Raw genomic sequence first — 144,179 nt, 5'->3', positions numbered from 1 at the left:
GGCAATAACCCAGACAAAGGATCTTTAGACAAGGCTGGGTTAATCTCATTAGATGGGGGTGGAGGGGGAAATGGTTCTACTGGGGAGGGTGGTTTAGCAGACAAGCAGGGAGTCATCTCTTCAGATAGGAGTGAGAGGGCTTGTTCTATTGGTAGGAATGATTCAATGAAATGTAGGGGCTCAGCTTCTCCAGCTTCCTGATGATCTAGCCATATGTCCGCATCCCAAGTTTCAGGATTCCATTTCTGCCTAATCAATGCCTTCCCTTTAAATTCAGACTCCTCTGAAGGTTGGTAATTGAGTTGGCATCATAATTTAGCCACTCTTAGGATAAGATTCTGTGTTTGTTTTTTGGCAATAACAACTCTGTTACTACAAGAAATTATTTGCTTGGCATACAGATTGAATAGATATGGTGAAAGGATACATCCCTGATGCATACCTTTCCTGAATTGAAACCACACAGTATCCCCTTGTTCTGTTGGAACAACTGCCTCTTGATCTTTGTGCAGACATCTCATGAGCACAATTAAGCGTTCTGGAATTCCCTTTCTTCAAAAAGTTATCCAAAATTTGTTATGATCCACATAGTCGAACATCTTTGCATAGTCAATAAAACACAGGTAAATATTCTTCTGGTATTCTCTGCTATCAGTCAGGATCCATCTGACATCAACAATGATATCCCTGGTTCCACATCCTCTTCTATATCCAGCTTGAATTTCTGGGAGTTCCCTTGATATATTGCTGCAGCCTCTTTTGAATGATCTTCAGCAAAATTTTGCTTGCATGTGATATTAATGATATCCTTCAATAAATTCCACATTGGGCTGAATAACATTTCTTGGATCAAAAAAAAAAAAAAACCAAACCCATTGCTGTTGAGTCAATTCTGGCTCATACCGACCCTACAGGACAAGACTAGAACTGTCCTATAGAGTTTCCAAGGAGTGCCGGGCAGATTCGAACTGCCGACCTTTAGGTTAGCAGTTATAGCACTTAACCACTATGCTACCAGTCTGTTCACCTTTCTTGGGAATAAGCATAAATATGGATCACTTCCAGTTGGTTGCCCAATAGCTGTCTTCTAAATGTCTTGGCAGAGACAAGTGAGAACTTCCAGGGCTGCATCCGTTTGTTGAAACATTTCAGTTGATATTCCGTCCATTTCTGGAGCCTTGATTTTTGCCAATGCCTTCAGTGTAGCTTGGACTTCCTTCAGTACCATTAGTTCCTGATCGTACGCTATCTCTTGAAATGGTTGAATGCTGACTAATTCTTTTTGATATAATGACTCTGTGTGTTCCTTCCATCTTCTTTTAATGCTTCCTAAAAAAAAAAATCCTGCGTCGTTTAATATTTTTCCCATAGAATCCTACACTATTGCAACTCGAGGCTTGAAATTTTCTTCAGTTCTTGCAACTTGAGAATCGCCAAGTGTGTTTTTCCCTTTTGGTTTTCTATTTCCAGCTCTTTGCACATATTATTATAACACTTTGTCTTCTCGAGCTGTCCTTTGAAATCTTCTGTTCAGTTCTTTTACTTCATCATTTCTTCCTTTTGCTTTAGCTGCTTGATGTTCAAAAGCAAGGTTCAGAGTCTCTTCTGACATCCATTTTGGTGTTTTCTTTCTCTCCTGTCTTTTTAATTACCTCTTGCTTTCTTCATGTATGATGTCTTTGATGTCATTCCACAGCTTATCTGGTCTTTGATCATTAGTGTTCAAAACATCAAATCTATTCTTGAGATGATTTCTAAATTCAGGTGGGATATACCTCAAGATCATACTTTGGCTCTTGTGGACTTGTTCTAATTTTCTTCAGTTTCAACTTGAACTATCACACAAGCAATTGAAGGTCTGTTCCACAGTCTGCCCCTGACTTTGTTTTGACTGAAGGTGTGGAGCTTTTCCATCGTCTTTTTCCACAGATGTAGTCAATCTGATTCCTGTGTGTCCTATCTGGCAAGGTCCTCCTGTATAGTCACCATTTATGTTGATGAAAAATGTATTTGCAATGAAGAATCTGTTGTTCTTGTAAAATTCTACCATGCAATCTCCGGCATCGTTTCTATCACTAAGGCTGTATTTTTACAACTGTGAGTCCCTCTTCTTTGTTTTCAACTTTTGCATTCCAATCAGCAGTAATTATCAATGCATCCTGATTGTATGTTTGATCAATTTCAGACAGCAGAAGTTGTTAAAAATCTTCAGTTTCTTCATCCTTGGCCTTAGTGTTTGGTGCACAAATTTGAAGGGTTTTATTAACTGGTCTTCTTTGTAGGTGTGTGGGTATTATCTTACTGTGTGTGGATACCTATCCTATTGTAATTCAGGATAGATCTTAAAATGTTCTTTTTGAGGATGAATGTAATGCCACTCCTCTTGAAGTTTTCATTCCCAACATAGTAGACCATATGATTGTGCAATTCAAAGTGGCCAGTAGCAGTTCCATTTCAGCTCACTAATGCCTAGGATATTGTTGTTTATGCATTCCATTTCATTTGTAATGATTTCCAATATTCATAGATTCATACTTCGCACATTCTGCATTCCAGTTATTAATGGATGTTTGCACCTGTTTCTTTTCATTTTCAGCCATGCCACATCATCACATCTTTTCACCATATCTATTCAATCTGTAGTCTGAGCAAAAAGAATATTTCAAGATCTATCCTGAAGTACAATGCTGTCAGTGATGGGATAATATCCATACGCCTACAAGGAAGACTAGTTAATATGACTATTATTGAAATTTATGGGCTGAAGATGAAGAAATAGAAGATTTTTATCAGCAGCTGAAGTCTGAAATTGATCGAACATGTAATCAAGATGCATTGATAATTACTAGCAATTGGAATGCGAAATTTGGAAACAAAGAAGAAGGATCGGTCTTTGGAAAATATGGTCTTGGTGATAGAAACAATGCCAGAGATTGAATGATAGAATTTTGCAAGACCAAAGACTTCTTCATTGCAAATACCTTCTTTCACCAACATAAACGGCGATTATACACATGGACATCACCAGATAGAACACACAGAAATCAAATTGACTACATCTGTGGAAAGAGATGATGGAAAAGCTCAATATCATCAGTCAGAACAAGGCCAGGAGCCCACTGTGAAAGACCATCAATTGCTCATATGCAAGTTCAAGCTGAAACTGAAGAAAATCAGAGCAAGTCCACAAGAGCCAAAATATGACATATATACATACATATGTATAAAAATGCATTAAATGTGTATCTTGATATTGGGGCCTTCAAAGTGTCATCTTTCTTTCTCATCATCTTAAAGAGTTCTTTTGCAGCAGATTTGCCCATTGCACTATATCATTTGATTTCTTGAGTGCTGCTTCTATGCGTGTTGATTGTGGGCCCAACTAAAATGAAATCCTTGACATCTTCAGTCTTTTCTCTTTATCATGGTAGTGCTTATTGGTCCAGTTGTGAGGATTTTGATTTCTTTATGTTGATGTGCAATCCTCACTGAAAGATGTAATCTTTGATGTTCATCAGTAAGTGCTTCAAGTCCTCTTCACTTTCAGCAAGCAAGGTAGTGTCATCTGTATAATGCAGGTTGTTTATGAGTCTTTCTCCAATCTCGATGCCCCATTCTTCTCCATATAGTCCAGCTTTCAGATTATTTGCTCAGTATACAGATTGAATAAGTATGGTGAAATAATACATCCCTGACATATACCCTTCCTGACTGCAGTAAATCATGCAGTGTCCCATTGTTCTCTTTGAACCATAGCAGCATTGTGGTATCTAAACAGTTTTCTCATGAGCACAACTAAGTACTCTGGAATTCCCATTCTTCACAGTACATACAACCAAACCCAGTGCCATCAAGTCAATTCCAACTCATAGCGACCCTATAGGACAGAGTAGAACTGCCCTATATGGTTTCCAAGGAGCTCCTGGCAGATTCGAACTGCCAACCCTTTGGTTAGCAGCCGTAGCACTTAACCACACCATCAGGGTTTGCATCACAGTACATACGCATATATAAACCCAAAATTATATATGCATATATACATATAAACATATATATATACATGTATATACATGTATATATATATGTGTGTGTGTGTGTGTGTATACCAAAACCAAATCCATAGCCAATGAATCTATTCCAACTCATAGAGACCATATAGAACAAAGTAGAATTGCCCCATAGGGTTTCCAAGGCTTTAAATCTTTACAGATTGCCACATCATTCTCCTGCAGAGTGGCTGGTGGGTTTGAACTTTTGACCATCTTTTGTTATCTGCAGAATCTTTAACCACTGTACTACCAGGGCAAATAGATACATAGATAGACAGATACACATATGTACACAAACATACATATATAATAAACATATATAATTACCGTTTTTAATAAATAATACAAAGTATATATATATACTAGTTGACCCTCTGTGAATTCTGCATCCACGGATTCAACCATCTGAGATTAAATGCACTCAGAAGAGAGAGAGAGAAAAAAAAGAAAGTTCCAGAAAGCAAAATTTGGATTTGCCACACTCGGAGCGCCATGCTAAATTCATGCAAATGAATTTATATGTAGGCATTCCCTGACACAGCCTTTCAGAATTTCACAGATTCTCAGTCTCTCTCTCCAGGACTCATTGTTTGAGCAGTTTGTCCCTTGTCTTGGCATTAATCCCTAAACAATACAGTGCTGTATACCAACTATTTACATTGAAGTTACATTGTATTAGGTATTATAGGTAATCTAGAGATGGCTCAAAGTATATTGGAGGATATGTATATATTATATGAAAAACTACGCCATTTTGTAAAATGGATTTGAGCATCTTCAGATTTTGGTATCAGCAAGGGTCCTGAAAAAAATCTACCTCTGATACCAAGGGACAAATGCAGTTCAAATCTGCCAGACGTTCCTTGGAAACTCTATGGGGCAGTTCTACTCTGTCCCACAGGGTCACTATGAGTCGGAATTGACTTGACAGCACTGGGTTTGGTTTTTTTATATATATTTTATATATATATACACACACACACATATACATATATAAAAAAAATGTATATAGAACATCGAATACCATCCCAGAATGCAGTAGACATCTACTTAATATGCTTCCATCTCATCTGATTCTTGTTTCAAGGCTGGGTTTACAGCCTTAAGTGATTTAAAGACTTGAAAGATTCATTAGCACACCCACCAACCTCTACACTATTTTTCTACGGTATTTGCATTTCTAATTATTCCTTGATTGTTTTCTAGTAAAACAAATAAACCAACCAACAAACAAAAAGCAATAAACCAAACCCCTTGCCTTTGAATCGATTCCTGCTCATAGTAACCCTATAGGCAATAGTAGAACTGTCTCAAGTAGTGGCTGGTAGATTCTACTAGCCAAAGTGTTCTCTGCAGAAAATATAAAGCACTTTCATGGATTCCCATAGTACTTTGGAAAATTCAAATTTTTTACCAGGGATTGAAAAATGCTATATAACTCAGCTTCTACCTTTATTTCTATGTTCATCTGCTAACACATTTTTTTCTCCAGACAATTTGTTCTTTAGGACTCTAAGAATGTAAAACTTAACACTCGTCCTTTGCTTTTGCATCTGCTTAAAATGTTCTTTAGTTACTCCTTCTATTTAGGACTCAGTTCAAATATTACTTCTTCAGAGAGGCTTTTCCAGGTTTATCATAGATACTATATTATTATTGTTATTGTGCTGGCACTACACTGAATCCATGCAAATGAAATGATGTGTAGGCATACCCAGCTAGCTGTAGCCTTCCACCATGTCATAGATCCTCAGTCTCTCTCTTCAGCACTTGTTGTTTGAGCATCGTTCACCTCGTGTCTTGTCACTATTCCCTAAACAACACTGTATAACAAATATTTACATAGCATTTGCATTGTATTAGGCATTATAAGCAGTCTAGAAATGATTTAAAGTATATGGAAGTTTCTGCATAGGTTATATGCAAATATTGTGTCATTTTATATAATGGGCTTGAGCATCCATGGATTTTGGTATTTGTGGGGGCCCTGTAACCAACCCCCATGGATACCTAAGAAACACTTTATAGTTTTAATTAATGCATATTTCAAACCTAGTTTTTAAAATGGATGTCACAACAGTATGGACACACATGGAAATGAATAAGTTTTACGCTAAGTGATATAACAGATTATACATTACAACTCACTAAAATAAATCAGCCTGAGCAAAAATTCTTATTGAGAAAGGACATTGAACAATGAAATTATAGAATTACTAATATAATGATTTGATTTTGGGTTTTTTAACATACATACTACTTATATAATTTGACCAGAAAGTTCTGATGACATTACAAGAGATTTTTAACTTGGAAATGATAGTTTGGAAAGACAAGAAGTCTTAGTAATCTAGTGCTGCTATAACAGAAATACCCCAAGTATGTAGCTTAACAAAGAGAAATTTGTTCCCTCACAGTCAAGGAGGATAGAACTCCAAATTCAGAGATGCAGCTCTAGGGGAAGCTTTCCCTCTCTGCTGTCTTTGGGGTGAAGTCCTTGTCATCAATTTTCCCCTGGTCTAGAAGCTTCTCAGTGAAGGGACCCCAGGTCCAAAGAATATGTTCCCCTCCTAGTTCTTCAATCTTGGTGGTAGGAAGTGCCCTGTCTCTATGCTAGCTTCTCTTATTTCAAAAGAGATCGACTCAAGGTATAACCTAATGTTGTAGATTGAGCCCTGCCTCATTAACATTACTGCCTCTAATCCTGCCTCGTTAACATCGTAGAGGTAGGATTTACAACACAGGAAACTCACCAAAACAAACAAATTGCTTTCTAGAAGTTTCTGACTCATAAAACAAAGTGGTGGACTATCATGCAACACTGAGAATCATAGCCTAGCTAAGTTGACACACATTTTTCGGGTGGCACAATTCAATCCATAACACAAGATATGTTAAAAATATACATTAGTTGAAATTTAATTAAAAATACAGAAGAAAGCAATTCTTATACATTTAACTCATTCTTTAACGAAGTGAATTACTTACATAGCAATTTTCTCAGTGCCATTATGACATTCTTGTTCCTTAGATTATATATGATGGGATTAAACATAGGAGTCAGGATAGTGTAGAAAAGAGAAAGCATTTTGTCAGTTCCCTCTGAGTGCCTAGTGTTGGGTCTTAAGTAGGCAATAATACCTGATCCAAAGAATAACACCACAACCATAAGATGAGAGGAGCAAGTGGAGAAGGCTTTGGCTTGACTTGTGGCTGACGGCAACTTCAGGATGATGGAGATGATTTTACTGTAGGAGCCAAGTATCAACAGAAATGGAACCACAGCAAATAACACAGCAACTACGTACACCAACATCTCATTTACAAAGGTGTCCCCACAAGTCAGTTTGAGTATTGGGGGAATGTCACAGAAGAAGTGGTTAATTAGTTTAGATCCACAAAATGGAAGAGAGAAAGTTTGATATGTCTGCCCGATAGTGAGAGGGATTCCAATGGTCCAGCAGCCAGTCACCAACTGAATGCAGACCCTGTGGTTCATGACTAGAGGATAGTGCAGAGGGTTACAAATGGCCTCATAGCGGTCATACGCCGTCACTGCCAGGAGCAAACATTCTATGCCTCCGAACAGAAGGAAAAAGCTCATCTGTGTAGCACAGGCAACTAAGGGAATTCTTCTTCTCCGAGTCCCAATATTAATTAGCATTCTAGGGAGAGTAGTTGATACATAGCAGATTTCCAAGAAGGAAAAGTTTGCCAGGAAAAAATACATAGGGCTCTGGAGAGCAGGATCCATTTTTGTTATTAGAAATATGGTACCATTGCTCATCAGGATAATGATATAGATGATTAAAAACAATCCAAAAAGAAGCCACTGGAGATGGGGCATGTCAGCAAAGCCCAAGAGAACAAATTCAATGATTTCAGTTAGATTATCTTGTGGTGGTTTTCCTTGATGATTCATCTGTAGAAAAGGTAACTTTACGTGGGTATTTCCTTTGCCTGCCTGTATCCCTTTGCCTCTTCTGTAAGGTGTACTGCGGGGTCTGGGTTGGATTTTATGATCACCACAATGGTTTGCACTTTAAGAATGATACTATTTATGTATGTCCCACATCCTCCTATTAAATCACAGTAAACAGTCCCCTCACATTTATTTTAAGATCATTTCCTTATACTTTTGGAACACAGCCCAGGACAGATCAAGCTATACCTGACTCAGCACAGGCACTGGAGCAATTGGTAACTGCTGAAAATGGACCCTCAGCTTTACCATCTCACCTTGCTTTAATTAATTACACATCTTGACAATCCTATTGTACTTCTCTATGCATTTTCTCAGTCAAGCTTCTCAAACACTATGTCATAAGCCAACTTCTAACACACATTTTCAACTGCCTGTTTCAACATTCCCTTCTCCTATCCCTTGATGATTTTAAGCATATACCCATACCATTGCCATTGAGTCAATTCTGCCTCACAGCTACTCTATAGGGACAAGTAGAATCACCACATAGGGTTTCCAAGCAGCCACTGGTAGTCTTGAACTATCAATCTTTTGGTTAGCAGCTGGACACTTGACTACTGTGCCACCAAGCCACCTTTAAGCATATAAGTTCTTATAATACAGTTCACATTAGGTCGTTTAGAAAGAAAAGTGTGAGAGTATTTCATTTTGCATATGGGAATAAAACAATTATCTTTCAGTAGGATGTTAAGTGGGCAAGATAAGAGGATTTTATTCAGGGAAATTGTCCAGGAACATTGACTCAGATAAACTACTAATAAAAGTGGTCTCCCTGGAAAAGCAGGGGTAGTAGGAGGATATTCGTTACCTGTGTTATATGTGGGACAGTAGGAGGAATGATGTTGGCTGTTGTTATACCCATTGTGGTCTGTGAACCCGAGATTATGTTTGTTGCTTCTCAAAAAACAATTTTGGTAACTGTTTCTAAACTCACTTTTCTTTACATATGAAGATACTGAGACTCACTAAGTGTGGATAATTTGACCAATTGCATATAGATTTTGTGACTCCAAAACGGCATCTTTTTTTTTTTAATGAATGAGTTTGACCCCTTTCTCAATGATTTATTATCTTTGCGATATCAAGCTATTATTTAAAGTTTCTGTTACCTCTTTGTGAGAATTAAATGAGATAATATTGGTAAAATGTATCTCCTACTTACCAATTTTAAGCTGATTTCTTTTTAGTTATGCGTCTATAATTATGATTATGATAATATGTTCTTTAAGCCTGTAGCCCTAGGATTTAACAGATTGCCTAGTTAAGTACTTGATAGCGATTTTGAGTTCCATTGTTGGATATTGTTTTCCCACCATTTTCTTTAGTCAGGGTCAGGACAAGGACTAATTAGTGAAGCTCCTAAGGTGCAAAATTTAAGGAGGCTTAGTCTGTCTTGCACTTGCACAATCCTGAAAGTAAATGCCTACTTAAATTTTGCAAGAGGCAAGGTGCCTCTTGTCTCACCCTGATTTACATCTCTCCACCCTAACGAGTTTGCATCTTGTAAACCAAGTAGGGAAGAAGCATGGTGCCATGGTTAAAAAAAAAAAAAAAAATCATTGCTAAGGAGTCAATTCCAACTCATAGCTACACTATAGGTCACAGTAGAACTGCCCCATAGGGTTTTTAAGGCTGTAAATCTTTAGGGAAGACTACTGCCATATCTTTATTCCACTGAGTAGACGGAGAGTTTGAACTGTTGGCCTTCTTATTACAGCCAAGTGCTTAAACACTGTGCCACCACTACTCTCTGCCATGGTTATAGATCAATATCTCCCAGATGGACTAAAATTGAATTGTAGCTCCAACATCTAGCTGTGTGATGACATCTTGTATGTTTATTAATCTTTCCATGTCACATTTTCTCTGCTGTAAAATGACTAGTGACTATATCAACATTAAGTGTTGTTAAGTAAAATAAATCATTTAATATAAATAAAAAATCTTGAAGAAGTTCTGGCATTTATAAAGCCTCTTACTATTGTTATCTATTATTGTTATTGTTATCTATTATTGTTATTGTTATCAATACTTATTATTATCATCCATTTATTCTAATTATTATTAAAACTAAAGTTTTACTAGCACAGTGTAGAAAAGAGAAAGCATTTTGTCAGTTCCCTCTGAGTGTCTAGTGTTGGGTCTTAAGTAGCAACAACACCTGATCCAAAGAATAATACCACAACCATAAGATGAGACGAGCAGGCAGAGAAGGCTTTGGCTTGACCTGAGGCCGATGGCAACTTCAGGATGATGATGATTTTACTGTCGCTATACAACATGTACAATACTCTCTAATATATTTTCCTTTTCTATCACAGGATTATTAAGGGAATGAAAAGAGATCTTAAAAGGAATTGTCAAAATGTTGCAAACTCCAAAACTTTCAACTCAAAAGGTACAATTTCTCCATGAATTCTCTGCCAATATTTGGATTTACATCATTGTCTCTGCTTTGTGGACATGTAGCACCTATAGTACCCATCACTGCTCAGCACTTAGAATTGCAATTAGGGTAATAGCCTTTGTATGCATTTTCTTTTACTGGTACTAAACGATCTGAGTGGTAAAGGTTGTGACTATTGTACTACTTGAAATCAATACAGATCCCAGAAAATGGGTGTATACCTAATGTGGTACTCAGGATTTGATTCTGAACTAAGATAAAGGAATAAAACCCAGTGCCGTCAAGTCAATTCCGACTCATAGCGACGCTATAGGACAGAGTAGAACTGCCCCATAGAGTTTCCAAGAAGCGTCTGGCGGATTCGAACTGCCAACTCTTTGGTTAGCAGCCGTAGCACTTAACCACTACACCATCAGGGTTTCCATTATTAAAATGAAAGCATCACCCTTAAGAGGGAGAGAAGAATTAAGATCAAAAGAAACAAATCTTTATGTATTTTGAATGATAGCATTTAATAAAAAATAATTCTTGTTAATTAAATAAAATGTGAGTGCTAAAAGAAACAACATTTTTAATTGTACAAACCCAACTTTTTGGTGATGAAATTATCCATGTGTAATATTATATAAGATTTGTCTGTGTTTTCCTCAAGAGAACAGGGTAGAAAGAGCAGAGATTTACCCTATATGTTCTCCCAAAACTATCTATGTTACTATTCTTGCTTGAAAATGTTTAAGTTGTTATTATTTAAAGGGAAATAAAACTTGATGGTATCATGTTTTTATTTGAAACCTGAGCAGTCTTTCCCTAGAAAAAAATCCAAATGATTAAGGAATACGTAACAAAACTGAAGGAGTCCCGGTTGTGCAGTGGCTAAGTGCTCAGCTGCTAATCAAAAGGTCGTTGGTTCAAATCCACCACGCACTCTGTGGGAGGCAGATGTGACAGTCTGCTTCTGTAAAGATTTACAGCCTTGGGAACCCTGTGAGGCAGTTCTACACTATCCTGTAGGGTGGTTATGAGTCAGAATCCACTTGGAGGCAATTAGTTTGGCTTTGGTTAACAAGATTCTGATTCAGTTAAATATTAGTCATTGTCAATGCCCCAATCTACCTAAACCTCAGCTGTGTTTATATTTTTGACATAAATTAGAAATGTAAACCTTAAAATTAACTTGAAAAACAATATGAACTTAAAACTTTATATTATTTTATGAATTCTTTAACATAAAAATATTATTTTCTTTAAAATAAGTGTTTCTTGGATTCCTCAATGTTTGTAGATTTATTTCATGGATTGTTTTATTTTAAATGTCTTATTAAAATATCAGAACTAAAATGCATACATATAATGCTTATTTGCTACAAAGTCTTTGCTAGAAATGAAGTTTTCCTATAATATTATTTAGTATTCTTACAAAAACATAGCAATTTTTCAAATTGGCAGAGTTTCAAAGTTATTAATATAACTATTTAAAATCATTGTTCAAGGTAAATTATATTTAATAGAGTCAGAAATATAAATGAGCTGCTTTACTAAAACAGTACATTTGCTACTGCATGTTAAACATTAATTTTAATAATATCATGAACTAAAGTTGAATATTAATAAAATATTACATATTTACCTTTCTTATTTTGGATAATAGGAGACCTGAAGGTGCTGTGGTTAAAGTGCTCATCTGCTACCCAAAAGGTCTGCAGTTAGAGCCCACCATCTGCTCCATATGAGAAAGTTGTGGCCGTCAGCTTCCTTAAAGATTTATAGCCTTGGAAGCATGATAGGGCAGTTTTCCTCTGTCCTGAAGGGTCCCTTTGGATAGTAATCTACTTGAGTGCAGTGGATTTGTGTTTTGGTTTGTGATAACCTTGTTTCTTCCTCACTGAAGAGAGTTTACATTTTATGTATTTAAATTACTTTGGCTGAAACACCTTCTTTCATCAATGGTACGTAATCCATCTGTAAAACACTGTTCATTTTGAACATGGAGTGTTCCTTAAATCAAATAAAATAGTTCTCTCCATCCTGTGGGATCTTTTCCCGCTGACACAGGTAAATTTCTAATTAAACAAATCTCTTTGGCACTCTCTGACTTGATTTATTCATTTTCCCAGGTAGTTCTCGCTCTACCTAGAATACTCTTCCTTGCAACCTCTCAATGGAATAGAGTGTGCAGAAGGTCTTATTTCTTAGACTTGAATAAGGTCCTGGGTTGTCCTAAACTGAGTAATAACACTGGAAGCCATCCAAGATTGACCCAAATCCAATTCTTCCCTTATCTACTATGACTGCTTCATACGGGCCCTCTGTTCCTCTGAGGCTGAACTCCAGTCACATTTTCCTCAAGTTGTTTTGCTTATTTTCTCCTCTGAAGTGGGAGCCTTGATCCAAATTCAGAGGCTGGCCTCTGTAAGAGTTGTAAAAAATGTTCTGACAACAAAGAAGATTTTTACCTACAAATCTTATAATAAAAAATTTATTTCTTCAAGACTCCCTGGGCACACTGAGGGCTGGCTGTTGAATATATTTAATCTAGTTCAAAACTTTTTTTCTTTTTTAATTTTGGAAACCCTGGTGGCATAGTGGTTAAGAGCTATGGCTGCTGACCAAAAGGTCAGCAGTTTGAATCCACCAGGCACTCCTTGGAAACCATAAGAGGCAGTTCTACTCTGTCCTATAGGTTTGCTATGAGTTGGAATCGACTCAATGGCAGTGGGTTTTTTTTTTTTTTTTTTTTTTTTAATTTTGGCCCCAAGATTAATCACCACAAGGGAACTCTTATTTTGTTTACAATAGTCCATCATCCTTCCCCAATTTCATTTCCTCTGTGAACCCATTTTTAGGATGTGAATCCTATTAAAATTCATTTAGGAAAAAATGAGATGCTGATATAATTCCAGCCGATGTTAGGGCAAGACTCCAGGTCAGTAGTCTATTTTTATAAAATACTTCCCCTTCAAGACTTCATATCTGAGTGACTCTTAGGTGGTTTAGGAATATTGACTTGAAGCCAAATTTTGTCTTGTGAAAATTAAGATTTTACTTCCTATTACTTAGTAAATAGTGATTCCTAAGTGTTTATAATTACCTCCATCCTTGAGGTTAGTAGGAGATTATATATATTTCCACTACAAACCTAAAGATTGTTTAAAGTATCTATCTGTCTACGTACCTGTCTATCTATCTGTCTATCTATGTACTTATCATCTAGCTACAGGAAAGGGAACTCCCTATAATGTAATTACAGTCAGTGATTGGGGAAGTTAATTGAAAGGTATCAGGAACTATGACCTTGAAATCATGGAAGTTGAGTTAAGAGTATGTGGTAAGAAAGGCCTCCCATGGGAATCAGGTGTGGCAGAGCACAGCAATGGAGTGAAATGCCAGGCAGGGCTGCACTACAGTAGGTGCACAGCCCAGAAGTAACTAAGCTAAAGGGGAATTCTAAAGTCTCATAATATGATCACGGTTATATTGTGCATTATTAACGTGATCTTCTGATGCCATAAATGGAAGACTCAAATACAAATGAGAATGTATTTTATAATAAAAATAGCAAATGAAATAACTGAAATATGGACTTTTAAAATTAACTCTATTGGGATAATTGGGCAGTCTTGTAGAAAAAAAGATACATTTTCACTAGTGCTTTATACCATAGCAGGAAAGACTCCAAATGGTATACTAGTTTAAATATTTCAGAAAATTAACAAAATAATTCTAAGAGAAAGAATTTTTTTTAAGTATGATTTTAAGGTAAGGAAAATTTATCTAGTTATGGCTAAAATTTTAGAATGCAGGACACAAATTATTTTTAAAAATCCAATTATGAAAATGAAATAGTTCCCTATATTATAAATTAAAAACAAATATTTATTTATTTATATTTATATAAACAAGCATAAAAAGTCATGCTAAAATATGGTTAATAAAGTTCGGGAAATAACTGTAGATCACACCTCAGATAAAGTGCTAATTTCCCTTATAAATAAAGTATTTTTGAGTATCAAGGAAAAGTGAAAACTACAAACAGAAAAATGGACCAAACATATAAAGCTTCACATAAAAAAGAGTAAAATCATCCCTTAAACATATGAAAAGGCATTCAACTGCATAAAAAATAGTGAAATTTTAAATTACACAGAAATTAGTATATAAAAATATTCAATTTCTTGTGAAAACATTCATTTTTATATACTTCTTGGAGAAGTGAAAAATGATTCAAATCCTGTGGAGAAGAATTGGACATCATTGACTAATATCACAGTTGTATTTAGTGTTTTGTAACATACATGGTTTGAACTTCACTACTAACCAAATTTTGGCAGTTTGAACCCACCCTGTAACACAGCAAAAGAAAGGTCTGGTGATCTGCTTCTATTAAGAGTACAGTCAAGAAAGCTATATAGAACAGTTCTACTGTGTAACACATGAAGTCACCTGAGTTGGAATCTACTTGACACCAGTGGGTTTTTGGGTTAATTAGTCTTGGAGTCAACAAAACGTGCACACATATGAAATTATCCAGTAAATATATATTGCAATATTGTTTGTAATTGCAAAAGACTGTAAGTCATTTAAGAGTGAGCCTGTTTTTGGGTTGTCGTTCTCTGACTTAAGAAATGAGTTTACATTTTAACATTCTTATCAATCATTTTTCTTTCACAGATATTTGATGCCTCTAAAAATTATATAAATATTTTAAATGTATCCTGATTTTCTTAGTGGTTGAAGAAGGAACATTGGTTTGCTGTGACCCACTGAATCTTAACCAGAAATGAAATTATTTGTTTTAAATCTTGTAAATTATAAGTGATTTGATTTTCAGTCTGTTCATTCACAAAAATTTTTATTTGTTTCTTCAAATTGGTTTATTTTACTATATTAAATTTAAATTGCTATTTATCAAAGGACATTCAAGGAGTGAAAAACAAAATGAATGGGAATAGTTTCTAGATATATAAGTGACAAAGAGATTACATGCCTAGTATAAAAGAAAATATTAAATAAATAAGAATAAAAACAAATACTTCAAAAGAAAATTGACCAAATGACATCTAAAAGCACTTTACAAAAGAGAAAATCCATAAACATTAAGATGTGCCCTACCTTAATAATACCTCATATGCATGTGAGAGATGGACAATGAATAAGGAAGACTGAAGAATTGATGCCTTTGAATTATGATGTTGGCAAAGTATATTGAATACACCACAGACTCCCAAAAGAATGAACAAATCTGTGTTGGAAAAAGTACAACCAAGAGAGGTGGGGCCAAGACGGTGGAGTAGTCAGACGCTTCCTGTGGTCCCTATTACAACAAAGACAAGGACAAATGAGTGAATCGATTATATATATGACAAGCTAGGAGCCCTGAACATTAAAGGCAAAGTTAAGAAATTGGAGCAGCTGGAGGAGGGTGAGACGGTTCAGAAGCAGCAAGGAGTTTCCAGACCTGACTCTGCGGGAACCGACACCCCTCAGCCCCAATCCCCTGGTGCAATCACAGCAGGGCTAGTGATAGCATTAGCTTGCATTTTCCACAAAGAGAGAGTGAGTGACACAGACTCTACTCATGCCTCTGGAATAGCAAAGAACAGTGCTCTCAGCAGAAGATAAGTACTTGCATCTAATTTACCACATGGATGAAAAAGAACCCCTTTCAAAAGAACTCTTTCCCATTTATCTGACCCCTCCTCACTCTACCCCAGACCCTGAGCTGGTTTCAGAGGCAGTCAATTTCCCTGCGCCTGAGATATGTTCTGCTGTGCATCCTGAGCCATTCTCCCGGCCTTGGAGAAGGAACAAATTAACAAATGGGGAAAAAATAATCTGCTGACTCCCATAAACTGGGAACTCAGGGCAGAAGCGGCTTCTGTCCAGGCACAAGCAGTCCACAGATTTTGAATGACTTTCACCCTGGCATGGTCTTGTGTGGGCCCATTTTAGCAGCATAGAGCCTTGTTGGCACAGTGCAGCAGTGTATGTGTCTGAGGTTTGACTTCAACGTTTTCAGCTGTGTAGTGGACAGGCCAGTTTTTGATGTTTGAAACCACTCTGCCTATAAAACAGGGTCCTCACCTACAAACATCAGAGGCCCGAGGACTGTTGGCTCCACCTACACCACCTAGCTACCTGTGACAAGGGTCCAGGGATAACTGATGTCTTCCAGTACTTACAGCCAAAAGCATTGGGTGCCCACGGACAGGCTGTAGAGCCCGCCTGCCTGCACAGTCTAGGGAACAGTGGTGTGCTTTCCTCACAGACACTCAGGGGAAAGTTGTCCTCTGCCTTGCTCAGAGTGTGACCCTCTGCTGCAACCAGACACTCATGCCTACATCAATCACCCCTGCACCTCTAAGACTGTAAGTGGGAGCCTGCACCACACACTTGGTGACAGACTATCTGGACACCTTAGCTGAATACATACAAGAAAATGAATTGACTCCTAGGCTGATATACATGGTAATAGCTCTATCCATCTGGTGACAGGACGTTAGAGCTTCAAATCCACCTATAATCAAGCTAGCTCACTTGAGAAGCCTATTTGGGAATATCAAAACAAAACAAAGCAAGAAGCTAGGACACAGTAAGCAAACATAAATTAAATTAACACAATAACTTATAGATGGCTTGGAGACAACAGTCAATATCAAATCACATAAAGAAACAGACCACAATAGCTTCAACAAGCTCCCAAAATAAGGAACAAGGAATATTCCAGACGAAGAGATATGCCTGGAATTACCAGAGGTAGAATACAAAAGATTAATATACAGAACTCTTCAAGAGATCAGGAGAGGGATCAAGCAAAACACAGAACAAGAGAAGAAACACACAGATAAAGCAGTCGAGGAAATTAAGGATTTTATTAAAGAGCATGATGAAAAATTTAATAAGCTGCAAGAATCCATAGAGAGACAGCAATCAAAAATTCACAAGATTAACAATAACATTTAAGAATTAGACAACTCAATAGAAAGTTAGGGGAGCAGAATTGAGGAAGTGGAGGTCAGAATTAGTGATACTGAAGATAAAACACTTGGCACTAATATATTCGAAGAAAAATCAGTTAAAAAAATGAAAAAAAAAGAAGAAACCATAAGAATCATGTGGGACTCTATCAAGAGAAATAACCTATGAGTGATTGGAGTACAAGAACAGGGATGTATAACAGAAAATACAGAGAGAATTTTTGAAGACATGTTGACAGAAAACTCCCCTGATATCATGAAAGACGAGAAGATATCTATCAAGATGCTCATTGAACCCTACATAAGGTAAATCCCAAAAGAAAGTCACCAAGAGATATTATGATCAAACTTGCCAAAAACAAAGAGAGAATTTTAAGAGTGGATAGGGATAAACCAAAAGTCACCTACAAAGGATAGTCAATGCAGAAACCAAACAGGCAAGAAGGAAATGGAATGACATATCTAAAGCCTTGAAGGAAAAAAAAAAAAAAAAATGCCAGCCAAGAATCATAAATCTAGTAAAACTGTCTTCAAATATGAAGGCAAAATTAAGACATTTCCAGATAAACAGAAGTTTAGGGAAATTGCAAAAACCAAACCAAAACTATAAGAAATACTAAAGGATGTCCTCCAGAAAATCAGACAACAACCTAAGAATAGAATATAGGACAGAGCAACCAGATATCAACCCATATAGGGAAATCACAAAAATAAATCAAGATTAAAAAAAAAACTCAAAACAAGGAAACAGCAATGTCATTATGTAAAAGATGACAACATTAAAACAATAAAGAGGAACTAAAAAATGTAGTTATAGAGCTTTCATATGAAGAGAAAGTCAAGGCTATACAAAGAAACAAAGACATAAAACTTAGAATAATAAGGGTAAATATTAAGGGAACCACGAAGGGGACTAACAATCCTACACATCAACATAAAATACAAGAAAAGCATAAAGACTTAACAAAAACAATCAACAACAGTGAAAAAGAGGAAAAGACTATATATAAAGAAAAACTACTCAGTACAAAAAACTAAGTGAAAAAAAATGTCAAGAACACACGCACAAAAAAGTCAAAATGGCAGAAAGAAACTCATACCTATCCATAATTAAGCTGAATGTAAATGGACTGAATGCACCAGTAAAGAGACAGGGAGTGGCAGAATGAATTAAAAACCACAATCCATCTATATACTGCCTACAAGAGACACACTTGAGACTTAAAGACACAAAGAAACTAAAACTCAAAGGAGGAAAAAAAATATATCAAGTAAAAAACAAACAAAAAAAGCAGGAGTGGCAATACAAATTTCTGACAAAATAGACTTTAAGGTTAAATCCCTTATAAAGGATAAGGAAGGACACAATATAATGATTTAAGGGATAATATAAAAAAAAAATTTTTTTTTTTTTTTTTTAATACCAGGAGGATATAACCATATTAAATATTTTGGTACCCAAAGACAGAGATTCAAGTTACATAAACTCTAACAAATTGAAAAGAGAGATAGACAGCTCCACAATAATAATAGGAGACTTGAACATACCACTTTAAAGGAAGGACAGAACATCCAGAAAGAAGCTCAATAAAGATAAGGAAGATCTAAATGCCACAATCTACCAGCTTGATCTCATAGACCTATCCAACAGCAGACAAGTGTAGTTTCTTTTCCAAAGAGCATGGAACATTCTTTAGAGTAGACCACACATTATGTCATAATGCAAACCTTAACAGAATCCAAAACATCAAAATAATATAAAGCATCTTTTCTGACCATAAAGCCATGCAAGTAGAAATCAATAACAGAAAAAGCAGGGAAAAGAAATCAAACGCTTGGAAACTGAATAACACCTTGCTCAAAAAATACTAGGTTATAGAAGAAATTAGGGATGGAAATAAAAAAAATTTGTAGAATCCAATAAGAAAGAAAACAGTTCTTATCAGAACCCTTGAGACACAGCTAAAGCATTACCCAGAGGTCAATTTATAGCAATAAACGCATACATACAAAAAGAAGAAAGGGCCAAAATCAAAGGATTGTCCCTACAACTTGAACAAATTGAAAGGGAGCAACAAAAGAAACACTCAAGCACAAGAAGAAAGAAAATAATAAAAATTAGAGCAGAACTAAATGAAATAAAAAATAGAGAACAGAAAAAAAAAATTGAAAGAGTTAACAAGACCAAATGCTAGTTGGTTACCAAAATTGATAAACCATTGGCAAAACTGACAAAAGAAAAACAGGAGAGGACTCAAATAACCCTGAATAAGAAATGAGATGGGTGATATTACAACAGACCCAAATGAAATTAAAAAATCATGTCAGATTACTATGAAAAATTGTGTTCTAACAAATTTGAAAACCTAAAGGAAATGGATGAATTCCTAGAAACACACTACCTACCGCAACTAACAAACAGAGGTAGAACAACTAAATAAACCCATAGCAAAGAAGATACTGAAAAGGTAATTTAAAAACTTCCAACAAAAAGAAAAAAAAAAAAGCTTGGCCCTGACGACTTCACTGGAGAATTCTACCAAACTTTCAGAGAAAAGTTAAAGCTACTACTACTAAAGGTATTTCAGAGCATAAAAAGGAAGTAGTACACCCAAAGTCATTCTATGAAGCTAGCATAACCATGATACCAAAACCAAGTAAAGACGAAAATTACAGACCAATATCCCCAATGACCTTAGAAGCAAAACTTCTCAACTAAATTCTAGCCAATAGAATTCAACAATCAAAAAAAAAAAAAAATCATCATGACCAAGTGGGATTCATACCAGGTATTCAGGGATGGTTCAACATTAGAAAAAACAATCAGTGTAATCCATCACATAAATAAAAGACACGAACCCCATAATCCCATCAATTGATACAGAAAAGGCATTCACAAAGTCCAACCCACATTCATGATAAAAACTCTCAGCAAAATAGGAATAGAAGGAAAATTCCTCAACATAGTAAAGGGCATTTATACAAAGCCAACAGCCCACATCATCCTAAATGGAGAGAGTCTGAAAGCATGCCACTTGAGAACCGGAACCAGACAAGAATGGCCTGTATCACCACTCTTATCCAACTTTGGGTTGGAGGCCCTAGCCAGAGCAATTAGGTTAGAAAACAAAATAAAAGGGCATCCGAATTGGTAAGGAAGAAGTCAAAGTATTTCTATTTGCAGATGATATGATGTTATACACAGAGAGCTCTAAAGAACCCTCAAGAAAACTACTGAAACTAATAGTTCAGCAGAGTATCAGGTTACAAGAGAAACATACAAAAGTCAGTTGTATTCCTCTACACCAACAAAGAACTTCCAAAAGGAAATCATTAAATCAATACCATTTACAATAGCCCACAAGAAGATAAAATACTTAGGAATAAATCTAACCAGAGACATAAAAGACCTATACAAAGAAAACCACAGGACACTACTCTAAGAAAGCAACAGAGACCTACATAAGCAGAAAAACATACCTTGCTCATGGATAGGAAGACTCAACATTGTGAAAATATCTATTTTACTCAAAGTGATCAACAGATAAAATGCAATCTTCATCTAAATTCCAGTGGTGTTTTTTTAAAGAGATGGAGAAGCAAATCCCCAATTTCATATGGAAAGGGAAGAAGCCCTGGACAAGTAAAGCATTACAAAAAAAGAAGAACAAAGTGGGAGGCCCTACATTAACTGATTTTATAACTTATTATATACCGCCACAGTAGTCAAAACAGCCTAGTACTCGTACAAAAACAGATACATAGACCAATGGAAGAGAATTGAGAATCCAGACATAAATCCCTCCACATATGAGCAGCTTATATTTGACAAAGGCCCAAAGCCATTAACTGGGGAAAATACAGTCTCTTTAACAAACGGTGCCGGCATAACTGGATATACATCCACAAAAAAATGAAACAAGACCCATACCTCACACCATGTTCAAAAACGAACTCAAACTGGATCAAAGACCTAAATATAAAAACTAAAATGATATAGATCATGGAAGAAAAAATAGGGACGATGCTAGGAGCCCTAATACATGGCATAAACAGTATACAAAACATTACTAACAATGCACAAACACCAGAAGAGAAACTAGATAACTGGGAGCTCCTAAAAATCCAACACCTATGCTCATCCAAAGACTTCACCAAAGAGTAAAAAGACAACCTATAGACTGGGAAGTTCTACTCTGTCCTATAGTATCGCTATGAGTCAGAATCGACTCCACGGCACTGGGTTTGGTCTTTTTTTTTTTTTTTTTGGATAGACTGGGGAAAAAGAAAATTGACTGTGACAAATCTGACTAGCGTCTAATCTCTAAAATCTACAAGTGCTGCAAAACCTCAACAACAAAAAGACAACTAACTCAATTAAAAAAACAGACAAAGGATATGAAAAGGCCCTTCACCAAAAAAGACATTCAGTTTGCTAACAGATACGTGAGGAAATGCTCATGATCGTTAGCCATTAAAGAAATGCAAATCAAAACTAGGATGAGATATCATCTCACGCCAAAATGCTGGCATTAATCCAAAATCACAAAATAGTAAATGCTGGACAGGTTGTGGAGAGACTAGAATACTTATACACTGCTGGTGGGCATGTAAAATGGTACAACCACTTGGAGATCAATTTGGTGCTTCTTTAGAAAGCTCAGAAACCCTGGTGGTGTAGTGGTTGAGTGCTACGGCTGCTAACCAAAGGGCCGGTAGTTTGAACCCTCCAGGCGCTCCTTGGAAACTCTATGGGGCAGTTCTACTCTGTCCTATAGGGTCACTATGAGTTGGAATCGACTCGACGACTCTGGGTTTGGTTTTGGTGGTTAGAAAGCTAGAAATAGAACTACCAAACAGTAGAGCAATCCCACTCCTTGGAATATATCCTAGAGAAATAAGAGCCTCCACACAAATAGATATTTGTGTGCCCATGTTCTTTGCAGCACTGTTTACGATAGCTAAAAGATGGCAACAACCAAGGTGTCCATCAACTGCTGAATGAATAAACAAATTATGGTATATGTATACAATGGAATACTACACAACATTAAAGAAAAACAATGAAACCCTGAAACATCTCATAACCTGGATGAATCTGGAAGGCATTATGCTGAGTGAAATTAGTCAGTCGCAAAAGGACAAATATTGTATGAGACCACTATTATAAGAACTCAAGAAAAGGTTTAAACACAGAAGAAAACATTCTTTGATGGCTACGAGGGTGGGCTGGAAATGAGAGAGAGGGACTTTCACTAATTAGATAGTAGACAAGAACTATTTTATGTGAAAGGAAGGATATATATACACACAATATAGGGTAAGTCAGCACAACTGGACTACTCCAAAAGCTAAGACGTTTCCTAAATACAACCAAATACTTCAAAGGACAGAGTAGCAGGTGCCATGGTCTGGGGACCTTTGTTTTAGGAAACCTCTAGGTCAATTGGCATAACAAAGTAACATTCTGCAACCCGATGAGTTGAGTGGCGTCTGGGATCTTAAATTCTAGGAAGTGGACATCTAAGATGCATCAGTTGGTCTCAACCCACCTGGAGTGAAGGAGAATGAAGAACACCAAAGAAAGAAGGAAAATATGAACCCAAGAGAAAGAAAGGACCACAGAAACCAGAGACTCCATCAGCCTGAGACCAGAAGAACTAGATGGTACCTGGCGGCTACCACCAAAGACTGTCCTGACAGGGAACACAACAGAGAATCTCTGATGGAGCAGGAGAAGAATGGGATGCAGACCTCAAATTCTAGTAAAGAGACTTAATTGTCTGACTGAGACTGGAGGGACCCCGGGGTCGTGGCCCCTGGACTCTTTGTTAGCTCAAAACAAAAACCACTCCTGAAGCCAACTCTTTAGACAAATATTAGATTGGACTATAAGACATAAAATGATACTGGTTAGGAGTGTGCTTCTTAACTCAAGTAGACGCATGAGACTATGTGGGCAGTTCCTGCCTGGAGGTGAGATGAAAAGGCAGAGGGGGACGGAGCTGGTTAAATGGACACAGGAAATAGAGGGTGGAGAGAAGGAGTGTGCTGTCACATTGTAGTGAGAACAACTAGGGTCACATAACAATGTGTGTATAAGTTTTTGTATGAAAAACTGACTTGAGTTGTAAGCTTTCACTTAAAGCACAATAAAAAAAAGCATTTCAGCTGATGAAAACAGATGGTTTTAATAATGTTAGGATGTATGTTTAGATATCATGGAAGGTATCTGGCTGGTTCAAAGTGCCATGCAACATCAAAAACATTTTCAACAATGTTACTTAAGTCAAAAAAAAAAAAAAAAGCAGCTTTCCTGTCATAATTCTTTTCCTATTTCAGCTTCCTCCAGGTATATATGGAGAGAAAATTCTTAGGCATGAAATCACAGGCCCAATATCCACTTCTACTTTTAATTAAATTTATTTCTTTCTGTTTTGGGATTATATGACTATTCGACAGTGTGTTTCTGGAACTACATTCCTTTTATGTATTCACCCCTTTTTTATGTACTTCTTTTTTTTTTTAATACAGAGTCCCTGGGTAGTAGAAATGGTTAATATGTTTGGGTTCTAAATAAAAGATTTGAGGTTCAAGTCTACCCAGAGGCTTCCAGAAAAAAAAGACCAGTGATCTACTCTCAAAAAAATGGCAATGACAACCCTATGGAGCCCAGTTCTACTCTGACATGCATGGGGTCACCATGAGTCACAACGGGCTCAAGGCAAGTGGTAGGTTTTTCTCTTTACTAAAGGATGGCTTTCATATGTTGATTCTCTGCACTGTTTCTTGTGGCTGATTTCAAATATCCACTTGGGGCTTCTGTTATCGATTGAATTTTGTCCCCCCAAAAATGTGTGTCAAAATGGCTAGGCCACGAGTCCCAGTATTGTGTGATTGTCCACTATTTTGTCATCTGATATGATTTTTCCATGTGTTATAAATCCAACCTCTGTGATGTTAATGAGGCAGTATTAGAGGCAGTTATGTTAATATGGCAGGACTCGATCTACAAGATTAGGTTGTGTCTGGAGTCAATCTCTTTTATATCTCTTTTGATTTAAAAGAGAGAAGCTAGTAGAGAGACAGGGGACCTCCTACCACCAAGAATGCAGAACCAGGAGGGAGCGTATCATCCTTTGAACCCGAGGTCCCTGTGCTGAGAAGTTCCTAGGCTAGGAGAAGATTGATGACGAGAACCTTCCCCGAGACTTGATAGGCAGAGACAGACTTCCCCTGGAGCTAGCGTGCTGAATTCAAACGTCTAGCCTCCTAGATTGTGAGAGAATACATCTCTGTTTGTTAAAGCCATTCACTTGTGGTATTTCTATAATAACAACACTAGATAAATAAGACAGAATCGGGTGCTGCTCTAACAGATACCTAAACTGTGGAAGTGGTTTTTGAAACTGAATGGATAGAGGCTGGAAGACATTTTAAATGCCTAGTAGTAAAAACCTAGATTGCCTTGAAGAGACTTTTGGTGGAATTATAGAGGTCAGACAATTCTGGTGAGGACTCAGAAGGAAGTGAGGAGAGCTTACACTGGACATGGCACTGGAGACAGTGCAGGTGGCAAGAAGCAGCAGCAGAGAAACAGCAGCAGCAGCACCAGGAGACCGATGCAAGACAGCGCTGGAGCCTGCCCACGGAGCAAGAGAGCTGAGTGCCTTCCAGCCGAAGTTTACTGGTGGAGTGGTGTGCCTCTAGGCACTTATCTTTGGAGCTAAAGAGATTTAAAATACTAGTCTCAGCAGGGCAAACATGGACAGTGAGGCCCCAGGCACCAAGAGACCAATGAACCAAGAAGGAGAAGCTGAAGATACAAGGATCAGAAGAAGCTGAGATGCCTCAGTCTCAAAGGGTAGGGCTATGGCCTCTGAGGTTTCAAAGAGTCAGCTCTTCACCAACTTGGTTCTGGTGTGTAGGGCTGCCATTCACGAGTGCCAAGAGGATGGGGCCAAATTCCCTCCCCAGAGCTGAGGGGGCAGGGCTGTGTTCCTCAAGGGGCAGAAGAATGGGACTACTGGTCCAAGGGGTAGGGTCGCCAATCAGATAGACTAGGAGAATGGGGCTGCACAAATCTGAGGGAGCAGAGTTGCCCTTCCAGTGGGCCTGGAAAGTGGAGCTGAAGCCCATGGTTGAGGAACCTCCACTCAGAATCCTGAGAGTGTGGCCAACACCCATATTTTGAAGAGCAAGCAAGGTTGTGTCCTCTGAATATAGCAGGTTGTTAATAAGTCTTCCTCCAATCCTGATCACAAAAATGGTAGACAACCACACAGTACTGGGAATCATGGCCTAGCTAAGTTGGCACACATTTTTGGAGAGCACAATTCAACCCGTAACAACATGTATAGCTGCCGTTTATCTTATTGAAAAAAGGTATTTGCAAGGAATAAGTCTTTGGTCTTACCGAATACCACCACGTGGTCCCTGGCAGAGTTTCTATATCCAAGGCCGTATTTTCCAACTACTAATTGATCTTCTTGGTTCACAACTTTTGCATTCCAGTCACCAGTAATTATCAATGGATCTTGATTGCATGTTTGATCAATTTCAGAATACAGAAGTTGATAAAAATCTTCAGTTTCTTCATCTTTTGCATTAGTGGCTGGTGGGTAAGTTTGAATAATATTTGTATTAACTTGTCTTCCTTGTAGGCTTATGGATATTACCCTATCACTGACAGCGTTCTACTTCAGGATAGATCTTGAAATGTTCTTTTTGATAATAAATACGATCCCATCCCTCTTTTTGTCATTCCCGGCATAGTAGGACACAGATTGTCTGATTCAAAATGGCCGATACCCATCCATTTCAGCTCACTAGTGACTAAGTAGAGGGCCAAGAAAAGAAGAGGAAGACCGTCAACAAGGTGGATTGACACAGTGGCTACAGCAATGGGCTCAAGCATAACAACGATTGTGAGAATGGTGCAGGGCCGAGAAGTGTTTCATTCTGTTGTACACAGGGTCGCTATGAGTCAGAGCCAATTCGATGACACCTAAGAACAACACCAACAATGCCTAAGATATCAATCTTTATGCATTCCATTTCATCTTTGATGACTTCCAATTTTCCTGGATTCATACTTCGTACATTCTAAGTTCTGATTATTGATGGGTGTTTGGAGCTGTTTCTTCTCATTCTGAATCATGTCAAGTCAGCAAATGAAGCTTGACTCCACCCACGTAAAAATTAAGGTTGACTCTAAGGAGGCAGCTCTTCCTCAGTTATATCTTGAGTCTTTCCAACCTTACAGACTTCTCTTTCAGCACTATATCAGAAAATATTTCACTGCTATTCATAAGGTTTTCACTGGCCAATTTTTTCAGAAATAGAAAACCAGGTCTTTCTTCCTAGCCTGTCTTAGTCTTGAAGCTCTACTGAAGCCTGTCTAACCTGGGTGATCCTGCTGTTGTTTGAAATACCGGTGGCAAAGTTTCCAGTATCACAGAAACACACAAGCCACCACTGTATGATGAACTCACATACACATAGTAGCTATTTCCTCTAGGTTTTCAAATTTGTTGGAGTTCAATTTTTCGTAGTATTCTTTGAAAGGCCATCCCCGAGCCATCTATAAGATAGTGTAGTATTTTCTTTTATATTTGCTCACTGAGTCTTATCTTCTTGTTTTTTTTGTTACAATACACTCAGATGGGCTACTAGATTGTGCTATCTTGATTGCTGTAGCTTTTAAATCACTTATGTCCTGTTACCAGCTGGTCTGAGCTGTTACCAGGTATATGAGCTTGTGAGTCCATTCAGTATTCTTGGATGGAATCAGCTCAGGTTTCCTAGTCTTCAGGGTCACCTAGTGTGTGCTATAGGCTCTCACCTATTAACTTAGAGAAGTAGTGGTGATGGTTGCATGCGCCAGTTTCTAGTAGTGGCAGAGGGTCACACTCTGAGAAGGGCAGGATGCGGACAGCCTTCCCCAAGTGTCAGTGAGGTAACAGTGACTCTATTGTCTAGAGAGCTCTGTTGGGTGGACTCTGCAGCTGTACCTTAGGCACCCAGTGCTTGTGCCTTTATTGATTGGTAGACATCAATATCCTCAGCCCCCTTTAGCAGGTGGCTAGTGGTGTGGGTGTAGCCTCAGCCATCTGTTCCCTGGTGTGGATCACTGAGGGCTCTGTTTAATAGGTAGAGAGGTATCTGACCTCCAAAACTTGCCTTTCCACTGCTCAGCTAAAACACTTACAGTCAGATTTCTATCAGAATTGCCTTTGCATTATAATAGCCACCTGGTTCCCTGTAGGGATGAAAGCCAAAGACTGTGGGTCTCTTATGCCTGGATGGAGCTGATTCTGTATTGTTATTCCAGTTGAGAGAATCCAGGGAAAGGTTTTTCCTTTGATTGTTAAATGCTGCTTTTCTCAGGCCAGGAGAATGGGTTAGAAAAGAAAAAAAAAAAAAAAAACTGACAGTGCACTTCACTCTCTGGCCCAGGGAATTCCAATGTTAATGAAGCTGGCTGGGGCAGGGAAGGGAGGGATCAGATGGTTAGTAGAGAGCAGGGTGGCAAGATAGGCAAAGTTACTTATCTTGTTTGGTGAGGACTGTTTTATCTGAGATTCCAGAGGGGCGTGTAGCCTGTGTGCGCTGGCTGGTTCCCCACTGAGACTGCCCCAGAGATTTAAGACTGTGTCCCATGCCTGCACCATCTTAGGAAGCCGCAATCCACTCCTCCACGCTTAGTCCAAAGCCCAGTGCCAAGGTTTCCCTTCTGGGATACTGTGCTCCAGGCTCCAAAACCAGTTGCTACTTCCCCATGGTTTTTCGTTTGCCTGTCAGCTGCGTCATTGTGCAGCCTGTGTGTGCTGCCTGGGTCCCCTCTAAGGTTGGTCCTGAGGGTTATGCCTGCATCCATGCTTTCTCCGTCTCAGTAAGCCACAATCAGCCCCACCACTCTGGCACCGGGGAACTGCAAGGGCTCAAGGCTGTGGCGTGGCATACTGGCTCCAGAAGCGGTTGCTGCTTCAGTGTTTGGCTTTTCACTCCCCTGTCACTCGGGTCAACTGCTTAGTTCTGTGTTTTATGGTCAGGGTTAGTAGATTGTCCTGTATATAACTAATTCACTTGTTTTTTCGAGTCTTTGTTGCAAGAGGGATAAACGGAAGCTTCTACTTAGTCAGCCATCTTGGTCCTACCTCTTATCTCCCCTTTTACTGGTTTGTTGTTGTCACCATTTATAGATTTACGTCTCTGTTTCCCTCTTTTAATTTTTTTTTTTTTTAGATTTGTTTATTATTGAGTGTTCTTTACTTAGGTTGGTATCTGACTCATGCTGTCCTGTGTCCTAGTCTGTTTGTTGTCTGGTGTTTGTTCTCTAACAGAACCTATTTTGATATTTCCTGTAAGTTTGGTTTGGTGTTTACACATTCCCTTAATTTCTGTTTATTTGGAAGTGTTCTAATTTTGCCATAGTATTTGAGAGAGAGTTTTGCAGGATATATTATTCTTGGTTGGCAGTTTTTGTCTTTCAAGCTTCATATATGTCATCCCTTTGCCTTCTTGCCTGCACAGTTTCTGCAAAGGAATAAGAGCTTAGTCTTACTGTTTCCACTTTTTAAATGACTTTTTGCTTTTCTTGTGCTGATCTCAGGATTCTTTCTTTGTCTTTAGTTTTGGCAAGTGCGATTATGATATGCCTTGGTAACTTTCTCTTGAGGTCTATCCTATACGAGGGTAGTTGAGCTTCTCAGATGATCACCTTTTGTCTTTCATGATATTTCAGAAGTTTTCTGCCAGCAAATCTTCAACCATTTTCTCTGTTTTCCATTTTCTTCACCTGTTCTGGAATTCTAATCACATGCAAATTTTTGCTCCTGATTGTGTCCCATATAATTCTTAGGTTTTCTTCATTTTTTCTCTGATATTTTCTCAAAGTGGCATCCATGAATTTATCTTCAATCTTGTGGATTCTGTATTCCATTATTTCAAATTTGCTTCTAAAACCTCCTATAGATTTGTCAATTTCTGAAATTTGTTGTTTATCTTTTGGATTTCTATTTGTTGTTTTTGTATGATTTCTAATTATTTATTTTGACATTTTGTCTTTTTTTCCTTTAATTCTTCTATTGCTTTGTGTTTTCTTTGATTTTTGCAATATTTTCATTGGATTTGTCTGTTTTTTCCTTGACTTTGTCTGTTTTATCCTTGGTTTTGTCTGTATTTTCTTTGATCTCTTTCCTAATCAATTAATCAATTAGTCTTTTGAATTTCATACCAGTTAGTTCCACTGCCTTTTCTTGTGCCAGAAGCTCATCTTACTCATTATTTTGGTCATTCACTGGATCTTTCACATCCCCCCCCCTTTTTTTTTTAATGTGTTTTGATATTGTCTGCTGTCTCCCAGACATTAAGGTGTTATTTTCTTTATTTATTGATTGCATGTTCATTTGTTTCACCCTACTTTTTCTTTTTGTTTTGATATGTCAGGGCAGGTTGGCCAGGTGTGGCTTGCTGCTTGCTCATCTGTGGACAGAATAGCTCTTGCCAACTTGACTGGGCAGGTACGACAGCAGCAGACAGGGTGAGCTTGTTTCACAGTACACTGGTTTGCAAGGTGGCTGAGGGTGGACTGGGAATGAGCTCTCTGCCTCCTATGTTGGTCCATAGGTTTGGGAATATTCACAGCACCTTGGCATAGGCTAGAGTGTCAGATGGGAGGTGGGTTGGGCTAGCTTCCCATCATTCAGCAATTGGTTGTCATGCAGCAGGAGGGAGGTTCAGTGTAGACCCTGTTGCAGCAATGGACCACATCTGGGGACACTCTAGCTCCAGCAGCATGGCAAGAGCTAATGGAAAGGGGAGGTGGGGTATGATACTTTACAGGGGGAAGGAAGAAAAGAAAAGAGAAATTAAAAAAGGTAGATGGCAGGTGAGGAATCTGACTTGGAGACCAGCAAGATGGGGGCACAGTGGTGTATAGGGCTAGGTGGAAGGGAGAAAAATAAATAAATAAATAGATAGATAGATAGATAGATAGATAGATAGATAGATAGATAGATAGATAGATAGATAGATAGATAAAGGGAAAAAGAAAAAAATGGCACACAAGGAGCCCGTGTGTGGGTTGGGCAGAACCAGGGTGATGAGGGACAGTAGTGCTCTAGCCCAGAGGTGCCACATGGCCCTTTGGGAAGGTGTGGGAGTGGCATATAGAGCAGAAGGGTGAGGGGCAGGGAGGCAAGTTTTTCTGGTTACTGGGTGCTCTGTCTCCTGTTGGGAGCGCTGTGAAATTGCCTGCTTATATTTCCTGTCCCTGGTCACTGACGGCTGTGCTCCAAGATGGCAAAGCTATGCCATCTTAGTTGGCAGGGGAGCTCTACTCTGTATCTCTGTTTCCCTTCAACTTCTTCTTCCATTCAATATTTGATTTAGTTCTTTATCCCTTCATTTGTTGCTTAGATTTCCCAGACTGACATTTGTATCTGCTTTGCTTAGCTTTTCCAGTGTTTGCTGTAGAGCAATGGTATAATGCATCTGTCTAGAGTGCCATATTAGTTTCGCCTCCAGTATTTAATCTTTTTCTAATTTATTTTCACTTTGTTGTTTTTGGAATTTATTGAAATTATCTTTGTCAGAGAGCACAAGAATAACTTTTCATAAATATTTTATTGGTACTGGAAAAGAAATATATGCCAGTTCCTAAGTATACCACTTACATGATCTCTAAACATCATAAAATTATTTTTAAAGTTTTTATCTTCTTGATTTGACAAGTACTGAAAATCATGTTAGTATTGTTATAAATCTTGAATTTATGTTTTTATCTTTTTTATTTGCTGGATACTGAAAAATCCTTCATTAATTCAATACTTTTTACATTTTCTCTTTCTTTTTTTGTTTCAAAGATTGTCTATTTTTCATCATTCAAGCTCACTCATTTATTTTTAACTATGTTCATTCTTGTAATCTCAAATTTGTTGAACTCTGGTTCTATTGTTATATGCCTTTTATTTATTTTCCAAGGAGTGACCATAGATATTATATATTTTGAGTCTTTTTAGATGATAAACACACACACACTTATGTTTTCTCACAAATAAAATACATCTTGGTTGATATTGAAGTTTATCTGCTAGATGCTAGATTCTTAAGACATCTACTAGCAAGAAGAAAGAAAGAAATGGAAATATTTTCTTTGATTTTTCTTATGTTTTTTTCAGAATGAATATTGATTATTGCTTCCTGTGATATACCAGTTACCTTCTCATTGTAGTAGATTCAAACTATACCAAAAAATGTAAAAATAAATCACAAATCATTTGAGGTCTTGCCGCTGTGAATAAGCCAATATTTCCTTCTAATCCACACTCATCCAAATACTGTTCATATACATACCCATGCATATCCACTACTGACACGCAAATGTAAATAACTGAATGGTAGAATGGTATTATGGGTTGCCATCTTGCATTATAGGGAACCCTGATGTGCAGTGGTTAAGCACTGAGTTGCTACCTGAGAGGATAGTGGTTCAACCTACCAGCAGCTCCACAGGTGAAAGATGTAGGAGCTTCTTCAGTAAAAGCTTACAGTCTTGGAAAACCTGTGGTGCAGTTCTACTCTGTCTTACAGGGTCGCTATAGTCAGAATTGAGTCATTGGCAATTTTTTTTTTTTTTTAAGGGTTTATCTTTCATTGTTTTACAAAAATTAGGTAATGTTTTATAAATATATTTTAATTTCTTTTGCATGTCAGTTCATACTTGGAATATCTTCACAACAGCTCTTCTAAAATCTTAAATGGGCTCTATACTTTCATGATATAGATGTACTCCAGTGTCTTAACACAATCTCTGATTCCATTTTCTTCTAATTTGTTTTCTCACTATAAATTTTGTGTTAAATATTCCTCAAAAACTGCATATTCATAATAGTCATTTTTGTACATGTGTTGTTATTTCTTTCAGATGGGCTGTCCTTTAATCAGTTTATAGAGCAAAAGGGTTAATGTTTTGTTTTGTCTCCACAAAGAAAAAAATGCTAAATCACTGTCCAAAAGGCATGCAAGAATAGACTAGAAGAATGATGAATTAGTGGAGACCTGGCAGGGTACACAAGTCATTCTGAATTAAAGTACTTTAATGAAAGGGCTGGAAACCCTGGTGGCATAGTGGTTAAGTGCCACAGCTGCTAACCAAAGGGTCGGCAGTTCAAATCTGCCAGGTGCTTCTTGGAAACTCTACAGGGCACTTCTACTCTGTCCTATAGGGTTGCTATGAGTTGGAACTGACTCGATGGCACTGGGTTTGGTTTTTTTTTTTTTGGTTAATGATAGTGCTATTTACATGGGTGTGGTTAGATTACCTGGAGAATACCTGATCCTTACAAGTGTAGATAGATATTATAAAACCAAGGCCTGAAGCTAAAAGGGGAGGAAATAATGTTACCTGAGAATGGTGAGGAGTGGAACCATAGATGCAGCAACACTCTGCAGTATCTGTAGTCTTTAAGGGACATGGGCAGAGAAAAGGTATAGAAGCAGAGAAAATACACAGGGAAAACCCCAAATTCTCCCCAGCTCCCAACATCTTAGCTACTGTTGGTGTTGCTAATTGGGCTAATCCAAACAGAGGGGCAGGGAAAGGCAGCAAATGCATCTGCAGTGAAATATAAGAAAAAATTATCACTGAACATGACCCTAATTCCTAATTAAACAACACATTCCATTATCTTTCATTGTGTTATTCAAACAATCTCTTCCCTCACTTGGTCACAGTCAGAGGAAGGGTTGATCTTCAAGATTAGATTTTTGAACTTCAGTTAATTTGTGGTCTCATTACACAAAAGTAGTTAACTCTTTGGAACAAAGGGCCCTTAACATAATATGAGACTGTTAACACACCATTGATTATTTCTATTTAGGAATGTAGAAACTAAACTAGAAGATTTTTCCTGTTGTATCTACATTACAAAACCCAAAACCCAAACCAAAGCCACTGCCGTTGAGTTGATTCCAACTCATAGCAACTCTACAGGACAGGGTAGAACTGCCCCATAGAGTTTCCAAGGATTGCTTGGTGGATTTGAACTGCCGAACTCTTCGTTAGCAACCGTAGCACTTAACCATTATGCCACCAGGTTTCTGTTATTTCAAGTCACTTCTTCAAGTTAGTAATTAAGTAGTAATTTCTTCAGTGCCACCATGACATTTTTGTTCCTCAGACTATATATGATGGGATTCATCATTGGTGTCAAAATTGTGTAGAAAAGAGAAAGGAGCTTCCTCAGTCCTTCAGATTTATTTGATGCGGGCTGTAAATAATTGATAGCAGCTGTTCCATAGAATAAGACTACAACTGTCAGATGAGAAGAGCAGGTGGAGAAGGCTTTGGCCCTCCCTCTGGCTGAGGACAATTTCAGAATACTGGAGATAATTTTGCCATAGGAGGCAATGATCAACAGAAATGGAACCATGAAAAACACCACAGAAAATATATAGACTGCCATCTCATTTACAAATGTGTCCCCACAAGCAAGTTTTAGTATTGGGGGGATGTCACAGAAGAAATGATTAATTGTGCTAGACCCACAAAAGGACAAAGAGAAAATTTGACATGTTTGTCCAATTTCGACTGGAATTCCACTGATCCAGGAGCCAGCCACCAGCTGGATACAGACTTTGTGGTTCATTACTAGAGAATAGTTCAGAGGGTTACAAATGGCCACATAGCGGTCATATGCCATCACTGTCAGGAGCAAACACTCTGTGCCTCCAAACATAAGAACAAAATACATTTGCGTAGCACAGGGCAGAAAGTAAATATTTCCTTTCTGGGTCCAGATATCCCTGAGCATTCTTGGGACAGTGACTGTTACATAACATATTTCCAAGAAGGAAAAATTGGCAAGAAAAAAATACATGGGATTCTGGAGAGTAGGATCAATTCTTGTTATCAGTATTATGATGCTATTGCCCAACAAAATCATCAGATATATGACAAAAAATATCCCAAAGAGAATCCGCTGAAGATTGGGTGTATCAGAAAACCCCACGAGTGTAAACTCTGTAACTGTAGTAGTATTTGATTTTTCTGCTTTTGATTTGCTTTCCATCTGTGGATATGGTAAATTCAAGATGATTAATTTAATCACAGTTTTTAAAAGCATTTTCACTTCTGTTAATTGGATACGTGCATGTGTAGAGCTACATATCTCTTAAATTAACTCGATCAACACATTGCTCCATTTCTAAGGAATATGATTTAAAACTTCAGCAATGAACTGATATGCTATTAAAGAAATTCAACAAATAAAATCCTGGTATATTTTATTAAACTTGGATTGTAATGACACCAGAAATATTGAGAAATGCACACTGTTATTTAGAGCATATTTTCAGGAAAGAGCCATGATTATTTTACCCCAATAAGAATGTATCATTTTCTATTGCTTAATCTCAGTTCATGAATATTTTCTGTATGGATATCCCTATTCCAACTTCTCTGAAGTCAAAATTTTTCTATAAATTTTTTTTCTTCTTTGCTGAAAATTACTTTTAAGACTTTCCTTTTGTAAGACAGTTTTCTTAAACCAGTCCTTTGTTTCTGTGTTAATAAATGTGTACATTTTTATTTTATCTTCTGTATTTCTTCCATCACTCATACAAAAAAAAAAAATTGCCTTTTAACATCTTTTTTCAGTTTATGGTAAATGTTAAGTTACCTGTATTTCAGTTAGAAATATGACCCACTCTTCCTTACAACCAAATCTACCTCTGTCTGCCTCGTCCCCTTTGTAGTAATTTTTCTTTAAACCAATTATTATTCACTCCGGCCATGCATGAGGAAAGAGTGTGTGAATGAGACTGGACAAAAACACAATCATCTTGCTTCACTCTATATTAATGTCCTCAGATAAATAGTCACTGGACACTACTTGACAATTCACATGACACTTATTTAATATTTACTCTCAACTTTTCAAAACAATTATTCTTCATTTTCTTGTCTCCTCAAACTTACTACGCCCCACTCCACCTTTTATTCCAATCAGCTGATGATTTTGACTTAATAACTTCCAATGTAAAGGTGATCAGACAAGCATTCACTTATATTTTCTTATATCTATTAGTACTAGTTATCAAAATGAACATACAGGAATTACACCTATTTCTCATTTATTGACTATCTCATTATCCAACATTTCTCATTTACAACAATTTAAAAAAATCTACTATCCACTCTTTGCCCGTTAATGAGATGGCAGGCATAGCGACAAAGGCTGGGGAGCAACCCCTCCCTAGAGGCAGTCTCTGGAAGATCTCAGGGTGTTAGACCATGCTGCCCCTCACCCTCCAACCTTCCTGCCTGTGGGGGTGTGATGTCCAACTGTAGCATGGGGCTGGCCTTCTCTGTGGCCATGGCCTCCAGGCAGCCATGCAGGCAGCATCAAGTGTTGCACTGATGAGTACATCAGTAAATCCTAGCTGTTATTATTTCTATGATCATATTTTCTAATTAAAAAAAAAAATCAGACAAACAGAAGTCTGAAAACAGGAAAAAAAATCCTCCATTTTTTGCATAATGCCGATTCTTGCGTAATGACCTGGTATTTAGAAACCAACCGAGTTGATAAATGAGGAGTGGGTGTATTTTATTAAAAATAATAAATACTGCTGTTATAATCCTTTGCCATGCATTTAATTTTATTTATAATTTGGAAAGTTAGAGGGCTGTATGTGTTACCCTAAGTAGTTAACTCATTTTCAAATACAGTTTTTTGCAGAATTTCATGTTTTTTGTTTTATTAGTTGCATCTTGATCTTCAAATTAAAAAAAATCCTTATATAAAATAACCCAATAATATAATAACACCTTACCTTTAAAGATTGCATAAAGCTGCCTAGGAGAGTCTAGGAGTATTGTTAATATATATTCTTTTTAAGATTTTCACTTTTTTTTTTTTAGTCTCAAGAAGTCACTTGGATTGTACAACAGCCTTTGCTTGCTTTCAAACACAAAGTGCTCTTAAAAAGGAAAGAGTTGCACTCACCCTGGGGGAAATCTCTCTTGTGTATCTGCTTAATTTCTAGCAGAAAGCTTGTGTCTGGCAATCGGTGTGCTCTATTTTTCAAAACAATTTTCTCTGAATAGAGATGACTTTTTCTGCAGCCCCTTTTTGGCATAAAGGCTAAGCAAACTTGTTTTCCAGGATATAGAGAGAGTGCTTGGAGGATTAATACTACTTACTCTCTAGCACTGCTTTCATGGAAAAAGTTCATCTTTCTAGCTATTGCATTTCAGACCCTGGACAATTGATGTGAAGTGGACTTCCTCATTCTTACAACTGTAACTCATACAGATGGGTCTTTAGGAAAACATGTCATATCTTTTGTCACATGAACATGCTACCCTTAGTCTCTTCACTGTAATGGGTGCTGAGATTCCATTCTGTTTATTTCTTTTGTGTGTGTGTGTGCTATAGGGGAAATTTACAGCTCAAGTTAATTTCTTATTCAAAAATTTATACATACATTGTTTTGTGACATTAGTTACAATTCCCACAATGTGACAGCATGCTTCCCCTTTCCACTCTGGATTCCCTATGTCCATTCATCCTGTTCCTATCCATTTCTGCCTGCTCTTCCTGTTTCTGGGCAGGAGCTGCCCATTTGGTCTCATGTATTTGATTGAACTAAGAAGCACATTCCCCACATGTGTTATTTTTTGATTTATAGGCCTGTCTCCCCCACACTTCTGTCAGTTTGTCATATTTTGGGGGGCTTGTGTGTTGCTGTGATGAAGGAAGGTATGCCACCAGTATTCAACTACCAGCAGGGTAGCCCACAATGGAAAGATTTTAGCTGAGCTTCCTTACTAAGACAGACTAGGGTAAAGGACCCCATGGTCTACTTCTGAAAGGAATTAGCCAGTGAGAAACTTGTGAATAGCAGCAGAACATTGTCTGATATAGTGCTAGAAGGTGACCCCCCAGGTTGGAAGGCACTCAAAAGACAACTGGGGAAAAGGTATCTCCTCAAAGTAGAGTCGACCTTAATGATTTGGATGAAGTCAAGCTTTCGGAACCTTCGTTTACTGATGTGGCATGACTCAAAATGAGAAGAAACAGCTAAAAACATCCATTAAAATTCAGAACATGAATTGTACTAAGTATGAATCTAGGACAATTGGAAATCATCAAAAATGAAATGGAACACATAAACATCAGTATCCTAGGCATTAGTGAGAAGAAATGGACTGAGATGGGCCATTTTGAATCAGACAATCATAGGGTCTACTATTCTAGGAATGACAACTTGAAGAAGAATGGCGTTGCATTTGTAGTCAAAAAGAACATTTCAAGATCTATCCTGAAGTGTAATGCCGTCAGTGATAGGATAATATCCATACACCTACAGGGAAGACCAGTTAATACGACTATTATTCAAATTTATGCACCAACCACTAATGCCAAAGATTAAAAAATTGAATATTTTTACCAACTTTTGCAGTCTGAAATTGATCATACATGCAATCAGGAAGCATTGATAATTACTGGTTATTGGAATGCAAAAGTTGGAAATGAAGAAGTATAGGTAGTTGGAATACATGACCTTGGTCAAAGAAATGATGCCAGAGATGCTATGATAGAATTGTGCAAGACCAATGACTTTTTCATTGCAAATACCCTTTTTCGAAAACATAAATGACATCTATACCCTTGGACCTCACCTGATGGAATACACAGGAATCAAATCAACTACATTTGTGAAAAAAGACAATAGGAAAGCTCAATATCATCAGTCAGAATAAGGCAAGGGGCCAGCTGTGGAACAGATTATCAACACTCATATCCAGGTTCGAGCTGAAGCTGAAGAAAATTAGAACAACCAATGAGAGCTGGACTAAGGCATTAAGCATATCCCACCTGAATTTAAAAAGCATCTCAAGAGTAGATTTGAGGCATTAGATAATAATGACCGAAGACCAGACAAATTGTGGAAGGAAATCAAGGACATTATACATGTAGAAAGCAAGAGGTCATTAAAAAGAGAGAAAAGGTCAAAATGGATGTCAGAAGAGACTCTGAAACTTGCTCTTGAATATCAAGTTGCTAAAGCTAATGGAAAAAATGAAGTAAAATTGCTGAACTGAAGATTTCAAAGGGCAGCTTGAGAAGACAAAGTATTATTATGACACGTGCAAAAGCCTGGAGTTAGAAAACCAAAAGGGGGAACACACTCAGCATTTCTCGAACCAAAGGAACTGAAGAAAAGAAAAATCAATCGAGTTGCAATAGTGAAGAATTCTATGGATAAAATACGGAACCACACAGGAAGTATCAAAAGAAGATGGAAGGAATACACAGAGTCAGTGTACCAAAAAGAATTGGTCGATATCAATCACTTCAGAAGGTAGCATATGGTCAAGAACCGATAGTACTGAAGGAAGAAGTCTGAGCTGCAATGAAGACATTGGTGAAAAAAAAAAAAAAGTCTCCAGAATACCAATGGAGATGTTTTTACAAACGGAGGTGGCGCTAGAAGTTCTCACTCATTGTTTCAAGAAATTTGGAAGTCAGCTACCTGGCCAACCAAATGAAAGAGGTCCATATTTATGCCTATTCCCAAGAAAGGTGATCCATCCGAAAGCAGAAATTATTGAACAATATTATTAATATCTCACTCAAGTAAAATTTTGATGAAGATCTTTCAAAGTGCCTGCACCAGTATATCGACAGGGAATTGCCAGTAATTCAACCTGGGTATTCAGAAGAGGACATGGAATGAGTGATATCATTGCTGACATCAGATGGATCCTGGATGAAAGCAGGGAATACCAGAAAGATGTTTACCCGTGTTTATTGACTATAAAAAGGCAATTCAACTGCCTGGATCATAACAAATTTTGGATAACATTGCAAAGAGTAGGAATTCCAGAACATTTAATTGTGTTCATGAGGCAGCTGTTTGAACAAAACAAGGGCATACTTCATGGTTTAAAGTCAGGAAAGGTGTGCATCAGGGTTGTATTCTTTCACCATACCTATTTAATCTATATGCTGAACAAATAATACGAGAAGCTGGACTATACGAAGAAGAACAGAGCATCAGGATTGGAGGAAGATTCATTAACAACCTGTGTTATGCAGATGACACAACCTTGCTTGCTGAAAGTGGAGAGGAGTTGAAGAACCTACTGATGAAGACCAGGGACCAAAGCCTTCAGTATGGATTACATCTCAACATAAAGAAAAAAAAGAACCTCATAACTGGACCACTAAGCAACATCATGATAAACAGAGAAAAGATTGAATTTGTCAAGGATTTCATTTTACTTGGATCCACAATCAACACCCATGGGAGCAGCAGTCAAGAAATCAAAAGACACATTGAGTTAGGCAAATTTGCTTCAAAAGAACTTTTTAAAGTGTTGAAAAGCAAAAATGTCACCTCGAAGAAAAAGGAGCGCCTGACCCAAGCCATGGTGTTTTCAATTGCCTCATGTGCATGTGAAAGCTGGACGATGAATAAGGAAGACAGAAGAATTGATGCCTTTGAATAGTGGTGTTGATGAAGAATGTTGAATATACCATGAACTGCCAAAAGAATGAACAAATCTGTCTTAGAAGAGTTACAACCAGAATGCTCCTTAGAAGCATGGGCAAGGCTAGGTCTCACATACTTTGGACATGTTATCAGGAGAGATAAAATTAGATTGGGAAAATATGAGAAATAGTAAAAGTTGCATGAAAACTTAGAACATTTAAACAGGCTTTCTTTCAACAACAGTTGTGTTTTATGGTACACAGGCTTAATATAATTTCTAAGACCTTTTAGGTAATTTATTGATGTTAAATTGAATTAATAGGTATTGTCATAATTTAAGCTTATATATTTTTGCTTTTTATGTCAAAAGAGAAAGGATATATATATATATATATATTTGGGTCTGCTAATGAGTGTGTTCATTTTTGCCATTTAAAGGGATGAACTATAGTAGGTATGCAACAAAGACAATGTTTAAGAGGTTTATTAAAAATAAATTTATTTCCTATGGTCAAAAGTTTCATCAGTCTGACTAAAGTTTAGGTTTCTTGCTGTTGAAATAAATTTTCCTTTGATTTCTGAGTTGAAGGTTGATTTAAGAAATATTATTGGAGTCATTATTCCCTGTTCTTGACCATAGAGAATGTGACCCAGCTGGAGCTGGGCTCACAAGGGCTCACAAAGACTCACAAGGACGCATCAACTGGGCCCTGAGGTATAAAGACAATAGGTAAGATAATCTTGGAAAATACCTTTTGGGGAACCTTTCAGGTTAGCCACTACACAAAAGACTTTCCATTCTTATCATTTTCTATTAGCATTTAGTGAATGCAAAATTTGTTGGAACAATGAAGATCCTCTTGACTGTCCTTACTGAAACCTGTACCAATGATTGTTGGAAGAGACAATTCAAAGTGTAGGGTCACAGTTTCTACCAATCTGTGAAAAGGTGAAGCTTTCAATGGTTTTGCCCATTTGGTAGTGTTAGTATATGCTGATGACCCTGTGATGTTCCTTGGACTTGGGCAGACATGGCTGTGGCAGCATGCTTGTCCATTTTCTCGTTCTTGCTTATTCTGTAATATTTCCTTGGATTCAGGCGGACATTAGCTCTGGCAGCATGCTTGTCTACTTCCCACTTTCGCATTTTTGAATGTATGCCGAATAAAATTTTCTTTTTGCTTTGCTAAACTTTATGATGTTTTTACCACACAACAAGAGTTAATTTATTCTTTGTGTAATCTGCCTAGAAGACAAAGGTTCAGCCTCTTATTAGAATAGGATTCCTGAGCCAAAAACGAAGATGCATGGCTTTTAGAAAAAAAAGCCAAGGTTTTACTTTAAGATCTTTGGTTAAATACCTTAAGTATTGTTTCACGGTGACCTATAATAAACTACTGACAACTCTGAAATTTCTTGGAAAGCCACGTACTCAAAAAAATTTTTTTATAAAAGAAAAGGGCTAAAAAGTTTTATGTAATAAATTGCATGGAAGGTGTCACAATCAAGAAAATCACCTGATTTTTTTTTTTTTTGAGTTAAGATTTATATGTTAATATTTCCTCTTGTGTTTTTGCCTAATATTAACCAGCAAACACATAATATTATGCCATAGTTTTATTATTATTTCTTAATTGCTAACTTGGCCACAACTTTATCAAAGCCAATGGTTTGGGGAATTCACATCATATATCTATGAAGGTTTTTTTTTTTTTTTTTAATTACTATTCAGCTATGTAGAGACTTGATAATCTTGGTGTATTCTTGATATATCCTGTCTATATGGTATTATACCTCAAGATTATTGTGTATTATACATGAAGCTCTTTAAAAATATGGTTAATAGTTATATTTATAAATATTTTTCTCTGAAGTGTTTTTTATTTTTAGTTATTTTAACTGATTTTATTTGGCCTTTACATTATGCTTATAATTAATTTTCATCACATCTTTTACTATGAGTATTATTTTTATAAGTTAATCATGGCCATATTAAGTTTTGTCATCTGCAGATAAGTTTTTACTTAGCTGATTTGAAGAAAACATTTGACCAAAATATCTCAACAAGAAGATGGACTATATTGGACCAGCAAAAAGGACTGTGACTAGACTGAATAAAATTTCCAGAACTCCTATGCAGGAGCACAGGGTATGGCTGATCCAGAATCTCATGGAACAGAAATTACATAAAACTGAGTAAAGGAAACTATGAGTTTTATGTGGGAACATTGCTGATGTCTTAAGGTCCTACTTTCTACATTTTAAGAAACCATTTTCCTTTCTCCTAAATTATTTAACTAATAGGTCTAGATATTATAACTCTTGAATTAGAAGTTCTTCTCTCATAAAAACAATTTTGTGACTCTTCTGCTTCTAAGAAAGTGGCACATGACCGTTAATAGATAAACCAAGGAGGGACAGCTTGCCCTCAAGAAGAACACTTAGTACGTTTTAAACAAATTAACTGAAGACCTCCAACAGGAGAGGTCCCTACTATATCATTTTGTTAATCATGTATTCATGCATTCTCTAATGAAAATCTCATTGTCACATGTGAATTTTTCTATACCTTTTGTTTCCTTTAGACAAACTTTGTGTGTGGTCGATCCAACTATTCTGGGTTTAATGATTTCTTTTCAACTGACAGTGAGTTTATGCTGGCAATCTCTTGTTTAGATTCCTGGTGAATGCATGGGCAACACACTTTGAGAATTTTAATATTATGTTTAGATATTCATAGTTATGCTTCTAATAAATTTTGAAAAAGCAGTGTTAAATTGTTATACGTTACAAAAAGAAAGTCAAAAAGAAACTCACTGGTACAACTCAGGGTATAGTTGGTAGCTTTAGTTCCGAGTTATGGTACAGTTCAACTGGAAAAATCTTTAAGAAATTTATCAGTCATTATGTCATAAATAACGGATGAGGTTGCTAATGAGATAAAAATGCAACACTAACCTTTGACCTCATTAGCCAAAGAGACATGAGACAACAAAATAACCTTAAGATTTTCTTATTAGCCCAAGAAAGTGTAGTCTGTGCTGCAGCAGATACCTGTTGTTGCATTTGGATAAATAACACAGGAGAAGTAGAACAGGATATATATAGAAATTAGACAGCAAGCTACTTGGCTACACAGTGTAACACCCTTACAAATACCATATTTATTTGGTTGGTTACCATCAGGAATAATCACATGGGCTAGACGACTACTGCATGGGATAGTAATGTTTTTAGTCTGCCTCCTGATAGTATTGGGCATAATAAAACTCATCTTACATTGTCTTACACACCTAAAAGGGCAAAAGAAGGCCTTGGGCTAAAATGTTGATGTACATTGAGTCTGCTTACTTCGGCAATGAGATTGACATTGCTTTTACTCAAGATCCTGGTGAAGAATCAGATGATATCTGGTGGAAAAACAGCATCTTGAGTTTAAAGAGCCTGCCATGGCTGCCATGTAAAGGCTCAACAAAGTCCAGGTAGTAATACCTCCAGTCTCCAATCAAAAGAAAAGAATTATTTAGGAGATAATATTGGAGCCATTATTCCTCGTCCTTGAGCATAAAGAACTTGACCCAGCAGTAGCTGGACTCACAAAGACTCATAAAGATGAGTCACCTGGGCCCTGAGGTATAAAGGCAATAGTTAAGACAATCTGAAAAAAAAAAAGAGAGAATCTTTTAGGGAGACTTTCACATAAAATCCGCATATTTAGTAAATAGTTATAAACCACCAAGACCTTTAAAAGTAACTTACCTACCTACCCTTGGCAAAGAGTCTTGGCAGCAGCATCTCTGACTGACTCCGCTCCATTTCCTTGTACAATGAAATAAAAGTGCATTTCCTTTTCTCCGACCTCGATCTCTCGTTTACAAGTCATGGCGAGTAAGAACCTGGGGTTTCCACCCGGTAACATATAGGTCTTTAATGTCTCAGTTAGGTTTATTCCTAAGCACTTCTTTTTTTTTTTTTTTTTTTAGGGGCTATTACAAATGGTATCGATTTGCTGGTTTCCTTTTCAAAGTTCTTTTTGCTGGTGTGTAGGAATCCAACTGATTTTTGTATGTCAATCTTGTGTACTATAACTCTGCTGAATCTTTCTATTGATTCCAGTAGTTTTCCTGTGAAATCTTTTGAGTCCTCTATGTATAGGATAATATCATCTGTGAACAGGGATAGTTTTATTTCTTACTTTCCAATTTGGATGACCTTTATTTCTTTTTCTTGCCTTATTGCTGTAGCAAGGAATTCCAGCACAATGTTAAATAAAAGTGGTGATAAATGACATCCTTATCTTGTTCCTATTCTCAGGAGGAATACTTTAAGCCTCTCTTCATTAAGAATGTTAGCTGTTGGTTTTGTTTAGACTCCCTTTATTATGTTGAGGAATTTCCCATCTATTCCTATTTTACTGTTTTTTTTTTTTTAATAAAAAATGGGAGTTGAACTTTATCAAATGCTTCTTTTGCATCAATTGAGATGATCATGTTATTCTTTTCTGTTCTTTTTATGTGGTAGATTACATTTGTTGGTTTTCTACTGTCACACTATTATTACATAAAAAAAAAAAAAATTCTTACATACCTGGTATGAATCCTACTTAGTCGTGGTGTGTTATTTATTTTTATTTTTTTGATATGATGGTGAATCCCATTGACTAGAATTTTATTGAGCATTTTTGAGTCGATATTCAAGACAGAGGTCTTTAATTTTCTTTTTTTTTGTGGTGTCTTTGTTTGGCTTTGGTGTCAGGGTTATGCGGCTTCATGGAACAAATTCAGGATTATCCCTTCCTTTTCTATGCTCTGAAATAATTTGAGTCGTGGTGTGAACTCTTCTCAGGGATTTTATTTGCTGAAAGAATCTTATTACTTCTTCAGTCTCTTTTCTTGTCATAGGTCAGATCAGATTTCCTTAGGCAGGTAGTGTGTTTCTAGATATTTGTCCATTTCCTCTATTGTTATTGTTTCTAGGTGCAGACAAGTTTGTTCTGACCATAGTGACCCTGGGTACAACAGAAAGAAATGCTACCCAGTTCTATGTCATATTTACACCCATTGCTATGTTTGAGCCCATTGTTGCAGCCACTGTGTCAATCCACATAGTTGAAGGTCTTCCCCTTTTTTGTTGACTCTCAACTTTACCAAGCATGATGTCCTTCTCCAGTGACCTGTCCCTCCTGATAACATGTCCAAACTACTTGAGACTACATCACGCCATTCTCACTTTCAAGAAGCACTCTAGCCATACTTTTTCCCAGACAAATTTGTTTGTTCTTCTGGAAGACCATGGTGTGTTCAATGTTTTTTAGTAAAACTATAATTCAAACGCATCAACTTTTCTTCAGTGTTCCTTATTCACTGTCCATCTTTCCCATGCACATGAGGTGATTGTAAATATCATGGCTTGAGTCAGGCGCCCTTAATCCTCAAAGTGACATGTGTCCTTTGCAGCAGATTCCCCCAATGCAATGAGTCATTTGATTTCTTGACTGCTGTTTCCATAGTTGTTGATTGTGGATACAAGTAAAATAAAATCCTTGACAGTTTGAGTATTTTCTCCATTTTGTGATTTTGCTTACTGATCCACTTGTGAAGATTTTTGTTTTCTTTATGTTGAGATGTAATCCATACTGAAGGCAATGGTATTTTATCTTCATCAGTATTTCAAGTCCTCTTTTCTTTCAGAAAGCAAGATTGTGCCATCTGCATATTGCAGATTGTTAATGAATTTTACACAAATCCTGATAACATGTTCTTTATATAGTATAGCTTCTTGGATTACTTATTCAGCATGTAAATTTAATAGATATGGTGAAAGGATATGACACTGACACAAACTTTTTCTGATTTTTAAACCATGCAATATCCTCTTCTTCTGTTTCAAAGACTGCCTCTTGTTCTTCACAAGCACAATTAAGTGTTTTGGAATTTCCATTTTTCACAATGTTATCCATAATTTGTTATGTCCCAAACAGTCAAATTCCTTGCATAGTCAATGAAACACAGGTAAATAACTTTCTGGTATTCTCTGCTTCCAGCCAAGATCCATCTGACATCAGCAATGATATCCCTTGTTCCATGTCTTTGTAATTGCCTTTTTCTTTCTTCATGTATGATATCCTTGATGTCATTCCAGAATTTTTCTGGTCTTCGGTCATTAGTGTTCAATGCATCAAATCTATTCTTGAGATGGTCTCTAAATCCTGGTGGGATATACAGAAGGTTGTATTTTGTTTTTTGTGTTCTTGTTTTAATTTTCTTAAGCTTCAATTTGAACTTGCAGATGAGCAATTGGTCTGTTCCACATTTGCCTCCTGGCCTTTATCTGACTGACCATATTAAGCCTCTCCATCATCCCTTTCCACAGACGTAGACAATTTAATTCCTGTGTATTCCATCTGATGAGATCCATGTGCATAGTCACTCCTTATGTTGTTGAAGAAAGGTATTTGCATAGAATAAGTCTTTGTTCTTGCGAAATTCTACCATGCGGTCTTCAACGTCGTTTCTATCACCAAGGCTATCTATGATTTCTGACTACAGATCCTTGTTTCCAACTTCCACTTTGCAATCACTAGTAATTATCAATGCATCTTAATTGCATGTTTGATCAATTTCAGAATGGTAAAAATCTTTAATTTCCTAACCTTTGGCCTTAATGATTGGTGTGTAAATTCAAATAATAGTCATATTAATTGGCCTTCGTTGTAGGTGTATAGCTATTTTACTATCACTTACAGTGTTGTACTTCAGAATGGATCTTCAAACGTTCTTTTTCATGATGAATTCACACCATTCTTTTTCAATTTGTCATTCCTGGCATAGTAGACCATAATTTTGCCTGATTCTAAATGGCCAATACCAGACCATTTCAGCTCACTGATGCCTAGGATATAGATGTTTATGCGTTCTATTTCATCTTTGGAGATTTCCAATTTTTCTAGATTCATACTTCATACATTCCATGTTTTGTTTATTAATGGATGGTTGCTGCCTTTTCTTCTCATTTTTAGTAGTGTCACCTCAGCAAATGAAGGTCCCAAAAGCTTGCCTCCACTCACATCGTTACGGTTGACTTTATTTTGAGGAAGCAGCTCTTCCCCAGTCGTATTTTGAGTACCTTCCATGCTGGGGGGCTCACCTTCCAACACTATCAGATGATGTTCTGCTGATATTCATAAGGTTTTCACTGGCCAATTTTTTTCAGAAGTAGATTGCCAGGTACTTCTTCCTTGTATGTCTGAGTCTGGAAGCGCCAGTGAAACCTGTCCACCATGGGTGTTCCTGCTGGTATTTGAAATCTCTGTGGCAGACCTTCCAGTTTCACAGCTTCATGCAAATTAGTATTGCCATTCCTGCCTGTTTTGGTTACTGTTTGCTTGATATTTTCTGTTACACCCTTTGAAATTAATATGTCCATGTCTTTACATCTAAGGTGTGTCTCTTGTAGACAGCACATTGATGTGTTGTGTTTTTAAATACATTCTGCCACTCTCTTGTCTCTTTAAAGGAGCATTTAACCTATTTAAATTCAGTGTTTTTTTGGATATGTATGAGTTTATTGCTGTGGTATTGTTATTCTTTTTCTTTTTTTTTTGGTGCTGAGTTTACTTTGTTCCTATTACTTTCCTGTCCTGAATTCTTTTGGTTTGTGGATTGTCTTTTTTTTTTTCGTGGTTAGAGATCTTGTGTTTATAGAAACTTTACGTTTTTCTTATTTTTTATACTGATGAGTAGGTTTCTTAATTTTTCTGTAGTTACCTTGAAATTTGCCCTTTTCTTCCTAAGTTTGAACCAATCTTTTATCATTTGGTACCCCCTTGATTTCCCTCTGTTTGAAAGTTATATACCTTCACCATTTATTCCTCCTTTTAATGTTTTGATATTGTCATCATTTATAGATTGACACCTCTGTTTCCCTGTTTTAAATCTTTTAGCTTTGTTTTATTATTGAGAGTTCTTTACCTTAGTTGGTATCAGGCTGATGTTGTCCTGTGTCATAGACTCCAGTTGTTGTCTTATGTTGTTGGATCTCTGACCGAAGGACTCTCTTTAGCATTTCTTGTAAGTTTGATTTGGTTTTTACAAATTCCCTTCATTTCTGTTTATAAGGAAATGTCCTAATTTCACCATCATATTTGAGAGAGAATTTTGGTTGGCAATTTTGTCTTTCAAGGTTTTTTATATGCCATCTCATTGCTTTCTTGTCTCCATAGTTTCTGCAGAGTAATCACAGCACTGTCTTACTGTTTCCCTTTTGTAAATGACTTTTATTTTTTGTCGAGCTGCTCTCAGGATTCTTTCTTTGTCTTTGGTTTTGGGATGTTTGATTATGATATGTCTTGGTGACATGCTTTTGGGGTCTATCCTATATGGATATATGTAGACATTGAGTTTCTTGGATGGTCAGTTTTTCACCTTTCATGATATCTGGGAAATTAAACCCAGTGCCACTGAGTCGATTCCTACTCATAGTGACCCTATAGGACAGAGTAGAACTGCAAAGTTATCTGCCAGCGAATCTTCAACAATCTTCTCTGTGTTTTACATTTTCCTACCCTGTTCTGGAACTCTGATCACACACAAATTATTGCTCTTGATTGAGTCCCAAATAATTCTTAGGGTTTTCTTCAATTTTTTCTCTGATTTTTTTTTCTCAAGCAAAGGGGCATTCATGGACTTGTCTTCAATCTCATGGATTCTGTCTTCCACTGTTTCAATTTGTTCTTAAATCATTTTACTGTGTTGTCCATTTCTGAAATTTTGTTGTTTATCTTTTGGATTTCTAGTAGCTGTTTTTGTATGATTTCTAATTGTTTATTTATTTTGGCATTTTATTCTTGTATTATTTTCCTGAAATCTTCTATTGCTTTGTCTGTGTTTTCCTTGGTTTTGTCAATGGTTTCTTCTGTATTTTCTATAATTTTGTCAATTTATTACTTTTCTTTGTGTGTGTTTTCTTTGATCTCTTTCCTAATCTCTTGGAGAGCCCTGCATATTAAAAAAAAAAAAAAAAAAAACCCACTGCCATCGTCTTTTTAATTCCCTATCATGCAATTCCAGTGCCTTTTCTTCTACCAGAAGGCCATCTGATTCTTTGTTTTGCTCATTTGCTGGAACAATCTTGTCTTGCTTTTTTATATATTTTGATATAGGCAGCAGTCTCTGAGACATTAAGGTATTATTTTCTTTATTTATTGATTGTATCCTCATTTGTTTCATCCTGCTTTTTTTTGTTTTATTTTGATATGTTAGGGCAGGTGAGTTGGGCATGTTTTGTTGCTTTCTCATCTGTGGGCATGACAGCTCTTACCACCTTGACTGGGTGAGCAGGGCAGTAGCAGGCATGGTGAGCTTGTTTCATTGCACACTGCTTTAGCCAGGTGGCCAAGCTTGGAGTGAGTGGGCACTGTCTGCATCCTGATGCTGGTCCATAGATGTAGGAGCAATCAAAGACCTTCGACAGAAAGCCTGCGGTATCTTACAGAGAGAGGTATGGGCTCTCTTCCCACCATTCAGCAGCTAGTCAAATGGTGGAAAGGGAGGGACAATGCAGGCTCATTGTTGCAGTGGGCCTGAATTGAGGACACTCTAGTCACAGTGGCACAGCAAGGGCTAATAGGAAGGGAGGGTAGTATACAGTGTTGGTTGGGAGGAATAAAGAAAAAAAAAAAAGAGAGAGAGAAAAATGTGTAGCCAGCAGGTGGGGATGTGGTGTACCTGTGGACTGGCAAGAAGGAAGGAAGATTGTATATGGAGATAGCTGTAGGGAGAAAGAAAAGGAAAAAAAAAAAAATATGGCATGGTTTGAGCTGGTGGGTTGAGGAGGGTGACAACATGCCGGTAGCTCCCCAGCTAAGTGGGCATGGTGTATCTCATTGGGAAAGGTTGGGAGAGTTATAGGGCAAAAGGTCGAGGGATGGGAAAGAATGTGTCTCTGAATATGAAGTGTTCTGTCTCCTGTTGGGAACACCATGAGGTTGTCTTTCTATACTCCCTGTCTGGGGTCATGGCTGGCTGTGCTCTATGATAGCAATGCTGTGCATGTTAAATGGCAGGGGACCTCTACTTCGTTTCTCTCCTCATTCTCTATTTTCCTTCATTTTTTTTCTTCCATTCAGTGTTTGATCTAGTTCTTTATCCCTTCATTTGATGCTTAGAGTTCCTGGATTGACATCTGTATCTGTTTTACTTAGTTTTTTTACTCTTTGTTGCAGAGGGACAGCATGATGTGCCTGCCTAGGGCTCCAAGTTAGCATCAATTCCTGTATTTAATCTTTTGCCAATTTATTTTTAAGGTGTAGTTTTTGGAATTTATTGAAATTATCTTTGTCAGAGACTGCATTAACAATTTTTTTTTAATAAATATTTTATTGGTACTGGAAAAGAGATATATGCCCGGTTGCTAAGTATGTCATTTACATGATCTCTGAAAATCATACAATTGTCTTTAAAGTTTTTATCTCTTTGATTCCTCAAGTACCAAAAAATTATATTTGCCAGGAGTGTTATACATTTTCAATTTATATTTTTGTCTTTTTTAATTGCTGGATACTGATAAATCCTTCATTAATTCAATATTTGTTGACATTTTCTCTTTGTTTTCTTTTTGTTTTAAAGATTGTCAATTTTTCATCATTCAAGCTCACTGATAGTCATTTATTCTTAACTATGTTCATTCTGTGATCACAAATTTGTCTATCTCTGGTTCTACTGTTACATGCCTTTAAGATATTTTTCAAGGAATGACCATTGGTATTATTTATTTTGATTGCTCTAGGTGAAACATGGACGCACATATTTTGTTTGGTTTAAGTGATTCGTTTCTTTTACAAATCAAAGACACCTTGGCTCATATTGAAGCCTCTACTAGATACTAGATTCTTAAGACATATAGTAACAAGAAGCAAGGAAGACATGCAAATATTTTCTTTTTTTTCCTTATGTTATTTTCAGAATGAATATTGATTACTCTTTCCTGTGATATACCAATTATACTTTCATTGTAGTAAATTCAAACTATACAGAGAAATACAAAAAATAAAGAAGAAATCATTTGAAATCCTGCCACTGTGGGCAAGTCAATAATCCTTTCTAATCCACACCTGTACCCACCACTGAAATGTAAATGTAAATAGTTCAGTGGAATTATGTGGTACTATCTTTCATTATAGGGAGTCCTGATGGTGCAGTGGTTAAGTTCTCAGCTGCTATCTGAGAGGATGGTGGTTCAACCCACCAACAACTCCACAGGAGAAAGATGTTGAAACCTGCTCCAGTAAAGATTGCAGCCTTGGAAACCCTGTGCGGCAATTCTACTCTTCCTGCATGTTCACTATGAGTCAGAATCAACTCATTGGCAATGGGTTTGTTTTTTACATGTTTATATCTCATTGTTTTACAAAAATGGGGGATGTTTTATAAAGAGATTTCAATTTCTTTCACATGTAAGGATATGCTTGGAATTTCTTCACCACTGCGGTTCTAAAATCTTCTTAATGGGCTGTGTAATTTTATGGTATAGATGTACTCCAGTGTCTTAATACAATCTCTAATTCCATTTGCTTCCAATTTTGTTTTTTCACTATATTCTTTTTTGGTTAAATATTCCTCAACGAATGTATATTTAGAATAGTCATTTTTGTACAAGTATTGTTATTGTTATTTCTATAAAATGGGTTTTCCCTCAATCAGTTTATAGATTAGAAAGGTTAGTTTTTTTTTCTTTCAAAAATAATAATTAAAAAAAAAAAAGCTAAGTCATTGTCCAAAAAGTATGCAAGAATAGAATGGAAGAATGATGTATAAGTGGGAGACTGGAGGACATAGAATTTATTCAAGATAATTCCAATTAAAGTACTTTAGTGAAAAGGCTATTTGTCTGAGTATGGTTAGATTATGGGAAAAAATACCAGATATCACAAAACCAAGGCCTGAAGCTAAAAGGGGAGGATATAATGTTACCAGAGAATGGTGAGAGATGGAACATAGATGTGGGCACACCCTGAAGCACTTGTAGTCTTTCAGGAACATGGGCAGAGACAAGGTATAGAAGCAGAGAAAAAAATGTGGAGAAAACCCCAAATCCTCCCCAGCTCCCAATATCTTAGCTACTGCTGATGTTTCTCATTTGCTGAATCAAAAAAGACAGGTAAAGAAAGGCAGCAAATGCATTTGAAGGAATGGAAAATATAAGAAAAAAGTATCATAGAGCATGACCCTAACTCCTAACTATGCAAAAAATTTATATCTTGTATTATTCAATCTCCTACCTCACTTGTTCACAGTCAGAGGAAAGATTGATCTGAAGGATTATATTTTTGAACTTCAGTTAATTAGTGGTTCGATTACACAGAAGTAGTTAATTCTATGAAACAGAGGTACCTTGACAATGTGAGATTGTTAGCACATTGTTAATTATCTCTATTTCAGAGTGTAGAAACAAAATTAGAAGATTTTCCAATTGTATCTACATGACAAAAACATAAGCACATGGTTTCTATAATTTCTGTAATTCCCTCATGTTAATAATTAGGTAGTAATCTCTTCAATGCCACCGTAACACTCTTGTTCCTCAAACTATATATAATTGGATTCATCACCGGTGTCAGAATGGTATAGAAAACAGAGAGCAGTTTCCCCAGTCCTTCAGATTGATTTGATTTGGGCTGTAAATAATTGATAGCTGCTGTTCCATAGAATAAGATTATAACTGTCAGGTGAGAAGAATAGGTGGAGAAGGCTTTGGCCCTCTCTTTGGCTGAGGACAATTTCAGAATACTGGAGATAATTTTGCCATAGGAAGCAACAGTCAGCAGAAATGGGACCATTAAAAATATCACAGCCAATATGTAGACCACCATCTGATCCATGAATGTGTCCCCACGAGCAAGCTTGAGTATTTGGGGGATGTCACAGTAGAAATGATTAATTATGTTAGACCCACAAAATGAGCGAGAGAAAATCCGGCATGTTTGCCCAATTTCAACTGGAATTCCACTGACCCAAGAGCCAACCACTAACTGGGTATAAACTTTGTGGCTCAGGACTATAGGATATTTCAGAGGGTTACAAATGGCCACATACCGGTCATAGGCCATCACTGTCAGTACCAAACACTCTATGCCTCCAAACATAAGCACAAAACACATTTGTGTAGCACAAGCCAAAAAGGAAATATTTCCTTTCTGGGTCCAAATGTCCCTGAGCATTCTTGGGACACTGACTGTTACATAACATATTTCCAAAAAGGAAAAATTGCCAAGAAAAAAAATACATGGGGTTCTGAAGAGTAGGGTCAATTCTTGTGATCAGTATTATGATGCTATTGCCCAACAAAATAATTAGGTACATGATGAAAAATATCCCAAAGAGTATCCACTGTAGATTGGGTACATCAGAAAACCCAATGAGAACAAATTCCGTAATTGTAGCGTTATTTGATTCTTCTGCTTTTAATTTGCTTTCCATCTGTATATATGATAAATTTAAGATGGTTAATTAATTCACTATTTTGAAAAGCATATTAACTTCTGTTAATTGGATTGATACTTGTATAAACCTACATAATTAATGAATTAATTCCCCCATCACCATGCTCCATTTCTAGAGAACGTCACCTGAAACCTCAGTAATGAACTGAGATGCTATTAAAACCAATTTAACAAATAAAATCCTGGTATATTTTATTAAACTTTTATTTTAATGATACTAGAGAAATTGAGAAGTATACACTGTTAGTTAGAGCTTATTTTTCAGGAAAGAGCTCTGATTATTTTACCTCAGTGAGAGGGTGTCTTTGTCTCTTGTTTAGTATCAGTTCTTGGGTTTTTTCTTTGTAAACATACCTAATCAACTTTTCTCAAATCAAAACATTTTGGTAATTTTTTTTTCACTTAATTTTTCATTCAAAGTTAATTTTAAGACTTCTCCTGTATATTATAAGACTTGTTTTTCTTAAACCACTCCTTTGTTACTGAAGGAATAAATGTGAGCATTATTAGTTTTCCATTTTTGTATCCCTTCCATCGCTAATACGAAATATAAAAAAAAAAACATGAAGCTCAGGGTGCTGTTCAGTAACATTATCGTTTAACACATCTATTCAGTTTATGATAAATGTTAACGTTTAATTTAATCAAGAAATATGACTCACTCTTCACAATATTTTTTTTCACTCCCTACCCACCTAAGATTCTACTTTACACTGTCATATAATTTTCTTGCAACTAAATCTAAATCCCCCTCTCCCCCACCCCTTCATCATAATTTTCATTTATAAAAGCATAACTCTGATTACACCCAGTTATCATTTACTCTGGCCCTGCATAAGTGCCGAGCATGTGAATGAGACCTGAGAAAAACACAACTGCCTTGCTTCACTTTCTGTTATTGCCCTCAGACAGGTATCAGTCACCGACAGGACATTACTTGACAATTCACATCATGCTTGTTTAATATTTAGTTTCCAGCATTTCAAACAATTATTCATGCATTTCCTTCTCTCCTCAAATCTACTACCCCCTACTCCACCACGTAGTCCAATCAGCTGATGATTTTGAATTAACTTTCAATGTGAAGGTAATCAGACAATCATTCCCTCATGTTCCTTTATTAGCAGTTTTATTGCCGTTGTTAGGTGCTATCAAGTTGGTTCCGACTCATAGCAACCCAATGTACAACAGAACAAAACCCTGCCTGGTCTGCACCATCCTCACAATCCTTGTTATGCTTGAGCCTGTTGTTGCAGCCACTGTTCCAACCCACCTCGTTGAGGGCTTGCAGGGTGGGAATGGAGCCCTAGAGGCAGCTTCATGATGGAATCTCTGATGCAACACCCAAGCCCACTGCCATCGAGTGGATTCCAATACATATTGACCCTACACGACAGAATAGAACTGGTCCATAGGGTTTCCAAGGAGTGCCTGGGGGATTTGAACTGCCAGCCTTTTGGTAAGCAGCCATAGATCTTAACCACTACACCACCAGGGTTTCTGGAGGAGGACGGTGCGTTGGTTAAGCCATGGGCCCTCCAGTCACACAGCCCCAGGCCGGCTTTATCCAGCTTTGTCTCTTCCAAGAGTCCTTCTCCACAGAGGCCTAATCCATAATTGGACTTGTCACAGTGATGAGCACATCAGTAAATCTTAGCTGTTAGCGTTTGTATGTTTATATTTTCTAACTAAAGAAAATAGGACAAATTGAGATGTTCTGAAAACAGAAAAAAGAAAAAAAAACAAAACTCTCCATTTCCACATAATGGCAATTTTTGTATAATGACCTGGTCTTTGCAATCTAAACATGTCCATAACTGAAGAGTAGGTGCTTTTATTATAAATAATAAATGTTGTTATTATGATCAATTGCCATGCATCTAATTTTATTTAATTTATAATTAGGAAAGTTAGAGGGCTGCATGTGTTATCTTAAGTAATTAACTCATTTTCAAATATAGTTTTAACCAGAATTTCATGTTTTTTCTATTTTATTAGTTGTATCTTGGTCTTCAAATTTAGAACTATGCTTACATAAAATAGCCTATCAAAATAATGACAACTTACCTTTAAAGATTGCATAAAGCTGTCTAAGAGAGTCTAGGTGTTTTGATAGCATATACCTTTCTTTTTTTTTTTTTTTAAGATTTACGTTTTATTCCTGTGGACGTCACTGTGATTCCACAATAGACTTTGCTTGCTTTCAAACTCTAAGTGCTTTTAAATAGGAAAGAGTTGCACTGTCCCTGGGGGAAATCTCTCTTGGGTATTTTCTTAATTTAGAGTAGAATGCTTCTGTTTGGCAATAACTCTGGTTTATTTTCAAAATATTTTTCTCTGAATAGATCTGACGTTTTCTGCAACCATTTCTTAGCATCAACCTCAAGCAAACTTGTTTTCCCAGTTAGGGAGAGAGTGCATGGAGGAGTAACACAACTTACTCTCTAGCATTATTTTATGGACAAAGGTAACCTTTCTAGCAATTGCATTTCAGACCCTTGAATATTGATGTGAACTGACCTTCCTTACTCTTACTGCCATAATTCATCCAGATGGATCCTTAGGAAACTCTGCCGTATGTTTTGTCACATGAGCATGCTTCGCTTGGTCTCTTCCCAGTAACGGGTGCTGAGAGCCCCTTTTAGAAGTGGAACTCTGTGTTCCTATGTTAACTTTTGTGACAATAAAAGCATTTCTGCTCACAAAAACAGATGGTTTAAATAATGCTAGGATGCCCACTCAGACATCATGGAAGGTATCTGGCTGATTCAAAGTGCCATGTCACCTCAAAAATAAAAATTTTCACCAATATTACTTAAAACCAAAAATAAAAAATGAAGAAGCTTTCCCCTCATAATCCTTTTCCTATTTCAGCTTCCTCTAGATGTATATGGAGAAGAAGTTTCTCAGGCTTGAAATCATTAGCTAAAAATCTGCACCTATTTGTAATTTAATTTGTTTCTTCCTGATTTGGAGTTCTGTGACTATTCATCACTCATCTGTCAGTTTGTCGTACTGTAGTGGCTTGCGTGTTGCTGTGATGCTGAAAGCTATATGACTGGGATTTCAAATACCAGCAGGGTCACTCATGGTAGATAGGTTTCAGCTGAGCTTCCAGACTAAGACGGAAAAGGACGAAGAATCTTGTGGTTTTCTTTTGAAAAAAAATTGGCCAGTAAAAACCTTATGAACAGCAGGAGGCCATTGTCTGATATATGGCCAGGATAAGAGCCCCTCAGATTGGAAGGCACTAAAAATACAACTGAGAAAGAGCTGCCTCCTCAAACTAAAATCAACCTTAATGATGTGGATGGAGTAAAGCTTTGAGGACCTTCATTTGTTGAGGTGGCATGACTCAGCATGAGAAGGAACAGGTGCAAACATCCATTAATAATTGGAATCACAGAATATATGAGGTAAAAATCTAGGAAAATTGGAAATTTTCAAAAATGAAGTGGAACACATTAACATCAATATTGTAGGCATTAGTGAGATGAAATGGACAGGAATTGGCCATTTTGAATCACACAATCATAAGGCTTACTACATTGGGAATGCAAAATTAAAGAGGAATGGCGTCACATTCATTGTCAAAAAGAAAATTTCGAGAACTATCCTGAAGTATAACGCTGTCAGTCATAGGATAATATTCATGAGCCTATAAGGAAGATCAGATAATATGACAGTTACACAAATTTATGCACCAACTTCTAAGGCCAACGATGAAGAGATTGAAGATTTTTACCAACTTCTGCATTGTGAAACTGATCAAACATGCAATCAAGATGTATTGATAATTACTAGCAATTGGAATGCAAAATTTGGAAACAAAGGAGAAGAATTAGTATTTGGAAAATATGTACCTGGGGACAGAAATGACTCCAGAGACGGCATGATAGAATTTTTCAAAACCAAAGTTTTCTTTAACAATACCCTTTTTCAGCAACATAGATGGTTGCTATACAAATGGACCTCACTAGACTGAATAAACAGGAATTCAACAGACTACATCTGTGCTAACAGATGATGTAAAAGCTCAATATCACTGGTCAGAACAAGGCCAGGGGCTGACTGTGGAACATATCATCGATTGTTTGTATGCAAGTTCAGTTTGAATCTGATAAAAAAATTGAAACAAGTCCATGCAAACCAAAATAAGACCTTCAGTATATCTCACCTGAATTTAGAGACTGTAACAAGAATAGATTTGGCAATTGAGCACTAATGACCAAACAGCAGACAAATTCTGGAATGACATCAAGGCTATCATACCTGAAGAAAGTAAAAGGCCATTAAAAAGATGGGAAAGAAAGAAAAGACCAAAATGGAGGTCAGAAGACACTAGACTCTGAAACTTGTTCTTGAAAGTTGAGTAGTAAAGGGAAGGGAAGAAATGATGAAGAAAACGAGCTGAACAGAAGACCTCAAAAGGCAGCTTGAGAAGACAGAGTAAAGTAGTGTAATGATATGTGCAAGGATCTGGAGTTAGAAAACCAAAGGGGAAGAACACGTTTGGGATTTCTTAAGCTGAAAGAATTAAATAAAAATTCAAGCATTCAGTTGCAATTTTGAAGGAATCAAGGGCAAAATATTGAATGATGCAGGAAGAATAATAATAAAAAAATAAGGTGGAAGGAACACACAAAGTCACTGTACCAAAAAGAACTGATCGATGTTCAACCATTTCAGGAGGCAGCAGCATATGATCAAGAATTGATGGTCAAACCAAAAACCAAACTCAGGGCCGCCGAGTCAATTCTGACTCATAGCAACCCTACAGGACAGAGTGGGACTGCCCCGTAGAGTCCCCAAGGAGCGCCTGGCGGATTTGAACTGCTGACCCCTGGGTTAGCAGCCGTAGCACTGAAGCACTACACCACCAGCGTTTCCAAGAACTGATGGTAGTGAGGGAAAAAGTTCAAGCTGCACTGAAGGCATTAGTGAAAAACAAGGCTCCAGGGATTGAGGAAATATCAACTGAGATGTTTCAGCCAACAGATGCATATGGGAGTACTTGGCTGAGCCCAAAGCAGGGTGGATGCCCACTAGGAGCTGTACTTCACAGGACCGTGACACAGAGGCTGTTAGCTTCTGTGAATTTTTCTTTTAGCCAAAGGTAGAAAAATGTGGGAAGCAAGAGAGAGAGTTTTTTACTCTAAGATGTGAAAACAGGACGAAGCATCTTTCTTATTTTTCCTTAGGTTGTGCTTCTTTTCTAAAAGACAGAAAAATGCCAGAGGTCATGATTTTTGTCATCCTAGTTCCCAGCTTAAATGTAGAAATGCAAATTTAGGGACAAAGTTTGAAAAGGAAAGACCTCTGGCAAGAGGTGTCCCTAGACAGGGATTGTGTGGTATAGGAGTGGAAGCAGTCAAAAACAATTGTCCTTACATGGAGTATTATTATCCTGGGGTCCAGAAGCACCAATGTTACACTGTATACCACAGCACTAAGGATGTTCCACCACTCCGTGGGGGCTACTAATGCATTACTTATTCATGACAGCTCTGTAACACTTCACACTCAAACATGTGAAAAATATATTATAGGCATATTATAGTATACCAGGGGAAATTTTGATCTGATTTCTACTTTCTGCTGAGAGTGCTGTTTCCAGAGTTTCTAGCTTTTTGCACTCATTAGTACAAATTTCCTTACTGGAAGGTCTCTCCCAGATGCATAACTTTGGTCGTCTTTTTTTGAGATCTACATTTCCAACGTTGACAACTTTTTTCTCAATCTATAAGTAAAAAAAAAAAAAAAAAAATTTTTTTTTTTTAATAAGTATAGAGCTCCAAATGTGTGCCATATAAACATCTAACACTCTCCTTTAAGTAGCTGCCCTTTGTTTTAGGATACCCACTTCCATCAAGTCGATTGGCAGCTTCTTGTGGTTCAGAGTAGAACTGTACTCCATCAGATTTGCAGTGGCTGTGATCTTATGGAAGTAGATGACCAAGTCTTTCTTCTGAAGTGCCATCTGGTAGATTCAAAACATCAACCTTTTGGTTAGTAGCTGAGAGCAAACTATTTGTACCACCCCGGAACAGACAGATACCTCTTAATGGTCCTAGATTACTTGTAGGTGAGAGAACACATGCTGCTTTGGCTGAAATTAGAGGAAAGAATTATGAAATTCTGAAAAGGCTATGAAGGTAGGGTCTTGATTTTTTTCAGACTGCTGTAATTAAAATGCATAACTTAACGCCTGGCACATAGTAGGCTGTATATATATATATATATATATATATATATATATATATATATATACTGTTGTGCAAAGAAGGATGGAAGAAAACACGAAAGAAGAAGGAATAAGAGGAATAGAATATACAGAGCAGACTACGAGGAAGTGATCATGAGGGTATATGTAGAATATAAAGTAAATGTCTAACAAAAACAAAGTCAAATCACAGCAAACTTCCAAAGGAAAATGTTGGAAGTGGGAATCATTGTATGAAGTAGCAGTGATTTGGTTAAAAAAATTGGGGGGCAGTAGCATATACCACAAAAAATATACCTGTTTCCCTTCCTCTTCCATAAATGAACAAAGCTTCAGTTGGTAATATTTCCCAGCTTTATCAAGGAGTCGTTTGTTAGACTCTTTCCCATTGATGTGGTGGTATTAAATATGGACAAGGGAAGATGTAATATGTACATTCTGTTTTCTGACCTCAGGCTTCTGTCAGAGTCTAGTCATTGTCCTTACATTCTCCCTGTGTGGAGTATACACTTAGGTATTCTTTTCTTATATAGATCATTGGACACCACATAAATCTGTGTTGACTTGTAGTCACAGTCTTACTGACAAACGGTGTATTACACAACAGGTTAGCACTAAGATTCTCATTGGTGCCTGCTGCCTAATAACTGTTGTTGTTAGGTGCCCTCAGAAATAACACATAGTAACCCCAAGTGGCAGAGTATAGAGCAGCTCACCAGGTCTTTCTCCCGCTCAGCCACTGGGTTGGTTTGAACCAACAAACTTTCAGTTAGCAACTGATCACTTAACCACTGGGCCACCAGGACTGTTAGCCCTAAAGCAAGTGGTGAATGTGGGAACATGCTATTTGAAGTGAAATAATACAAGCCCTTATTCTGTCAATCAGTGATTAATTCTGTCTCTCTGGTCATGGAGTAGGGACAGGGGATGCTTTGTCCCAGTCATTGAAAGTCAGACACTGGGAATACCTATCACCTCCAAATATAATTATAGTGAAAGAATTGAGAGAGAGTACTACCTCATGGTGTTCTTGTTAGGTGCCCTGGAGTTGGTTCTGACTCACAGCCACCCTACGTACAACAGAAGGAAACACTGCTCAGTTCTGTGCCATACTTACAATCCTAGTGCTTGAGCCCATTGTTGCAGCCACTGTATCCACTCATCTCATTAAGGGTCTTCCTCTTTTTCCCTGACTCCCTACCAAGCATGATGTCCTTCTCCAAGGACTGATCCCTCCTGAGAACATGTCCAAAGTACATGAGTCATAGTCTCACCATCCTTGCTTCTAAGGAGCATTCCCTTTGCACTTCTTCCAAGACTTGTTCATTCATTTGGCAGTCCATGGTGTATTCAATATTCTTCACCAACACCACAATTCAAAGGCATCAATTCTTCTTCAGTCTTCCTTACTCTTCGCCCAGCTTTTGCATGTATATGAGGCAGCTGAAAACACCATGACTTGAGTCAGGCACACCTTAGTCTTCAAGGTGACATTTTTGCTTTATAACAGTTTAAATAGGTCTTTTGCAGTAATTTGCTGAATGCAATGGGTCTTTTGATTTCTTGACTGCTGCTTCTAAGAGCCTTGATTGTGGATTCAAGTAGGATGAAACCCTTGACAACTTCACTCTTTTCTCCATTTACTTGTATGTGATATTAACAATATTGTTTGATAATTTCCACGTTCGGTTTGATCACCTTTCTTGGGAAGAGACGTACATATGGATCTCTTCCAGTAGGTTGACCAGGTTGTTGTCTTCCAGTTTTCTTGGGATAGATGAGTGTGCACTTCAAGCACTGCATCTGTTGGTTGAATCATCTCAATTGGTATTCTGTCAATTCCTGGAGCCTTATTTTTCGTCAATGTCTTCAGTGCAGCTTGAACTTCTTCCTTCGGTACCATCAGTTCCTGATCATATGCTACCTCCTGAAATGGTTGAATGTCTACTAATTCTTTCTGATGTAGTGACTCTGTGTATTCCTTCCATCTTCTATTGATCCTCCATGCATTATTTAATATTTTCCCCATAGAATCCTTCAATATTGTAACTCAAGGTTTGAATTTTTTTCTCCAGTTCTTTAGCTTGAGAAATGCTGAGTGTGTTCTTCCCTTCGGTTTTCTATCTCCAGGCCTTTGCTCATGTCATTGTAATACTTTACTTTGTCTTCTCCAGCTGCCCTTTGAAATATCCTGTTCAGCTTTTTTTTCTTCATCATTTCTTCCTTTTGCTTTAGCTAGTCGACATTCAAAAGCAGGTTTTAGAGTCTCTTCTGACATCCATTTTGGTCTTCTCTTTCTTTCCTGGCACAAACCTGAATGTCAGGATGTTGTTGACGGCCTTGAATTCTAGTAGTTGTAACGTGAGTCACAGTGCATGACACTGGCAAAAGATGTTGCTCACAAATGAGTCCTGGATAGAGGAGAATCCACAGAGATCAGATGCCTAGTTTTCAGAGGCAGTTAAAGCAACAAGAGAAACCACTGAGGGCCAGCCAGCCAATCAATATTACCAGGAGGAGGAGTAGGCCAGAAGATAGAGTAAAAACTTGCTGCAAAAACAAGGCACCAGTTAGGGGAAAAAAAAGAAGTATATATATATATGTACATATATATGCATAGGCACACAAACTCTTGCATATATATATATATGAAACAAATAAATGTTTATTTTTAGTGTTTTTAAAACCGATTGTTTAGTTTCCACTTAGAATTGAATTTGTCGTTGCTACTAGCTAAGAGGGAGCCCTGGTGGTGCAGTATTTATGAACTTGGCAGCTAATCCAGACGTCAGCCATTCGAATACACCAGCTGCTCCTCGGAAGCCCTATGGGACAGTTCTACTCTGTCCTATAGGGTTGCTATGAGTTGGAACTGACTTGATGGTAGCTTACTTGTTTGTATGTTTGTTAATTTTTTGAAGCATTATTTTGGGTGAATGAAGATTGAAGAACCTCTACATTTAGTTAAGTTCTTCCACTGGAAAACCTGGCATTTGATATGATTTTGTTTTGATTATTTGTAAACACATTTTCATTATTGTTAATAATTAGTCCTTAGCTGTCTGGAAGAGCATCTCATCCTTTCTTGGAATGAAAAAATGTTAGAGCTTTGCTAATCAAGAACCTTCTGGCCTAACTGGGGAAACTGAGGATACAGAGCTAAAGATTTGCTCTTGATTAGATACCACCTGTGAAATAGCATAATTTAGAGTATAGTCTTCACCTGATGCATTTAAAAAAGTGACCGGCATTTTTCCATGGATGGTGCCATACCTAAACTCTCCTCTACCAAAGCCTTATAGTTTAGTTACCTACCTGAACAGCACTGGGTTTTGTAATACAATAAATTTTCTTAAAAACAGCTAAAATCTATTTCTGTCCATGCTTTCTGCAGTAGGCTATTCAAAAGAAGTTTGCTGTTTTTTATGCCCTTGTTTTTATCTCTGGGTCATAAACCTGCTAAGCTCATATATGTGAGGGCCGTTGCATGTAATATAGTGACAGCATCTTCAGTATATAATGTTCTTCAATGTTTTCTTAAAAACCACATGTTCAAATTGAGCGTCTGTCAAACACCCAAGACTCTCTTGAAATTATCTACTTGATTGTTATAGATCCTTGCATAGATGCTTTTGGTAACTGCCTCTTGATAACTAACTACCTTAGTTCAGAATGAAGGTGGAAGAAAAAAAAAAAAAGACTGTAAACATTCATTAATTCCCAGTGTGCTCATTCAGAATTTGTTCTTTTGGGACCTGACTATAATCATCTTTTTTCAATGAGCCCTCCACTTAAAAGAAGTACAAAGTTAATACAGCCATGTGCTGCATAACACCCTTTCAGGTAACATTCGACTGCATGTAAGTCCACGGCCCTACGAGGTTGTAGTAGAGTTCAGAAATCTCCATCAGAAAATGGGACTTGGTGGACATAACTGGACATAGGGAACACAACACCTTCCTGCCTGCAACATGTGTATCTCATATTCTTTGTATACAAAATGATCAGGCTGCCAGGCTTACAGTGGTACAAAACCTATATATAACCTATAATACATATGTCTTGATAATCATAATAAATGCCCATTTTACTGACTTGTGTGTATACTGTACTATACTTTATATCATCCCTGGGTTATCAATGTTCAACTTACATATAACCCATAGTTACAAACCCACCCCCATAAAGCCCATTATAGTAAAAAGTCAAGGTACATACAATGGTTGATAATAAACAAAATGAGTGTTACTTTCGATGAACATCAAAATATTATTATCATAATATTATTATATTTAACATGCTTTAGAGCATTTGGAAGTATTTATTTTTTATGCATAAATATATACTATATACTAATACTAACATTTGGCTGACATTAGATACAAACCATACCTGTTCTGACTTATGTACACACTTGACGTAAAGACAGACTTTGGAAGAGAACTCATTCTTAATCCAAGGACTGCCTGCATATAATATGATGTTTGCACAATGTCCAAATCACATAAAATTCTATTTCACAGAACTTATCATGGATGTTTAAGACACACGACAGTATTAGTCTTTCTGTAATATTTTTAAAATTTCAAACTAAACACACTAATTTTTATTAACCCAAGTCATTGAGTATCATGATTTCCCCAGTATGAAAAGTATAGCAGACCCATAATCCGTTGCCACTGAGTAGATTCCGAATCATAGTGACCCTATAGGGCAGAATAGAACTACCCCACAGGGTTTCCAAGGAGCAGTTGGTGGACTCAAATTGCCAACCATTTAGTTAGCAGTTGAGCTCTGAACCACTATGCCACCAGGGCCCCAATAAAGCATAAATAATATTTAAATTACAAACAATTCTTACATGTCTATTAAGTTAATTTCAGATTATTTCCTGAGCATGATTTTTATTACACTGTTTTCAGCTTACAATGGAGTCATGTACTTGTGCAAGCATTAAGTTACAAATTCTAAAATCTGCCCATAAAGTGAAAGTTGTGCATTTTCAAAATAGTCTTAAAATTACATTAAATCATCCATAGCATTCAGTTGTGGCTGTATAAACATAATCAGTATAACAAATTTTTCCTCAACAAGATAGAAAAAAAAAAAGGAGTAACTCTTTCCATCTGAACACCCAGGGGAGTTACTGGCTTATGGTTCAGCTGCTATGGCTACACATAAAATTACTCCAAAAGTTAGAGGTTTAGAAGAACAATTTTGTTTAGCTCACAGATTCTGTGGGCTAGGAATTGAATGACAACAGGAATGGGTCATCTCTCCTAGACAGTGGAGCCCCAGCCAGAAAGACCAGAAGGTTGGGAATAATTGGATTACTGAGGACTGGCACCATCTGAAGGCATCACTCACAGGACTCTATGTTGGTTATTCATGTGGACCAAAGCAACTATACATGGCCTCTCCATGTAACTAGGTTATACACAACATGGTAGCCTGAGGGAGTTGAAACATCATACATAGCAGCTCAGGGCTCCGGAAACAACTGTCTTAGTACACAATGTGAAAGCTGTATAGTCTTCCTGGCCTACCCTTGGAAGTCATGCAAAGTTACTTCTATTGCATTCCATTCTTTAAAAAAGTGAATCAGAAGTCCACTCAGAGGCCGTGGAGGGGCGGGCGGGAGGGAGGGAGAGACAGACCATGTTTCTTAACAAAGTGGTGAATTTGTCACATTGTAGCATCGCATGTAGAGTGAGAGTTGATGTTGTAACCAACATTGGAAAACACAATATGGCACAACTTGAGTTTGTTTTTTGTAGTTTCATTTATGTTGATTCTTTTTGATTGTTTGCTCATTTAACCAAGGGTTATAGTTGTATCTGTTTGTATTAAATATATGTAAGATATATGGTTTGAGAGAGATGTACTATGAAGATAATAGAGCTTACACTTCAAGGTGCCTTTCTTGCCCAAGTCCTTTCCAAGTTACCTAGGAGGTACCATAGTATTCACATACTTACATATTTTGTAAATTTTGCAAAAGTTGTTTTAATCACGGCATTAATGTCTGCTGTCTCTGTCCTCTCTGACTCCCTCTGTGTCCACAGCCACTTTCGTAGTGTGATATGTTAGTGATTACAGATATTAGAGGTTCTGGATAAAAAAAGTAAAGTTGAGGATATATTTAGCTTGGGTTTATGTTGTTTGCAGAAACTCTGGATATAGTTAGTTTATTGCTAGCAAGGTTTCACATAATTTATTGCTAGGATTAAAACTGTCTGACTCTAATGCTAGTATTCTTAATATCATACTACTGTCATAGGGATCAGGCTTTTGTGTCTTTAACTTGAAAAGAGTATAGTCTATCCTCAGATATTTATAAACCTTCCCACTAGTTGTCACCTCACTATTTGCATCAACACATCTTTCTGCTCTTATTACTCACTATGACCCCACCTGTTGTTAGCTTATTTGGAAGTATGCAATTAATTGTGAGTTATTTCCTCTTTCAGCATTGCATAAGTAATTTTGAATTTGGAATGCATTTTTTTTTTCTAAAGGCAACCAACAGAGCTTTATTAACTTCATTTGCCAATTCACTTGGGTTCATCCTTGACTGCCATTTATTGATTCAAATGAAAAAATCTTTTTTTTTTTTTTTTGGTTGCAGTGTATAGTCAAGCATTTTTTGTTGTGTGTTTTTTATTTCTTTTATTCTTTGGTAATTAAGTCTGCCTTCTCACACTTAATGTGATTTTTTTTTAATACAATTGTCCAATTGCCTAGTTATATGTCAATTATTATTTGTAACCCTTTGTCTAAAAGTAGACTGAAATATCTTTAAGTAAGTTCTAAGCTACTGGTGACAGTAAATATCTTTTCATAGCTGGAAAATGCATTGCCTATTGTATAGGTCAACAAATGGAACTCAGCTCTTTGAAGCTCAAGTTCCATAGAAAAATGAAAGATTATTTTTCCTATTGGCTTGAAATCTCAGCTCTCATTCTACTCTCACACTGCAGATATGGACTTAATATGTAGTTGTTGTTAGTGCTGATGAGTTAATTCTAATTCATGGAAATTTCATGTCTGCTGAGTAGAACTACTCTATAGGGCTTTCCAGGTTGTGACCTTTTGGAAGCAGAACACTAGTCCTATCTTCTGAGTTGCCTTTAGGTGGGTTTGAATCACTCAACTTTTGTCTAGTAGTTGAGCACTTAACCTTTTTTTGACACTCAGGGACTCCTGGACTTAACACAGATAAAGCCCATTGCTGTCTAGTTGATTCTGACTCATAGTGACCCTATAGGACAGAGTAGAACAGCCCCATAGGGTTTCCAAGGCTGTAATCTTTATGGAAGCAGACTGCCATGTCTTTCTCCTGCAGCCTCCCTCAAATAAATTGAAATAATGCAGTTAATTGCATGACAGAGGGTCTTGTTCTAGAATGACAGCTTAAGAAGCTCCACAGACCTGGTCCCCAGCAAAACACAATAACTGATGTAATTACAAAATCACAACCATTTAAAGTCTCTGTTAATTGCCCAAAGAGCACAAAGCAAATGAGCAAACGTTTATTCAGGAAAAATATCTACTAAACCTTGGTAAAAACAGTGAAAGTTTGTGGTTTGTGAGTCGTGAGCTACTCCTTGCCTTCCTCTCTTCCAACTCTTCGTGATAGAAGCTCTAATTTCGGTAAGTGTGGTCATGAATATTGGACTCTCTCCCTACTCAACTCCCAGACAAGGCCAATCGTGTCTCCCTGGAAGTAACAGACTGCCACCGCTTTTTATCCTCACCAGCTACAGGTTGCAGAGACTAAATTCTAGATGAGTGAGTCCAAGAAGTCAGGGACTGCCTTCTTCTCTCCAGCCAACCGACACTTACAAGGTAGAAACTCTACTCCAGGCTTGATGGATCAAAAATACTGAGGACTCAAACACCTTTCCCTGTTGACTTTTAAGGTGAAGGTTCCACACTAGGAGAGGCAAGATTAGAAGAAGAGAGGCTGCCATCCAAGCTCAGCATCATGGTTGTAAAGCAGGGATGTCACTCTCGAAGAAGTGTACTGTTGCCTCTTCTCCAAGCTGGGAACTCTCTTTCTTGCCCAGAGAGAAAGACAGACTGTAAGAGCAGGAAGCTCCAAAGCTCTCCTCAAAGGAATTGGATTTATTAGGAATAGAACGTGAGGGAAGTGCATTCCTGAGAGTGTTATCAGAAATAAAAGAGATTCTGGAGGTAAGCATGAAAGCATCAGGTAAACAACAAGGCAGCTAGTTTACCAGACAAATTCAGAGAAAGATATAATTAAGCAGAGTTGTTCTGGATTCAGTTCAATCTCAAAGACTGACCTCAATAACTACCCTTGCAAAGGGGGCCGAATTAAATTGTGGAGAAATTTGTGTCCCAGGACATTGCTAAAAAACAACGGAGCAATCAGTTGGTAATTAGCAAAGTCTAGCAGTTGGAGACTGATGGACAAATTGGCCAACAGCTTAACAGAGAGTTCAGGGAAGATAGTCAAAGAAAGTCCTGACAACCATCATGCCAGGGTAACTGCACATATGCCTTGGTTATGCCCTCTGAGGAGCAACACCAGAGGCTTCATAATGAAGGGAAAATAGGTTTCAATAATATACTCCAACCAAGTCAGCAATAATACACAAGCAAGACAAACTAGTAAGCCCTAGGAGGGGTAAGTATCCACAGTTGTTACAACATATTATCTAAAATGTCCAGTGTTCCATTATGAAATGTTCGAGATCACTAGCCATTAGAGAAACACAAATCAAAACCACGGTGAGATATCATCTCACCTTGCCATTACTGGCACGAATAAAAAACAAAAAACAGAAAATAATAAATGTTGGAAAGGTTGCAGGGAGATTTGAACTCTTATGCAGTGCTGTTGGGAATACAAAAGGGTACAACCATTTTGGAGAATGATATGGAGCTTCCTTAGAAAGCTAGAAATACAAATATCATATGATCCAGCAATCCCACTCCTGGGAATATATCCTAGAGAAATAAGAGCTGTCACATGAATAGACATATGCATGCCCATGTTCATTGCAGCATTGTTCCCAATAGCAAAAAGATGAAAACAACCTAGATGTCCATCAATGGATGAATGGATAAACAAACTATGGTACATACACAAGATGGAGTATTACACGACAATAAAGAACAACAATGAATCTGGGAAGCATCTCACAAAATGGATGAACCTGGAGGGCATTATGCTAAGTGAAATAAGTCATTCAAAAAAGGACAAATATACGAGACCACTACCATAAAAACTCATGAAAAGATTTCCACACAAAAAGAAACAATCTTTTATGGTTACTTGAGTGGGGGGGAGGTGAGAATGGAAAATCACTAAATAAACAGTGGATAAGTGGTAACTTTGGTGAAGGGTAAGATATTACACAATACTGGGGAAGCCAGCACTCCCTGTCCAAGGCAAGGTTGTGGAAGCTCCGTAGACACATCCAAACTCCCTGAGGGATCAAATTACTGACCAGAGGGCTGTGGAGACCATAGTGTAGGGAACAAGTATCTCAATTGCCATAAAATTATTTATAAAGAAAACGTTCTGCATTCTACTTTGGGTCTTAAAAGCTTCTGAGCAGCCATCAAAGATAATTCACTGGTTTCACCCCAACTGGAGCAAGGGGGAATGAAGAAAACCAAAGACACAAAGGAAATATTAGTCCAAAGACTAAGGAACCACAACCACCACAGCCTCCACCAAACTGAGTCCAGCACAACTAGACGGTGCCCGGCTGCCACTACTGACTGCTCTGACAGGGATCACAATAGAGGGGACCAAACGGAGCTGGAGAAAAATGTAGAACAAAAATCTAACTCACAAAAAAAGATCAAACTTTCTGGCCTGACTGAGACTGGAAAAACCCTGAGAATATGGTCCCTAGATGCCCTTTTAACTCAGTAATGAAGTCACTCCTGAGGTCCACCCTTCATCCAAAGATTACACAGGCTCGTAAAACAAAATGAAACTAAAGGGACACACCAGCCTAGGGGCAAGGACTAGAAGGTAAGAGGAACAGGAAAGCTGGTAACAGGGAGTCAAAGGTTGAGGTGGGAGAGTGTTGACATGTCATGGAGTTGGTAACCAATGTCACAAAACAATACATGTACTAATTGTTTAATGAGAAGTTAGTTAGTTCTGTGAATCTTCATCTAAAATACTATATATATATAAAAGTAAATAAATAAAGTAAAATGTCCAGTGTTCAGTAAAAAATGTTAAAGCACGCAAAGAAACGGATTAGTGGAAACCATACCCAGGAAACAAGGAGACAACAAAACTGCCTGTGTGAGAGCTCAAATGTTGGACTTGATAGACAAAAGACTTCAAAGCAGCCAATATAAATATGTTTATTAAAGAACTCACATACAGAAACACTAACTGTGGGAAAGATATAAATTTGACATTTTGCTGTTTATTTGAAATAATCTAAAAATACCAAAAATGAGGCAATATGATTAATTAATTAAAATTATTTAATCTGACTCTGGTGAAGGCTTTAAAATTACACAGAGATCAGAGACCACCTTATGATGCAAGCTCCACATAACTTGGAACCTCAACAGCTTTGAAGTACATTTACACATGTTCAGTGTCATATTTTCTTTGAGACTAGAGTTTCTGCCTTTAGAGAATTGGTACCACAATTAACACTTACAGACAACCCCCACAGTTCCCCAGTCCCCCTGAGATAAAACAAAATAAAAGTGTCTCACCATGTATTTACTCAGAAGGAAACTCAAAGAGATATTTTAACATCGTACAGCATTTTCTAAAAATGAAGTTTTTCATCTTTTTATGTTTTCACTCCTAAGAACTCCTAATATTAAAGAAAATGATAAACTACACAGGTGAGACATTATCTGGGAAGGAAGTTCAAAGGATCTGGTAAAGTCATTCACTGGGATGGGGAGATACCATGACTGTTGCTACGTGGCACAAATTTGATATTTGGACCAGCCTTCTAAATAGAAAAACAATTTGGCTCACTTTTCAAAGGTTTTTCATGACTGTATAAAGAATGTTAAAATATCACTTAGCTGAGAGTGTCATTCTTTTGCTGCTTAGGGTTACACAAAAGCTATTTCTAGAGGCAATGCATGAATTTTGGAAAATATTGCACAGAGTAGTTTTAAGGAATAGAAAATATTATCCTTGTATTAAGTCCATGTAGTCGTTCAGAGAATTGGAGAGACTTCAGCAAGAATATTTTTATCCTTTGCATTTGATTGTAAGCTGGTATAAAGGAATGAGTAAAATACATTTTGCATTTTCAAAAACACAGCAGGAATCTGGGGACTTAGAGAAGTGATTTTGAAGGCCTACAACCCAGATTCATTACAGATAATTGCTTATTAAAATCAAATGCCTTTTCCATTTGTCCACTATTTGTTTTCTCTCATTTCATTAATTCCATCTACTATACTATATTATCCTAGGTTATTTTTTTTTCACCGTGAGTGAATATCTTCATTAGCATTTCTACTTCTTCCTACAAAGTTTTGCAGAGGAAATGATTTAAACATAATACAAAGTTTAAACAAATCATATTTGTAACAAATGACCAGAAAAAACTGTACCTCACTGACTGAGTTCATCCTGCTGGGATTAGCAGACACCCTGGAGCTACAGATCACTCTCTTTTTGCTCTTTGTTGTGATTTACACACTCACAGTCCTGGGGAATGTGGGGATGATCCTGCTAATCAGGGTGGACTCTCGACTTCACACACCCATGTATTTCTTCCTGGCTAACTTGTCCTTTGTGGATGTTTGCTACTCATCCACCATCACCCCAAAGATGCTGGTAGATCTATTGTCTGAGAAGAAAACCATCTCCTTTGCTGGCTGCTTCCTGCAGATGTATTTCTTTATCGCCCTGGCAACAACCGAATGCATCCTCTTTGGGTTAATGGCCTATGACCGCTATGTGGCCATATGTAACCCACTCCTTTACTCCTTAATCATGTCCAGGACAGTCTGCCTTAAAATGGCAGCTGGGGCCTTTACAGCAGGATTGTTGAACTCCATGGTTAACACAAGTTATGTAAGCAGCTTACCATTTTGTGGTTCCAATATCATCCATCACTTCTTCTGTGACACCCCCCCTCTTTTTAAGCTCTCTTCTTCTGACACACACCTGAATGAAAGCATCATTTCCACTTTTGCTGGTGTGAACATGGTCGGTGCTCTGCTTGTCATCCTTACTACCTACTCCTACATTCTCTTCACCATCTTTCGTATGCATTCAGGGGAGGGGAGGCGCAAAGCGTTCTCAACTTGTGCCTCCCACTTGACTGCTATAATTCTGTTCTGCGCAACTGTCACCTATACTTATCTGAGACCCAATTCTAGCTACTCCCTGCGTCAGGACGAAGTGGCTTCCGTGTTCTACACAGTGGTGATTCCCATGCTGAACCCTCTGATCTACAGCATCAGGAATAAGGAAGTAAAGAAGGCTTTGTGGAATGTGATTACCAGGAAAAGAATCTTTCATTTCTGTCATTGCCTGGTTTATTTTCTGAACTAAATAGAGTAATTAACTTTCAAAGCCTAGTTCAAACATAAGGTTTCCATTAGAATATTTTCAGAGTAAACACATTCTGTTAATACTCAAGTATCTGTATCTGATTTGGGATAAGATTCATTAGAAGACTAATGCTGGAACATGGAATGTTCATGTTATAATCATTCTATGTTCTCACTGGGTCTTTAAAAATAAAGTTTATTTATAACGAACTCTTGGCTGTGGAAAAAAGAAGATTAAATAGTCAGACACAAAAGTCACAATATCACATGGAGCTAATCATGTAGAATATTTTCGACCATCCATTCGATCTCTTTTTACCACTTCTAAGATAAATGTTATCTAAGATAAACGTTAGCTTTTTTTTTTTTATATAACATACATTTCAAAATGCTTTAAAGTAATAATGGATTTTCCTTTTTAATTGATACATATCATGGAGGAGATGCTTAAGTTAAACTTCAGGGCTATAGTTTTATTACCACTCTAAACTTCTGACTTTTTATCTCTCTTTCCCTATCCATACACACATACGCTTCTTAAAAAATAAACAAGAGTTTATACAAAAACTTTCTGTCAAGAACACTGCTGACTGATTTCAATGTATTACAGCACTGCTTGGGTTCCTTACCCTTCTCTTCAAAATTTTTGAAATGCTTTTTCCCCTTTATCTCTTCTGGACTCACACATGCACAAGTATTCAGGTGCACACCCACACACACAGCAAAAACAAAAGCAAAACGAACAAACGAGCCCATACAACACACTCAGCTGCTACAAAGAGTTCGAGAGACGCACACTTTTAAGGAGGTAGATCAATCTTCAATGGATGAACCTGACCCATATTCTTTAGTAGGTTCATGAGTTTCCTCTTCATAGAGATATTCTCTCAACTGTCAATAAAGATCAATTGAAACCTATCTCAATATTAATGTTAAGCACTATTGACATGGAGTAAAGCATCAAGGTTTTACAATGTTTGTTTTAAGGGAATCAAACATTGATCACAATAAATATTGGGCATTAAATAGCAAATTTATGTTCCTTCCAGTGTAAAATTTAGGGTTAGAAACAATGTTTTAGAGATGAAATAACGTTATGCTGAAGTTTGAGGTTTTCAGCACATCTTAATTTAAACCATGTTCTCTGCTATGTAATTCAGCTGTCCTCGATCTGATTAATCTCATTTACAAAGTCTACAGATATTGCCAACTTTGGAAGCTGGCACTGCTTTGTGATGCTGGGTCCATTTCAATTCATTGTATATGTGTTTTACGTAAATTTTGGTACTTTCTCAAACTCATCGTTACTTGTAGTAAAATGTTTTTATTTTTTGTTCTCGCATGCCCTTGTTTATTGTCCAAAGTATTTATGTGGGAAAAAAATATTTTCTCTAACTCAAAAGAACTTTAAAAGCAACAAGAAATGCTAGCTATTAGATATAATGTGATTTCTTCATCTGACTCATTCCTTAACATTTGACAACATTTATTAAATCCTTTTTTATGAAAGGTAATACTTTTTTGTCTCTTTGCTATAGTATCTCTGTTTTTTGTTTTTGTTTTAATTTTTATTTCCCAGTCTCTTTCATTTTCACTTGGCTATTTGATGTTACACCCTTCCCAAATATGCACAGTTATCAATTAATGTTTTGTCTTTGCTCAATTTTTTGGAACAATGAATTTGTTAATTAAGGGAATTTGAAATCTTGCCACTAGGTTAGGTTCTGCTCAGGATATTAATTAGTAATTAGGTGAGGCTAAAATAGAGACCTGTTTATAAAACATGGAAACGTTACAAAGCTGAAAAAGTAAACAAATAAGTTAGAAGAAATAAAGGAATTTAAGAATCACATGGATGCAAATAATAGACCAAAAACAATAAGGTAATGTTATTAAGAAATAACGTTCCATATTTTGATGGAAAATAAATGTGTGCAAATGATTTAATATTAATGTATAAATTTTTTTGATTCACTTAATTAAATGTCAAATAACATGCACAGCATACTTTGTATAGTTTTATTAAATATGGGAAGTCGTGCTTCTCATTATAAAATTAGTCCAATGCCCTAGTTAATTGAAGTAATGATTCCATTTAAATTCACACTGGCCAAATAAAACCAACGATGCTGTGTTAATTGATAGCAAGATGTTTCAGAGTACAGACATAAACACTACTATGTTAAGAAGGTAGTTCCCAAATTGGTCAGGTGTCTAGAAAAGAGTCAGATTAGAAGCTGTTGAGTTAATCTGAGAATATTTAATCTGTAAAACAGGAATTCACAAATAATGTAATAGCTGTACTGAAAATATAGAACATATGTTAAATAAAACCAAAAAACCAAACTCATTGCTGTCGAGTCCATTCTGATTCATAGTGACCCTATAGGACAGAGTAGAACTTCCCCATAGAGTTGCCAAGGAGCGCCTGGTGGATTCAAACTGCCTACCTTTTGGTTAGCAGCCATAGCACGTTACCACTACGCCACTAGGGTTTCCGTATGTTAAATAGAATAAGTCAAATACAGAATGTCAAACAGAAACTATGATATCAAAAGTAAAAATGCAGTCACTCTAGCTAAACTTAGTAGAATTTACTGCTTTACTGGGAACTTTGTACGTACTATTGTTAAACAGTTAAACTTATTTTCATTAAATTTTGATATCTTCAATGGTTCTGTGAAAATGTTGCATATATCCATTACATCAGAGGTGTTCGGTAACTTAACAAAAATGATTGCACCCAGCTTTGTTACTAATGTAAAAAACAAAACAAAACCCGTTGATGTCGAGTGGATTCCGACTCATAGTGACACTATAAACCAGAGTAGAAATCCCCACAGGGTTTCCAAGGACTGCCTGGTGGATTTGAAGTGTCAACGTTTAGGTTAACAGCCGTAGCACTTAACCACTACACCACGGGGGTTTTGTTGCTTATGTGGGAGGTGATAAATACTGACCCTGTACAGAATTTTGCATTTTGCAAGCCAAGGATCAACCTGATTAAGGTCTAAGTCTAAATTTCTCGGAATTTCTGAATTGGGCTGCAAGCCCTCAACCTCCAGAACTTGTATGAACATTTAAACTATGCATATTGTCAAAAAGAGAATGTAATTTTTTAGCTGAGTTTTTATTGAGGACATGTCTGATTTATTAATAAACTAGTAGTAAAAGCAGCAAGATGAGAAAAAAAGCATGATTTGGAGGGAGCATGGGGTTAGAAGCTTTATTTTTGTGGGAAACAGTATGCTTATGTCAGCAGCATGGGGAAAAAAAAAAAGTGAAAGGAGTTGAAGTTCTGCTCCGCGAGTCATAAAATCCTCCTGCCCAGACCCTGTGTCACAGAAGGAGACTGTGTATCAGAAGCATTAGAAACGGTAGACTTGGGGAACATTAGACAGAAGGAACAAACAACACAGTTAAAGAGCAAAAGGTAAAGATATAACTGTGGCTGCTCCTAATGCCATAGCTGCGTTCCCTGGAGCAGTTTACCAGCTGACCGTGGGCTCATAAAGCGACATCGGAAGCAGAGCAACAAGCAACAAGTTCTGTTTTGAAATGGGCCATTGCCACTACTTTATTTCCTATTTCTTAATTATTACTCTCCCTTTAATAATATTATATATTTCCCTTTTTTCCCTGGGCGTAAGCTGATAGTTTCGTATGAGACTAAGTGATGTTGTTAGCTGTCTTTAAGTTGGCCCTGGACTTTAAGCAACTCCACGCTCTACAAAATGGAATGCTGCTTGGTCCGGCACCGCACCGTGATCGGTTGTGGGTCAGGTCATTGTGATCCATAGGGTTTTCTGGAAGTAGATCACCTTTCTACCTAGCACGTATTAATCTGGAAGGTCTGTTGAAACCTGTTCAGCATCACAGTAACACACAAGCCTCCACTGACAGACGGGTGGTGGCTGTGTATGAGCCGCACTGGCTGGGACTCAAACCCAGGTCTCCCTCACAAAGGGAAAGTGAGGATTCTACCACTCAACCACTGTAAAAAACTCTATAATGCATACTTCTTTTCATTTCTCCTTTTAACTGATTTAAAAAAGCCATTTTATATGTATATGTATGTGTGTGTGTATGTGTGTGTGTGTATGTACATGTATATGTATATAAACTCTATGGGGCAGTTCTACTCCATCCTATAGGATCGCTATGAGTCGGAATAGACTCGAGGGCACTGGGCTGGGTATGACTTAGGTTGGGCCTACAAAATGTAGAAATGTCATGTATCTGACAATAACAGCACAAAGGTATGTGGGAACAAAGCTGTAGAGGAGTAAGGAAATAATACCTGATGGTAGCTAGCACAAGTCTACTGGAACAAATGAAGAGAACCAGCAATGGCAAATAAGATGGTTAATGCAGTAAACAGTATAAATACGTATTTCTCCATTTTTTTTTTCTTTCTTTTCTCAATCTCTTTAATTACATAAACCTACATAAAGTAATGGGCTCAACATAGCAAGGATTGTAAAGATGGCACAGGAATGGGCAGTGTTTCATTCTGTTGTACTTGGGTCACTACGAGTCAGAACAGACTTGATGGGTACCTAACAACAGCAACCAATATATAAAGTAATAATCATAATAATTTATTTTGGAGTTTGTAACATAAAGAAATGCAAAAAATATAACAATAATAGCCAAAAAGGGGAAAAAAGAGGGTAAAGCTATACAGAAGTATAGCTATCAATGTTGTTAGGTGCAGTCAAGTTGGTTTCAACGCATGGAGACCCTGTGTACCACAGAACGAAACACTGCCCGGTCCTGCACCATCCTCACAATCACTGTTACGCTTGAGTCCATTGTTGCAGCCAGTGTGTGAATCCACCTCTTTGAGGGTCTTCCTCTTTCTGCTGACCCTGTACTTTACCAAGCATGATGCCCTTCTCCAGAGACTGATCCCTCCTGACAACATGTCCAAAATGTGTGAGATACAGTCTCACCACCCTTGCTTCTAAGGAGCATGCTGGCTGTACTTCTTCCAAGTCAGATTTGTCCGCTCTTTTGGCAGTCCCTGGTATGTTCAATATTCTTCGCCAACATTGCAATTCAAAGATATTAATTCTTCTGTCTTCCTTATTCATTGTCCAGCTTTCGTATGCATATGACGTGATCGAAAATACCATGGCTTGGGCCAGGTGTACCTTAGTCTTCAAGGTGACGTCTTTGCTTCTCAAAACTTTAAAGAAGTCCTTTGCAATTCCTGTCATTAGAACTATGTTAATACAAATTTGAAGGAGTCACTGATAAGTTCCGGTGTATATTGTAAACTCTAGAGCAAACGCTAAGAAATAACTCAAGAAATGGTAAAAATGTTATTAAAAGTTATACTAGAAAATTACCCAAGTATTGCAGAAGAAGGAATGAAGAAGCAAAAGCAACACGAGATATATAGAAAACCAAAAGTAAAATGGCACTAAATATAAATAGATTAAATGATTCAGTCAAAAATCAGAGGTTGTCAGACTGGAAAAAAATAGAACTGAATGTCTGCTACCTACAGGTGACATACTTTAAGTTCAAAGACGGAAATAGATTGAAAACGAAACAATGGTGTTTGCATAGGCATTGTCTGCTTTGCCTTCCTCAAAAAGTGATTGCTTTTAAAAGTAACAATATAACAAAAAAAAAAAAGAGAAAAGGAAATAGATCTGTAAGTTTCCAGAGAGAGACAGTCGATGGGGCTCAAAGCTCATAATGGAAAGTTGGAAAATTTAGCCACAGGCAGAAGTAGTGTGAGTTCCTCTGTTGTAGCCAGAAGGACAGGAGAAGAATGGGCAGATGTTTTTGTAGATGCCTGTAGATTTTCATATTTATTACCAGGGGTATGAGCACATTCCTGTTTGATAGCTTCTATTTCCTTTTTTAACATAAATGTAAGGAAGCTTGGTGAATGGAATGGGAGGAAGGGACATCAGAAACTGTAGAATAGCAAAAAAGATTTTGAAATATTCATAGCTGAAAGACTTCGTTTAGGCCAGTGCGGCACACTGAAAGACCCAAATAGAGTTTGATGAAGGGATTATTTAGAAAATGTGAACAGTAATAACGTGATTATCAGGCGGTGAGATGTCACCGCCAGAGTTAACACCAAAGAAGCAAGAGGAAGAACCTATTCTGGAACCTGGAGAGGGCTGTAGCCAAATGGGAGAGCTGCATGATAAGATATATGGCCTTAAATAGGGAAAAAATGCCACCACAGATGGTCGGCACAACTGAGACGAGCTGAGGAAAAATTACATTACTCGTTTTCTTCTCAACTTTTAATCTCTTATGCGTGGCTTCCATTGGCTGAAAAAAAAAAAAAGGATAAACGGTTGCCATCGATTCCAACTCGTGGTAATTCCATGAGTATCAGAGAAGAGCTTGCTCCATATGGTTTTCAATGGTTGATTTTTCAGAAGTATACCAGTATACCAACGGGCCTTTCTACTGATGAAACTTTGGGTGGATCGAATTTGCAAACTTTCAGTTAACAGCTGTGTGCACTAATCTTTGGCATCACCCAGAGTCTCCTCCATTGGCCAAAGCCAATCAGAAGCCAAAGTCCAAGGAAGCCTGAGTGATCAAAGCCACAGAGTTCAGCGACACAGGACACAAAGCTAGGCAGAGCTGGGTGGGAAATGGAAGTGATACTGCAAAAAGTTTTCTAGCACAGTTTACCTCTTTTGATTTTCAGTGTCCACTCTTGTCTTTTATCTTCAAATGGGAGAAAAAAAAAAAAAAAACAGAAGAAACACAAAAATTCTACCACTGCTATCTTGTAATCAGGTGACGTAAACTGTTCCTCTCATTTGGAAATTAAATAGGCAATGTAGCCTACAGGAGACTTCTTCACATAAAACAGCAGGAGAAAACAGAAAAAAATAATAACCAGCAAAGAATATAAATGCATCTGTAGCTGATGAGGCCAGTTTCACATTCCCATTGCTCTTCGCTGGAACTAGGTTGGTCAGTTTTCTTTTCCATTCTTATTTGTTTTTTTTTTTTTTAATTTGGGGTGTGCGTGTGTGTGCTGATTGAAAGCTTCATTCTAATAGAATTTAAATCTTAATGGCCCTTTGCTTGTCCAGTTGTCTTAGTTTTCCATTCTTCAGCATTTTTGGACATAGGGATACGAACAGTTGATCCAGTAAAATCTACGGCTTCAGATATGCTCCTCTTTTCCATCCTGTAGCAGAAACACATATTGAATAATCGTCCTAAAGGCTGGATGTGAGGGCGGTCACAACATTCATTTTAGCTGAAACTTGACTTTATCCAGTAGAAACACTCCTCTCTTAAATACTAGGAATTCAGTAACAATGCAGTAAGCCTAGGGTTACAGGAAAGAGAAGTAAATTGAATAACAAAATGTTTTATTTGATCTAGTGTTAATAGGGGCTCTTTCCAACTCCAATTTTGAGTTCCAAATCCAAGCACTCTGACTATATGGGAGGAGGCATCCGATCCTTAGTTTAAGGCTGATAGGCTTACTAGCTGTTGTTTCAGCCTGCCATAGTGCTAATCAACCGAGTTGTTTCTAAGAGGTAGATAAGATGATAAGAAATCTATAGGACAGGGTAGAACTGCCCCATAGAATTTCCAACAGGTGGCTGGTGGATTCCAACTGCCAACCTTTTGGTTAGCAGCCATAGTTTGCTGTAGCTCTTAACCACTGCATGGCCAGGACTCCAGATAAGATGGTAGTACCAGTGAATTCCGTGATCATGAGCACATTACATACTGTATTTACAGTAAAATAAGTTTCTTGTTCAGAGATGATGTTGCGTGCAATACCATGACTATGTAAAAGGCATTCTCAATTGTGTTGCTGGCAGATATGTTCCTGGCAGATATGTTCCTGGCATGGAAGACAAATCCATATATGGAATACAAATCTATTCTCATGAGGAAAGCACGCTACCCACTCCATGATAGAAAAGCTATGCTGTATTCACATGGTCACCCCATGGCAGACTGGATGCCTGGGCAACGCTATCACATGAAAGGGTAGAGTTGGGCACTTTCTGTGACAGGCATTCAGCAGGAAGTAAGTATAGCCTGCCTGGGTGAATGGGAATTGATTAGGTTGAGCCTATGCCTTCTTCCGTTCTGCCAACACCATCACATTAACCACTGAGCAATACACTGAAGTGGTGAGAAAAGAGGCTGACTGGCATACACTGGATGAGCTGTCTTGTCCGCTCAATTATTATATTGAGGATATTTGGATTTTATTATAGATTCTTTTTATTTTATTTTAATTATATCACTTGTATTGAGGTACAGGAGTCTCTGGGTGGTGAAAAGAGTTAACTCCACCAAAAGGTTGTAGGTTCAGGTCCCCTTAGAGGTGCCTCAGAAGAAAGCTCTGGCTCTCTACCTCCAAAAACTCAGCCACTGAAAACTCCATGAAGCGCAGTGCTGCTCTGCCGCACACGGGGCCGCTGGGAGTCACAACTGTTAGCAGCTGTGGTTGTGTTTAACTGAGGTGTGATTTATACAGTAAGCTGTGAACACTGAAAGTGTACAATCTGATACGTTTTGGCATATGTAAACACCAGCGAAAACATCATCACAATCAAGGTAGTGAAATACCTGTCACCCACAAAGTATCCCTTACGTCCCTGTATAGCTCTTGCCTCCTGTATCTGTATTCCTTCCCTAGGCAGTCGCTGATCTACTGTCTATCACTACAGATAAGTTGTCATCTTACAGAATTTTATAAATGGAATCTTACTGTGTGTACTACTTTTTGCCTGGCTTCTTTCACTCAACATAATTATTTTGAGGTGCAGCCATATTGTTGCATGTTTCAACACTCCGCCTTTCTATATGGCTAAGTGGTGCTGTGTGGTCTGGTTACATCTCAGTGTATTAATATATTCACCCACTGTTTGACATTTGAGGTTTTTTTTTTTCCCCTATTACAAATAAATCTGTATGAAAAAATGTGTACAAAGCTTTAAATGAGCAAATGCTTTCACTTCTCTTGGAAAAAGTAACAAGAAGTGGAATGGCTAGGTAACATGATAGATGTATGTTTAATATTTTAAGAAACTGCCAAATTTATTTTCCAACATGGTTTTAACACTTCAAATTCTTACCAGTAGTGTATTAGAGCTTTAATCCTTTATCTCTGACAACTCTTTGTGTGGTCAGGCTGTGTGATTATAGTAATAGGTGTATAAAGGAATTCCATTGTGATTTTATGTCCATTTCCCTGATAACTAATGATACTGAGCATTTCCCCTTTACTATTTTCTTAAGTAAAAATTTTGTTTGAATTATTTTGTCAATTTTTAAATTGAATAGTTTTTATTATCATTTTCTCTCTGTATATTCTGGATGAAAGAATCTTTATATATTGTACATACAAGCTCTATACCAGACAGATGAATTGGATATGTTTTCTCCAAGTCTGTGGCTTGTCTTTCCATTCTCGTAGCAGTGTCTTTTAAAAAAAGGACTGTTTAATTTTGATGAAGTCCAATTTATCAGTTTTTGATTTGATTCTTTGGTTTTATCAAAGAAAATTTTTTGCCTACATAAAGGCACAATAACTTTCTCCAATTTTTTTTTTTTTTCTGAAAGTCTTAAAAGATTTAGGTATTACATTTTAGATATATGATTCGTTTTTAGATAATTTTTGGTTTTGCTGCAAGGTATGAGTCAAATTTGTTTTATTTTGCTTTGTTTTTTGTTTTTAATATAGATATGTTGCTTCAGCATTGTAGGTAAAAGGCTATCCTTTCACCACCAAATATCCTTGCTCCTCTCTGATAAAAATAAGTTGTCCAAATATGTGTCGGTTGATTTCTGGACTCCAATGATTTTCACTAATTTATTTTTCTGTTTTAGTAAGAATACAGCAGTTGCTTGATTATCTTGTGATTGTAGAAATAATTAAAATCAGGTAGCTTGAATTCTTCAATATTATCATTCTGTTGCATTTATTTTCAGAATTTTATATGAATTTTAAAATCGTTTTCTAATTTCTGCAAATAAATAACTTTCAGTTTTGATTTGCATTGCATTGAGCCTGCAGATCAATTTGAGGAGAGTCTGTCTTAACAATATTGAGCTTCAAAGCATCAATACGCTATCTATATTGGTCTTCTTTCTTTTCTCCCAGCAGTATATTTTAGTTTTAGTGCCCATGTTTTATATATCTTTGCCAGTTTTTTTCTTAAGTATATCATATTTTATACTATTTTAGGTTATTTTTTACTATAATTTCTGATTTTTCATTGCTAATATATAGAAATACAATTTTTTTCTACAGTGATCTTAAATTCTGAAATCTTGCAAAACTCATTTATCAGCACTAGTTTTTCTATCCCAAATATTGTAGTTTTCATCTCTAGAAATTTGATTTTTTTTTTTAATTCCATGTCTCTCCTTATGTTTTTGAAGTCCTTTAATGTCTTTGTCTCTATTTCTTACATCCATTACTTCAGAGTTAGTTTTAATTGATGAATGTCGAAACTGTTTTTAGGGCCAACACATTTGGAATCGTGATGCTTTCTTGGTAAATGGTCTGTATTATCATTATGACACCTCTCTATTTACCTCAAGCAACTCCATTTGTCTTGAATTTTACTCTGTTACTAACATAACCAGGGAAACCCTGGTGGCATAATGGTTAAGTGCTACTTCCACTGACCATAAAGGTCTGCAGTTCGAATCTACCAGAGGCTCCTTGGAAACTCTATGGGGCAGTTCCACTCTGTCCTATAGGGTCACTATGAGTAGGAATAGACTCGACTGCAATAGAATTTTTTTTCATATAGGCGTTCCATCATTCTTATGCCCAAAGTTTACAGCTTGTAGCTTCTTATTTTCTCCTTCTATTTTCAAACACGTTGAACGGATTTATTTAAAGTGCAGCTCAATTTGACAGTGCACAGTGAAGTTCTCCTTTTTTGTTCTAACATCTATCTATTAATTAAGATACTCATCTACTTGCATCTGATGTCATGATATATTTGGGTCGAATGTACCATTTGTCATTTGTTTTAGTTTTTTTTTTTATTTTATTTTTGCGCCTTCATTTTCTTTTGACCATGTTTGCATTAGTTAAATTCTTTCATTTTTCCCATATTGTTGTCCTTTATACATATAAGGAGCCCTTGTGGTGCAGTGGTTAATTGCTCAACTGCTAACCAAAAGATCAACCTTTTGAACTCACCACATGCTCTTTGGGAGAAATATGTGGTGGTCTGCTTCTGTAAAGATTACAGCGTTGGAAACCCTATAGGGCAGTTCAACACTGTCTTACAGGGTTGCTATGAGTAAGAAATGACTTGATAGCAATGGTTTTGGTTTGGTTTTGTTTATAGGTATACCTCTTTTTATAATTATCTTGAATAATTTTTCTAGGGCTAATGATAAAAAAAAAAAATGATATGCCTCTTGAACTTATCAAAAAGTAACCAGTTGCCATCGACTCCAATTCATGATGACCACAAGTTTGTCAGAGTAGAACTGTTCTCCATAGGATTTCCAGTGTATGATTTTTCAGGAGTAGATTGCCAGGCCATGCTTCCTAGGCATCTCCATGTGGATTTAAACCTCCAATTTTTCAGTTAGCAGCTGAATGCATTAACCATTTGCACTACTATTCCTTAGGTTTCTTAATTGATATGAATGCTGCTGTTTTTGAACATAGAGCTCATTCCTTTATTTTCAAATTCTCTTATATTTTAGCCTTAACATTCAAATTTACCATTTCTTGCCTTTAACACACAGCCTTTAGTCAAATATTTCTTTGTCATTAAGACCTTGTGGCATTAAGGTCTTTCTGGTTTCTACATGGAGGTGAAATAGGGTAGAGGCAAGAAAAATGACTCACACAGTCCAGGGCTTACATTTAATGGTTTTGTATAAAACACGTTTTTTTTAATTACTCAGTTACCATTATTTGCCTTCCTTCCTCCTTCTCTTCTTTACATGAACTTACCTGCTTATAATGCAATTACTGATCATGAGCAGATAAAACACTAAAAATAAGAACTTTGCCAATACTCATCATTTCAATCTAACCAAATTAATTAAATGTCTATCATATTCCAGAAAATATGTTGGGCTATGGAGATATAAAGATGAATAAAATTTTTTAGTGATGAAGAAAATGTAGGCAATATTCTAGAATCTTATGAACAATAACACCAAGCACGATCTTTGAAGATTCCAATGTGGTATACAGATACTTCAATATCTTGGATTGAGCATAAGAATGTATTAAAAATTGGGATTGATTACTGTCTGAAAAGAAAAGCAGAGTTGATTTTATGATGAGATAAAAAAATATATATATGAGATAATTTATTGACAGTAATTAAGGTTTCTTAGAATATCAGAGAAAGAACCAAAGTTAATATATGGAGACTATAAAAAAAAATTTTTTTATAACAAATAAGAAAACAGATTTTAAAAGTCATATGTTTGAATCATAACACAATCCATTTTGATAGAAATTTTCTCTTTGCTACCATGATGTCTTTGTTCCTCAAACAATATATCATAGGGTTAAACATAGGTGTCACAATGGTGTAAAAAAGAGAAAGGCGTTTGTCCACTCCTACTGAATGACTAGACTTTGGTCTCATGTATGTAATGATGCCTGATCCAAAGAACAAAGCCACCACCATAAGGTGGGAAGAACAAGTGGAGAAGGCCTTGGCTCGCCCTGTTGCTGATGGCAGCTTCAGGATGGTTGAGATTATTTGGACATAAGACCAGCTTATCAACATAAAAGGTATAGTGACAACTAGAACAGCAACCACATAAATCAACATCTCTATCATAAATGTGTTCCCACAGGCTAGTTTAAGCGCTGGAGGTATGTCACAGAAAAAGTGATCTAGCTGGTTAGGTCCACAGAAGGGTAGAGAGAAGATCAGATAGGTGAACCCTATGTGTACTGGAATTCCACTGATCCAATAGCCAGCTGCCGATTGGATACACAGTTGTGTGTTCATGATGAGAGGGTAGAATAATGAGTTACAAATGGCCACATATCTGTCATAAGCCATTGCAGTCAGAATGAAGCACTTGGTGGCCCCCAAGACCAGAAAGAAATACATTTGAGTAGCACAGGCCAGAAAGGAAATATTTCTATTCTGTCGACAGAGATCTCAATCTAGGGACAGTGACTGACACATAACATATTTCCAAGGAGGAAAAGTTCCCAAGGAAAAAATACACGGGGGTCTGGAGGGAAGGGTCCACCTTGGTTATTATGATAATGAGGCTATTTCCAATCAGGATAATCATATAGATTATCAAAAACACCCCAAAAAGAAATCTCTGGAGGCCAGGAACATCAGCAAAGCCAAGCAGGATGAATTCTACCAAAGTGGTGAGATTCCCCCGCTCTTTTTGTCCAGCGAATTCCGTCTGTAAACAAACTGATTTCAAGGTTTAGAAGTCACTTTAATCCTCTGGAACCAGCTGCAAAATGGCATGTCTTGAACCAATGATTTCAAGTCCATTGTCATAGGATGGACATCCAGGTTTTGTGGGTTGATAGGATAAGCTGTTTGGGTAATAGAGTTCAAATCCTATATCCTAAAATTCCAGGATGTGAAAACAAAATTATCTTACACTCTATTCTTCCTGCTCATAATAAATACTTTGAACCTGTGAAAAATGAATCACAGCAAAATAGACAACAATACAAAATACCAAAACACATCCGATTTCCTATACTCTGGGTAAGATCTGCCTTAGTTTACAAGTGACGTACTCTAATGAGAAAGGTTTCTCTTTCCTGTTTTTTTGTGCCTATTTAATTTTCAATTGTTTTTTGTTTTGTTTTGTTTTTGTTTCTGCCTTGCACTTTCTCATTTACAACCTTTTTCATATTATTCCTCCATTTTTGCTTTGATGCTTCCACTCTGAGGTGCATCTCAGATAACCAATTATCAAGGCAGCCGGTATGACTCCAATTTCATGTCTGATTCAGTCCATCTGGGGTCGTTCACTGCCTAGGAAAGAGACCTAATTAGTGATCACAAAAATCATAAATACTCCCTTTCCGCTATAATATATTTATCACTTAGCAATGGCTAGTATACCATACAAATTTATATTAAAAACAATGCACCATATCAAATCACACCATCACTTAATGTTTGAAATACAAGATAAAATAAATAAGATTTTGTTATATTATATTCTCAACCATACCATGGCCCCAATAAATTTTAACAATTAAACTTAGAGTCTGAATTTGAGACCCTCAAGGCATACTTAGGTAATTTTAAAACTTTACGGAGTTATTAAACAAAGAAAAGAAGAAAATTGTGTAAAAGGAGAATTTAATCATGGAGTTCTGATCTGACACCAGACAAAAAGTGAAATCTTCTGTTTGTACTTTTTTTTTTTTCCCATTTCTAATTATAAATAAAGAGTCCCTGGGTGGTGCAAACAGTTAAGCCCTTGACTACTATCCAAAAGGTGGGCGGTCAAATCCATCCAGAGGTCTCTCAGAAGACAGGTGATCTGCTTTTGAATGGTCACGGCCTTGAAAACCCTGTGGACCACAGTTCTGCTCTCTATACATGAGGTTGCCATGAGTTGGAATCAACTTGAAGGCAACTTTCAACTACAACAACAAATATAAATAAACATCTGTTTTTAAACAATAATTAGAAAATACAGTGTTACATACAGTGTCGAGTGATCCTAACCAGCTTCTTCAAGAATTAAGCATTTTTATCCCAGAGAAGTTCAGCCTCTCTTCTACTATATTTGACCTTGGACTTTCCTTTGCAGAATATCCATCCAAACTTTGTTTCTCTCACTAATGTTAACTGTGACCTTTGTCACAGATTGTGACATACTTCAAAATCTACACTGTCATGAGTTTTGAACTCTCCTCTCTATTTACCAGATTCCAAATTCTTCTTCATTTTATATAGGATATAATTTCTCTTTTTTTAAGACTCCAAGTTCCCCTTCCCTCTCACATATTCCAAACAACTTAGGCAATTTATAGTTCCTACTTTTATTTTCTTACTTCTCACTATCAGCAGCTCCTTCCTTCTTAGTTAAATTAATCCTCCATTCTGACTTTCACTTTTCACAACATACCCTAAAGATAAAATATGTCTATTAGTTTCTCTACTAACAGATCAGACACCTCAAGGCGAAAGATCTAGGACCTAGAAAGTTTTAGGTTAAAATAATATATTCTATAAACTGAGACCAAGGGCATGCCCTAAACTCCCGTTTTGCCACCTCTATTCTATCTTTGTCTTCCTCATCTCTCTCTCTTTTATTATTTTTTTCTACTCTGTTCACGTTTTTGTAGTTATTTTGCCACTTTACATCGCCTCAAAATTTTATATCACCTTTCCTGTATTTACTTTTTTTTTTTCTCTAGAAGTTATACATTATGAAAACTAGCTTTGAAACAACTGGAACTATAAAGAATTTGACTTTCAACATCCCAATTATGTTTGGATGAAAGTTTAAGGCAGTAAATCAATACATATTTTGCAGTATATATTGTAGTTTACTTATGGTCCACACCATGTGTGAAATACACAGTAAAAAAGTAAAAAAAAAAAATATATATATATATATATATATATGGGTTCAGTTTCTGTCTTTACAGAGATTTGGGACTAATAGTGAAGTTAGACATGTAAATCATGTATTACAACAGCCTGTTCAGAGTCTATGCAGAGAAAAGTACAAGGTGTTACAGAAGGAAGTCACATCTAATCTGAGACTTTCTGAGATGTAAAGATATCACAGAACTATTGTTATTTCTACTTTCAAGAAAAGAGAACAGAATATTCTGAAAGGAAAATAATACGCTCATCCCCTTCTCATTTTTGTATTCTGATACAGGTACTTACACAGGCAGGTGCTTTATAAATATTTCCTGGATGGCAAATGAATGAATGAAGAATTTAAACTTATCTCAGCAATCTTGTTCCATGTAACCTAGACTCAAGAACTCATTATCCAAATAACTGGACACTGAGTGACTTAAAATGGAGAATACAAGTATTATGGTGATATGTCTTTAGTTAAATTATCAGAGCTTACTGTTCTTATTTGAAAAAATATATACACAGTAGTAATAATATGTAATTCAGGGAGTCTTTTTGAAGAGTAAGTAGCATAATATATGTTAAACATTTGACTTAAAACAATCAGGTGTTGTTCTATTAGATATGGTTATTATGATCATTACCACAGTTATTGTGTTTTTCATGGTTATTTTAATTTATACCCTTTTTGTTTCCTCTCAAACTTTGCCCATCTTTTCTCCTGCCCTGAAATATTCTTTTTTCAGTCTAGGAGAGGGAAGTATGTATAGGCCAGTGCTTTAGCAGGAATGCTGAACTGATAATTAGTAGATTTTATTCTCCTCTGTGTGATAAGAAGCCAGCAGCAATACCTAGGTTAAAAATCACTTTAACTTACTGGGTTATTTTTCTTTTTAATATCCTTTGTGCCAGTCTCTTGTAATTTGGGCATACAGGAAAAGACATTGCTATAGAAATATAAGAAATATAAGTAGTCCCCATAACTTTACTGAAAAGAGGTTCTCTTCCATCAAGGAACCATCTTTCTTTGCAACTTTTTCTGCTTTAACAGGGAGAAACATGGAGCTGGGAGTCCCTGGGTGGGGCAAATGATTTAGCACTCAACTATTAGTCAAAAGATCGGCAGTTCAAATCTACCCGGAGGCACCTTGGAAGACAAGCCTGGCAATCTTCTTCTGAAAGCTCACAGATTTGAAAACCCTATGGAGCAAGTTCTACTCTGTGCACACACGTTCTCCATGAGCTGGAATCAACCTGATGGCAACAAAAAACATGGAGACATAGGGAAGAGTGGAGAAGACTGATTAGTTAAAACTTACTTTTTTTGCTGATAATTTTTGAACATTTATTAAGTCCTGAACACCACATTAATGACTTTATTAGCTCACTTAATGCATTCTGAATAAACTAGGCATTATAGTTCACATTTTACATGTGGAGCCAGAGGCATAAAAAAGTAAAATAACATGAACAATGTTGAGAAACTAGTACATAACCTAACTTACTTCAACTCAGCAGTATAATGTCAGTCCTATTCTTAACCAAAACTCAACAGGTTTTACAGAGAATTCAATAGAAAATATTATTTTCTATTTGCTGCTCTAATAATGGTAATAAAACTTTAAGAAATATAAAACTCTTTATAACAATAAGGTGATTGCATGTCCCTTTTATATATCGTTTACTATTATAAAAGTTAAGACACTGTCATTGGTACTGTTTGTACATTGCAAGTTCAAAAGACTCTTTTCATAAATGAATCCAATTCCAGGAAACTAGTTTCCTTGAAGACTTTTGATTTTTGAGATTAAAAAACAAAACACTACAATAAAAGAAGCCAGAAAAAAAAAAAAAAATTACTGCTCACCTTTTCACATTGGGGAGGAATCGCCTTATACTTTTTTTTTCCTCTAAAGAAAAGAGGCTTAAATAGTATAGCTCTTTGTGTTTAGATTATTCAAGCAACAAATTCATTTTCATTTTCCCCTGAAGCATATCCTTCACTTTTAAATCAGTCAGTGCCCTTTAGGTGGGAAAGAGCCCATTATTCATTATGAGGCAGCTGCTTCCAATGCTATGTTGCACTTTTAAACTCGACAATCTGTCAGGTTATTTGCAAAAGAACCCATGCTGTCTCTGACCGGGTTATTGCAGCACTGAAGTTTCTCTGTGGAATACAGTCTGAGGAGTACTAACCTCGGGGCCACCCTTCTAATTTTTTCACACCTGTTCCATCTTTAGAGAGTAAAATAATTAATGGGAAAAACTGCATAAGACATTCCCAATCTTAGAGTGAACTTATGAAATAGAGTCAAGTGGTAGTCAAATGGTATTTACGTGAATACTAAATCTGAGGATGCAAAATCTGAAATGATCAGAAAGCCTTCTTATACGCTGTAGTTTAGTCACAACGTCTGCCTGGAAAGCTCTTGTTCATCTTTTAGAATCATCTAGAATGTCACCTCCTATGAAAAATCAAACAAAAAACCCATTGCCACCAAAGCGATTCTGACTTGTAGTGACCCTATAGGACAGAGTAGAACTGTCCCATAGAGCTTCCAAGGAGCACCTGGTGTATTTGAACTGCTGACCTTTTGGTTAGCACTGGTAGCTCTTAACCACTATACCACCAGGGTTTCCCTCCTGTGAAAAGTAACCCTTTATTCTCCCCAAATCAAAAGCCAAGTCAATGCCATAGTGTCCATTCCAACTCATTGCTGCCCTATAGGACAGACTAGAACTACTCTACAGGATTTCCAAAACCGTAATCTTTATGGAAGAAGACTGATACATCTTTTTACGGCTTTATTCTCCCAAAACCAAAACAAACAAACAAACAAACCCACTGGTTCGAGTTGATTCTGACTCATAGCAACCCTACAGGACAGAGTAGAACTGCCCTATAGAGTTTACAAGGAGCACCTGCTGGATCCAAATGGTGACCTTTTGGTTAGCAGCCATGGCTCTTAACCACTATGCCACCAGGGTTTTCTTTATTCCCCCAGGCAGACACAAATATTTCTATAACCCTCCAATGTAGCTTCTCTTTTGACCCTTAATTCTATTTATTGTAGCTTGTCATTAAGAGACTTGCCGAATGGTCATGTGACATCGATCTTGTCAGTGAGATAGGAGAGAGAGTGATGTGTGAAGGTTTAACCTCACTTGCTTGAGAGGACATCTCCTGGACTTCCACTTCTTCCCAGTTGGGATGGCTGACACAGTGATGACCAACAATCATGGAAATTAAGAGGGAAATGGCAAAGTGACCTCTCCCTGAATAATTGCTTAAAGTGGAGCTTCACACTGAAACTGGAATTCATGTCCGTGATTATTCGCCTTTAAAGTTTCCAAACCTTGGAATATTATGACTTTCCTGTTCCTCAGTTTGGCTTAATATAATCACTAGGGATACATTACTTTTTCTACTTAACTGCTACATGCACTATCTAAGAATTTTTCTTTACTCACTTCTACTTTGCAGATAACCCATTACATTCAAGTCCATTCCAACTCATAGCAACCCTATAGAACAGAGAACAGCTGCTCCATAGGGTTTCCAAGGAGCAGCTGGTAGGTTTGAACTGCTGGCCTTTTGGTTAGCAGGCATAGTTCTTAACCACTGACCCACTAGGTCTCCATTTTGCACATAGTCCCTATATAATACATGTCTGCTTACACCTGGCCAGAGATGATTAGTATGGCAATACCCAACATGGTCCAGTCAGAGCACTTCCCTGTGGCTGTTTGAATAAGTACTAAGATTGTAGTTATAATTTTTTAGGCTTGGAAATTATTGGCCGTATCTCCCCCTGTATTACCTATGGTAGAACTTTAGGGGCATAGAGGATAATTAAAAAGATGTACATTAAATAGCAGAGATGAGACAAGGAGATAGAATCCTATGTTGTATATGAGTCCTTGCTTCAAGTTGTTCCCTGAATCCAGCTACTGGGTTAGACCCTGTTATTCATGCAGTGTATCCCAGTATCTTGATTAGTTGGGTTTAATTAAGGATTCTGAGTTTGTCATGAGAAATCTAGCTATCGTAATGTCTCTCCCATGCCTACTCTCCCTGAAGACAGACCTAAAACTAGACACTGAGCATTTGAAATGATTCATCTCTGGTCTCTGAAGTGCAGCAAAAATTTGAAGATGTAGCCATTCTCCTGCACAGAAAGGTGATATCTTTGACAATGACATTGATATTTGTATTCAGGGAAGATATCACAAAATAGTAGCAGAGAAATGGTATGAGGAGGCTGGAGGAGAAAGAATGCATATGGGATAGTTCATGGATATGTATGACTTCGACCACCTGCCCAGTTCCTCTTTTGCTCTTTATCTTGTGCATCGCCTCCTTTTGGAACATTTAAAAGCCTAAGTAGGTGCCCTTTCTCATCCTCAACTGAATCAAGTATCATCACCTTATTGTAGTTGCATGGGATAAAATAAAATGTATAATTTTAAAAACCTTATCATATATCTGATTTTCTCCTATGATTTTTTTTTCTTTCTGCTTTTCATATAGTTTCTTGTTCTTAACTTCTTAATTATGTAAGGCAAATTTGGATGATATTTATTCCAATGTCTGTTAATATTAAAAGCATATAAACTTCTTTCAAGGCTTAGTAATAGACTGGGGTAGAGTATGGTGTATCTCAGGAGAAATCTCTTTAAATCATTTCAAAAAGACATTTTGGAGGAGTGCTATCAATTCCACACAGTTGCGAGCTTGAGATTCAATATCTGTATTCAAAGCTGTTGCCTTATAAGCTCATGCTAATTTTCCAGAAGAACCAGCTCTATCAACTACATTGATCCATGGTATGAGCTGATCAGCAACATTGCTCAAAACTCCAAAGTACAAATCAGATCTCCACATACACTGCTTGGCCTGGGAAGGAGATCACCTACTCGCGAAGAGGTGCAGGAGTCTGTGAACTTGCATGAGAATTTTAGAGTGTTAGAAAAAGTAACACACTTCTAAGTAGGATCATGCACAGTAGAGATCTTGTTCCTGATCTTTGTGGACATGTCTATAGGTTTCCCTCTATTCAGTAAGGCACCGGTTTTAAATCTACAAAAATAAATAAAGATGATGATGATGATAGATGACAGATAGTGACTTAGTTTTCTAGTGCTGCTATAACAAAAATACCACAAAGGGATGGCTTTAACAAAGAGAAATTTATTCTCTCACAGTCTAGTAGGCTGGATGTCTGAATTCAGGGTGTCAGCTCTGGGGGAAGGCTTTCCTCTCTATTGGCTATGGCGAATGGTCCTTGTCATCAATCTTCCCTTGGTCTAGGAGCTTCTCTGCACTGGAACCCCAGTGCTGTTTTCTTGGTGGTATGAGATTGGCTGTCTCTCTGCTTGCTTCTTTCTTTTATATCTCAGAAGAGATTGACTTAAGACACAATCTAGTCTTGTAGATTGAGTTCTACCTCACGAACATAACTGCCGCTCATCCCACCTTATTAACGTTATTGGGTTAGGATTTACAACATATAGGAAAATCACATCAGCTGACAAAATGGTGGACAATCACACAATACTGGGAATCATGGCCTAGCCAAATTGATACACATTTTTGGGGGACGTAATTCAATCCATAACAGATAGATAGGTAGGTAGGTAATTAGGTAGAGACATACATAGAGAGATAGAAAAAAGATTTTAGATAGATGAAATCATGCCGCAATATCCATCAAATTCTATTTTTAGGTAAACCTGTATTATAAGGTAAACTTGTTAAATTATGTAAAAATGTTATTCACGATCTACAGAACTATGTTTTGCACTGTTGCTACAATGTGTGCAATTCAAAGGGAAAAGAATATTCACTATGGGTGTTTACTTGCAAATCAAATTTAAATCTTAAATTTATAATCCTATAACTGGATTACATATCTAGTTTTTTTTTTTTTCTGCAACTTTTTGAGGTATAAATCATACAGAATAAAATTTACTCATTAAAACAGGTTTATGAAACCTTCACTATGGTCTAATTTAAAATATTTCGTCACCCTGAAAAGGAACCTCAAACTCATTTGGAGCTACAACTCATCCTTTCTACCACCATTCCCTTCTCAGCTCTAGGTAATCTACTTTCTGTCTTTTTAGATTAGCCTACTCCAGACAGTTCATAAAAGTGGAATCACAAATGTTTTGTGTGTGTGTACGTGTGTGTGAATGGTTTCTTTGACTTAGTATTTTTTTTTAGGTTCATCCATTTTGTAGCATTTTTCAGTATTTCATCCCTTTTTATTGCTGGTGGAAGGACACAACCCTGACTCACACCTTTCCGGACTTTAAACCCCTTGTTCTGTCTGAACAACTGCCTCTTGATCTATGTATGTGTTCCTCATGAGCACAATGAAGTGTTCTGGAATTCCCATTCTTCACAATGTTATCCATAATTTGTTATGATCCACACAGTCGAATGCCTTTGCACAGTCAATAGAATACAGGTAAACATCTTTCTGGTATTCTCTGTGTTCAGCCAGGTTCCATCTGACATCAGCAATGATATCCCTGGTTCCACATCCTCTTCTGAATCCGGCTTGAATTTCTGGCAGTTCCCTGTAGATATACTACTACAGCCGCTTTTGAATGATCTTCAGCAAAATTTTACGTGTGTGTGATATTAATGAACTTCTGTGATTTTCACATTTGATTGGATCACTTTTCTTGGGAATAGGTGTAAATATGAATCTCTTCCAGTCAGTTGGCCAGGTAGCTGTCTTCCAAATTTCTCGACATAGAGAAGTGAGCATTCCAGTGCTGTATCCGTTCATTGAAACATCTCATTTGGTATTCTGTCAACTCCTGAAGCCTTGTTTTTCTCCAATGCCTTCAATTTAGCTTCAGCTTCTTCCTTCAGTACCATCGATTTGTGATTACAAGCTACCTCCTGAAATGTTTGAACGTGGACCAATTCTTTTTGGTACAGTGACTCTGTGTATTCCTTGCATCTTCTTTTGATGCTTTCTGCATCATTTGATATTTTCCCCATAGAACTCTTCGGTATTACAACTGAAGGCTTGAGTTTTTTCTTCAGTTCTTTCAGCTTGAGAAATGCTAAGTGCATTCTTCCATTTTGGTTTTCTATCTCCAGGTCTTTGCACATACTTTACTTTGTCTTCTCGAGTGTATTAATGTCTTTAAAATTCTGTGGTTTTTTTTTTTTCACATCAAATGTATTACGTTGGTCTAGGCAAATCGACATTAAATAGACACTGCATATGAGTGTTACACGAAGCTATCAGCCTATGCCCAAGGGAAAAATATACATTATTACTGTAGGAAAAAAAAATCAAAACTATGAAATAGAAAATCACTGGCTATGGTCTATTTAAAAAGAGAACTTGTTTGTTGCTCTGTTTCTGATCTTTGACGACCTCATTTTAATAGTCCAAGGTTAGCTGGAAAACTACTATCAGGGAATGAAGCTATGCCATTACAATTAGCCATAGGTATATCTGTATCATTTGATCTTTAAATGTGTTGTTTGTTCCTTCTGACTAATGCTCACATTATCTAGATCTCAAATGATTTTGATACAGAATCATCTCCTGAAACACCTGATTTGGGCATGATGATTACATGATTTGTGAAATGAAGCTTCAATTTTTCTTTTATCTTTTTCACCCTACTTATGTAAGCATTGTGTTTCCCAGGAAAATAAGAATTCTATTTCAATACTCCCTCCGAATTGGCACTTTTTTTTCTACCTTGCCTCTTCTCTTATATTAACAAAATCTTACATTCCTCAACACAAACTCAAGTAATAAATTGCATTCTATTTATTTTCTTTTATTTGTTTGTTTTATAACACACACAGTTAAAATGTTCGTACAAGTTCTAGGGGTTGAGAGCTTCTAACTTTGTAAGAAGCTCAGAGAAGTTTTTGACAAAAATCTTAATTATGTTGATGCTTTTCTAGAAAAATTTTGAAATTCTGTGGTCAGTATTCATCGCTTTATATGTTAGTAACAAAACTGGGTGTAGTAGTTCTTGCCAACATGCCCAGCTCTTCTAACATGATGAATATATGTATAGTTTTCACAAAAGCAGTAAAATATAATCATTTAAAGATAATCTTGAAGGTAGTATGTACAAACTTCCCAGACAGAGCAGTAAATCATGTCTAAATTAAGCAACAAGTGACCGTACTTCTGCTTCTAGATGCCAAACATTCTATTTGATATACATTCTATATTTACCCAAAAACCAAACCCAGTGCCGTCGAGCCGATTCTGACTCATAGCGACCCTATAGGACAAAGTAGAACTGCCCCATAGAGTTTCCAAGGAGCACCTGGTGGATTCAAGCTGCCGACCTTTTGGTTAGCAGCGGTAGCACTTAACCACTACGCCACCAGGGTTTCCTATTCTATATTTACATTACAGCTATTAAGTCCTTTGTGTATTCCTCTTTTATAGGTTATGTATTTTCACAACAGCTCAACTATACTACATTTGATTTCTTGTTCCAAACATGTGGCCATTTTGGGGACTATCTCTTTGATTTAGTAGTGTGTACTTCTGCCCCCTAAATATGCTGACTATAAATGAATGCACTATCTTTGGTTTTATTTGAGCAGCGTGAATTTAAATGGGATTATTACTTCACTTAACGGGGACACTGGCCTTATCTTACAACTGTTAATGGAAAACATGACTTCTCATATTTATTAGAGCCACATAAAGTATGTTATGCATGTTAGCTGACATCTCACAAACCAAATGCAAAATTATTTTTATGCATTAACATGCATTTTAAAAAGTTAATAATTTATTTCCTGCCTAAACATGGAGCTCTATCTCTTAATATCATTGTTTTTGGTTTATTATTTGGGTTCATGTGATTCTCGAATCTTGATTCCTTTATTTCTTCAATTCGTTTGCTTATTTTTTCCAGATTTGCTATGTTTATGTGCTTTGTAAATAAGTCTTTATTTGGTCTTATCTAATCAGTGAGGAATATGTTGCTCAGAACAAAACCTAGTGGCAAGTATTTTAAACTTTCTTCATTCATTTTAATGTATGAGTTACTCAAAAAACATTGAGCAAAGGCAAAATTATTTGACAACTGGACATATTTTAGGAATTGGGTAACATCAAACATCCAAACTAAAGGAAAGACTGGGAAAATTAAAAAAATAAAAATAAAAACAGGAAACAATAGAGATACCGTAGCAAAGAGACAAAAGGAACATTACATATCATAAAGGAGGGTTTAACAATATTAAATACTAAGCAAAGAAAGGGGTAAGAAAATAACATTTGCTATAATAATTAGCAGTTTCTCATTACTTCTAATAGCTAAATTTCTTTGGAACTAGAGTAAATTTAAAAAAGCCCAGGATTTGGAGTTTTTTCTTTTTTCCCCCACATAAATGCATTAAACAATAACCAAGAAAGTGGGAGAATAAAAAAAAAAAAAAAATACTGTACTACTCGTAATTATGAGCCCTTTCGGCCCAACATTTTAGCACGTAGCTGCAAACCGAAAGGTTGGTGATAAGAACCAACCCAGCAGCTCTGCAAGATAAAGACCCGGCAATCTGCTCCCGGAAAGATTACAGTCAAGAAAACCCTATGGGGCAGTTCTGCTCTGTCCAAGGTGGTTGCTGTTTCAAAAATCAACTCAATGACACCTGACACCAACTATGTGGACTTAGAGAAAGAATCAAAACTTACATAAAAGGCATACATTCAATGAATTAAAAATGAACCAACATCATTAAGTGGTAATAGCTCCTAAAGTTTGAAATATTTGTAGATTTTGTAAATGAGATAAAGTAGATTGAGGAAAGCTGAATTAGCGAGCAGAAGACATAGATCAAAAGAGGACGTGTCTAAAATTCCAAATATCAGAAAATTAGATTTTATCTCCAAATTGTTTCAATTCCTAAGTTTTATATTAGAAGGAAGATAATATTAGCATTTGATTTTGCAATGTTTTGAACACATATTTGATTCCCTTAAAACACACATTACAAATGCACCTTTTATGTTACTTCTATACTAATAGTGCTTAGTGTTTATATCGAGATGAATTTCAGTTTTACTGATAATTGAGGGAAAAATTCTATGAAAAGAAAATCATGGAAGCCTTTTCTCAAGCCTGATGACTAGTGTAGGTCAACTGGTGGTTTACATGATTTTTGTGACAGTGTATTCACTAACAAAATGGGAAGTAATAAAAAACCAAAACAGATGAGCTTTTCCTGAGGAATGATGGGGGTAGGGGAGTAATGGTTTACATACCAAGGCAGATTCCTTATAGGCTACCCTCTTGAAAACCCACAGGGGAAGTAGCTACAGCTTAGTGCTAAGGCAGTCTATACTGGTAATCAATGTTGCGATGATGACTCAAGTCACAAGCTCTGACATGCCATAAAGCACTGCATCAGCTGCCATCTGACCTCTGATAAAGATGAAGAAGAAGACGGTGTTGCCTTAACCATGAAGGCTGAGGGGGAAGATCATGTCCCTGCTCTGATTAATCATATATTTGCATCTGTAAGTCTAGGACCAGAGGTTCTTAATCTTGCTCAGGCCACAGAACAAGCTGTTATTTCCCAAGTGATAAATGTTGAGGAGACAAAATTGTGATTTAGACAAGCTTCTGCCACATCATACTTCTACTGTATTCCATTCCAGTTTCCAGTAGGATAGGTACTTGTGCCTCTACCATCATGTGACATAAAAACCCACAACCAAAGGACCAAGGTCCTTCTCTTGGATAATAACGTCCAGCTATGCCAAGTTACTGATCATATCACAGGGAATCAAAACCTGTTGTCTTAAAATCCAACAGTAATATAATAATGGTAATATATATATGTGTATATATATATACATATACACACACTGGAAACCCTGGTGGCGTAGTGGTTAAGTGCTACAGCTGCCAACCAAAGGTCAGCAGTTCGAATCCCCTTAGCGCTCCTTGGAAACTCTATGGGGCAGTTCTACTCTGTCCTCTAGGGTCGCTATGAGTCGGAATCGACTCGATGGCACTGGGTTTGGATGGGTATATATATATTGTGTGCCAGGCACTGTTCTAAGAGCTTTACAAATATTCCAGGAAAATGTATATGTATTAGCTCATTTAATCCTCAAATCATACATATATTAGTAGCTTTCCATATAGTAATTTATTTCTCAAAATGATATTATCCTGTATGTCGTATCTTATTGTCTCCACTTACAGAATAGGACACTGAGACACTCAAAAAAGACATAATATTTCAATTTCATTCCAAATTCATTTGGCTAAATTTTTATGTTAAATTGACAATAGAATACATTCAGTATAACTAATGCAGTTATCTAAAGTTTCATAGTTACTGCAAAATACAGTATTATACATTCATATGTATAAAATTTACGGTTTTAACTCTTTCAATACAAAACAAGAAGTAAACAGAGACTGAAGAATCAAAAGTAACTACAGAAAATATCTGATAACATAATGATCACAAATGATCCAAGAAAAAAGGTTGTTTACACTTCAATTAGTTTTCATTGCCAATTTCCACAAGAAAATTATCACAGCAACTATTCACCTGCTCTTGAAGATATTACCTCAAAGGCCATTTCAGCAATATATGTAGAAATAATAAGCAATTTACGGAATTTATAATCTTGATGATCTTCAAAACCTTGTTTGATTTTCACAAATATCTACAGTCAGTGGAAGATTCCACAATCTCTTGCAGGAATAAATCTCACCCAAAGAGTGCAAAACATCACTATGATCTAATATTGAAGAGGCTATTGCTATATGCCTTCTGTGTGATTTCCTGAGAACCAATGAACCCCACCTTCCAGACACAACTACTATCTATCATTGGCAACACCGTTTCTCCCTGATGATAAATGCTATGTAACTGTAGGATATACACTCCCTCTCCCAAAAACAAACTGAGAGATTTATCCATCTACTTACCCATCCTATCAGCCATCTATCATTCACCCACCGAGCCATAAACACACATGTAATGAAGATATGCAATGCACTAGGCTCTAGATAGATGTTAGAAAAATAAACCCATAATACATGTTCCCTGCAACCAACGACCTTCTAGTGTGGGTAGGTTAACAGATATGTCAACATATACCTTCAATACAGCAAGATAAAGAATTTAGTGAATCAACATATAAAGTATTTTGGGAACTGTCATTGGAGAGCTGTTTAGCTTTCTTTTTAGAATTCAGAAATATTTCACACAGTAGAAGCATTAGAGACAGAAAATTTCTGGAAGAAAGGCGGAGTATTAGAAGACATTGAGGTTGAAAAGGTCTTTTTATTTTTAGCAAATGGTGATACATTTAAAATGGTTGAATCATAAGCTGTGCATGGGGTAATTGAAGATGGTAAGATTGGGAGGGGATATTGGTCCTCAAATATTCTTAAATGAAATAAGAATATTTTTATTTCTTATTTATTTGAAAGCCCAGTATCTTTCTAATAGTTTTTTGAGAGCATTTTTCACATCTTTGTTTCTGAAGCTATAGATTATTGGGTTAAACATAGGCAATACAACTGAACAAAAAACTGCAACAATCTTATCAGTGTCTATAGAATAGCTGGTGGTAGGATGTAAGTACATACACAAGAGTGTCCCATAGAGTAAGGTGACTGCTATGAGATGGGAAGCACAGGTAGAAAACGTCTTGCTTCTGCCTCCTGAGGACTTGATGCTCAAAACAGTAATAAGGATACAGAATTAAGAGAAAAATATGACCACAAAAGTGCTGGTCTGGATGAAGCCACACAAGGCAAAGAGCAGAAGCTCATTGATATGGATATCTGTACATGATAAAGCCAGGAGAGGGGGGATATCACAAAAAAAAAGTTGACAACATTGGAGCCACAAAATGGCAGCCTGAATGTGAGGCAGACATGCACCAGTGAAGTCATGCTTCCACTGAAGTAGGCCAACATAATGAAACAGATGCAGACTCTCTTAGACATAAGTGTAGAATAGAGCAGCGGGTTACAGATGGCTGCGTAGCGGTCGTATGCCATTGCTGCCAGGATGAGGCACTCAGCATCAGCAAAACAAGCAAAGAAAAACATTTGTAGTGCACAGCCATAGGTAGAGATGCTCTTCCTAGATGCTGAGAAATTTACCAGCATTTTAGGAGTAATTGTTGTAGAATAACTGATGTCTAAGAAAGACAAGTTGCTCAGAAAATAATACATGGGGGTTTGAAGGCTTGAATTGACATTAACTAAGATTATTAAGCCCATATTTCCTACTACAGTTAATGGGTATACTATGAAAAATACCAGGAATGTGTGACTCTAAGAGGTAGATAGTCTGTGAATCCAACAAAAATGAACTCAGTTGGCCTGGTATAATTATTCCCCAACATCTTCTTGATTTTTGTGTTTTTCTCATTCGAGATAGATGGTATCAACAGATGTGAGTTGACTTGAGTGATGAATGAAGCAAAGATGTCTTGTTTCTCTCTTCTAAGGAAGACAAATAGAAGATTAATAAAATAATGGTGTGGCATTTTCTCTCACAAATTGTTTTTGTTTTCTATTAAAGGATATAATTAGAAGTCATTCTTAATAGCAGAAGATATTACTCAGAAGGTGACATTTCTTGATGCAATAACTCATTTAAGGCTATGTACATTATAATAGATTTATGAAAGTTGGCAAATTCTAGAGGCAAAGATCAATGTTTTCCACCCTAAAATCACTTTTTTTCTTTGTAAATAAAAGTAGAGTTGAGAAAAATTCTGGGGAAAAGAAATGCTCACAGATAGACTAGATAGTTCCACAGAAGAAAACTTGTGATCCGGGGAGGTAGCCTAAAACAATAGTGAAGAGCACAACCGCTAGGCAAGAGGTGATGGAGTTCAAACCTTACTTCTGAACTTTAATGATTGTGTAGTCTAGGTTTTGTGTCTAAACCCGTGTGATGATTAGATAATTAATTAAATATTTGTAAATCATTTATGTGACTGTCACATAAGCTCTCTGAGTATTTATCAAATACAATATATTAAACATAGATAAATTGACCTTTGTTTTCTATTTTTCTTGTTTTAATGGCTTCACATATCCAGATGATCGTCTTGAAGCTGATCTTGTCCTTGACATAGTGGATAAGTCCTTGACCATGACCTGGGCTCTCTTACAAAGGTAAGCCTTCTTCTGTGTGTGTGTGTGTGTGTATGTGTTCTATACAGATGCAATGTCCGGGCAGCACCACATCTTTTACCCATGCCCTGTAAGGGTTGCGTTCCTCTCCCAAGGTTCATGTCTTTCTTTTTCCTGGGATTTGGCAATGTTTGGTGTAAACTCACATAACCAGTAATGAATTTTCAAGAACAGCTGTATCTCTGCACTTACAGAGTTCTAAACGAAAGCAACATGTGAAAAATTAGATGGTCAGAAGGCAAGATAATAATAATAACAATAATAAGAGGATGGGTGCAAATAAGCTAGAATGGGAATGGAGTATTCAGCAGGAGCTTAGAGAACTAAAATTCTGCAGGTGGCTAAAGTAAAAGCTTGGCTGCTTATGAAAAAGTTAGCTGTTCGAATCCACCAGCTGGTCCTTGGAAACCCTACGGGGGAGTTTTACTCCATTCTATAGATACGATAGTTATTTAATTATAGAATATTAGTGCTGGAAGGAACCTCAGCAATGACCTAATAGATGCCTTTAAGCTATGTTCACAAAATCATCCAGTGAGTAACATGTCCACTAATCTTTTTAACACGTGTAAATCTGATATCCATAAACAGGTGACAAATTTCTTGAGATCAAAGTCCAGTTTTCCTTCCTTGAGTTCCCATGGCACCTAGAAGACTGAGTAGTTCAATTGATTGAACCTCCCAGAACATCTTCACCTTTCTTGAAGGATTCATCTCACACTACTTTCAACTCAGATTAACTTCCTAAAACAAGTTTGGCCCCACTGGTTCTCATGGAAATCTTGCCTGACAAGACTGCTATTTCTAAAAGCTTCCCATGTATTATTTTTTGTTTGCGATTCTGTTTGAAGGATTTATGCAGAGGAGAAAACAAAATTAGAAATTACCACAATAAATTCACTTATCTCCCTTTCAAATGATATTGTGTTGTGGTGATCAAAAACACAGGAGTTAGGCAGACTGAGTTTAAATTTAGGCCTGACTCTTAATCCACAAGCCACTGAACTTCTCTATATTTCAATTTCTGTTTAATAAGCATATTAATATATCATAAGGTTAAAATCAAGATTAAAATGAATAACTTTTTATAGCACTTTTTACAGGCGCATTGTCTTATAGATACAGAGAATGTATCCAATATTTACTATAAAACCAGAAAAACTAAACCTGTTGCCGTTGAGTCAATCCCTACTCATAATGACCCTATAGGACAGAGTAGAACTGCTCCATAGAGTTTCCAAGGACTGCCTGGTGGATTCGAACTGCCGACCTTTTGGTTAGCAGCCGTAGCACTTAACCACTATGCCACCAGGGTTTCCAGTATTTACTATACATGACTATTATCATTGCTATTACTATTACACTGTTATTGTTATAGTGCCAGGTCCAGTAGATATCAACTAAGAGCAGCCCTAACGGACAAAGTAGAACTGCCCCATAGGGTTTCCAAAGGCTGAAATCTTTAAGGGAGCAGATTGCCAGGTCTTTCCTCCCACAGAGCCTCTGGTGGTTCCAACTGTCAGTTTTTCAGTTAGCAACCCAATGCTTAAGCATTGCACAGCTGTTACATATTGAATTATTAAATGATAATAATGGTTATTGCACTAATGTCATTATTATTATTTAATAATTCAATATCTAACTTTAAAACTGTAAGCCTCTTAATTGATATAAGAACAAACACAAAATAATCAATCATATTGTGAGTGTGTCTGTATTACGTGCTCATAAAATCTGAGGCTAGGTTTTCTGATGCAGAGAATTATTAGACCACTCCATTCCCCCAGATTCGAAAATTAGCTCCGTCGTCTTCCCTTTTATGGCAATAAGGTACACAAGAAATTGGACAGAGATATTCTGAAAATGCCATGGACATGTTGGAGCTCAGAGCTATGTCACCATTACTCTGACCCCCTCAGACTCAGAAACACACACAAATACACTGAGACTCAGAAAAACCCACAGAGAGTCAACAGAGATACTTTTTTTTCTTTGGTTGGTCCATTATCATTGCTACACTCACAACAGATAATTTGCTGATGCTTTAGAATGTCAACTACCTTATCACCATCTAGAATTTTGAAATGTAGAATTTATTTTGTGTAAGATGTTGGCAGCATTTCTCTCCAGGTTTTAGAGATAGTCTTGTAAGGAATCAGTATTTATCTTCCGGTCTGTGACAAAGGAGACATTATCCCAGGATACTCCCCAATCCCAGGAGGACTTTGGGTAGACAATTATTCTCTTTCCAGTGGTGTGGCTGCTTTATTTTAAATGAAAAAGATGAAGAAAGGTAACACATTTTGCTATGATGAAACCACTTAGAACATATGTCGGCATTATTGGAAGATCTTTGATTAAATAATAATAATAATAACTGTAGTTACACCAATCAATAGAAAAAAAGAAAAAGATTTCTCTTTCAAATTCCGTAATTTCTTTCAGCATCCACTATCAATTCAGGTACTTAAAGACACTGTAGTATTTAACGTTGTGAGGAAATGCCAAGGTACAGGCTCAATACTTGAGAAGAATGTCAAGCGCCACATTTTCGTTTCTCAGTTGTAAGAGTCGCTGGAAGGAAATATGGCTTAAATGATAAGAGCTTAATACTCAGCCAACATAGGCTTGCCTCTTTTTTCCACTTCACAACAGTGAGCCTTGACCTACTTATTTAGTCATTTTTTAAATTTACAAATTATGAATAGCTTTCCACTTTATCAGATTCTTGAGGATTAAGGAAGATAACACAAGTAAGGACTTAGTATCCTGTTCAGTAGATTGTTTTCCTTTAATGACTGTTAGCTTTCCATCACAATTACAACAGTGTTTACAGCAGTATTTCTTAATAGTTTCAAACACAGTTCTAGATTTTAACTTTCTTTAGGTTACTGGCCCTGGAGTCTTCTCATACCTTAAGACACTTAAGGTACACAGAATGGAGAATGGATAAATGCACGGTGCTAGGCTTAATGCAAACAATTGGCTCTGTTCCTGGTAAGAAATTTAAATATTTTTTTTTTTTAGCTATGAAGGGGGGTTCTTTTCTAGTAGGTTAAAAATCAGTATATTTCGAAAGAAAAAAAAAAATTCCCTTAACCAAAACAGCAATGCGTATGAAGAATTAAAAGGTGAAAAATATTGCAGAGTTAAAGGAAGTGCCACAATTATTTCTTTCTTCCTTACTTCCTTTTTTTTCCTTCCTTTCATCCTTCCTTCCTTTCTTTCTTCTTTTTTTCCTTACCCTGTCCTCCCGTCCTCCAATTCTTCCCTTTCATCCTTTCTTTCTTCTTCCCTTTTTCACTCACTCCTTTCTTTCCTTCCTTCCTTCTTTTTTCCAGTCCTTCCATTCTTCCTTCCATACTTTGTCTTTTTTTCAATCCATTTTCCTTTCTTCCTTCTCCTTTAATAAATCTACAAATCTGGCAAATAATAGTAAACATTTTCCTAGTTTTATTTTTTTTAATTTAATTGTAAAGGAATTTTTTTCTTTGTGCATGTAGAGTGGAAATTATTGAAATACAATGATTACCCTTAACTATAGGGTAAAAAAGTGTTTCAAAAATAGGGATGCTGCCTGCAGGTAGCCAAAAATCATCTAAACAGCTTTCTTCACTTTAAAAACAACAGAAATTTGCTGAAAGGATTATGGATAAGTCACAGAACTCACAAAGAAGTTGAGAAAACTGGCAAGACCCAAAGGAAACACAACAGAGTGAATATCTCCCCATAGGAAGAGCCTACTTCATATACGGCAATGCCAACACCACTACTGGCATAGTGGTTAAGTGCTACGGCTGCTACCCAAAGGGTCAGCAGTTTGAATCCCCTAGGCGCTCCTTGGAAATTCTATGGGGCAGTTCTACTCTGTCCTATAGGGTCGCCATGAGTTGGAATCGACTCGACGGCACTGGGTTTGGTTTTTGGAACATTACTACTAGATTTGCTGCCTGAGCATCATCGTCCCTAGTAACTTATGGACGTGATGCTGGGCCATGTTTTCCCGGAATAGCCTCCACTGTACTGCTGGATTGACTCTGATGCAGCGGCTATGAATAATCTCTCATTTTTTATCACTTTCTAAAGACTCAAAATTCAGGGCTGGAAAACCAAGCCTAATTTGCTAAGGAGCCAGAAGAGGGAACATCTGTCTCTTTCAACTGTCCTTGTCGGAAACTGAAAAGGCTCTGTGGCATTCTCAGTTTCCAATTCAGTGAAAAGGCTATCTACTGCTGTGTTCCTTAGAGGAAACAGTCCCTCCTGAATTTAAAAGCCTCTCCAGCAGCTGGCCATCACATAAGTAGGGTAAACATTTTTCTTAGTTGAACTCTCAGTCCATATTGGGCAGTCCATCCACATAGACCTTCCTTGAACCTCCTGTTTGCTATCAATAGTATTCCTTCAGATTCCTGATTGCCTGGGCCAACCAAAACAGATCTCTCCTACCAAGGAATGTAGACAAAAATGTTTATATTTGGAAACTCCACTTCTTGGGTACATTCTCTAATATCGCTCAATATTGTTTAGGATTTCCTAGATCTGGGTTTATAATACAACAGAAATCCACTCCTTGCAGAAACTATCATCTCTTCGAGAGCCAGCTACCAGTCGGGCTCAGGTTTTCATTAACTCCTATTTTAACTCGTCATAAAGAGCTCCCCCCAAAACCTTAGGTTAGATTAAAGGAGGTGCCACACTGTGAAAGGAAAATAAATGAGGTTGTCCTAAAATTACTTGGGCCTTAGGCCCAGCTGCTCACCTACAAATTCCATGAGATAATAAAATTCTTAGGGAAGTCTTGCCTTTGTCGCTAATGGAATATTTAGGACAAATAATAACTGATTGAGCCTTGGTCAGGTACTCAGTTTCAGCCACCACCCATTAGTAAGTCTATGCTTATTTCTCAATATGAGGAAGGTAAATTTGCTGAAGGAAATATTCATTATATTTAAAATCTCTGAAGGTTTCTGCTACTCCATATAACACCTCAGTATGCTACCATCAACTTAGAGACAACTGTATCAAAAGGACTGAAGTATAGAACTCTTTGTATTACAGTCTGGGGAGCCCTTTCTTGCTGTGGATCCTCCACAAACTTGCTTACTTTTAAGAGAATTCACTCAATGGGACAAAAGTGAACTCACTTATATGGGCTACGTAGTCTCCAAAAGTGCAAGGAGATTACCAATTTGTTCCTTTTTTTTTTTTTTGGTGGGAAATGCAAATTTGATCAAAGTGTGCCTCTGTTTGGGGAGGATGCCACAACATGATCAAGATGATTGGACTCAGAGAAAATCCCCCATGGAGAAGCGGTGGTAGTGATGCTTGGCACATTCGTGTGTTTTTATTTTCTCATACTTGCATTATTTAGTAAGGCATCTAGATTGTGGGGGGAAAAAAGAGAGAATAATTTTGGAAGTACGTTTGTCTTTTGTGCGGTGTGGAAGTAACAAAGCATTATCCATAACAAAAACTAAATTTAGGGTACCATGCTGTATTGAAAGGGGACAACATATGAAACAGCAATGAAAAATTGAAATATTCAGCTTAGTAAATTCATAGAAAATTACTCATTGTTATCCTGAAAATTCATTCATCTTCCATGCTGACAAAACTGAAGAGTTAAATTACAGTTGAATAAGAATCACCAGTGCTAAGGTTTTGATGTTGGTACTGTGCAATAAAGAGTTAACTTGGTAGGCCTTGACTGCCCAAAGCCCATACTTTCCAAAGGTCTTCAGGACTGGCCTTTGACTATCTCCTGGGAAGTAAGCTCTGAGCACTTAAATATTCTCCTGGATAAGGGTGTCTTTGTATACTGGGGTCTTGGGCCAAGTCAGATAGTTTATGTTAACAATGTGATTAACCCTGAATGCATGGTTTTTTTGTTTGTTTGTTGTATGCCTGTCTTTGGCCAAGCCTATCAGTTTGACCTCTAGGGCGGTAGAGGTTAAAGACTGAATAGCTAAGGTCAGTCACACAGGTGCTCCATACTATATGATTGAGCCTGAATAAACAGAAGCAGCGCTCAGGTGAGCTTCCCTGTTTGGCAATATATTGTGTGTGTTGTTAAAAACATTGCTAGGAGAATTAAGCAGGCTGTGTTTGATTTCACCGAAAGAGGATAACTAGAAGTTCAATCCTGATTTCTTCTGGACTCCGCCCTATGTGTCTTTTCCTTTGCCAATTTTAATCTGTATTCTTTGGTTTTTCTTCAATCTTAGTAAACCTTAATGATGAGTATAACGACTTTACTGAGATCTGTGGGACTCATTAAACCTGAAAGGTCTTGTGAAGGTCCAACATGGGTATGAAATTCTGAAAATGTCTTCAAGTGTTTTAGTCTTTCTTTTAAATTCAGATTTCAGTTTTCTTTATTTTATATTATGCAAAATATAAAAAAATAGTTTGTTCTGAAAATTTGTAATAAATATGTAAATTAAGAGACAAAATAAATGAACACACATAAACTTACCATCCAAATGAAAAAAAGTGGGGGATATTGCCAAACTTTGAAGTGCTCTGTAATTATCTTTTAGTGTTTCTTCAAAGTGACAAACACTGTTCTGTATATTTCATTAGTCCATAAAAAAAAAAGAATTTTTAAATAAATTCATCTATATCACTAAAACTGTACTTTGAACAAATCATCTTTATTTTTGAACATTATAAATTTGGTGTTATAAAATTTGTTTTCATATGACACTTTTTTTCAATAGTATGTCTCTAATACTCCTCCATGTACATATATTTTGTGGCGTAAGCGCTGAAGTGAGGAACCCTGATGGCATGGAGCTGTGGTGGTGCAGTGGTTAGGAGGTAAGGCTGCTAACCAATGGGTAGCAGTTTGAGTTCACCTGCTACTCCTTGGAAATCTTATGGGGCAATTCCACTCTGCCCTATAGGGTCAATATGAGTTGGAATTGACTTGATGGCACTTTTTTGTTTTATTTTGTTGGTCGCACAAAGCACCGGGCTGTTAACTAAAAGGTTAGCACTTCGAACCCACCAGCCGCTCCTAGGGCGAAAGATGTGGCAATCTGCTTCTGCAAAGATTACAGCTTTGGAAATCCTATGGGGGAGGGGGGAAAAGCAGTTCTACTCTGTCCTATAGGGTTGCTATGCATAGGAACCAACTTGACAGCAAAGATTTTATTATTATTATTTAAACCCTGAAATATTCAATCATATGTGCTGCCTTGACACCTGAAACCCGGGGGGTCTTGAATGGCTGAATCTGAAGCTTCCCTCTCCCTTCCATTCTAGCAGATAAGATCCCCTGACCAAAGAACATGTCTTACCATGGGAACCAGACAAAGCACCTGGTTATCCCTGAATAGTGGGCTTTAGTTCCCAGGGAGCTTGCAGAATTACACGAATAAACAAGTCACATCCTCTTGTTACTACAAGGTCTGTTTCCATAACTGCTGCTTGTTCAGTCTGTCAGCGCAAGCCTTGTGTGCTCCTGAGTAGTGGTGTCCTCCTCCCCTGAACTGTGAGTTCATGTGAGTAATCAGCTGCTGTCAGTCTCATCTGTCAGGGTCAGGTGTCCTGTGTTTCACCATCATCATAGCCGTAACGTTGGGAATTCCTTCCTTACCAGCAGTATAAACAGGAGGTGAATGAAACACATATTCCTGCATTAATTAATTTCATGATTTTACAGAGTCCCATTTCTTGAATATGTCACAATTAAATTTCCTATTACAGTAGGAAATTGATAAAAGGTTTTTCATAACGAAATAGGAAATTGAGAGAAGGTATATCATGACAAAAACTGCTATGAACATGTGTCTTTCAGTGCACCTACGCAAGAGTTTGTCTCAGTACAGCCCTGTTTGTGATATTGATGGATACAGTGTATATGCATGTTCAGCTTTCTAAATTTCTTATTCCTATTTACACTCTCATTAGCAGTGCATGATACATCAGATGCCATATCCTTGCTAACATTTATTACAGTCATTTTAAATTTTTTGCCATTTAATATGAATATAGAGATTAGAGTTTAACGGTAGTTACCAGGCATGGAGGGATGGGGCTAGGGAGGAGTTATTGTGTAGGTAACATTGCATTTTTGTTTATGGGGATGGAAAAATTGCAACTGAAATTGATGTTAATTACACATGATTGATTCAATGGGTTTTATTACATGGTGCACATAAAAAACAATGAATTGGTGAATGCTTTGTTCTTTATACTTATACAAGAATAAAAATAAATGAAATTCAAATTTAAATACACTTAATTCTTTAACATATCTAGAATAAATTTTCCTGTATTGTATGATGTTGGATTTTTAAAAATTTTTTGAAACTACATATTTGCAGTACTAATGATGTCATCTTATGAGGCCTATTATCAATTCACAGTGAATGCCCAATGAGTCTCATTATCAAGAATTTTTGGGACACTTTTTAGCTTAAATTCAAAGACTACACACAGCAAAAGCAATGATTAGCCTGAGAGAAAATTGATGGTTATATGGTAAAGAAATTAGGATTTCCCCCACTGTTCCTTTCTGTTCTTTTTTCCCTTTTTAATATAATGAATCCCTTTGAAAATTGTGAAAACTATAGGTATAGGCACCAGCGTGTTCCTTAATTATGTTAGTTTTTATTTAAATCTCAAGAGAAATCAGTAGGCATTACAGTTATTTAATGATTTAATATAATTTAATTCTTCTGTGTAAAAAAATAGAACTTATCACCTACATGTATTTCAGCAACAGAAATGGCTACAAAAGCCCTATTTTCTCCTATACTTTAGCTATAAAATTTATTACATGAATTTGCCTTATTAATACAAATAAATATTAGAGTAAAATAGCATCCTGAGATGAACTCTTATATGAATAATATACATAAAAGTATTCTCAGTCCAAGGGAGTTTTATAAAACTGAATAAGGAGAATTGGTTATGCAAATGTTAAGCTGTGAACAAAATGACTGGTGGTTTGAACCTACTCAGTGGCTCCTGGGCAGAAGGACCTGGAAATCTGCTTCCCTAAAGATATTGTTGTTGTCAAGGAAACACTATGGGACATTTCTACTCTGTCCCATGGTGTTCCTATGAGTCAAAAATGATTCCACAGCTCCCAAAAACAACAACATAAAACTGAATGAATTAAGGGATTTTCAAATTTGTAGTTTAAAATATAAACTAATCAATTCATTTATTTATTCATTATTGTATCTAAAAGTATTTATTGAATACCTACTATATGACAGACACTTTTATCATCCTGGGCAATAATTCTAAAAGTATATGTGTGCTGAGGAACCTTATTAGAAAAGTAAAAAAGGAGAAAAAATAAGCTGATGGCTGACAGTGATAAACACTGTTATCAATAAAAAAAAAAAAAAATCAATATCCCCTATTAATACAATTTAAAAGGTTTTTATAATTAAGGGCTTCATTACACATTTGATATTTAAGTTTGTTTTCTAAAATATTTAATCATAGAGAATACGACAATCATTTAATAAAATCAAGTCGTATGGAAATCTGAATCAACAAGAAAAAATTAGTATCAACTTTGTTATGTCAACCAATGATTAAGATATTTAGATCATTTAAAACTATCTTTTCAAACTACTTTTATATAGTTGTTTTTTTTTTTTTTTACTTGAGTAAATGGACATGTGAAAACATGAAACTTACCCTACAACTCATAAACCTCCATTTGGTGAGTACCCAGTTGATACTGAGTAAAGAGACTACAATTGCCAGAACGCCTTCAGTATAAGATAGTACCTGCTTACCTCATAAGACATAAGAGAATCAGAACAAAAATGCATATAAATAAACATATAAATACAGAGAAGGAAGGTTGAACAGATGTGCAAAATTCTTCAGAGACTTCAATGAATTAATAAACAAAAGAAGTCCATTGGATTTAGCAAATAGCAGGTTACTGATGCCATTCAAAAGAAAGTTATTTGTGGTGAAGACACACTACAGAATGTTGTTTTTGTTAGTTGCCATCAAGTCGACTCTGACTTATGGTAATCTTATGTATAACAGAGCAAAATCTTGCCTGGGCCTGAGGCATCTTCGTAATCATTGGGTTCTCAAATATATAGTGGATTCTACCCAAAGATCTGTATCCAATGACTTCCCTCTATAGAAAATAATTCTAATAAGCTCATTTTAGCTCTTAAAATATTTATTTTATATAACACAAATGCATGTCTTATACAAGAACCACCAAGAACAACTGTTGTCCTCAAGTCAATTTTGCCTGTCAGCTTTCTAGTCCTCCCTGGTCCATTAAAAAAAAAAAAAAAAAAAAAAAATTCTACTACTTTAGCAGCCTATGTTGTTTGTTTATATTTATCAAATTATCACCAGAGGAGAACTAGATGACAGAACAGTGATGTTTGTACCTGTGATCTTTATACCCTTCTTACTAAAACAATCAATTAAGATGTCCCTCCTAGTCTGAAAAAGACTTATACATTCTGCAGCTTCAAGTAGTTATTGTGGAGAAGGTGAAGGTCAATGCCACATCGCATATTTATGGTTAAGGGTCAGGATTTGGAGAAAGCTTATAAACTAAAGGTCAAGACACCCACCCTACCCCGACACCCTCATTGTTCCATAGCAACATGGGAAAACTACTAGACATATAAACCAAAACCAAACCTACTGCTATCGAGTCAATTCTGACTCATAATGACTCTGTCGGAGAGAGTAGAGATGCCCCGTATGGTTTCCAAGGTTGTAAATCTTTACAGAAGCAGACTACCACATATTTTTCCCTTGGATAGGCTGGTGGGTTTGAAATTTGACCTTTTGGTTAGCAGCCGAGCACTTTAACCACTGTGCCATGAGGGCCCCTAGGCATATAGTGGATGTGCATCCCATAAGATGATCTTTCCCCCATTGTTTTCTCAATTTATGGGTTCAGTGTGTGTGGTCTTTAAATGAATGATAAATATTATGAACTTTGATGCCAAAGTTTGGATTTAGGTATCAGCTGTGTGTAGGAGTGCTAAGAAATGCCAGGTGCTCATTACCTGAAGATCTTAGATTCCAGGGGGAGGTTCAACCTCTCTGGTTGAGAAAGTTAGGGTGAAGTAGCAAGCCGGTGATTTCCTAGGCAAACTTGAAAGAGCTCCTGAGGTACTAGAAAATGATGCCTGCTTATAGTTATTGTATTTGTAAAAGTTGAATGATACTCTTTTGGATTGAATTGTATCCTCCCAAAATGTGTGTCAATTTGGCTAGGCCATAATTCTTAGTATTTTGTGGTTGTCTACCATTTTGTCATCTGATATGATCTTTCTATGTGTTGTAAATCCTTCCTCTATGATGTTAATGAGGCAGGGTTACAGACAGTTATGTTAATGAGGCAGGAAACAGTCTACAAGATTAGATTGTGTCTTGAGTCAATCTCTTTTGAGATATCAAAGAGAGAAGTGAGTAGAGAGGCAGAATGACCTCCCACCAAGAAGAATGAAGACCTAGGAGAGGAGCATGTCCTTTGGACCCAGGATCTCTGCACTGAGGAGCTGTCAGACCAGGGGAAGATCCATGACAAGGCCCTTGCCCCAGAGCCAACAAAGAAAGAATGGATTCCCTTGGAGCTGGCGTCTTGAATTTGGACTCCTGGCCTCCTAAATTGTGAGAGAATAAATTTGCATTCGTTAAAGGCATTCATTTGTTATAACAGCACTAGATAATTCCGACAGAATTTGGTACCAGAAGAGTGGTGTGCTGATTTAACAGACACATAAAATGTGGAAGTGGTTTTGAAAATGTGAATGGGTAGAGGCTGGAAGAGTTTTAAAGTGCCTAGTAGTAAAAGCCTAGATTGCCTTGAAGAGACTGTTGGTGGAATTATGGACATCAAAGGCAATTCTGGTGAGGGCTCAGAAGAAAGTGAACAGAGCTATAATACTGGAGACTGCACAGATGGTGAGAAGCAACATCAGGGACATGTCAGCAGCAGAACCAGAAGACCCTCAAGAAACAGTGCTGGAACTGACTCACATAGCAAGAGAGATGAGTGCCTTCAGGCAGAAGACTTTCTGGTGGAGTAAGGTGCCTCTGGGCACTTATTGGTGGAGTTACAGAGCTTTGGAACACTTGCCCCCAGCAGGGCAGAGATGGGCTGTGAGGTCCAACCAAGGGGCTGAGAGGCCAAGAAACCAGGAAACAGAAGCTGATGAGACAAGGAACACATGAAGCAGAGCTGCCTCAGTCTCAATGGGTAGGACAATGACCTCTGAAGTCTCAAACAGTGGAGCCATGACCTCTGAGGTTTCAATGGGTTGGGCCACAGCCTCCTAGGTTTCAAAGTCAGATCTTCAACAACTCTGTTCCCGAGTGTGGTGCTGTCTTTCAAGAGTGCCAGGGGAATGGGGCCATATCTACTGCTCAAAGCTGAGGGGGTGAGGCTGCCATGCCCAAAGGGCAGAAGAATGGGGACTGCCAAGGATGAGAGGGTGCAGTTGCCACTCAGATGGACTAGGAGAATGGAGCTTCCCACATCTGAGGTAGCAGAGGTGCCATTCCAGTGGGACTGGAAGGTGGATCTGAAACCCACCTTCTCCCAGAATCCAGAGAGTGTGGCCAACACCCAGAGTCTGAATAGCAGGGCCATTGCCTAAACTGTCCCAGAGAATGGAGGATTATTTTCCAGCCTCGAGAATTAATGTAATGTGTTCTGCTGACTTACTAGGTGCCTGTTATCCCTTCTTTCCCTCCAAGTTCTCCAATTTGTAATGGAAATGTCTAGCTTGTGCCTGTTCCATCATTGTACTTGGAGGCAGATTATATTTTAGATATCACAGATGAAGAATTTTGGAATTTTGGACTTTGAGTTGATTTAAAACTTTTGCTATGATATGAGGGGGTGAATGTGTTTAACAAGTGACAAGAACATGAAATTTTGAGTGCCAAATGGTGGAATATTATGGATTGCATTGTGTTTCCCAAAAATATGTGTCAACTTGGCTAGGCCCTGATTCTCAGTATTGTGTGATTGCCCACCATTTTGTCATCTGATATGATTTTCCTATGTGTTGTAAATTTCATCTTTATGATGTTAGTGAGGCAGGATTTGAGGCAGTTTTGTTAATGAGGCAGGACACAATCTACAAGATTAAGTTAAAGAGAGAAGCAAGCAGATAGATAAAGAGACCTCCTACCACAAAGAATGAAGAATCAGGAGGGGAGCAAGTCCTTTGGACCTGAGGTCTCTGCTCTGAGAAGTTATTAGACCAGAGGAAGATCAATGACAAGGACCTTTCCCCAGAGCTGACAGAGAAAGAAAGCCTTTCCTTGAAGCTGGTGTACTGACTTTGGACTTCTCGCCTCCTACACTTTGAAAGAATAAGTTACTCTTTGTTAAAGCCATTCACTTGTGGTATTTCTCTTATAGCTCCACTAGTTAACTAAGACTGATTCTGAAATATAAAATAATATAGGTTTCTGTTGAGTCCAAAAGCATTAAAGATAAATGGAAAATTCATTTATGTGTTTAAGATCCCCATCTCTTTCACAGCCTTTGTCATTTGATAGAAGTTAAAGTTACACATTTGAGTATGCTGTCAGATTTAAAGATCATACACATATTTTAAAGATAAATTCAATGCAAAACTCTCCAAAAAGTTCCTTAGAAAATAGACCCAAACTAAACCAAGCCCAGTGCCGTCAAGTCAATTCCGACTCATAGTGACCCTATAGGACAGAGTACAACTGCCCCGTAGAGTTTCCAAGGAGCACCTGGCAGATATGAACTGCCAACCCTTTGGTTAGTAGCTGTAGTACTTAACCACTATGCCACCAGGGTTTCCAAGAAGGTTAATTAATGTATATAATTATAATGCAGACTTTGGTCAAGAAAAATTGAGATAAAGCTGCTTTTAAGTTTTCTGGTTGAAAGTAGCTTTATCTGTCTGGTATGGCAATATTGTTCTTTATGAGTACATAGACTTTAACCTTTGTAAGATGGAAATTTAAGAAGCCCTAGTGGTGCAATGGTTAAGCACTCACGTGCCAACCCAATGTTAGACAGTGTGAACCCACCAGCTGCTCCACAGAAGAAAAGAGCTGGTAATATGATCCTATAAAGATTACAGCCTACTAAACCTATGTGGCAGTTCTAGTATGTCAGAATCAACTTACCACACAACAATAACAACAAGATAAACTTAAGCTTTAAAATATATTTAAAAAACCATGACCATACTACTAATGTGAGGCCTGTGTTAATAATCAGTGCATATTTAGTATTATTTGTACTTGTAGAATTTAATATCAGTTAGTGTATTATAGCAGTAGCCTTATTGTTCCTCTTTGTATATGTGATAAATTAATTTAGAACTACAAATTTAAGTTGAAGTCTAAGTTATTACTATTGCAGTATTTAAGAAATCTTAAGATTAACTCTACTTAAAAGTTATTTTATTAAATTTATATGAATTATATGTTTCTAATTGTTAATTCAGTGAGTTGTTAACAAAGTGAAATAAAATGTTTAATTTCAATTTAAATATTTGAAAGCTTTTAATTAAGTAACTTTGTGAATGAGACCGATTTTTATGCAAAGACCCCTAAGAAGTGACTGCTAAAATCTAGATACACAAAAAGAAAATAAGCTTTGTATTATTAACATGTCTTGGAAGAAGTACAGCCAGAGTGCTCTTGGAAATGAGGATGGTGAGACTTTATCTCACATACTTTGGACATGTTATCAGGAGGAACCAGGCCCTAGAGAAGGAGGATATCACATTTGGTAAAGTAGAGGGTAATTGAAAAAGAGGAAGACCCTTGAAGAGATGTGGTGATGGTTAAGGTTGTGTGTCAACTTGGCTGGGCATGATTCTCAGTGGTTTGGCAGTTATGATGTAGGTTGGCAGTCATATAATGTTGTGATCATTTCCATGATCAGATCTGATATAATATGATCACCTCCATGATGGGATTTTCTGTGAGTAGCCAATTAGTTGAAAGGGAGTTTCACTGAGCATGTGACCTATATCTAATATAGGTGGACATTCTGGCAAGGCTCAGGGCTTTTGCTGGCTCTGGATCCTGCAGCTGGCTCCTGTTCTTCTGATCTCTGGTTCTTGGGACTTGAGCTAGCAGCTTACCTGCAGTCTTTTCTTTGTAGCCTGTGAGCAAGAGCCCTGCTCTCTGACCTGCCAATCTTGGGTTCGCTAGCTCCTGTGGCTACGGGAATTAGGAGAAGCCTGAATCTGTCTCTCAGACTTAGGAAGTTCCAGCCCCTACAACCAAACGAACCATTTCCTTCATTTAAATCTCTTTCTATATATTCGTATACGTTTTTAAAATTTTTTTCCTAGTTTTGCTTCTCTAGAGAACACAGCCTAAGAAGGACGGATTGACACACTGGCTGAAACCACAGGCTCAAACATAGCAACCATTGTGCAGATGGCAAAGGACCAGGCCATGTTTCATTCTGTTGTACATTGGGTCATTCTGAGTTGGACCCTTCTCAAAGGCACCTAACAGCAACAAAAACTTTATTAACAGTTTTAAGGTTTAAAAATATGTGGCCTTAATAATGGAATAAATATTGAATAGCAATTGGGATTGCCTGTTTATGGACTATGTGACAGATATAAATGAGAGAAATATACAAGGCTTCATATTAGATGGTCAGACTAGAATATACTTATGTGAAGAGAGGATATCAGTCTTACTTCAACAAATGATGTGTTTCTTATATACTGTAAACTGACCTTTGTTTTTTCAGAAAAATGGAAGGTCTTCTTAACCAGCTGTGGAAGGAATGGGGTGACTTTTGGGTAAAACATACAGGAAAAAATGAACAAAAACAATAATGTATCAGGAAGGTAATTCTGAATCTTAATTTTCTTGACCCTCCTCATAAATCAGGGAGAAAGTAACGCAAATCTCCTCTTCTTGTGTATCCTTTGCGTATTTCTGCCATGAAGTGTAACATATGGAATTAAGATTATCATCTGGGATGCCATATATAAAATCTTAGGAATTCAGTATACCAAAGATAATATGAATACTTTTTAAAGTACTTTTGATTTACTTTATTAAATAAAACTTTCAACCATTCAAAAACACATTTAATAAGTGTAGTTTTGTATCAATACACCCTAGAAGAAATAGACACAAACTGTATTTAAAAAAAATAAATAAATTTTGCCTTTGAGTCGATTCCTACTCATAACAACAAAATGTAATAGTCAATAGAAATTCACTGTAGAGAGTTTAATAATTCTTGAGTAAACGCTTTAGGAAAATAATGTTGGAAAATATGCAGTGAAGGGAAACCCGATTGAATGACTCATCTCAAGACTAAAACATTTTCTCACATGAACCCAAGGCGTACTTACTTACAGGCATTACAGCTAGGTTTGTGCGACTGGCTTGATCTGACTTTCCCACCCGATTTTCATCAGAAAAGCTGAGAGATGGAGAAAGAAAGCACAACTGCATGAATATTAAGGAGCATTATGTGAGCGTCCTCATGCTGGAAAAGCACAATGTGTCAAATTTACAGGGTAATGAAACTTAACATTGGATATATCTACTTCCAAACATGTCCCAAGTATTAATCACTCATTCACATCAAGGAAGAATTTGAGTCTACTGTTAACTAGAAGAATCTAACTTTATGATGATGGGAGTAGAACTTGCCTCCTATTTTATATGTGAGAATGACTCCCCACAATTACCTTGTCTTGTATATAGTGAGATAGGTCCTTACACTCAAAACAAAAATTGTAGACGCATAGGTTAAAAAAAAAAAAAAAAGGAACAATACATCACTCCAGTTAAGATGGACCTTATGATATACTTAGTGAAAAAAACAGTTGCTAAAATTTTCTTAAGACAATTTCATTAAAAATAACAATAATAATAAAAACATGTAAAGTATAACTTTAGAGAAATAGATATTAGGATTTTTCTGGTTTATTTGATAAAATATATATTTAAACACAAGAAACCTGACTTGTGAGCACATAGTTGAAGCTGTATTTAGAAAAAATTAATTTAGAAATAAAAAAGAAATTTAAATCAATAATTTGAGCTTCCCAAAGCAGAGGAAGAGAAAAAAAAAAAAAAAAAAAAAAAAAACACCAGAGCAGAAATCAATGAAATTGATAATAGAGTATAATACAGCAAAACAAACCAAAAACAGTTCCTTCGAAAACGTTAAATTGTTAAACTACTAGGCACACTATCCAAGAAAAAAAGAATATCAAGTCATCAAGAATGAAAAAGGGGACATCATCATCTGATGCTAAAAGAATAAAAATGGAATATTACCAAAAATTTCATGTGACTAAATGACTAAGTGACTAAGGTTGAGTTAAAATGGAACTGGTTAATAATTCATTAATTCTCTATATTCAGGATCGTATTCAAGTCAATCCCTCTACTTCTTGGCAGTGTGTCTACTGTGAAGTCATTTAACAGATTAAACCCTTGCTTTCCTCATCAGAAACATGGAAATAATAATAATGTCAAACCCAAGGACTAGTGTAGAGGATTAATCGGGAATTTAATCTGAAGAAGTTTAGTACAGTATTGGATTCACTTCGAGTTCTTTATGCAAAGAGATTCTCCTTGAGTATGGACACTCAATGAGATTTATTTCATCTTTTTTCACCCGTAAATTTAGGAGATGCTGTTCTAGGCACCCATTATAGACTGATAGTAACAGACAGTAATGCCAAATAACCAAGAAAAAAAAAAAGTTGAATTCATAAAAGGAAACTTGTTTTGGTTATCTATTTTCTTATTTGCTCTGGCAAGAGTATTTCTAGAATACTAGGCAGTTTCTCATTAACTTCCCTTGGAGCTGAATTGTAGGTTAAATTTACTCAGATACACATGGATGAAGGGAAAGACCAAATTTGGTAGTGTTCTATGTATTCCTTTGGAATAAGCTAAAAATACCAAGAGAGAAGCGATGTAAATAGTTAATTAAAAATTCTTTACTCTGACTTTGGTGAAGGACTTTAAAAGAACATGGAGAGCAGAAACCACATTATGATGCGAGCTCCACATGTCAGATTCCATCAGCTTTGAAATATATGTGTATGCATTTAGTGTCATATTTTTTTCTTTTGAGGCTGAACTTCCTGTCTTTAGAGAATTGACTACACAATTAATACCTATATCTAATCCCCATAGTTCCCCAGTTCTCTTGGAGGAAAACTAAATAAAAGCACCTCAACATGTATTTGCTCAGAAGTTATCTCAGATTTAACAAACAGGTAATTCAACTTTACACTGCATTTTTAAAAAGATGAAATTTTTCTTTTTATTTTTTTAACCCCCAAGTGAACCCATTGCCATCGAGTCAACTCCAACTCACAGCACCCCAAACGAGAAACCCTAATATTAAAGAAAATGATAGACTACACAGGTCAGATACTCTCTGGGAAGGGCATTCTAAGGATTTGGTACTGTTAGTCACTGGGGTGGAGAAATACCGTACCTGTTATTAAAAAAAAAAAAAAATCTGCTATTAAATGGCATTAATTTGGTATGTGTGCCATTCTTGTAACAAGAACAGCCATTTGGTTCACATTAGAAAATTATAAAATTCTTAAGTTTATAATAGATGTCAAAGTATTGCTTAGCTGTAATTGTCAAAATTTTTCCTACTTAGGGTTACATTTCACAAAAGCTATCTCTGATGGTAACTATGCATTTTGGAGAGATGACTGTGCAGAGTGATTTTAAGGGAGAGAAAATAATATCTTTGAGATAAATCCACATAATTCTACAGAGAATCTGAGAGACTTCGGCAAGAATATTTCTATCCTTTACTTTTGATTGTGGGCTGGCATACAAAGAAGGGAACAACCAACGTTATATTTGCAGAAGCTGAACTGGAGTCTGTGGACTTAGGTGATTTAAAAGCCCTCCAACCCAGCTTCGATACAATCGCTTGTTAAAACAAAATATACTTTCCAGTAGTACTCTAATTTTCCTCTTTCTTCAGTCATTTCATTTACTATTCTATGTTATCCTAGGTTTTTATTTATTTTTTTTTCCATGTATAAATATCCTCATTGACATTTCAACTTCTTCCTGTAAAGTTTTGGAGAGGGAAACATTTACACTTGATCCAAAGTTTAAACAAAACATATTTGTAACAAATGACCAGAAAAAATTGTACCTCACTGACTGAGTTCATCCTGCTAGGATTAGCAGACACCCTGGAGCTACAGATTACCCTCTTAATGCTCTTTTTTGTGATTTACACACTCACAGTCCTGGGGAATGTGGGGATGATCCTGCTAATCAGAGTGGACTCTCGACTTCACACACTCATATATTTCTTCCTGGCTAACTTGTCCTTTGTGGATGTTTGCTACTCATCCACCATCACCCCAAAGATGCTGGTAGATCTATTGTCTGAGAAGAAAACCATCTCCTTTGCTGGCTGCTTCCTGCAGATGTATTTCTTTATTGCCCTGGCAACAACTGAATGCATCCTCTTTGGGTTAATGGCCTATGACCACGATATGGCCATATGTAACCCACTCCTTTACTCCTTAATCATGTCCAGGACAGTCTGCCTTAAAATGGCAGCTGGGGCCTTTACAACAGGATTGCTGAACTCCATGGTTAACACAAGTTATGTAAGCAGCTTACCATTGTGTGGTTCCAATATCATCCATCACTTCTTCTGTGACAGCCCCCCTCTTTTTAAGCTGTCTTGTTCTGACACATGCCTGAATGAAAGCATTTTTTCCACTTTTGCTGGTGTGAATATGGTCGGTGCTCTGCTGGCCATCCTTACTTCCTACTCCTACATTCTCTTCTCCATCTTTCGTATGCATTCAGGGGAGGGGAGGCGCAAAGCATTCTCAACTTGTGCCTCCCACTTGACTGCTATAATTCTGTTCTATGCAACCTCCATCTATACTTATCTGAGACCCAGTTCTAGCTACTCTCTGAGTCAGGATGAAATGGCTTCCGTGTTCTACACAGTGGTGATCCCCATGCTGAACCCTCTGATCTACAGCCTCAGGAATAAGGAAGTAAAGAAGGCTTTATGGAATGTGATTACCAGGAAAAGAATTCCTTCATTTATGTGATTGCATGGGTAATTTTCCAAAATAAGTGGAGTATTTAATTAACCTTCAAAGCCTAGTTCAAGCATATTGGTGTTCATTAAAGTATTTTCAAAGTAAATACATTCTGTAAATACTCAAGTATCTATCTCCAATCTTGGGTAATATAGATTCAGATACTAACACAGGACTACAGGACCTTCATCTTATAATTGTGTAACTTCACTGGGTCCTTACCAATACAGTTTATTCATAATGAAATCTTGGCCATGGAAATTAAGGGATTAAGTGTTTAGAAATAAAAGTCACAGTGTTAAAAGACCTACCAGGTAGAATATTTTGGACTATCCATTCATTGTTTCCCTTAAGTATTTATTTTCACCACTCTTAAAATAATTGTTTTCCATATGTCATATATTTAAAAAATGCTTTCATATTGTAATGGATTTTCTTTTTTAATTTATTGATATTCCTCATGGAGAGAGTTGCTTAAATCAAATTTCAGAGGTATAGTTTTATTAAAATGCTAAACTTCCAAACATTTATTTCTCTTTTCCCACCTATGTTTACACGTACGTTAATTAAAGAATACATATGAGTTTGTTTAAAGATATGCCATCAAGAAAACTGCTGACTGATTAAAATTCATCATTTATAGTACTCTTTCCATCTTACCCTTCTCCTCAAAAAATTCTAAGACTTTTTCTCCCTTTCTCTATCCTGGATTCAAACATACACAAAATCACACACAAAAGCACCCAAGTACTACAAAGAGTTCAGTGGGGCATAGTTCCAAAGGACGTAGATAAATATTCAGTGGATGACTATGACCCTAATTCTTTAGAACTGGCTTTTAATTTTTCTTTTCATAGAATTCTTCCCTCAATTATCAAAAAAACTTGCAATTAATCTCAATAGTAATGCTAAGCATTATTAATATGAAGGTAGGCATGTATTAAGGGAATCAAATATGTGATTAAAATATTGCACAAACAAATGGTAATTTTCGTGTATTGAATTGTGCCCCGCCAAAATATGTGTCCACTTGGTTAGGCCATGATTTCCAGTATTGTGTGGTTCTCCTCTATTTCGTGACTGTAATTTTATGTCAAAGAGGATTAGGGTAGGATTGTAACACCCTTACCCAGGTTGCATCCCTGATCCAATATAAAGGGAGTTTCCCTGGGGTGTGGCCTGTACCACCTTTTATCTTACAAGACAAAAAAAGGACAGGGAAGTAAGCAGAGAGGGGAAACTCATACCACCAAGAAAGCAGTGCCAGGATCCTTTGGACATAGGGTCCCTCTGCAAAGAAGTCCCTAGACCGGGGGAAGATTGATGAGAAGGCCGAAGGATAGAGAAAGCCTTCCCCTGGAACCAACACCCTGAATTTGGGCTTTTAGCCTATTTTACTGGGAGGAAATAAACTTCCTTTTATTAAAGACATCCACTTGCGATATTACTGTTATCGCAGCACTAGATGACTAAGCCACTAATATTATGTTCCTTCTGATGTAACATTTAGGAATAGGAACAATTTGGAGATGAAATGTAGTTATTCTGATACTTAGGGCTTTAGATACATTTTGTTTTGATTTATGCTCATCAAAAGACTTCACCAAAAGAGTAAAAAGAGAATCTACAGACTGAGAAAAAAAAATTGGCTATTACAAAGCAGACAAACGTCTAATGTCTAAAATCTACAGGAAAATCCAACACCTCTACAACAGAAAGACAAATAATCCAATTAAAAAAATGGGCAAAGGAAATGAACAGACATTTCACCAAAGAAGACTTTCATGTGGTCAACAGATACATGAGGAAATGCTCATGATAGCTAGCCATTAGAGAAATGCAAATGAAAACCACAGTGAGATACCATCTCACCCCAGTATTACTAGCATGAATCCAAAAAATAGGAAATAGCGAATGTTGGAGAAGCTACAGGGATATCAGAACTCTTATGCACTGCTGGTGGGAATGCAAAATGATAAAACCATTCCTTAGAAAGCTAGAAACTGAAATACCATATGATCCAGCAATTCTACTTCTAGGAATGTATCCTAGAGAAATAAGAGTTGTCACAAGAATAGACAGATGCACACTCATGTTCATTGCAACATTGTTCAAAATAGCAAAAAGATGGAAACAAACTAGATGCCATTATTAGATTAATGGGTTAACAAACTACTGTATCTGCACACAATGTAGTATCAGGAAAAGATAAAGAACAATGACGAATCTGCAAAGCATCTCCTTACATGGATAAATCTGGAGGGCATTATGCTGAGTGAAATAAGTGAATAACAAAAGGACAAATATTGTATGAGACCACTACTGTAAAAACTCATGAAAACGTTTACAAACGAAAAAGAAATGATCTTTGATGGTTAGGAGGAAGGGGAAGATGTGGGGATGAAAAAACACTAAATAGACAGTAGATAAGTAATAACTTTGGTGAAGGGTAAGACAATATGCAATACTGGGGAAGCCAGCACAACTTGTACAAGGCAAGATCATGGAAGCTCCCTAGACACATACTAACTCCCAGAAGGATCAAATTGCTGGGCTGATGGCTATGGGGACCATGGCCTTGGGGAACATCTAGCTCATTGGCATAACATAGTTTATAAAGAAAATGTTCTGCATTTTACTTTGGTACTCAGTGTCTGGGGTCTTAAAAACCTGCGAGCAAGGGAGAATGAAGAAAACTAAAAATACAAGGGAAAGATTAGTCCAAAGGACTAATGGTCTGCGACTACCATGGCCTCTACCAAAATGAATCTAGTACAACTAGATGGTACCCAGCGACCACCACTGACTGCTCTGACAGGGATCACAATAGAGGGCTCTGGACTGAGCTGGAGAAAAATGTAGAACAAATTTGTAACTCATAAAAAAAAAAGACCAGACTTACTGGTCTGACAGAGACTGGAGAAACCCCAAAAATATGGCCCCGGACACCATATTAGCTCAGTAATGAAGTCACTCCCAAGGTTCACCCCTCAGCCAAAGCTTAGAGACTCTCACAAAAAAAAATGAGACTAAAAGGGCACACCAGCCCCGGCGCAAGGACTAGAAGTCAGGAGGGAACAGGAAAGCTGGTAACAGGGAACCCAAGTTCAAGAAGGGGGTGTTAACATCTTGTGGGGTTGTTAACCAATGTCTTAAAAAATATGTGTCCTAACTGTTTAATGAGAAACTAGTTTGTTCTGTAAAACCTCCATCTAAAGTATAGTAAAAAAAATATTCTGAAAAAAAGGAGAAAATGATGAACACTGTCGACAGAAATTGAAGATTTTTGAAGAAAATGATGACATGGTTAAGATTTATCTCAAAAACTCCTCTGCGTTTCTGAATCAGGCTACAAGCCCTCGACCTCAGAATTTGTACCAATATTTTTAACTGCATGTGTTGTTAAATGAACAAATAAAGAAAAGAAAATAAATAAAATGCAATTTATTAACTGAGTTTGTGTTGAGAAATGTCAAAATTTATTAATATAATTATAGGAGAAGCAGTAAGGTTAAAAAAAAAAAAAAAAAGACAAATTCAGAGGGAGTATTGGAATAGAAAGTTTATTTTCCGGGGAAACAGAATGCTTATATAAGTACTGTGAAAAAAGTAAAAGAAAATTTAAAGTTTCATTTCACAAATCATAAAATTATTATGCCCAAATCATGTGTTACAGAAGATGATAGCATATCAGAATCATTTGAGACCTAGATCTGGTGAGCATCATCTGAAGAAAAAAAAAAAATTAAGGAACAAATGTTACAGATATAAACCAAAAAACCAAACCCAGTGCTGTCGAGTCAATTCCGACTCATAGCAGCCCTAGAGGACAGAGGAAAACTGCCCCATAGAGCTTCCAAGGAGTGCCTGGCGGATTCGAACTGCCGTCCATTTGGTTAGCAGCCTTAGCACTTAATCACTATACTACCAGGGTTTCCGGTACAGATATAATAACAGATATACCTATGGTTAATTGCAATGGCATAGTTTTATTCCCCAATAGTAATTTTCTAGCTCACCGTGGACTCTTAAAATGTCATCAAAGATCAGAAAAAGAGCGACAAACAAGTTCCTATTTTTTAAATGGACCATTGCTAGTGATTTTCTATTTTTTAATTTTGATTTTTTTCCTACAACAATAATACATATTAGATTTTCTTAGGCATAGGCTGATAGCTTCATATAAGACTCACAAGAAGTAAAAAAAAAAAAAAAAAAGAAGTATCTATTTAATATTGATTTTCCTTACCCTAAATAACAAATTTGATGTGAAAGAACACATGGGATTTTAAAGACACCAACATGCTTCTGTAAGCACGGGTGGTGTAGTGGTTAAGAGCTGTAGCTGCTAACCAACAGGTCGGCAGTTTGAGTCCACCAGACACTCCTTGGAAATTCTATGGGGCAGTGCTACTCTGTACCATAGGGTCGCTGTAAGTCGGAATCCACTCGATGGCAATGGATTTGGTTTTGTTTTGATTTTAATTCACATCCCTTGATACCAATGTCTGAACCACTAAGAGCAGACTTTCTCCAAAGGTTGTGCCAGGACACATTTCACAAATGCTCTGTGATACACATATTTCCCAATTTTACTTTTCTTATCAAAGATGTCATTTTAATTCTGTCATCTGTATCCTATTTCAGCAATCAGCATTTTTCATATCAGGGATGTTGATTGTTTAACTGAATCCATTCCTGGTCTGGGTTCAATGTTTTTTTTTCTGATGTTGCATCCTTGGGCTTGTGAATAGAGTAAGGAATAAAATAACAGCACTAGTAACAATGTTATCTTACTTTTTTTTTTCTTTTTTGCATTTTGCTACTTAATTTTGAGAACTGCACTTTTACAAAAAAAAATTTTAAAAGAAAATCTGCATTAATTAACATCTAAGTATATTTGGCTTAATTAACCATTACGCACGATACGACATCCTTATAAATGCTACTTCACAAATTATCTGGGATCCAAAAACTATCACTATTTATAAATTGCTTGATGGGGGAAAAAAATAAATAAATGACATGTCTGGTGTATGTGTGTGTGTTCTGTCTACTTAAAAACTCAAAAGTAAATGTGTTTCAGGTTATTCTTTAATTGTGTCATTAATGACTTTTTAAATTTCCATTATATACACCTTTGGAGAGAAATGGTTAAAAGCCATTAATGATCTTTAACAGTGCTTTTGTAACTGCTAAAGGTGTTCATACAACTTACAATCACATTCATCCTTCCATTTCTACCACTGGTCAACTTTTTCTATTGTTTCTATACCCTTAAATGCTCCACCTGCAACAAACTCTGTTTATCCCATGACATGCATATTTTCCTGATGACTGAAGCTCAAAGATGACGAAAGTGAATATGGAAACAGGGTAGAAGTAAAGAAAGTTGGTTTTGAAGTCCAATATATATCAGATTCAGTAGGAATACATTCAGCCATAAACACTGGGTAGTCTGGTTTACTAGGCTTGGAATGGCCTCTCTTAATGTTGTTAGATGCTGTGGAGTTAGTTTTTGTATCATAGTGACACCATGTGACAATGTAGAGTTGCCTTTTAGGATGTTCTAGAGTGTAATCTTTACAGAAACAGAGCTCCAGGACTTTTCTGAGGAGTAGGTGGATGTTTTTGAACTGCCAACCTTCTGATCAGCAACCTTTGGCTTAGCAGCTGAACACTAAACTGTTGTGACTCCAAGCCTCCTTAGAATGGCCTCCAGGAGGATTCATATGGAATTCTTACAGGTGTTTCTGCAGCAGGTCTTACAGGGACAATGCTCTAAAATACTTATATAACCCTCAGTTCATGGATTATACGTCATACTCATTTTTTTTTCTCACCTTCATTAGCTAAATTTAACCTCTTTATATAGAAAAAAGCAAAATGTCCTTTTTAAAACTTTACCACCACATTGTCTTACGGTAAATCAAATATCCAAATGACAAATTTTACTTTTCCACTAATAGGATATCCACTTAAATCATTTGGAGTGATTCTATGTGAATGATTTACATCTTCTTCCCAATTTATTTAGTAATTCAATAATTTGTTTATGTAAGTATGTACTTACAGATACCTAATTTATACTTTGGGTTATAATCCAGTACTACTTCAGTTATTTTGTTGCTCAGGTTGTTTCAGTTTGTCCATTGGGAGCTCTTTAAGTTGACTCCTGTGCACCTTTGACATACCTGCCTCAATGTTCATTGCTTTTTTGTTTGTTATTTCATTGGATTTTTAAGCTTTTCTTCTTTTTCACAATAAAATGTGCTCCGGATTCATCTTGCATATTTCCTGCCCTAGACCTAGAGTCAGCCATTTCTCCAAAGAAATCTTGTTCCTTAAATTGGAAACCAAAATTAGAAACCAAGATCTGGGAAATAGTTGTGCACATGGCTCCTAGAATATCATTAGTTCTGTTGCTGTTGTTGTTGTTAGGTGCCGTTGAGCCGGTTCCAACTTATAGCAACCCTGTGCACAGCAGAACGAAACACTGCCCAGTCCTGCGCCATCCTTACAATCGTTGTTATGCTTGAGATCATTATTGCAGCCACTGTGTCAATCCACCTCATTGAGGGTCTCCCTCTTTTCCGCTGACTCTGTACTCTGCTAACCATGATGTCCTTCTCCAGGGACTGATCCCTCCTGAAAACATCAGGAAGAAGGACCCGGCAGTCTACTTCTGAAAAGCATTAGCCAGTGAAAACCTTATGATCATTAGTTCTAGGCCCTCTCAAATGACAGAGCAAGAAAATATCTGCGTGCATATTGTGTGTATATGTGAGTGTGTGTGTGCGTGTATGTATTATTTCCATTTGTAACCATCAATATCCATATTAAGCTAAACATTAGTCCATACTGTCTAACTCTATTACCACATATATCACAGCAGTATTTTTCATAATAAAGACAGAAAACAACTCAGATGTTTATCAATTGTGAACATAAAATATGGTTTATCTGTATAATGAAATATTGTTCAGCAATAAGAAGGAATGAAGATAAATGCTGCAACTGTAAATTAAAAAACAAAAACAAAAAACTATGCTATGTAAAGGATGGCACTTGCAAACACATACACACAAAACATATTTATGATTCGATTTATATGAAATGTCCAGAAGGGACAGAAAATAGATAACCAAGGGCTTAGGAGCGGAAGGAGGTAGAAAGGATGAGGCATGACTACAAATGGGTATTGATGAAGTGTTTTAAAATTAGATCAGAGTGATGGTTTCACAACTCCATTTTAATAGGTACATTTTATGTGATTTATATCTCGAAAAGTTGTAAAACGCAAAAAGACATTAGATATGTAATCCAGTTGTGGGGGTAGAAATTCAAGCTATTTAAATTTTGATTTACAAGTAAATGTGCATAGTAATTATCCTTTTCCATTTGAATTGGACCCATTGTAGCAATGATGCAATGCCTAGTCCCATAAATGCTGAACAACCTTTTCGCATGATTTAACAGGTTTACCTTACAATAGAAGTTTACGTGAAAATACAGTCCCATGGATATTTTCTTAATATTCCTATCTATCTATCTGTCTGTCTAATCTATCTGTCTATCTGTCTGTCTGTCTGTCTATTTTCCTGTCTAACATCTGTCATCGTCTTCATGTATTTCTTTTAGATTTAAGGCCAGTATCTTGCTGAATAGCTGGAAACCTAGAGTCGTGTCCACTAAGTCCGGAACAAGTTAAAGATCTCTACCATTCATGACCCTTTTCTGAAAGGTCTTTCTTTTTCTAATGCACTAGAATTCCCATAAAAGTTCACAGACTCTTGCATGTTTTTGCAGGTAGACTATCTCCTTGCTAGACCAAGGGTTATATTTGGTAATCTGATATGTACTATGGAGATATGAGCAAAGTTATTGATTGACTCATGTTATGAACCAATGCAGGCTGACGGGAATGGTTCTTGAGGAAAATTTGCATGAATTTGTGATGCAACGGCTTTGAGGACAGATATTTAATGAGAAATTCACAAATGTGTGGAATTGACAGCATGCCCCAATTTTTTGTTTCTGGAATGAGTTGGAAAGATTTCTCCTGAGATATGCCGTCTTCTACCCCAGTCTATTATTAAGTCTTAAAAGAGATTTCAATATTTCATTTTTTAATAGACATTAGAATAAATGGCATACAAATTTGCTTTAAATAATTAAGGTAGGAACAAGAGGGTATATGAAAAGCAGCAATAATAATAATAATAGAAAACCAGAAATATCAACAGGGTTTTTAAATTGTGTATTTTATTTTATTCCACACAACTATGATACGGTGGTGGTACTTGATTCAATTGAGGATTAGAAAGGGCAACTAAGCAGGTTTTTAAACATTCCAAAAAAATGTGATGAACCAGATTCATGAACTATTTCATATGCATTCTTTTTGCTTCAGCCTTCTCACACCATTTCTCTGCTACTGTTGTGTGATGGAGCCCTGGTGACAAAGTGGTTAAAACTTGGCTGCTAACCAAAGTTCAGCAGATCAAATCTACTCATTGCTCCTTGGAAACCCTATGGGATAGTTCTACTAAGTCTTGTAGGGTTGCTGTGAGTTGGAATCAGCTTGATGGCAACAAGTTGGTATTGTGGGATATGCTCTCAATAAAAATGCCAATGTCATTGTCAAAGGTATTGTCTTTCTGTGCAGGAGAATGGCTGTATCCTTAAATCCCTGCTGCACTTCAGAGACAAATCATTTCATATATAATGTGAATATTAGCATCTAGTTTTTTTTTGTCTGTCTTCAGTGAGAGTAGGCATGGGAGAGACATTACAATAGCTAGATTTCTCATTACAACCTCAGAATCCTTAATCAAACCCACCTAATCAAGATAGTGGGATATATTGCATGAAAAACAGGGTCTAACCCAGCAGCTGGATTCAGGGACAACATGAAGCAAGCACTCCTATACAACATAGGATTCTATCTCCTTGTCTCGTTTCTCCTATTTAATGCACATCTCTTTAATTCTCCTCTATGTTCTTGAAGTTCTACCATAGTTAATATGGGAGGAGACATGGCCAACAACTCCCAAGCTTAAAAAATTATAGCTACAGTCTTAGTTCTTATTCAAACAGTCACAGGGAAGTTCTCTGACTGGACCATGTTGGGTATCCCTTCCATTGCCAAACTGATCAACTATGACCAGGTATAAGCAGTCATGTGTTATATAATGACTATGTGCAAAGTGGAGCCCTGGTAGCACAGTGGTTAAGAGTTTAGCTGCTAACCCTGAAGGTCAGCAGTTCAAATCCACCAACTGCTCCTTGGAAAAGCTATGGGTAGTTTGACTGGTCCTACAGGGTTACTCTCCCACTTGTTTGTCAGTTTTTCGTAGTGTGGGGGCTTGAATGTTGCTGTGACACTGGAAGCTATGCCACCAGTATTCACATACCACCAGGGTTACCCAGGGAGGACAGGTTTCAGCTGAGCTTTCAGACTAAGGCAGACTAGGAAGAAGGTCCTGGCAGTCTATATCTGAAAAGAATTAGCCACTGAAAACCTTATGAATAACAGTGGAACATTGTCCAATACAGTGCAAGAAGATGAGCCCCCCAGGTTGGAAGACATTTAAAAAGCTACTGAGGAAGAGCCGCCTCCTCAAAATGGAGTAAATCTTAATTATGTGGGTGGAGTAAAGCTTTTGAGACCTTCATTTGCTGATGTGGCACAACTCAAAATGGGAAGAAACAGCTGAAAACCCATTAAAAATCAGAACAAGTAATACACGAGTTATAAATCTAGGAAAATTGGAAATCATCAAAAATGAAATGGAACCCATACACATTGATATCCTAGGCATTAGTGAGCAAAAATGGAATGGTATGTGCCATTATGAATGGGACAATCATATAGTCTACTATGCTGGGAATGACAACTTGAAGAGGAATGATATGACATTCATTGTCAAAAAGAACATTTCAAGGTCTATCCTGAAGTACAACACTGTCAGTGATATGATAATATCCATATGCCTACAAGGAAGACCAGTTAATATGACTATTATTCAAATTTATTCACCAACCACTAAGACCAAAGATGAGGAAATAGAAGATTTTTACCATTTCTGCAATTTGAAATTGATCTAACATACAATCAGGATGCATTGATAATTACTGGTGACTGGAAGGCAAAAGGTGGAAACAAAGAAGAAGGATCTGTAGTTGGAAAAGATGGCCTTGGTGATAGAAACAACGCCAGAGATCAAATGATAGAATTTTGCAAGACTAACGACTTCTTCATTGCAAATACCTTTTTTCACCAACATAAATGGCAACTATACAAGATGGAACACACAGGAATCAAATTGACTACATCTGCAGAAATAGATGGTGGAAAAGCTCAGTATCGTCAGTCAGAACAATGCCAGGCACCGACTGTGGAACAGACCATCAATTGCTCATATACAACTTCAAGCTAAAACTGAAGAAAATCAGAGCAAGTCCACGAGAGCCAAAATACTACCTTGAGTAAATCCCACCTGAATTTAGACACCATCTCAAGAATAGATTTGACGTGTTAAAAATTAATGACCTCAGACCGACAAGTTGTGGAACGACATGAAAGACTTCATATATGAAGAAAGCAAGAGGTCATTGAAAAGACAGGAAAAAAAGAAAAGACCAAGACGGATGTCAGAGGAGACTCTGAAACTTGCTCTCAAATGTCAAGCAGCTAAAACATAAGGAAGAAATGATGAAGAAAGAGAACTGAATGGAGATTTCAAAGGGCAGTTTGAGAAGAAAAAGTAAAGCATTATAATGACATGTACAAAGAGCTAGAATAGAAAACCAAAAGGGAAGAACACTCTCGGGGTTTCTCAAGCTGAAAGAGCTGAAGAAAAAATTCAAGCCTCGAGTTGCAAAAGTGAAGGGTTCTCCGGAGAAAATATTAAACAATGCAGGAACCATCAAAAGAAGATGGAAGGAAAACACAGAGTAGTTATACCAAAAAGAATTAGTCAACATTCAACCATTTCAAGAGGTAGCATATGATCAGGAACCAATGGTACTGAGGCAAGAAGTCCAAGCTGCCTTGAAGGCATTGGCTAAAAACAAAGCTCCAGGAATTGACGGAATATCAATTGAGATGTTTCAACATATGGTTGCTGTACTCGAAGTGCTCACTTGTCTAAGCCAAAAAATTTGGAAGACAGTTATCTGGCCAACTGACTGGAAGAGATTCATATTTATGCCTATTCCCAAGAAAGGTGATCCAACAGAATGCAGAATTTATAGAACAGCATTATTAATTTCACAGGCAAGCAAAATTTTGCTGAAGATCATTCAAAGGCAGATGCAGCAATGTATCTACATGAACTGCCAGAAATTCAGGCTGGATTCAGAAAAGGATGTGGAACCAGGGATATCATAGCTGATATCAGATGGCTCCTGGATGAAAGCAGAGAATACCAGAAAGATGTTTACCTGTGTTTTATTGACTATGTAAATACAATTGACTGTGTGGATCATAAAAAATTAAGGATAAAACTATGAAGAAAGAGAATTCCAGAACACTTAATTGTGCTAAAGACAAAACTGGACATAGATTAAAAGGGAGTTGTTTGAAAAGAACAAAGGAATACTGCAAAGTTTAAAGTCAGGAAAGGTGTGCTTCAGGAATGTCTCCTTTCTCCGCACCTATTCAATCTAAATACTCAGCAAATAATCTGATAAGCTGAACTATATGAAGAACAGGGCATCAGGACTGGAAGATTATGCTATTAATTACAACTGTTTGAAAAAAAATCAAGACTCTATCTTCAGGGTCTTTTCAGAATTTCATAATTCTTCCTTCTAATCTCAACCAAAGTGAAGTGTTTTGTCCTGCCTAAAAGTAATCTAAGACAGTTAAGTGCTCTCTGTTGATTCCTGGGTCGCACAAACAGTTTGCTCTTAGCTACTAACTGAAAGGCTGGTATTTCGAATCCACCCATTGGCATCGCAGAAGACAGTCTTGGCCTTCTACTTCCATAAGATCACAGCCATTGAAAGCCCTGTGAGTTTACAGTTCTGCTCTGAAATACATGGAGCTGCCATGAGTCACAGTTGACTTGATGGCAGTAGGTATCCTAAAACAAAGGAAAAGCTGCTTAAAGGGAAATTTTAGATGTTCAGATGACATACATTTGAAGTTCTGCAATTATAGATTGGAAAAAAAAGTATATCAATATTGGTAATATGGATCTCAGAAAAAAGATGACCAAACTTATACATGTGGGAGAGGTCTTCCAATGAGGAAATTTGTATCAGAGTTATGAGGACGAAAAGCTAGAAACCCCAGGAAAGCACACTCTCAGCAGGAAGTAGAAAGCAGATCAGAGTTTCCCCCAGTGTACTATAATGCGCCTATAATCTATTTTTCCCGTGTCTCGGTGTGAAGTGGTAAGGAGCTGTCATGAATAAGGAATGCAGGAGTAGCCCCCAGGCAGTGGTGGGGCATCCTCAGCATTGTGATAAACAACGTAACATTGGTGCTTCTGGACCCCATGATAATAGTACTCCATGCAAGGACAATTGTCGCTGCTTGTACTCCTCTACACACAGGTTCTGTCTAGAGACACATCTTGCCTGAAGTCTTTCCTCTTCAAAATCTGTCCCTAAATTTGCATTTCTACATTTAAGCTGGGAGCTAGGATGACAAACATCATGACCCCTGGCATTTTTCTATGCTTTACAAAAGAAGCACAACCTAAGGAAAAAAAAAAAAAAAAAAGATGCTTCAGTCTTTCTCCACGTCTTAGAGTAATAAACTCTCCCTTTCTTCCCATATTTCTCTACCTTAGACCCAAAGAAAAATCCCCAGGAGTTCACACTCTGTTCCAAGGTCCTGTGAAGTATAGCTTATAGTGGGCCCAACCAAGTACTCCCATATGCATCTGTTGGTTGAAACATCTCAAATGGTATTTCATCAATTCCCGGATCCTTGTTTTTCACTAATGCCTTCAGTACAACTTGAACTTCTTCCCTCACTACCATTGGTTTTTGATCATATGCTACTTCCTGAAATGGTTGAACATCAACCAATTCTTTTTGGTACTGTGACTTTGTACATTCCTTTCATCTTCTTTTGATGCTTCCTGCATCATTCAAGACTTTTTTCCTATAGAATCCTTCAAAATTGCAACTCAATGCTTGATTTTTTTTTTTTTTTTTCTTCAGCTCTTTCAGCTTAAGAAATGCTAGGTATGTTCTTCCTCTTTGGTTTTCTAACTCCAGGTCTTTGGACATTTCATTATACTACTTTATTTTGTTTTCATGAGCCACCCTTTCAAATCTTCTGTTCAGCTCTTTCTCTTCATCATTTCTTCCTTTTAACTACTCAACTTTCAAGAGCAAGTTTCAGAGTCGAGTCTCTTCTGACATCTATTTTGGCGTTTCCTTTCTTTCTTGTCTTTTTAATAGCCTTTTACTTTTCTTCATGTATGACGTCTTTGATGTCATTCCAGAATTTGTCTGGTGTTTGGTCATTAGCATTGAATTTTCAAATCCATTCTTGAGATGGTCTCTAAATTCAGGTGGTATATACTCAAGGTCTTACTTTGGCTTGTTTCAATTTTTTGAAATTCATCTTGAACTTGCATATGATCAATTGATGATCTGTTCCACAGTCAGCCCCTGGCCTTGTTCTGACCGATGATATTGAGCCTTTCCATCATCTCTTAACACAGACATAGTCTATTGAATTCCTGTATGTTCAGTTTGGTGAGGTCCATGTGTATAGTCACCGTCTATGTTGTTGAAAAAAGGTATCGTCAAAAAAAGTCATTGCTCTTGAAAAATTCTAAATCATGTGATCTCTGGAGTAATCTCTATCACCAGGTACATATTTTCCAAATACCGAGCCTCCTTTTTTGTTTCCAAATTTGCATCTCAATTACCAGTAATTATCAATGCATCTTGATTACAGGTTCGATCAGTTTCACAAAGCAGAAGTTGGTAAAAATCTTCAATTTCTTCATCTTTAGCCTTAGCAGTTAGTACGTAAATTTGTGTAACAGTCGTATTAACTCATCTTCCTTGTAGGTTCGTGGATATTATCCTATCATTGACAGTGTTATGCTTCAGAATGGTTCTTGAAATTTTCTTCTTGACAATGAATATGATGCCATTCGTCTTCAATTTGGCATTCCCAACATAGTAGACCTTAGGATTGATTCACAACGGCCAATACCTGTCAATTTCAGCTCATTAATGCTTACAATATCGATTTTAATTTGTTCCATATCATTTTTGATGATTTCGAATTTTCCTATGTTTATACTTCATATATTCCACGTTCCAATTAGTAGTGGATGCTTGCACCTGTTTTTTCTCATTTTGAGTCATGTCACATCAACAAATGAAGGTCCTCAAAGCTTTACTCCATCCACATCATTAAGGCTGATTTTACTTTGAAAAGGCAGCTCTTCCTCAGTTGTGTTTTTAGTCTCTTCCAACCTGAGGGGCTCCCATTCTGATGTATATCAGACAGTGGCCTGCAACTATTCATAAGATTTTTAATGGCAATTTTTTTTCAAAAGAAGACCACCAGATTCTTCTTCCTAATCTGTCTTAGTTTGGAATGTCAGCTGAAACCTGTCCACCATGGGTGATCCTGCTGGTATTTGAAATACTAGCAGTATAACTTCCAGCATCACTGCAACAGCAAGCCACCACAGTATGACAAACTGACAGATGAGTGATGAATAGTCATAGAACCCCAAAGCAGGAAGAAACAAATTAAATTACAAATAGAAGCAGATTTTTAGTTTATGATTTCAAGGCCTATTCACATCAATATTCAAGGGTCTGAAATGCAATCACTAGAAAGATTAACTTTTTCCATAAAATAATAATGCTAGAGCATGAGTGGTATTACTCCTCCATGCGTTCTCTCCATGTCTGGGAAAGCAAGTTTGCTTGGAATTTATGCCAAGAAGGGGTTGCAGAAAAGTCAGATCTATTCAGAGAAAATCATTTTGAAAAAAAAAAAACAGAGTTACTGCCAAATAGAAGCATTCTACTTGAAATTAAGTAAATACCCAAGAGAGATTTCCCCCAGGGACTGTGCAACTCTTTCCTATTTAAGAGCACTTTGAGTTTGAAAGCAAGCAAAGACTGTTGTGGAATCACAGTGATATTTGGGGGAGGGGGGAGTATAAATTAAAAAAAAAAGTATATGGTATCAAAACACCTAGACTCTCCTAGACAGCTTTATGCAATCTTTAAAGGTAAGTTGTTATTATATTGATAGGTTATTTTATGTAAGGATAGTTCTAAATTTGAAGATGAAGATACAACTAATAAAAAAGAAAAAAACATGAAATTCTGGGAAAAACTGTATTTGAAAATGAATTTACTTAAGATAACACATGCAGCCCTCTAATTTTCCTAATTATAAATAAAATTAGATATGTGGCAAATGATCATAATAACAGTGTTTATTATTTATAGTAAAAACACTTACTCTTTACTTATGGACATGTTTAGTTTGCAAAGACCTGGTCATTATGCAAAAATTGGCATTATATGAAAATGGAGGATTTTTTTTTGTTTGTTTTCGAACCATCTCAATTTGTTTTTTTTTTTTTTTTTTAGTTAGAAAATGTGATCATAGAAATACTAACAGCTAGGATTTACTTATGTGCTCACCACTGTGACAAGTCCAATTATGGCTTATGCCTCTGTGGAGAAGGATGTTTGGAGGAGACAAAGCTGGATGAAGCTGGGCTGGGGCTGTGTGACTGAAGGGCCCACAGCTTAACCAATTCACTTTCCTCCTGTATTGCATCAGAGCTCCATGAAGCTGTTCCTAAGGCTCCACTCCCACCCTGCAAGCCCTGCTTTGAGGATCCAGGAGGCTCCTTTTCCTTTGAGGCCTGGTGAGCCATGAATGCTAGGGCTTCCTATAAGTTAGCTGGGAGACTGGCCCCCTCACAGGCCCCAACAAGGTAGTCTTCAGGTCCAGATTGGCTCACTTTGAGATTTCATTGAACAAATGCATATTTCTTCCAAACACCTTCTCTGTTGCCTCTTTCTTTCTTCCCTTCACACCCAACAGCAGTTTTGAGCTGCAAGGCCTCAGGCTGAAAAAGAGCTCAGAAACCAGAACAGGCACACTCTGACTCCTTGCTGCCTGCTTGTCTGCACAGAGACCTTGGCCATGAAGGAGGCAGGTCCATGGCAACTGGATCTGGCACTTCCACTGGCAAGAGGGAGCGGATGGCTGGGGTAGCACAGCCCAGCTTCCTGGAAGTTGTCCAGAGACCCTCCTCAAGGGAGGGGATGCTCCACAGCTGCTGGGACAATGTCAGACTGACTTTTTAGTGCAAAAAGTCAGATCATAGATTTTTTAATATTGTACATGCTGAATATCACATAATGAAACAGTCAATAACTGAGGAGTAGGTGTAATTCATTTAAAGTCATTTTGATAATAGTACTAATAAGGTTGGAGGAAGACTCATTACCAACCTGCTTCATCCAGATGACACAACTTTGCTTGCTGAAAGTAAAGAGCACTTGAAGCACTCGATGAAGATCAAAGACTACAGCCATCAGTATGGCTTACACTTCAACTTAAAGAAAACAAAAATCCTTGCAACTGGACCAATAAGCAACATCATGATAAATGGAGAAAAGGTTGCAATTGTCAAGGATTTCATTTTACTTGGCTCCACAATCAGCACCCATGGAAGCAACAGTCAAGAAATCAAAAGATGTTGGTCTCCAGGCTTTCTGTTAGCCCAAGACTGGAACCATTTCCAAAGCCAACTCTTCAGACAGGGATTGGAATGGATTATAAGATAGAAAATGATACTGGTGAGGAGTGAGCTTCTTGGCTCAAGTAGACACATGAGACTATGTGGGCAGCTTCTGTCTGGAGGAGAGATGAGAAGGCAGAGGGGGACAGAAGCTGGATGAATGGACCCAGGAATAGAGGGTGGAGAGAAGTAGGGCGCGGTCTCATTATAGAGAGAGCAACTAGGAGCTTATAGCAAGGTGTATATAAATTTTTGCATGAGAGACCGACTTGATTTTTACACTTTCACTTAAAGAACAATTGAAAAAAAAATAAAAGAAAGAAATCAAAAGCTGCACTGCAGGGGGCAAATCTGCTGCAAAAGACCTCTTTGAAGTGTTAAAAAGCAAAGATACCACTTTAAGGACTAAGGTGTGCCTGGTCCAAGCCATCCAGTTTTCAATCATCACCTCCTATGCACGTGAAAGTTGGATGAGGAATAAAGAATAAGAATTGACGCTTTGAATTATGTTGTTGGCAAAGTATGTTGAATATACCTTGGACTGCCAAAGAAGAAGCAAATCTGTCTTGGAAGAAGTACAGCCAGAATGGTCCTTAGAAGCAAAGATGACGAGGCTGTATCTCACGTACTTTTGACATGTTAACAGGAGGAATCTGTCCCTGGAGGAGGACGTCATGCCTGGAAAAGTAGAGGGTCAGCAAAAAAGAGGAAGACCCTCAATGAGATGGATTCACACTGTGGCTACAACAATGGGCTCAAGCATAACAAGGATTGTGAAAATGGCACAGGACCGGGCAGTGTTTTGTTCTGTTGTACATACGGTTGCTTTGAGTCAGAACTGACTTGACCACACCTAACAACAACAGCAAAAGTACTAATAGAATAAGGGAATATGGAGGAATGTTTGTCTGATCACCTTCACACTGAAAGTTATTATGTCAAAATCATCAGTTGTTTGCACTAGAAGGTAGAGTATAGGGTAATAGATTTGAGAGAAGGAAATAACGTGAATAATTGGAAAAGTTGGAAAGTTAATATTAAACAAGTGCTATCTGAATTGTCAAATAGTGTCCAGTGACTGCTTGATATCTGAGGATGTTAATAGAAAGTAAAGCAAGATAGTTGTGTTTTTCTCAGGCCTTACTCACATTCTCTGTCCTCATGTAGGGCCAGAGTAAATAATAAGTTTGTCTAATCAAAGTTATGCTTTTATAAATGAAAATTATTCTAAATGCGGGGGGGAGAGAATGTTAGATTTGGTAGCAAGGAAATTACATGACAATGGAGCTTAGGATCTTAGGTGGATAAAGAGTGAAAAACATATTGTGAGGAGTGGGTCATATTTCTTGATTGAATTAAAGGTTAATTAACATTTATTACAAACTGAATAGGATGTCGAAAGGCAATGTTATTGAAAAGGATGTTGAGCTTAATGTTTTTTATATTTTTTCGAGAAAATTCAAGCAGGGATGTCTATAGAGAACAAATCCAAGAAATGAGACTAAACAATAAAGATACACTCTTATTGGGGTAAAATAATCAGATCTCTTTCCTACAAAATAAGCTGTAACTAACAGTGTACACTTCTCAATATCTCTATCATCGTTACAATCCAAGCTTAATAAAATATAAAAGAACTTTTTTGTTGAATTGATTTTAATAGTATATCAGTTCATTGCTGAAGTTTCAAATGTCATTCTCTAGAAATGGAGCATGGTGATGGAGGAATTAATTAATTAATTATGTAGGTTTATACAAGTACCTATCCCGTTAACAGAAGTTAATATGCTTTTCAAAATAGCAAATAAATTAACCATCTTGAATTCATCATATCCACAGATGGAAACCAAATTAAAAGCAGAAGAATCAAAAAATACTACAATTATGGAGTTTGTTCTCGTGGGATTTTCTGATGAACCCAATTTACAGTGGATACTCTTTGGGACATTTTTCATCATGTATCTGTTTATTTTGCTGGGCAATAGCATCATAATACTGATAACAAGAATTGACCCTACTCTCCAGAACCCCATGTATTTTTTCCTGGGCAATTTTTCCTTCTTGGAAATATGTTATGTAACAGTCACTATCCCAAGAATGCTCACGGACATTTGGACCCGGAAAGGAAATATTTCCTTTTTGGGCTGTGCTATGCAAATGTGTTTTTTTCTTATATTTGGAGGCACAGAGTGTTTGCTCCTGACAGTGATGGCCTATGACCGCTATGTGGCCATTTGTAATCCTCTGCATTATCCTGTAGCCATGAACCACAGGGTCTGTATCCAGTTAGTGGCTGGCTCCTGGATCAGTGGAATTCCAGTTGAAATTGGGCAAACGTGCCAGATTTTCTCTCTGTCCTTTTGTGGGTCTAACACAATTAATCATTTCTTTTGTGACATCCCCCCAGTAATCAAGCTTGCATGCGGGGACATATTAGTGAATCAGATGGCGGTCTATATATTAGCTATGATGTTTTTGATGTTACCATTTCTGTGGATCGTTGTTTCCTATGGCAAAATTATCTCCAATATTCTGAAATTGTCCTCAGCCAAAGGAAGGGCCAAAGCCTTCTCCACCTGTTCTTCTCACCTGACAGTAGTAATCTTATTCTATGGAACAGCTGCTATCAATTATTTACTGCCCAAATCAAATCAATCTGAAGGACTGGGGAAACTGGTCTGTCTTTTCTATACCATTTTGACACCAATGATGAATCCTGTTATATATAGTCTGAGGAATAAAGATGTCATGGTGGCATTGAAGAGGCTGCTACCTAATTATTAACATGATGCAGTGACTTGAAATTACAGAAACTATATGCTTATGTTTTTGCCATGTAGATACAATGGGAAAATCTTCTAGTTTTCTTTCTACATTCTTAGAGATAATTTTACAGTGTGCCAACAGTCTCACATTATGTCAAGGTACTTTCGTTTCATAGAATTAACTACTTCTGTGTAATCAAACCACAAATTAACTTAAGTGCAAAAATAAAATCTTGAAGATCAATCTTTTCTCTGACTTAACAAGTGAGGTAAGAGATTTTCTGAATAACACAGTGAAAGACAATTGAGTGTGTTGTATAATTCTGAATTAGGGCCATAATCTGTGATAATTTTCTCTTATATTTCCCATTTCTCCAGATGTATTTTCTGCCTTTCTCTGCCCGTCTTGTTGGATTTAGCCAGTGAGAAACACCAGCAGTAGTTGAGATGGTGGAAGCTGGGGAGAACTTGGCTTTTCTGCACAGTTTTTTCTCTGCTCCTATACCTTGTCTCTGCCCACGTCTCTGAAAGCTACATGTGCTTCAGAGTGTACCCACATCTATGGTCCCATCTCTTGCCGTTCTCTGGTAACATTATATCCTACACTTTTAGCTTCAGGTCTTGGTTTTGTATTATCTGGTATTTTCCCCCATAATCCAATCATACCCATCTAAATAGCCTTTACACTAAAGTACTTTAATTGGAATTATCTTGAATGAATTCTATTTCTTGCAGGCTCCCACTAGTTCTTCATTCTTCCATTCTATTCTTGCATACCTTTTGGACAGTGATTTAGCATTTTTTTCTTTGTGAAAGAAAAACAAAAAACTAACCCTTTTAATCTCTAAACTGATTTAAGGAAAACCCATTTTATGCAAATAACAATACTTATATGAAAGCGATTATTACAAATACTCATTTGTTGAGGAACATTTAACCAAAAAAGAATATAGTGAAAAAACAAAATTGGAAGTGAATGGAATTAGGGATTATATTAAGATGCTGGAGTACGTCTATACCATAAAATTATACAGCCCATTAAGAAGATTTTAGAATAGCCATGGTGAAGAAACTTGAAGATGTCTTGACGTGTAAAAGAATTAAAATCTGTTTCTAAAACACCATCCCATTTTTGTAAAACAATGAAATAGAAACCTCTAAAAACAAACCCATTGCCAATGAATTGATTCTGACTAATAGTGAACCTATATGACGAGTAGAGCTGTCACAGAGGGCTTCCTAGGCTGTAATTTTTACTGGAGCAAACTTCCTTCTCATATGGAGCTCCTGATGGGTTGAACCACCATCGTCTCAGGTAGCAGCCAAGCACTTAACCACTGCACCATCAGTGCTCCCTATAATGAAACATGGCACCTCATAACTCCATTCAATTATTTACATCTGCATGTCAGTAGTGGGTATGTATGGATATGTACATGAGCATTTTTTGAGTGGGTGTGGATTAGAAGGGATTATTGGCTTTCTCACAGTGGCAAGATTTCAGATGATTCCTGCTTTATTTTTCATATTTTTATGTGTAGCTTCAATTTACTGTAATGAGAGTGCAATTGGTATATCACAGGAAATAGTAATCAATATTCACTCTGAAAATAACATAAGAAAATATTTGCATTTCTTCCTTTCTTCTTGCTACTAAATGTCTTAAGAGTCTAGCATGTAGAAGAGAGATTTCAATAGGAGCCAAGGTGTCTCCGATTTGTAAAAGAAACAGAAGTGAATGTGTGTGTTTATTACTTAAAAGGAATCAAAATATATAATATCTATGGTTATTCCTTGAAAAATATCTCAAAGGCGTGTAACAATAGAACCAGAGATGGATAAATTTATGATCACAGGAATGAACATATTTAAAAATAAATACCTGTCAGTGAGCTTGAATGACAAAAAACAATCTTTAAAATAAAAAAGGAAAGAGAAATGTCAACCAATATTGAATTAATGAAGAACTTATCAGTAGCCAGCAAATAAAAAAAGACAAATATATAAACTGATAATTTATAACACTATGGACTAATATGGTTTTTCAGTTCTTAACAAATCAAGAATGTAAATATAATAAATAATAACAACAACATGCTACTGGGAGACTTAAACCAAAGACTGTGTCACCTAGAGAAGATTGTGCCCAAAAGTTGTTGCCAGGACACATTTCACAAATGGTCTGTGATTCATATCTTTCCCAAATATACTTTTGTTATCAAAGTTACCCTCTTAATTCTGTTCTCTTTATCCTATGTTGTCAGCACCAGCATCGTTCATATCAAGGACATTGATAGCTTAATTGAATCCACTTGATGTTTGGATTCACATTTTTTTCTGAGGTTGTATCCTCAGGTTTGTGAATGGAGTAAAGAAAAAAATAACAACACTAGGGACAATGTTATTTTACTATTTTTTTGTATTTGTGTCATGGACTGAATTATACCTCCCCCCCAAAAGTGTGTATCGATTTGGCTGGGCCATGATTTCCCATATTGTGTGGTTGTCCTCCATTTTGTGATTGTAATTTTATGTTAAAGAGGATTAGCAGGGGATTGTAACGTCTCCCCCACCCAGGTCGCATCCCTGATCCAATGTAAAGGGAGTTTCCCTGGGGTGTGGCCTGCACCACCTTTTATCTTAC

At 36.9% G+C, this 144,179-nt stretch overlaps 4 protein-coding genes and 3 pseudogenes across 4 annotated transcripts; 2 read left to right on the top strand and 5 right to left on the bottom strand.

Annotated features, from left to right (window-relative positions):
* Nucleotides 1-7,029: 7,029 nt before the first annotated feature.
* Nucleotides 7,030-7,971, bottom strand: LOC100658457 (olfactory receptor 10AG1-like). Its single transcript, XM_010602214.3, has one exon. The coding sequence runs from the start codon at nucleotides 7,969-7,971 to the stop codon at nucleotides 7,030-7,032; it is 942 nt and encodes a 313-aa protein (XP_010600516.2).
* A 25,574-nt stretch (nucleotides 7,972-33,545) lies between these two features.
* On the bottom strand, nucleotides 33,546-34,544 carry LOC135232072 (olfactory receptor 10AG1-like). Its single transcript, XM_064289359.1, has one exon. The coding sequence runs from the start codon at nucleotides 34,542-34,544 to the stop codon at nucleotides 33,546-33,548; it is 999 nt and encodes a 332-aa protein (XP_064145429.1).
* A 17,909-nt stretch (nucleotides 34,545-52,453) lies between these two features.
* Nucleotides 52,454-53,399, bottom strand: LOC135232071 (olfactory receptor 10AG1-like; annotated as a pseudogene).
* Nucleotides 53,400-71,155: 17,756 nt separating this feature from the next.
* LOC100671538 (olfactory receptor 5F1-like) lies at nucleotides 71,156-123,244 on the top strand. Its single transcript, XM_064288092.1, has 3 exons — nucleotides 71,156-71,803; nucleotides 75,869-75,878; nucleotides 121,077-123,244. The coding sequence occupies exons 1-3, from the start codon at nucleotides 71,215-71,217 to the stop codon at nucleotides 122,011-122,013; spliced, it is 1,536 nt and encodes a 511-aa protein (XP_064144162.1). The 5' UTR covers nucleotides 71,156-71,214; the 3' UTR covers nucleotides 122,014-123,244.
* On the bottom strand, nucleotides 84,629-88,676 carry LOC135231766 (olfactory receptor 10AG1-like; annotated as a pseudogene).
* Nucleotides 98,713-101,142, bottom strand: LOC135231874 (olfactory receptor 5AS1-like; annotated as a pseudogene).
* A 9,462-nt stretch (nucleotides 123,245-132,706) lies between the features above and the next one.
* LOC135231873 (olfactory receptor 10AG1-like) lies at nucleotides 132,707-142,097 on the top strand. The gene is made up of 2 exons (XM_064289074.1): nucleotides 132,707-133,250; nucleotides 140,629-142,097. Exons 1-2 carry the CDS (start codon nucleotides 133,031-133,033, stop codon nucleotides 141,552-141,554), a joined length of 1,146 nt encoding a protein of 381 aa, XP_064145144.1. The 5' UTR covers nucleotides 132,707-133,030; the 3' UTR covers nucleotides 141,555-142,097.
* Nucleotides 142,098-144,179: the final 2,082 nt, after the last annotated feature.

Source organism: Loxodonta africana, chromosome 7 (assembly GCF_030014295.1).
Source record: "Loxodonta africana isolate mLoxAfr1 chromosome 7, mLoxAfr1.hap2, whole genome shotgun sequence".
In the NCBI taxonomy this organism is placed as follows: Eukaryota; Metazoa; Chordata; class Mammalia; order Proboscidea; family Elephantidae; genus Loxodonta; species Loxodonta africana.
Note: the sequence above shows the minus strand (reverse complement) of the source record. Positions and strands in the feature narration are given on the sequence as shown.

Excerpts from the sequence above, each read along its gene's own strand:
- LOC100671538 (XM_064288092.1), top strand. The coding sequence starts at position 71,215 with ATGACCAGAAAAAACTGTACCTCACTGACTGAGTTCATCCTGCTGGGA.
- LOC135232072 (XM_064289359.1), bottom strand. The coding sequence starts at position 34,544 with ATGCTTTTAAAAACTGTGATTAAATTAATCATCTTGAATTTACCATAT.
- LOC100658457 (XM_010602214.3), bottom strand. The coding sequence starts at position 7,971 with ATGAATCATCAAGGAAAACCACCACAAGATAATCTAACTGAAATCATT.
- LOC135231873 (XM_064289074.1), top strand. The coding sequence starts at position 133,031 with ATGGTACTGAGGCAAGAAGTCCAAGCTGCCTTGAAGGCATTGGCTAAA. Across the intron at positions 133,251-140,628 it reads GAAAGGTGATCCAACAGAAT|CAGAAGAATCAAAAAATACT; the intron begins GCAGAATTTATA and ends CCAAATTAAAAG.